Source organism: Tinamus guttatus, unplaced genomic scaffold, assembly GCF_059628265.1.
Source record: "Tinamus guttatus ecotype Peru unplaced genomic scaffold, ASM5962826v1 Tinamus_guttatus_pri_ptg000260l, whole genome shotgun sequence".
Taxonomy (NCBI): Eukaryota; Metazoa; Chordata; class Aves; order Tinamiformes; family Tinamidae; genus Tinamus; species Tinamus guttatus.
The window spans coordinates 5,646,700-5,783,078 of NW_028288794.1; the positions used below are offsets into that span (position 1 = coordinate 5,646,700).

General features: G+C 40.4%; 1 protein-coding gene across 1 annotated transcript; it reads left to right on the forward strand.

Annotated features, from left to right (window-relative positions):
• The first annotated feature begins 21,075 nt into the window (after nt 1-21,075).
• OLA1 (Obg like ATPase 1) lies at nt 21,076-108,282 on the forward strand. The gene is made up of 10 exons (XM_088527044.1): nt 21,076-21,204; nt 22,842-22,985; nt 30,798-30,925; nt 61,122-61,297; nt 71,121-71,201; nt 71,454-71,551; nt 100,705-100,845; nt 101,519-101,615; nt 103,692-103,814; nt 107,758-108,282. Exons 1-10 carry the CDS (start codon nt 21,104-21,106, stop codon nt 107,857-107,859), a joined length of 1,191 nt encoding a protein of 396 aa, XP_088383170.1. The 5' UTR covers nt 21,076-21,103; the 3' UTR covers nt 107,860-108,282.
• Nucleotides 108,283-136,379: the final 28,097 nt, after the last annotated feature.

Genomic DNA, 136,379 nt, shown 5'->3' on the forward strand with positions numbered 1-136,379 from the left:
CCCCCGGCGCCTGCCCGCGCGGAGGCAGATGCGCGGGCGCGCAGCGGCCGAGTTCTCGTCCGTCCCCGCTGCGCAGTGACCCCCTCCGCAGGTGCCACCCGTTAAGGAATTGGGAAGCGGCTGCCCCCTCTGCCCCTTCTCCCGTCCCGGGATGCCGGGCCGGGAATCTCTCGCTGGCTCCTCACGGGCTCTGTAATCCCTGCAGCTCGAGCTTAAGGTGAATTCCAGCTCAGATCACGACCCATTTCGCGTTCAGATGCGAGCTCGCAGTACTTTCCTAGTGGCAATTAGGAGCCTATTACAAGCCATTAGATTGATCAATGTACCTTAAACAATGCGAATGATTTATATGGCAAAGAAAAAACCTTCCTCGCGCCCTGGCACCGCTCCGGCAGACGGGCTGGCCCTGCGTGTCCACCCACAGCGCAACAAAAGCGATTTGTTTGGAAAACTTAGAGGCGAGAGACGGGCGTGAGTCCTGGAGCTCCGACCGCCTTCCCTGTGGGGGGAATCCGGGCGCGGGGCGGGATGCGCCGCTTCCCAAACCGATTGATCCACCTGGCACCTGAAGCGGGGACCAAGAGCTTCCCAAGGAGCCGCTCGCTGCTCCGGGCGCACGGAGCGAGGGGCCGGTGACCCGGCGCTCGCCAGGACTCTGGGAGAGGCATATGGAGACAGGTGAGGAGGAGCAGGGCCTGGGCCAGCGTGGCGACGGGTGGCTGCCACTTCTCCCATTTCTCACGCTTTTTAATTTCATTTATTTATTTATTTTTGTTAATCTTCTTCATCTTGCTGCTTAGCACTGGAAAATTACTCTAAGTCTTCTCAATAGCCGCACCGAAGTAGCACAGTGCATCTCTGGCCTGGTGCTAAACATTTCTGACATGTTCTGAATGTGAAGCAAGTGCACGTGTGAAAACCGAAGCCATTCTTTAAAATAGCTCTTTGATGGGACTGGGTAACTGGTGACAGGATTTGTTAGGAATAAAACACTTGTAAGTCTTTCTTCCGCAGGAAATTTGAGATATTACACGATGAGGAATGTTATTAATTCGAGATCCCAATTATTGCCTGTATTTCAGTAACAGTCTGGTCTACTATTTTCTACATTCAGTCTCCAGAAATCACTTCAATGCTTGTCAAAAGTCACCATTTTATCACGTCATTTTCTGCAAGGAGGTAAGCACGCAGTGCATCAATATCTGTACAAAGAAGAGAGGCAAGGGATGGGTGTCAATCCCATGAAGAGACACGACCCTTTTGTTACAAAGCCTGGATACAACCACTTTAGAATCTGATTTTCCAAGTTGTTCCTATGGCATGGAGCACACGTCTGTTACTAATCTAGTTATCAGCTGCTGCTTTTTCTTGATTAAAAAGGGATTAGTAAAATGCAACATCTACTATGTAAACTGAATGATGGATGCAATAGGAAGACGTGAACCATCCTCCCCTCTTCCTTATAGGAGATCCTATAATGAGAGGGAGTGTTTCTGTTGAGTCTCCCACTTACTAAACCCAAGTCTTCCCTTTCTTATAAAGTCTACACCATTAAGAGCTCAACACACAAAACCAGCAGTGTGTCCTGCTTACCTTAAAGTCATTTTTTTCTCACAGAGAAAACGCGGAAGAATTAAAGACGTGGAGCCTCTTTCAAAGATTGTCTAGAGACTGCCAATGTAATCACTGTGCTCTATGGTCTTTTTCCATCCACAGAGCTTGCTGTTTCTCACTCTGCCCAGGTGAGCAGCTGTGCCAACCTTCTCAGGAGAGCTCCTGGCCCTCCCCTGCTCCCAGGGTCTGTACGAGCCCTGCCAGCTGCTTGGGCCCTGCGCAGGGCTCGGCGCGGACGCTCCCCGCACGCTGCTCCCGGCACTTGCCTTCCATCTGGGTCGCATTGCCCCTTAATTATCAGTCCTCTTATTGTGATCAAGTGAACTTTTACTAATCTTCACATTTACCACATTTATTGCTAAGGTAAATAGATGCTGCTTTTAATCAATATGAAGGGCCACACCAATGCAGTTCAAAGTAGCTTAAGTCAACTGTAAAGAGTTCAATATGTGTATAATTACAGAGGACGTCAACTGTTCACTCTGGTCTGATTCAATGTCTCTTTAGAGACCGTCTCTCTTCCTCAGTCCCCCTCTCACCTCTCCTGCACTTCCCACCTCCCCAGAAAGCAGGAAGGAGCAAAACAGCAGAGGCCAAGCAGCAAAAAGCCCTGCTGAACGTCAGGCCGCGTAACAGGCGGAAACTGCTGGGTGGATATAAGCATACGGGTACAATATAACACTTTCTTCCAACAAAGAAAGATTGATTGCATCTTGGCCCTGGTATTAAATGCACTATTATCAGAAGAAGCTGAAATAATGCATACAGTCACTTTAAAAGAAAGCAGGTTTCCTTTGCGAACATACCTATTATTTCAATAGTACTTGAGAACTATTTCAATAGTGGCCAGGTTGTTGCTTACTGAAATACATTTGAATTGAATACATATATACCTTTTTTTTTTCTTTTTAATTTCAGTTTGAGTTAGTCCTGAAGTTCTCATTAAATTTACCATTTGTAAAGGACAGATTAAATGAAAATGGCTTTTAGAAATATAGAGCTGGAAATTATTTTGGCCTTTCTGACCTGGAAGAGGTGATAATTTGCAGCAGCACTAGCTGTTGGACATATCTGACATTTTTCGGTATTCCCTGGCAGTTCCAGACCTTTGTATGGCTGAACTCAGCCTGGGACACCCCCAAAGTCAACTTCTTGTTAGCTTAATGTAAATGAGAAGACTGCAACTGTCTCAAGCAATCTAGGCAGAAAGCGCTGGTGATAAATGAAACTCGCAAGGGCAGTGATAGAAAAGGCTGTCTATTATCTGCAATAATGCTCCTAACACTTTCTAAACAGCTATTACCTGTGGCTGTCCATAATTGCCCTTGTTATGGGAACGGTGCAATCTTCAGTGCGCAACACTTAGGGAAAGCTCTCTCCGCTGACTTTTACAAAGGTAAACAACCTATACAGTATTTTCTAATGTAAAACAAATGTGCCGAGTAGGTCTCAGATTAAAGAATCTCCTTGACTGGAATGTCTGAAATGCTCAAGTGATTTTTGGGTGCATTTGAAAATACTACCATTTGCATTCAGTTTCCAAACTCTGTCCCGTATCTATGTATGAGTTTTAGTAGGATCTCTACGGCACATTATGGCTAAACGTGGATGGCTGCAGTGAACAAGCAGCTCGCTCTCTTTTCTGCAAAGTGATACAAAATGAGTTGTTGTGGGTTGTTGCTGTCTAATGTTTCTCGTGGCTTTTATTGCATGCTAACATGAATAGTTTTCAATGTTGGCACTGAAAACATTTGTCTGTTTAGAAAATAATGTGATTCCAATATTCCTGGTTGCAGCAAAACAGCTAGAAGCCAACATCTGTATCCTACCCTCCCACCCCAAATTCATAATCCTATTAGTTAAAACATGTTAGTTAATCTCATTAAAATAGGACTCAATGCAAATGTGTGCTGTTCAGCACTTCGGCGTAACAATAAGCAGTGAAACTAAATGCAATTTCACATTTCTGAGGTCTCCCCTCTGTATGAGGAAATACAAGGTTCACAATACCTATGTGGTACTTATGTAATAGAACTTTATTATGTATTTTGGAGAAAATCTAGCACAGCTGCTCCTAGGCTCGCTCAGCCTGAGCTGTCTCCTGCCGAGAGCGCGTGGTGGCTGCTCGTTTGTTTGCTCGTGAGGAGGGGGTCCCAGAGGCATACATGGAAGGTAAGAGCAGTAATGCCCAAGTCACACGGCTCATTATTCACTGTCTTCAACAGAAACTTCACCCGAGTCAGGACTGCCTGCTCCTACGCAAGGTAAGAGGATGAAGGTAGCGCCTGTGGAAACTTAGGTTCATTGAGAGTGAGTTTGCTGCAAAACTGTGAGGTACAGATCCCCTCGGAGGCTTTGGCAGAGGACCTTGTCGCGTTCATCTTTGACTGCGCAGGCTGCCTTGGAGCCCTCCTTCCCCAGGCAGCTGCAGAGGGGCCGATGCCCAGGCCGCACGGTGGGGACCCTGCACCCCTCTTGGGTCTGCAGGGACCAGCAACACCCTGCGAAGGAGCAAGAGCCAGGGGAGGCCTCCGTGTGCCAAGAGCGCAGCCCGGCGAGCCCGGCCGACGGTGTGAACGAGGTGTGAAGATCTCCAGTCTCCTTCTCTGGAGATCTTCCAAACCCGCTTGGACGCAGTCCTGTGCCACGTGCTCTAGGTGACCCTGCGTGTGCAGGAGGGTTGGACTAGATGATCTCTAGAGGTCCCTTCCAACCCAAAGCATTCTGGGATTCTATGATTCTATGAGGCGACCCCGGGTGTCCTCTTGGAGGCCAAGCGTGTAGAGGAGCCAGCGTGGAAGAAATCTGCAGTACCAGCAGTTTCACAGCTCCGGGACCGACATCCTACCAACGCTGTGCAGGTAATCCCTCAGCGAGAGCGCACCTCGGGCTAGCGCCTGCAGGAGAAAGGAGGACAAGATCCCTATAAATTAGTTAATGAAAAGAAAATAAATAGTCAAATAGCTGCTTGATAGTTTGATATTTGGTTGCCTTTTGTTATGGTATTTTTCAAACAGCTGTACCATAACAACATAACATATTTTTCTTTTAATTTTTTTAGCTGTTTGGAAAAAAAAAAAAAAAAAAAAAACTTCCTGCCAGAATTCTTCCATAATAGCTTCCATTAACTGCAGTGACTTCTATTGGTAAGGCCAGTGCTGATGTCTCCTGCTGTCACAAGTCACTCACAAATATAGCAGATGTTTTGTTTGATAAGGCCAATTTGAGCTTTATGAAACATGTTTTTTTTTTTTCTTTCCATCCACAAAGAGCAAATATCAGTGAGGATGGGATTCAGAACTGATCATTTGTCAGGAGAAAAGGCACTTGATACCTGTCAGTAGACTTTGTCCCACAGATAAAAACTAAATCAGACCAAACTCTAAAGCTTCTGCTAAAAATAGGAATAGCATACCAAATAGCAGAGTTAGATTTTGGCCTGGTAGAGACCTACATAAGTAACTACCACCCCCATTCGCTCCCTGCCATCCCTCCCCCCACCCCGCAAAAAATAAAAAAGGAGAGAGAAGGGGGAACAAAGTAAGTACTAGTATTTTATGAGGGCAGTATATTTTCATTCTTCAGTGCATATTTTCAGTGCAGTGAATTCTTTTCTTTGAGAAATATTTTAGAAGAGAGTGATTTAGCATAACAAAACAGAGGTTATTATAAAAACATTTGAAATTAAACAAAAGGAAAAAATCCCCTTTAAGCAGAAACACTGACAATTTTATTTTAGATTCCAGTAATTCATGTGATGAAGAAATAATCACTTTTCCAGACCCTCCATATGTCTAGCAGTGGAAAATGTGTTCAGAGTATTACACATGATAATTTTTCTGCTAATAGCATTTTCCTGCAGGACACATTTTTAATGTCTATCTTTTCATCGAGTCTAGCAGCTCCTCTATGGAGTAAGTACTGCTCTTTTAACTTCACAGGAGAGGTAAACAGAGATACTGGCTATTCAAATGCTGCATGATTGCATCACCTTTCCACACTACGTTTCTTGTTCTTACTCAAAGTAACTTGACCACTTACTTAACATTTTTAGAAGTTAAAATGTATATACTTACTTAGTTTCCAAATTGCATGACATGCATTTTATTGTAAATTAAATATTCAATAGATCTAGACACAAAACTATATACACACACACACATATATATATTGCAAGGCTTATTTTGTAATCAGTTTGAACCATTTTTCAGTGTAGGTTGTTTTTAAGCAGTTAGCACAGAAGTTGTTCCATGAGTTGCTTTACTATTATTATCTGAACTTTGTTAGAGGAGAAGAATATTTATATGTTACCTGTGCGTTCATTGCCTAAATAGTGAGTAACTAGCACCTAGCTGCTCAGTATTGGCATGGCACTTCTCCAGGGGCAGCATGCAAATGTCTATATCCATATGCATGTTTGCATGTGTGTGTTTTTCTTTCATTAACTAAAAATGTTTATTTTCAAGTCTTTTAAAGTCAAAATGCTGCTGAACAATATGCATTTATTTCCATACCCTGTTCCTGAAACCAGCATTTGCATGAGTGGTTTAAAGTGAACACTAAAGAGCATGAGTCAGTGTTGCACAAGCAAAGGGCATCAGTGCACAGGGATCTGGTTATAAGATTTCGGTGGGACTAGTGCTGGGGGATCATGTCCCATGGCTAGTTTGTGGAAGCAGCAAATATCTTGGTGAACTAGCAATGTTTGAAACAGCAATATGTTTTTGTTTCCAATGCCTTCTAAGAAACATCACAGACCATATAGCTGCATGTTTAAAATTCAGAATGTATAGCAATTTGCTTTCAGTTGTGTGTTTTGTTTTTTTTTTCCCCTAGTGGGTAACTGAAAGCATGTCTGTAACTCAGATAATTCCCACCACATTTTGAATGCACACATGTTGATATGTTGCCTGTTTTAAGTATGCTCATGTGCACGGGAAAGGCAGCAGGGCTAGAAACAGAGCAGCTGCTGGAGCATCTCCCTCTGCCTTAGCACTGCTGCTGTAGCCGGGAGATCTTCATCTCCAACCCCTTTAAATAAAAAGGTGACAGTGCTGCTGCAGACTCCTGCAGTTTGACTGCTAATGCTAAAAAGGTTCCTCCGCACGCTGGCCACGGGGTTTTATTTGCTGCAGCTGGGTGACTCAGCCAGAGACTGTTTCGTACAGACAACAAATCTGCTGTTTTGAAACCCGTGACAAGCGCTGCATGCGCCTGTGTCACTCTATATGGTTTGCATGCGCATGTAAAAATGTTAACGAGATGCTTTCGGTTTATTAACAACTCAAATGGCTTTCAATCCACGAGAGCACCGCTCTGCTGCAGGTAGGATCGAAGGGAGAAGCTTTAAACAAAAAGAGCTTCCATAGCGCAGTCCGGAGAGGCAAGGTCACTGCAGCCAGGCTAGGGCTCATAAAACTACCAAAGGAACTTCTGAAAAGGGCACTAGCTGAACTTCTGAGCATGGTATCTAATCTTTCTTAATAATTACATCGAGTGTGACAGTTTAATTCACTCTAGGTATCTGCAAATATTTCTGAAATTCATAATACACAATCTTTATAGCTTATGCATGTTAAAAGCTATGAGACAAGTCTCATCATGGAACTTAACTATTTTAATACGAATTTTTAAATAGTCCAACAATTTAAAACAATTACATAACATTTTTTCCAGCTAACTTTTAAAACAAAAAATGTTTCATTGCATTTCTGCGATTGAATGTATTTTAAGTGACCTCTACTCTTTGAAGTGTTCTCTGAAGAGAGCTTCAAGGCAGCAGAGTGTCTCAGACTGCAATTTTATAAGTTTTTGAAGCTAGAAAATTGTTTAACAAACAGCTCCTAAATATTTTGATTTTGATTAATAACACACAGTGCCATGGTATTTAAATAACATACAGTATGAAATCTAACATGTGGCAGGAGGGTATGTGTTCCACATGGCTGGGAGAAGAGGGACGGGAGTGCACTGTTATCCGAGCAGGATGGAAATAGTGACACAAAGGCAATTAAACTGTTCCTTAGGAACACGCTCAGCTGTGGTCTCTGCTTGGGCCCAAACTTTCCCTCTTACTTTGTGGCTGGAAAGGATCTTCCTTTGGCAGCATAAGGGATGGGGTTGCTGTGGCTCTGTTGTTCAGATCCGCGCTGTGTCTGGGTGTTTGCAGCCCTGTGTTCGAGTAACGTGGGAAACTCGGCACAGAGCCGTGCTGGAGCGTTGGCCCAATTTCTTCAAATACGAATCCCACTGAGCTCGGAGCTGTGGGATGGCGCTCTCGGGAGTTCTGCTCGCGTCGGGTCAGTCAGGTGCTTTAGGGCCCCAGAACTTCTGACCGCGGATAAGTCCCCATGTAGTTTAACAATCTGCTTAACTCTTGAAGCTTTGCTGAAAGAAAAGCAGCTTTGCTCTTCCAAAGAAATGTGACCTGTAGTAAATAATATACTGCTCTGTTTAGGAAAAAAGGACTTGAATTTACCTTCAGAGATACTGAACTGGACTATGCTGAAAGGTTGATTTAAAAATCTTGCCTCATTTAAGCTCTAATTGCTATTAGATTAGGATCCTACCCAATGTAATAGTACTTATATATTAGCTGTATATGTAAGTGCTAGTATAAGATCTGATGTTTGCACACAATATTTGCTTATTAAATAAAAAGGGAAAAAAAAAAAAGACCTACCCAACTCTAGCATCGTATCAATTTTTAAATTCCAAGAGAGAAAAACTTGTAATTGTGAGTTATATTTTGGAGCAAGCCAAAGGGGAAGAAAAAAAAAAAACCCAAACATTGAATTTTCTATAACATTTCTATGATATAAATAAAAATCTAGATTTATTACCTACTTGTCCTGAACATAGCAACATTGTGAATTTGCCATTTGCTCATCTAACATACCGGTATAGTGTTGTAACTATCCAAAGGTAACATGGGTCAGATGTACATTTAATTCTTACCAATTTCAACTTGTTTAACTAAGAATTTCTGCAATCCCACATTAATTTGCCTAAATACCTTTTACAAAAGATTACTGTGAGAAAAGAGCTCATTCAGCAAGCCAGAATAATTATATCTAGTCCACATTAGGAAATTGCTTAATTGTAAGCATTTCTGTACTGATATTACTAAACTTCAAGGATTATTTCACAGACGCTGCTATCAAAGTTAAAAATGGTCTCCATTTAATCTCTTTAGGAGGGTTGAAGCCAGATGATGTGAAAACAAAAGGTAAATAATGAATAAAGGGTTTAAAATAATCTATCAAATTATTATCTAGTGACAGGAATCTAACTTCAGAATCAATTACAGAACTTCCTTTTTAAAGTTCATTCATCCCCATTACAGAGATAATGAAATAAAGATTTTAACAGAACATTTTTATAAGTAGGAATTTGACAAATTTCTGTGATTTAGAGTTTTGGGAGATTTTAGATTACCATCTTTTATCTCAGCTAAAGAAAACAGAATCTCTCAAGCTGCTTATTCACAAGCACATTTTAGTATTTAGGGCTGTTAAAATCAGGGGAGGTTTTTTCGGGTGCTCTCCCTGGGTGAACTTCCAGTTGCAGAGGCACATGCCTATTGCAGCTCTCAGCCTCTCCCAGTTTTACATTTGAAAATTAAATAGACTTGTATTTCTTCAGTCAATAATTATGAATGGCACATACTGAAAAAGAGAGAAATTCAGGAATAACAGGAATATAAAAGCGCAATATTGAAGTTGCTGTCAGAATGCTTTTTTTTTTTACTGCTAGACTATTGTAAGGTATAGGAAGACTCATCAAAGACTGAGGTGGCCTCACTGATATAATTTCTTCTTTCCAAGGAGGCTGGTCTTTGAGATTCTGGAGCATGGTTTCATCTGAAGGATTGCTGGCTTAACTGACGAGGCTTCACAGCCAAAACCTTGCCCTGGTGTGTGACTGAGAGAGCGGAGTCTACGCAGGCTCGGGTTAACCCGTTCATATTCCTGTCACCTTGGACATGTCCCATTTGGTGGGCAACTGAAAAACAGGTCATGCTTTGTACACTGAATATATTGATGTTTGTGCCTCTTCCTAACATGGTATGGGGTGATTTCCTCATTCTGCAGCTTGTAGCTGTCAGGGGTATAAATGGATTTAAGGCTCAAATACTTAAGGAGGAGTTATCAGCTTTCAAAAAGCAAGTCAATACAAACCACTATGTATTCCTATTATCGGTAAGTCAAATTCCTGATTTGGGGGAATCTGGTGATTTTTGAATGCTGTCATGGTTGAGCACTGATTGCATATATAGTTATGAGCAGAGAAAATGAAAGAAGTGTAACTAGCTCTGAAGCTGTTTTATAAACAGTCTAACAACAGTACCTAGTATATAATATCATATTATATTGCATACATTCATATCAAATCAAACTCTGAAGTGAGAAAAAATTCCCCAAATATGTCATTGGTAATTTGTCTCTGTAACTATTATAATTATTACATGTGCTCATGCCATAAAGTGATACATAGGAACTCCAAGATGGTGCTTTTTTGCCTATGGTTCATAGACTTTTGGGGTCTTTTGATTACTTTTGAAGGCATCTATGAAGGATTACTTCTAAAGGAATTTATGAAGGATGAATCTAGAGCACTGGGAAAGCATGCTCATCTGCACAATGGCAGCTGTAATTGTGCAATTAAGGATTCCAGCTCATCTCCCAGTTTCCTCAGACACTAGAGACACTTCCCACATGTTCTGTTTAAAGTCATGACGGTGCCAGAGAATCCTCAATCTTTGGCAGTTTCCTAAAAGGCCTTACTTGGGTGTTTCTCAAACACCTTCATGTCTCAGCAGGGTAGAAGGCATGTAACCAAGTGCTAAACATAACAAGGCTAAATGAGAGGCCAAATCATGATTTTAGTTTTATTACTTTGAAGCAAGAGTGATTAGGATGGAAACTTGTAGATTCAGACAGCAAGTGTATTTCTAATTTAACAGGTAAGAGGAATGATCATTCAAGTTATTATTCAACGATGGACTGAGACTCAAATTTGATAAGAGATTTCAAAGAGACTTCCCCAACTAAAAAGAAGAGAAAGACCTTAGCCAGGAAAATAAAATTCTTAATATTATTCTCAAGCGTCTACTTAAAAGAAAGAAAAAATTGGTATAAATTGACATAAATTGGGCATTGAAGTAGATGCATTACTAAAATTTTCACTGGTTCTATTAAGTCTCCACTCCTTGCTGTAGAACAATCTCTACCATTGCACTAGAACACACCAAGCTCACATTGTAAGGGAATGTAGTAATAAGAAATCACTAATGCAAACATAATTCTTCGGAAGCTAAAACTGAATGGAATGTGTAAATATTCTCTACTTTAAGTATTTATCTGCATCAAGGCACCACAGCAGGAAGCATAAGATGCTCATGATGGGGCTCCAAACGATGTGTAAAGGCTCTGAAATCATTTCCCCCTTGCCCACAGGTTTGCTGTCTGCTCACCGCAGCCTGATCTGGTGCAGATGTGCGACCTGGGATCCGACTGCAGTGGAAGGAGCTGTGTGAGAAAGAGCTGCGAGGCTGTTCCCTGGGGAGCCACATTTAAAGCCAGCTCTTGGCTGAGGGATGTTGCAGGTATGTTTGTGCTTGGTCATGTCATCTGCTGATTTGACCACTGGCCTTGACCTCAGCGCTGCTTTATCACTAAGGCACTTATTTGTCAATTTGTCTAGCAATTGATTTTTGGTTGGCTCTGGGACTGCTTTTCTCCTCTTGTTCAGGTATTGTGGGGCTGAACGCTTTATGGTGAGGGTGCTGCTGGCGTGGCTGTTGTCTTAGCTCCTAGCTTGCCTTCCCTCCTGGAGCACCCTGCTCTTGCTGTTCTCTTATGGCTTTAAGCTGGGATAAGGACCCCTTGATCTCTGAGACTGACACCTGAGGCCAAATCTTAAAATAATCACACAGACCTTCAGGTGATATAAATGAACAAAGGAGAGATAATTCTTGGCTAGGTAGTTACAGAAGATTACACAGAAACTGAGGTAGCAAGGGAAGCAGAAAGAAGTTGTAATCTTTTAATATAGCTACACTATTAAGAATATCTTTTGCCTCCTAGGGAAAACTGCTCCTGTGGCTATGAGTAGTTGGAAGGGAGTTACCAGGAACTTTGCAGGGCTGTCTTTGGCTTTGGAGCAAGCTCAGGTTTCCAGCTCTGACAGACAAGGTCTGGGAATCTTACTGAGGTTGCGTAAGCGCTCGCTGCCTCCGAGTGTTTCCCTCTTTTGGATGCGGGTTCCTGCTCATCCTCCTTGCAGGGCAGAGGTTCCGCTGGTGTCTCCGTGGCCGCGTTGGTCAGAAGGACCCAGCGGCTCCAGCTGCTGGTGTCTGCCCAGGGAGCGGGATTTGGAACCCCTGCACGGAGGCGCTTTACTGCCACAGGGACCTCAACGGGATTTGCAGATACTGTGAACTTGTAGCTCAAATAGGGAAAGGTTGGTCCTTAAGACTATAATTAGAAACAAAGGAAAAGACCCATGTATTTCAGCGTGTGGCTGAGAAAAAAACTAAATGCTGATGTCCTTGACATACTTGGTTATATACTTAATTTTATTTCCTTTTATGGTCTGTAAAGGATTTTGTGGACTAGGTTACCATACTACAGTAATCAAAAATATATATTTTTAATCCTAATTTCTTATTGAAATTTATATTTTTTGCATTTTGAGTATTTTCATTGATAAATCATTAAGCTGACATTATTCATTAGTTTCTTAATGCTGTATGTTTTATACTTTTGGTTTCCATAATATACGTGACATAACTCAAACGTAACTAATTAATACTGAAGTGCGGCTTTTCATTTAATCCTTGCATTTTTTTAAGATATGCTTAAAATATATAAAATCACTTATTATGATGCACTGTCTCAAGTTAAGGCCACCTTTCTTGATTTATTTTAATATATATTCTGATACCCATTAATATATCCTTCATGTAAGAAGCCTAACAAGGATAGTATTATTTCCCTAAAATATTGGTATTGCTGCAAGTATCACTAAGTGACTATATTTTCACCATTTTAGTCAAAGATGTTCAGTGCTAATACTTATTCCTCAGCCTGAATATCATTTTGGAATGACCACCCTGAGAAGTAGGTAATGTTAGAGAGAAGGTGATTTTTTTAATGCAGAGTGGCATAGTCATCAATAGACTACAAAATACACTTTGAAAATCGAGCTTTTACAAACATGGCACAGGCTCTGCTGTAGCACTGTACGCTCTAAAAGCTGCAGATATATTTTAGAAAACACTGATGAAGCCATTACTGCTCCATACATTTGTTCATAGTATATGTCATTATTCAAGAAATTTAAGAACTGTAATGAAATTCTTAGAAAAGAAAAGGAACATGGACTTTGTCGGAAACAAGGGCTACATTTTTATTCAAGAGGCCCATAATGATGGAAAATCACAGTGAAAGGCAGACACGAAACACGGATCCCATAAAGGACTGACACAGCACAGTGGCACAAGTAGTGGAACAGTCATAGCAAGTGCATAAAAATAAAGAAAACAAAATTAATTGGAGAAGAGCTGGATTCAGAGATGAAGCCCAAAACAGAAACAGACCATAGGAAATGCTCAAGATTAATTTCAACAAATCTACTGAAATTGAGTGGGGAGGCATGTCCCATCAATATTGAAGAAGCTGAAGCGGAACTCCAATTGACCACGAGTACAGAATGAATACAAAATGCTTTCTTTTAAATAGACTGGAGATTGGATCAGAGGACCTTTACAAAAGTGAAGACCTAATTTCAGGAAATATGATAAACAATCACAAGGTAAATCTTAAACAACAGAAAGATTAATTATCACTCTTTGCGTGTACATATATATTTCTAATCAATAGATTACAGATAAGATATTGAGGAAAGTAATAGTAGTATCTTTTCTAGTAATCTAAGGATCATTAGAAAATGATCAAATGGCTCTTGCCCACCTTCAGGTATTAGCTTTTGTTTTTATTTTACTTTTTCCCCCCCTCAAAGCAGTTTAAGAGTTAGACACCTAACAATCCGTAGTAATACGTTACATCTTTATTATGTGCAAGTAAATTTGCCCATCGTGAAATGAAGTATATGCTATATATTGGTGGGCAGTTAAAACTGTGTGCAGACAGAAAATACACCTTTCTTCCAAAATTACTTAAGCTGCCCACTCATATTAGACAGATATGACTATAGACTGTGGCGCTTTCAGAGATTCCTAGGTTCTTGGCATTAAAAATTTCTGCCCCACCAACTGACAACTGTATTCACTTCTAGACAGATAGCCTATAGTTAGAAATATGGGGTCACACTTGAAGAACCCGATTTCTAAAAAAGACCAACACAAATGTGTAATTTCTCAGATGATGTTGTCAGGAGTCCTGTAAGTTGTAACTAGCGTGTCAGACACCGTAAGATCTCCTTAACTAGAAAGCACAGCGAGTACTTTTCCTGATAAAAGATCCCTCTTCCCTTTGAAAATTCCTTGTCATAGGCTAAATGTTTGTGTTATGGAGAGGCAATCAATTTATCTGTTTTGCATGTGTAACAAATGAAACTACTATTTTTTTTATTTAGATTTTATTTAGATTTTACTTTTGAGGTCAGAGAGGCTATATTTTTTTCCTTCCCATTGTAACAGGTTTCTGGTGTCATCAGTGCCTTCCCACAGCTTAACAGCAGTAGCCTTTTCCACTTCAGGGTTCTTATTGCCCTGGCTGTAAATACACTAACCTTTCTACGTTATATTAAGGATGTAATGATCTAGAGCTATTGACGGGAACCAAGATACTTCCTAAGCAAAACTTCGCTTAGAAGCTTGCACTGGCATGTTGACAGTTGTTGCTGGTTGATGGTGCTTGCGAGGTAATTGTGACTGTTACTGACCTTTAGAGCAAAGATTATTGGCATCTTTGAAATGCCTGTGGACTCTTGATTTATGCTGGCACCACCGATCTTGTACCTGTGCAAGTGGTTTCCTTCAGCCCTTCAAGATGAGCATACGTAGGTCATTTCAAAGGACATTACTCTCTCATTATGCAATCCTCCATTGAGTATGGGGAAAACCTGAATATCTTTGTGCAATTTATGAATCATAGTTTCATTTTACCCCTTTTTATTGTATTTTAGTGTATGTTTTACTTCACAATCTTTTTACTTTAAACAAGAAGAGACAGTAACTGGACATCTATCAACAGGACAATCATGAAAGCAGTTAAGTAGATCAGCAGTTCTAAATAAAATATTTTCAGTCCTCTACAAAGAGGCTGGAACGTTGTAACAAGTATGTGAAAGCTGAGGTGTTATCAGAGCTCTTCCAAAAGGTGGATACAGGGCAGGTCAGGGATGATGAAATTTGGACCAAGAAAAAGAAAAGCACTTAAAGAAAAGCACAGCATTCTGAGTTCGAAGACAGCTGGCTCTAAGGAAGAGAGACTCCATGATTTGGGAAGGAGAAGGGGGAGGAAAGGAAGCTGAAGATGAGATCCTAGAATTTGGCTGGAACTGTGTTTCCAAGGAATGCCTAACAGATGAGACAAAACAAAGACAAGGAGTTTTGTACCTGTGAAATTAAGGGTGTTTCTAAATCAATGGGGTGGATCTCTGTAAGGCAGCTAAATGATGAGAGAGAGAAGCAAAGAGCTTTAACTAGGGGCACGTAGGAGACTTCTCAAACCAGCTTCTCAAATGAGGCTGATCAACAAAAATGTTAGAAAATGCTTTTCCAAGGTTATAAGTACGCCTACTAACACCTACTGTTTACTTCAAATATTGCATGTCCCGGAAGACACAGACTCTGAACCTGACTCTGAACCCAAGGTGTTAGAGCCTCCAAAAAAGGTTTGCTTTAGCTGCTGATTGAAGATGTGTTTATCTGAAGCACTATATGAAGTTACTACTTCTCCAGCACCTTTAAGCTGTTGTCCAAGATGACTAAACTGCTGGATGGACTGGACTGTAGTAGGTCAGACCAGAGATTAATCTAGCCAGTATCCCATCTCCAACAGCTGTCAGAGGGGTGTGATTGAAGGAATGCTCTATCAGAGCAGATACTGTTCACTTAGAGCTGAACAAATTGCACATGGTTGCCAATGCAAAAACCCAAGAGTGGGCTACAATAAAGCAAATTGCATGTTTACGAATCAGAGTAAAAATGGTAACTTTCTCCCAAGGTTTATCACTCCCAGGCATCACCCTAGCCTGCTGCACAGCCCCAAAGAAGTGTAGGGAATTCCAGAGTAAGTCATGGGTTTATGTGCAGCCAGCATTCCTGTAGGATGTGGGTTTCTTTATTTGTTTGTTTTTCCATGGGTATACAATACTGTCCATGTTTCAATAAAGGAATTTCCTCAAAATGCCTGACCCATGATCTAGAAATAAGATACGCTTACTAGCTCTGAAACCTGTGCTTCTAGGCTGCTAATAACTGGGATATTGCAGAAAGTGGTGAGAGGTTCTGTATGTCCCCACAAGGGTCCTGACCAATTTAGAACCAATACAAACTGCTTTCTCAATCTCTTACCATTCTACCACTGTTAAAGCAAGGCTAGGTAGCATAACACAAATGCATAAAAATGAGTAAAATTCAGAGTTGTATACAGTTAGATCCTCTGTGGAATTGGATGAGCCAATAGTTAAAAAATAAAATAAAGTCCAAAAACTGTTAAACCCTACCAAACATAATGCTTAAAAACAGTATACTAAAGCACAGTGCAGCTGTGTGACATGTCCCCCTAAATTCCACAGAATTCAATGAACGTCCTTTAGTTTAGGCTGTGCCCTTGAGCAGAATTTCTTTTAACATCAAGTGTATTTATTCCAGAGCCACCCGGTTCCCCCCAAGTGGAAAGGACTCAGGCAAGCCAGGACTGGCAATGTGCAAAAGTAACTTTGTTCTTCCCACCCCCTGGGATGCGCTGAACATCGCCTGGTCACAGCAAGGACTGGGGTCTCTGTGTTTATTCTTTTAGTTCTGCAGAACCACTTATTTTTGCAGTTAACGGTGACTTTGCAGTAAGTATATGTTCTGGGAAGCAAAAAGCAAAGAGTATGTTGGTGGCACAAACCACAAGGTGTTTGCTGTATTACTCTGCCTTAAACATTGTTTTTAATCAAGTGGAGTTGCTGTAGGACTGTTTGACTTCTGCACGTGTTCTAGCTGTACAATAAGCTCTGTGCAGTACTGATATGTTGGAGAGTTAAGTTGACATTGAGGTGACTGCTTCTAGATATAGTTCTTTTCATTAAACTTAAAGAAAAACATTGTTTAAAATCTAATATAGATTATTCAAATTGTGTGTGTCACTTTAAAACGAGGTTTTCAACATTATGAAAGATTTGGATATAATTTTTCAACGAAGAAAGATGAACCATGACTCTAAATGCAACTTGAAAACATAAGCATGCAGGACAAAATGTGATATTGTCGAGAGATGACTTCTAGCTGATGGAATCAAATGTTGTTTCAAGTCCTGTACCAGTTCTTAGTGAAGTGATTGTGCAATATCTGCGAAGCACTTATGAACTGGTGAGAAAAACAAATGAAAGTTAAACTGAACTAGCTGCTAACTAAATACCAACTTTCTGGTCATAAACAAATATCATGCAAAGTTAGAGATTTTTATTTTAAGAAAGGAAGCAAAAAACTAATCTCCTGAGAGGCTAAGAGACATGATGCCTATACTTAAAAAAAAAAAAAGGCAAAATTGTTGCCAAAACACTAGGATGGTGAGAAAATTTAATAAAAGAACATATTCTCCCCACAAAGTTGCCTTTCAGAAGTTTATTGTGTTGCTAAAAGAACTAGGCAGTTCTTACATCCCTTATTACTAAAGTGATACGCTCTTGAAGAACAATGCTTTCAGAGCCTAAAGAGTGGGATGCCTTGAGTTTTAGAAGGGTGGAGGATGTGTTTATTCCAGTCCTGAAAAAGACATGGATATTGAAGTTTGTTATTTTGTGATGCAAAGGATGCAAAATTTGCTCTGCAGTTATTTATAAATAATGTATTAAAAAAAAAAGTTGATTAACTTCAAAATGTAATGTATGTTGTAGTACGTTTATTAGACTACAAATTAATGTATATTGTAGCACAAATGCAGTACATTTGCTTCATTCAATGGTGAAGTAACTGTAATTTTTAACCTGAATTTGTAGGTTTTTTTCTTTTTTTTTCCTCTTGAAAGTATATTGTTAGACTTTGTGATAGTAGAAATATTTATATAAGCATGTGACCAGAAAGAACTGAGTGTTAGTAATTATCATTGTACCAGTAGTAAAACTATTAACTGATATGGTATTAAATTAAATTTTAGTTATGATTTTGATGTGATTCTATATTAGCCTTAGTAAAAGTCTGTTTTTGTCCCCCGAAAGGATTTTCTTAATGTTCAAGATTTGATTCCTTTTATTGTGCTAGAGATCAAATGTGATCTGATGCTATTCTCACCTTGACTCCATTGCTCTGGTGATTTTCAAGTTCTGAGAATTTTATCTTATGATATTAAGACATGCCTTAAGAACAGTTTTTACTTCCTTCTCTCCTTCAATTTTCTTAGCAGGCAAACACTTCATGGTATCTGTCTTTAGTGGTTCAGAGAAACTGAAAGCCTGAGTTAAAGAAAATTTCTTTAATTTTTAAAGCTCTTGATCTGACCTCTATAGCCTCCACAAGTAATTTTTCATAATTCCAAATGCTTCATATTTTCTTCTTGAAGTCTCTGTTACATTTCCAGAGACATGCTCTCAGGAAGATGATTATTTATTAAATTGCCCTTGTGAATTGTAATAAATAAACCCCTATGCAATTGCAATGTGTTTCTCCTGAGCATGTGCCACCCATATGAATTTTAGCAAGAACAGCCCGGATAGGGTGCCCAGCTACCGGCGCTCCTTGGATCCCAAAGGAATTCTGGTGCTTGGTGCATTTTGCTGGGTGCTGGGAAGCTTGCCTGCCTCATGCTCCTTGCTCTGGTGCAGGATTGCTGGGTCAGGAAACAGAGGGCTAAGAAATGTGAACCCATATTCCTACTTGAAGTGAGCAGTATTACTCTTTGTGCCTTTATGTTTCTCTTTCACTTATGTTATTATTTCCAGAAGGGTCCAGGTTCTTGTTCAGTTTCCTTACAAGCCATAATCATCTCAGAAAGCTTTTGGAGATCAAATTCACTAAAAAAGCCTAGACAGGAGGACATCCTAAATAATAGCATCACATATTTTGACAGGGCCAATTTAGGTTGAGAGAATTGTTGTTTTCTTGCTGAAGGCTTATTTATTTTTTGGCACATTCTTTTAAAGGAACTCGGAAATAATAATAAAAAAAAGAATTCTTTTTCAGTGCAAGAATTTTAAAAGGCCCACTAAAACAAATTATATGTGCAATTGAGATAAGTTACGTTATTGAAAGTGTTTGACGATGATACTGGATTTATGATACGAGAAAAAAAATGATTTAGACACATAATGCAGTCAAAATGTAGTCATTATTGACTCAGTTATTTTAAATCCTTTCTTCTGTACAAAATGAGGTAATCAGAATAATACTATGAAGGGGAACCGGTGATCTTGATGCTTAAAGCTAGCTAATTATCTGTGTTCCATTTACAGCCTAAAATTATATACCTGTTTGTATGCCTATTTGTTGGGAATAGTAAATGGAAAAACGCTTTATTCTACTGTCAGTGTAGCCCTAAATTTGCCTGCAATGTTACCGAGCACCTCACTTTCACAAACAGTGACTCCTGGAGCCAGCCGCTTCTTCCCAGAACTGATCTGAGGGTCAAATCTAGTCGTGCACCTGAGGGTTGAATAAGCAGGCTTTGCATTCTTGCATTGCCGAAGCAGCAAAGATGCAGGTTTATACTATAAAAATGATTCTTTCTTACACTAAACTACTTCTATGTATGGATCATTCCTCTAGCACAACTGTTCTATTTTGCGGATGCCTTTAATTCCCCCTGCCTGACTCGGCCCTGCTGATGGTTTTGCAGGATGGAAAATCGCAGCTGGGCTCTGTGCTCCGCTCCTGGAAGAGAGAGATGCTCTCTTCTTTGGGGGCTGCACACCCTGCAGCTCGGCCCTCGCCTCCTCCACATGGATTCACTGGGAAATGACTCTTCCTCCGCTCTGTTTTCTCTACAGAAATGATGCAGATGTTCACTTTTGTAAGCACCTTGGCTTCCTTACAGATGTGACTGAAGAGCAGCTCTTAGGAACTGCCTGGAATCAGCCATGCTCAGGCTTGCAGTGTCTGCGGCTTTGTGTTTGTGTATCCCAGTCCATGCAAGCAGGAAGAGACGAGTCCCTTCTTACCAAGGGAGTTGTTCCTCGATGCAAACATTACTCAGATCACCTGGAAAATCATAAATGAGACCTGCCCAGGTGGCCACCAAATCTCCCACCTGCTGCAAATCCCTGGGATGGAGCAGCCCAGAGCCAGCTGGAGCTGCGGAGGGACTGGCCCATTGGCTGAAACTGTTTGCTTAGTCAAGAAGGTAAAATACTTATTTTTAACGAAAGAAGCACTAAACTGCTGTTCAAATGTGGACAAAATTATGGGATTTGTGTACATCTTGTGATGCTGCCATCTTTTCTGTAGGTGGGTAAGACCCACATAGGCTTTTTTTTTTTTTTTTGGATGGTGTGTGTGGCTATTGACAGTTGATTGAGAGTAAAGAGTTTGTTATATATGCTTTTTAATGCATTAAGTAAATGCAGTTACATGCCATTGTAATCTACTTGAATAATGTCAGACTTTTTTTATGATGATCTCCAATACCACTAAGATTAGGGACACTATATCACCCTATGGATGCGCTTATGTATGTGATGGCTTTCGGCATAAGGAGCACCTATAACCCACAAGTTCTTTTAAGCCCCAGAGCGTCAGAAAGGTCTTTTTTATTTAAATGAATTACTCGGTAGAAAGTTCCTGCTGGTTGCCCTGGCCTCTCGCAGGCCCCAGCGCCCGCGGCCCGGCTGCAGGGGAGGCCTCGGGCTCCGGGCGCGCCCCAGGGCCGCGGGGCCGGAGCGCCTCCCGGCCGCGGCCCCCGCCAGGGCCCGGCCCCGCCGCGCGGGAGGCGCCTCCTCCCGCCGCGACCTTTCCCCGCGGCGGCCGCGGCCAATGGGAGGCGGCGGCCCCGCCTGTTCCGCCGGCGGCCGCGGCGCTGCGTGTCCGCGTGCGAGGCGCCGCCAGCCGCGCGTGTCCCCGCGCCGGGCCCGGCCGCGCGGCGCAAGGTGAGGCCGGCGGCCCCGCGCTCCTGCCGCGGCCGCTGCCGCCCGGCGCGGCCCGCTCCGCCCCGCCGCGGGGCGCCGGGAGGGCCAGGCCGGGCTAGGAGGGCCGCGCGCGGGGCGGGCGCCTTTCGGCTGGGCCCTTCCGCGCTCCCCGGGTGGCGCTCGGCGCCCCTGGGCCGGCGGGCCCGGCCCGGCGGCGTTGGCGGCGTTAACCCTCCCTGCTCTGCCCTTTCAGATGCCCCCCAAGAAGGGAGGCGACGGCGTGAAGTCGCACCCCATCATCGGCCGCTTCGGGACGTCGCTCAAGATCGGCATCGTGGGGCTGCCCAATGTCGGGTAGGTGCGGGGCAAAACCCCCGCGGCCTGGGGGTCTCCGAGCATCCCGCAGCGCCTGGCGGGATGGAGCCCCGCTGGGGTGGCCGTGGAGCCGGGACGGTGCCGGGCCTTCCTGCCCGTCTCTGATCCCCTGCAAACTTTCCGGGAGTTTCTGGTGGAAGCGGGGAGCGTCGCGGCCGGCGAGGCGGAGGGCCCGGGGCAGGGCCTGTCCTGCCCGTCGCCTGCAGCCCCTGTGCCCCTCAGAGCGGCCGCTGGGAGGGACGGTAAAAGCTGGGCTGGGTCTGCGTGAAGCCCTTGGCAGCGCTTCGTACCTTGTGTTTACTGAAGCAAATCCTTCTACCACCCTCACTGGAGAACTGGGGGAAAAGGGGAAAATAGCTTTAAAATGCATAAAGTACATTAGCTCTTCTGTCTTTACAGAAGTTGAAGAAGCACTTTATTGAGAATTGTTACCTGGTTTTAAATTTTGGTCCCAATACCTCTTGAAAGCTTTACCTACTTAACGCTTCAGGAAATGTTCTTTTTCTTCTAAAACAGCCCATTTTCTTCTAAAAAATAACCTCTTTGGAACTCTTTGGGCGTATCTGAGGTAGGAGGACCTGCCATTTTAGTTGTTCGTAATTGTCTTTTTTTATAGCCTAGGAAAGTTTTACAGCAGAAAGAAAATAATTATCAGGCATATTTTCTAGCATGTGAAGTAAACATGGGAGAATATCATTGGCAATTATTTCTAACAGTCCTAGATACATGTTTTTCATGGTGGGGGGCAGGGAAAGCAGCTTCCTTTAGACCATTGCTGAATGTTACAGCTTTCAAGCTTGAAGTTACTGACTTCAACTGTGTTGACTGCCTGCAGGGCAACTTTCAGGCTTCTTTCCGGAGGCCGAACAGTTGTGTGAAACTGGAGAGGAAATAAACCACAATGTTGCTGGTAGAAGATTTAGGGCTTGATTAAGAACTTTCTTAAGCATCTGGAAAAAATGTCCTTTTTTTTTTTTCTTTTTTTTTTCTTTTTTTTTTTCTTTTTTTCTTTTTTTCTTTTTTCCTCTCTGTTCCCCCTGGGGCTCTTTCATTGGTGTTTAGTAGGCATGATGAAACTGTTAGGTAAGGTAGAGCTCTATGTTCAAGAGGTTACTTGTAATCAATTAACTGATGTGACTTTGTAGCTTCACTGTCTATCTTTTTCCCTTGATGACTTTTATTGCTTATTGTGTAGTGATTTTGATTCCTGAATAACACTGAAGGAACAGTATAATTGTAGAAAAGGCTGGTGAGTTTTCAAATTCAGATTTGTCTCTGTGAATTAATTCATGCTAGTCAAATGCCAGGCTTCCGTGTTGGTTTCTTACTCCTCACTGAGGGTGGGTGAGGATGGCTGGTGGACCTCTCTGCTGACTGCAACAGACAACCTGGTTGCTGAGGAAGAGGCAACACCTGCTTTTCTGTATGTTTCAAAGGGGGACTCAGCATGTGTCCTGCATGTGTCCTGTATTACAAAAAATGGTACTGCTTACAGTCCTTAGAAGAAAGGGGGAGTTCAGTCTTGCATTTGGCTTGGGGTAAGATGCATTGCAACACATCCTTTCTGAATGCTTCTAATTGGAACTTGCTTAAGAAGGTATGTGTTTTGTTTGTAGGAAATCCACATTTTTCAACGTGCTAACAAAGAGTCAAGCGGCAGCAGAAAACTTTCCTTTCTGTACTATTGATCCAAACGAGAGTCGGGTGCCAGTGCCAGATGACAGATTTGACTTCCTGTGCCAGTACCACAAACCTCCAAGGTAACTCAAGTTCTTGATGTCTGTTTTTAGCTAATCAGTTGAAGTAGAATTATGGAACCCAAAGGTTTTGTAATGTGTAATGTGACTATAATACCTGTAAGATTCTACTGAAGTTTCTTTTTGAATGGGAAGTGATGCCTGCAGCCACCTGGAATGTACCTCTCTCTTTTCATTTCATCTTTGTGGTATGAATATTGGGAATCTAGTATTTGGCCAGCACCATTCATTGCTCAGTGTCCTGTCTTTCAAGCTAGTGACTTCCAGGGGTTTTGAAGGGTCATCTGAAGAAATTTGGAAAGTGAGCAGTAAGGGTATTATATGTAACTTGTGCAGTGAGTGAGGAAAGTCATTAGTTAAACTTTGCTTTTGTTTTATATTGTTCAGAATGCTATATATACTTAAATTCTGTTCAATCTCAGTCTTTGGGCCGTAAGCTTTATGGACAGCTCTTTCCCCTTGGCTTTTTCTCTCCTCCTTGGAGGCTTTGCTGTCTATGAGAGTATCAGTTTTGTCACATCATCGGTTTCTGTTATTTTCATAGTGTGATCTCCATGTTCACTGTGGGAATTGGATGGTTGCCTGAAAAGCTAAACTTAAGATACTTTCAGAATTCAGAAAAGGAAAGAGGTACTTGTTAATTGACATGCCTGTTTGCAGTTACTTGCATAGGAATTCTGAATAAAATGAAAGTACATAAATTGTAGAGTAAATCAGCATGTGTATGTGGTCTTGTTCAACTCCCGGGCCCCCGTTTTAGAGCTGGATCATGCCCGGAGTGAAAGGGGATTGTTTACGTACTGACCAAAATCTGTTAACTTAGTTTTCAGGGCCAAAGCAAGTTGCTGGAATCTTTGTGCTTTTATAGATCCTGGGAAGTGTATTAACATGGAGCTCCTTGCTTATGTGGATTGTTATAACAAATATCCCTATTCTTTCCTTTCAAAGGGATATTGAGCATCCTTGGTTTTGTACTAGTTAATAAAATAAATCTCTGCTGAGTTTTAGGCAATAATTTTGGCCTCTTGACTGTGCAGAAGCAGTGGTGTGACTTTCAAATTTTGTTGTCTCAATAAATCTGTTCTATGTTGTAGTGTTACCATTCCTGTGGCCACACAAATATTTGTTTTTTGTTCTCATACTTAGCTGTGACTAGCTATTTCTAAATTAGTAGTTGAAGTGATAAAGAAATTATTAGCTCAATTTTTCCCCTCCTCTGTTGTTGTCTGTCCTTACAAGCAATGCAGAGAGCACTTGTGTGTGCTCTCTGGGAGGGAAAAAGTCACTTGTAAATATTACTGTTGTTGCTGAATGTAGATAATAAATCAACTTTCATTTGAACAGATTTCTGATTAGTTTTTTATGAAAGTGCCAATTACTTAAAAATCAATGTGTATGGGAATTATTGGGTAGGTGTAGCTGCTATGAATTTTACAGTTCAGTTACTCTGTTTATATCTTTTTAATGTTTAACAGTAATAAACCAATAATGATTCAATAGCATAGTAGATTGAGGTAACAGTTCTTGGACTAACAATGCTTATCTGGTTGAGAATAACTGAGGGAAAAAATGACTATGGACATGAAAGTGTAAACTGAATTGTAACTTACTTAAGTTCTCTTGAATAGTCTGGATTTTGTTCTCCAGGTAATACATTCTGTATTTATTTTTCTGCTTGTCCGTGGACTAGGTAATCTGTAGAAATGTAGAGATTCTGTGCAAGTACCGCGAGTTCTCTGTAAATTAGACTCTTGTCTGTCTTTCTAGCCTCAAGTTTTTGTCTTGTAAAGCCTCAAGCATTCAGGTTTTTATTTCCCAGATCTTACAGCTTCTGAGTCATGGCAAAACAAGTATGGTAGGAAAAAAATGAAAAAAAGCTTGTGTGGTAACTGAAATATTTACACAAGAGAGGCGTGAAAGGCGGGTCCTGCCCTGGCAGGCGGGCGTCCCGGCTCCGGGTGAGCCGTGCAGCTGCGCAGCCCGTTCCCGGCGTCCTGCTCCACGCGTCCTGGCGCTGCCTTGGGAAGGAGCCGCCGGCTGGTGCGGGGCTGGCAGGCGGTTATTGGCTCGTGGTATCAGCTCACTGCCTGGCATTCCCCACTGCAGGGGCTAAGGGGTTGTGGAGGAGGTCGGAAACTCTCCCGTGGAGATAAGTCTGAACAGGTAACCTGGGTTCTCCGCCTCGTGCAGCGGCGGCCGACGCGTACGACTGTTCACAATGCGTTAGTCAAGTGATACTGACTGTGTGCAGAAGGTGGGGTCCAAAACCCACCAGGAAAAGCTGCTCTTTCTGCCAAATGAACTGAGTGACAAAGTCTCCTGAAGCTTCAGTGTCGCCTGTTGCTTGCTTTCTGGTGTGAATACAAGTGACGGGATAGGGAGGAGGGACGCACAGTGAGCTTAATATATTTTAAAAATCTGAATTCATGTTAAAGTCTTTGTTTATATTCTGTTACTAATTTAAGTTAAATGTTCAAAGTAATAGTTTGCTTCTCTCTAAAATTTATGTGATGTTCAGTGAAAACTCATTGACGTTATGTCAACATTAGCTTTTTAGAAGGGAAAGGCTGCTTGCTTTTGCCTTGGAGCTTTGGAATGGTTTTGCATGGGGAAAAATGCTCTTCTGTTATTGTCTCTGTCCTCCTTCACCTCCATAATTTTGATTCTTTCTTTAATTACACTATGTGATAAACTAGATGAAACATTCGGGTAGAAACAATGTCAGTTAATCTAAGCCACGTTTTAATCCCAAATAGCTAAAATTGAGGGGTTGTATTGGCTAATAAGCATTAAGAGGTATGAAACAAAGTGCTTTAAAAGTCTAGATTTCTGCTTGTTTTTTCATTAAAACCAAGTCAAATTACTTGCATTTTACTCATCTCAGCCTGTGGTTTTGTCTGTCCTTTTTCAGATAAATGCTCTCAGATTAACTCCCAGTTTGTACCTTAAGCAGTACCTTAATGCATTGTCTAATACATACTTTTTCATAAAATATGATGCTTATTGCAATCACAGATATTTAACCTGGGTAGTTTTTAATATGTCTTCCCACTGTCCCTTTGCAAACTTAAAATTTAAAGCAATCCTAATTATTTCACACATATAAGAATATATTAGGTGCAATTACCCTTCTTCAGATCTACCAGCAATGTTCACTGGCCCTGTCCTTTTGTCAACAAATTGCTTTGGTTCATTCTGTTGCATTGTAAATTGTTGAAATTCAATAATTTTGAGTGTTCAGGTGGTGGTTTCTGACCTAAATTTGAGCAGTAACTTCACTGTTGCCTAGGTCAAGCTCTATGTGATATTAAGCAAAAGTTCTCTAAAATTTATTGAATGATAACATGTTAAGGTACTTGATAAAGTTTAATTAAAAATAATCAGTCACCAGAAAGGCTTGCAGTGAAGCTTTCTAAAATGGCTTAGAAATCAAATCAGCAGTGGCGTTCTGAATGACATCTTATGGGAGTATTCTGAAAGTTTTAAGTTTAAAAATGGCATTTAACAAAATTATCTTCACTTTTTTTTGCAGAAAACTTTTGGCCTGAAGTTTGACAACTGGCAGCATACTTGTTGTTTTTCAGTTTTATTGCATTTGACTAGTTGGTTCTGCTGGTGCGGGAGAAGGCAGATCTAACTATTTTAAATATATTTTGTTGCTTTTGCAGGGGGTGAGGGGAAGTTTAGGAATGTGCCTGTCTGATATATACATAGTAGAACTGAATGTGTCTTAATTCCCCTCGAATCTTTTTATAATTCATGTAAATGAGACTTATTTGTCACCACTTTCCTTTGTTGCGTGTGCTGTTGCACCCCAGCCTTCCGCTTTGGTGTCCCGGAGAGCGTAGCTCTCCCAAGTTGTTCCTGCACAAGGTGGTGCCCGCGCCGCGCGGGTGCTGCGCCGGGAGGGCCCGCGGAGGAGGGACCCAAGTCTGCCTGGAGCCAAGGCAAAAATAGTGGTGAGGAGAGGCTTAGAATCGAGTGCCTTTCTAGGAAGCACTTGTGATAAAAATAAATTACCTTCCTACCTTGCTAAAAATGGCAATTAACTTTTCCCTTTCTCGGCTGTGAATGTGACTAGTAATTTGCAACATGTGCAGCTTTTCATGCAATTTGTGAAGTCTTAACAGGCATTTCCTGCTTAAAGGATATAAAATCTAGTGAAGGGATGAAGAAAGTTCTCTGTTTTCTAACATTTGAAGTGAAGGCTTTAAGGCAGAAGAGCCTGCATTGGGTCCAGGAGATGAGTAATGCCTCTGACTTTGCCCGAGGAGAAGAGGGGAGCTGGGCACTTGATGGAACTGGGGAACTGGTGTGGTTGCTTGTGGAGCCACTTGTTTTTTGGTATGGGAGAGACAAAATGAGGCAGAGTTTGAATTTGAATTGAAAGAATTGCTATTTGAGCAAAGGGTGCAAAGCGACGGTGTTGCAAAGACTATTCCACCTGGCTTACTGGGTAACTGCTGTATTTGGAATTCAGTGGACGCTTTCAGATGGGCTTCCAGTGATTCCTGGAGAATGTAAGATTTCAGAAAACTGTAATAAAAGCTAAAGAGGAATTGCAGAACTACTGCTCATGTTTGGAGAAAGAAACAAAAGTGCAGAAACCTGAAAGATGAAAAAGCCTGGGGAGTTAAACAGATTTTTGGTTATAAATGCTTCAACCTGAAGTCAGTGTGTTAGGTGTGTGCTGCAGGCAAGGTTACTTAAATAAACAGTTGTACTGAACAGCTACTTGTGGAAATTGGGGAGGAGACTTAGGCCTTTCCGCCTACCCCCCAAACTTTGGAACAAATGTACTTATTTGTTGTGCATATGCTGTATCTGTGTGTATATTTGTAAAAGAGAGTGCTGGTGGAAGCAGGGGCCTGCGCACTGGCACGTCCGAGCTCTGGCCACCTAAATGTGGCTGAGGAGGCCGTTTTCCTTGCAGCGCTTAGAGGGACTGTTGCTCGCTCAGCTTACACTGAGGTGGTTGCTTCACTTTTATTTCAGTTGTGCTCCTGAGCAGGGAGCACTAACTCAAAAAGCTGTGAGAGAAGGTGGTGCTCTGTTGAATCTCTTTGTGCCTTGGGTTAGAGCGTAGAGCTTGCTTAGGGTGCGGGATTGCTTCCTCAGGCTGTCCTGAACAGTACTGAGCATGCAGCTCTGGTGGTAAAGGAGCTCCCCACCCTGCCTGTTTAAATAATGCTGTTTTGGATTAAAAAAAACATAGAAAGAAACACAGGGTTTTTGTGTTGGCATGCCGTCTTCCTTGTACAAGCCCCAGAGCAACAGAGAAGAACAAAGGTGCGTTAGGCCAAAAAAGTACTGTTGTGTAGCCTAATGCTTAGCATATTTATTCAGGAACAAGAACCTTAGTTTCCCATCCCAACTCCAAAGGTTTATGCATTTTACATGGAAATTTCCAAGTGGTGAGGACATACTTTTTCAAGGACAATACTCATGCTTAAAGTAGAGTTGGTGTGGATCTGGTAATCCATTGCGGATAATGAACTACCGTGCATACTTTATGGTAGGTTGGTGTTGCACTGATTTGTACAAATGATCAGTTGATGCCACCTGTTCCTGATGATCATTTGAGGTTCAGTGACATTATGCTAATGCTGACTAACGAATCTTAAGAAATGGAAATCAATCTATTTAAAGGAGGAGGGGAAAAGAACTATTCAGTCGAGTTCTCTGCATTTAAAAGACCTAAAATGCACTTCCTATATAAAGAACTTCTTTTCTTTGCAGTGTTTCCAGTTTTGTTTGGTTTTGTAATTTTTACTTTTTGTACTTCTTGACAACATACACAATTCTGAATAGTTTTGTGCCTTTTTTTCCTCTGTGTGCATCTTTCTATGAGGGGGAAAAAAAAAAGATTTAGGCTGCCAACAGTGATGGCAATGTTACTTTGCCCAGAGTGTTAGCTTTGTGATAGCAAAATGAGGATGAGAAAACATCCTGGAAAGCCGGATACTGAGTCTTCAAAGGTCTCCTGCTCTTATTAACCGATTGTGAGATAAATAGGCTGGGTGTTGCAGCCATTGTCCAGCAAATGAGGTTGATTCTGGGGACAGGGTGAACCATCTGCATATGAAGGTACCTGCCTTAGTGCAACAGGCATCTCTGTAGTGAAAGTGTGAATTGGTGGGATGGCTGGCCAGGAAGCTAATCACCCTGCAGGGATTAGAGGGGGCATAAAAAGAGACCGTTTCTGGGGCCGCCTTTGCTTTTCTTGGCACAGTTTTAAATGACAATGCCTTAAGAAGTGGCATTTTCTGTGTTGCTGGTGACTTAGAAGTGTTAGTATTTGTTAAAAAGCAAGAATTTCGAAACCGGGAAGCTACTGTTGTTTCTTATGAGCTGTACATTAGCTCTGCATCACAGTGGAAAGAATTAGTAGGGTTAGTGCATTACTGGAGTTATTAATTTGATCCTGTCTTTAGGATATGCACGATTCTTCGTCGTGCATTAAGCTTAAAAATCGTTATTTGCTGATCCATCTGAATTTGCATACTGGTAAATAGAAAGAATATTTTATTAATAGAATTTGCCAAGAACACTATAGTGGAACAGAAATGCAAAGCTTTCAAAGTTAGTTTACTTTGGAGTGTATTTACATTCCTTTTTTCTCTACTGCATTGAGGAGCATTAAGTTACAACACATGCCAGGGCAGTGTTTCCAAGGGTCCCCCTTGTTTTCACAGGCCTAGTGAAGTTTAAAGCTGAAAGGTGAGGTGTTAGGTGCCTTGATTTAAGTGGCTCATGCTGTTTTGTAAACATCTTGCATATTTCCTAAGATGCTTCTGAGGGTTGGGTTGTGCTCTTGCTTGTTTGCAAGTGCATCACAAAGGTGTTAATGACATGAAATGTCATTAAGCTCCTAATTCATTGCACCTGACAAGTTCAGTGATGCTTTGAACTTTGCCTTGGAAAGGAAAAAGGGTTGGCCCAGATCTTATATTGTGAAATTAAAATGGAGAGAGAGAGAAAAAAAAAAAACTATTTCTTGCTGCAGCAAGATTGAAAACAAAAGCAGGATAACAGCTCTTGATTTGAAGTTGTCGTCCTGCCTGAAATATAACGGGCTTGGACAGATGGGGCTGAGTTCATTCTGAGTGGGGCTATGAGCTGGCTACTATGAAATTATATAGGTTGTGTTATCTGCATTTTAATGGAACTGGGGTAGCACTAAATAGCTTTGGGAACTGTTATCTAGTTCCACCCATTGTTTTGAACAGAGATAATGATTGGTATGTATATTTCACTACATTTTTTTTTCTCTTGGCAGGGGAAAAAAGGGATTTATGTGGTGTTGGGCTAGCACAAAGTATAGGCATATGCTAAAATGCTTTGAAATTTGGATTTTGCTGCTCTGGATGAGCAATTACTTGTGACAACCACTTATGTGTCTTACCCCTTTTGCACTAGCAGAACTGCTCATTTCATACCTCAGAAGTCCAGGCTTGGCTGATGATTCATGAGGATGTCAGTATGATCCCACGTGGTAGCAGCTGGTGTGTGTGTGTGTGGGGGGGTTTGTTTGTCATTGTTAATGACATAATATAAAGAGAGGGTGATGTTTTGCTTGGGACAGTGGGAGAAATCTTTATATATATATATATATATATATATATAAAGATTTATATATATATATAAAGATTTTTATATATATATATATATATAGCAAGTTAAATGAGGAAGATGGTTATTGCCCTGTATAACAGTCTAGACAGAAATGTTGTTTTCAGGTTCTAGATTTATTTCTGTGCCAAATGTTCTGGATGATATCCATCAGTAATGAAATCTTTAACTTTTATCTTTCAGCAAAATTCCAGCCTTTCTGAATGTAGTGGATATTGCTGGCCTTGTGAAAGGAGCCCATACTGGCCAAGGCTTAGGAAACTCCTTTTTGTCTCATATTAACGCCTGTGATGGGATCTTTCATCTGATGCGTATGTAAACTTATTTGTGTTCCATATATAACTTAAGGAATATGCTGTTGTACTCTAAATAAAAACTGCAGAACAAATATGCTTCAGCAGGATTGTGATGAAGCCTTAAAAATGAATGTAGCTATTTAGAAGTATGCAGGAGGTAGAAGGATTAAGGACAGATCCTTAAAGGTGGTAGTTCTGCTGTATTCCCTGAAAGTTTTTTTGGTAAATGATTGTTTGCAGTGAATTATCTGTCTTTTCTTTCACACAGCCTGTACTGAGGGTAAGTAATAGCCTAATAATAAACGTAGCAATCAGCTGAATATACAATATTGATAAAAGAACAGGTCAGTTGTATGTGCCTCACTTAAATATACTAAGGCTGAATGTGATTATTCTTTGGTTTGTTTGTGGGAGGTGATAATTTCAGATTTTAAACCAAATCTAAGACCTAGATTTTACAGCGAGTAGCCTGTGCAGGAGGTTGAATCCTGTCGACAGGTCTTATGTAGTAGGTGATGGATACAGCAATGTATGAGGGGAAGATTTTATATTTAATTTATTAAATCCTGAGAAATTTGCCAATGCAGCCATTTGCTGATGTTGCTAATTGTGTTTTTGGGAAAATGAACTCTGGTTCTTTTTATCCTTTCTATGTTTTCAACTGAGTGAGACAAACTTTGTGGGGAAAGGTAGCACTTTTTTATTAGGCTTATACTGTTGATAAATAGAGTCTTGGAAGCATGGACTTTGTATTAAGGTCTTATCGTCTAGAAGCCAGCTATAACAGTGGAGGGGTAGAACACATCATCTCTCCCTTGAACGCTTGTCTTTATATTTTAGCGCTAGAATTACTGTTTTCTGAGTAAATGATATTCATTGTTGCTAAACAGCTAATAGTATTTAAAACAGTGGAAAAAATGAAGCTCAGTCCTCACTGGGCTAGAGTGAGGTAAGTCTTTTGGATTTTATGTCATGTTAGGAGCTAGCTTGGTATGTAAAGGCTGTGCCTTCATACTTTTAAAAAAATGTTCCTATTATGACTTCTTGAGAACTGCTTGTATAGTATTGCCTCAAAGAAAGATGGGGGATCAGTGCCCGCAAATGTATTGTTGTCCTGGAGTTGTAACTACTGTTTTGTCTAGTGATGAACTGTTTATACTTACCCTGTTTGGATGTTTGTGTCATAGTTGTTTGGTTAAGGTACAGTCAGATAAATGATTCACTGGAGAAGGACTTTTAATGTATATCTTGAATGATCCACAGCATTTGCCTTGGGCAGACTTCATAAGGGTTAACACCATTTTTGTGTTTTTCTTTGGGGATTGTAGAAAACAATGAGACCATTGTGTTTTTTAATTTATATTTTAAACCATGCAGATATTTTCTTATTTTGTTTTTGTATTCATATCTATTTTTATCTAGTTTTACAGTTCTTCTGTAACAAACTTCAGCTTCTTTCAGAAATTCTGAAATGTAATGGTTGTGAAAGGATTGTTGCTATGCTTTTCTGAAATCTTCTGCAGATTTCAGAAAGGTAACGGAGTTACATTTTTAAATAGGACTCCTTTTTAAGTAGCTCTCTCTAATCAGAACCGTGCTTCTTATGCTTCCTTTCCTAGAAGGACAGGTTTTAGGTAGTGTGTAATCTAGTGACGACCCGTTGTAGAATTTTGTGTTTATTGCGTAAGTGTGTTTTGAAATATTACATAGGGTTAATAATAAGGCTAATAATAAAAATGATAATGCAAATTAGCCTGAGATGTAAAATCACTTTTTTTTTTTGAATGCAGACTCCATATTACTTCCATTTTCCTTTTCCCACAGTGCTATAAAATTGAAGATTTGGCATTAAAAGCTAGTAATAGCCTCTCTATTCAATTTAAAAAAGAATGAATCTCAGTTACACAACACAAACTCTAGTTAAAACCTTAAACTCATTGAAGTTCTCAACATATCGTATCACCTTCTATTAGAAAAATATATAAACTCTTTTTATATGCTCTCATGTTCTTATACCTACCTTTCAAGTTCGCTGGCAACCTAAAAGCTCCTCCTTGAGTTTATGGCATATCTTGGGCTTGTACCGTTTCAGGCACAGGAACTACCTTTGCTGTTTCTGCAAATCTGTAGGTTTTTCAGATCTTGGGGGGTTGAAACTTTTGTTGCCTGTTCCCAGGGCTTGGTTCAAGTTCGTAATGCACAGTCTGGCTGTGGCACCTTGGTTTGCTCTGTGGAGGTTTGGACACCAAAGAGCCTGGAATCAGGATTACTGGAAAAATCATGTTGTTTCCCGTGGAGATGTTTTACCCTTTGCAGATATTTTAGCATTGCTCACAAGGCCAACTGGTGTTTCAAGGGTGGCAGGTTTTATTATTAAATAAGACCTCACGTGCTTACCACTTATTTCTTTCACTAAGTAGCACTTCTCACATTAGGACTTTGAAAGATGCAATCATTTATGTGCTTGAATTCATAGCGAATGTAGCTTTCATTATGTGGGGAAAATCTTTTCATCCTGAAAAGAAAAAAATTGGATGTCCCACACTACTTATGGACAGTTTCTCATGCAAATCTTGGTAGCAGTCATTTGGTGTTTGTGTTGATGAATCCCATTCAGAAGGCGTGTTGCCTGCGTGGTGTTTTTCTTTTTTTATTATTTTATTTTAGTCCTGTAGGTAACGGGAAATACTGTCTGTGAGAAAACGTTTATTGTGGCCTGTCACGTGGGTTCTCTGTGGGCTCCTAGAGCCGGTACTGGAACTGCAACATGAGGCACTAGGGCATTAATCTGCTGCATCTCAGTGATCTGCATTACCGTGGGAACCTTGGGGAAACCTGGTGAAAGCTCCATGTTACTGTCCTGGAGACTGGCTTGCAGAACAGGTGAGTCAGAGCAAGCGTTACCACCTCCTGGTAGTGGTGCTACCTCCTAAATGCATCCAGGGTTTGCTTGGGAAGGCTCCATTGAGGCTGGTAATGGCAGCCACTCACCGAAGGTGCTTGGTCACGCTCGTGTGTGTGTGTGCAGCTGTCTGCTTCCGTATCCAGCTGGTGGAGTATCTCCTTATAGAGCTGACGGTCCGTAGTTCAAGACAGCAATGAAAATACTCCAAGAACTATGTCTTTACCTGACAGAAGTTGTAGGTAGCTCTACAGGATCATGCTAAGATTTTAGAGGGACTGTTGTCTTACTGTTTTATGGGCTTTAACGTTGTTCTGCTGACTGGTGTTTTTGCAGAAGGCACTTGGAAAATGAGCTCCCTCAAGCTGCATTGAGATCATGACGGGTAAAGAGGTGGCTAGGTAGGAAGGGGGAGCTTTCAAGTGTGACAGTCCAGACTTTTCTGACAAAAGGTATTTCTGGTCTTAGGCCAAAGGTTTTAATTGCTTTTCTTTATATTCAGCATATGTTGAATTGTGTTTTCTCTAGAAGTGATTCGTTGTAAATTATTTTGGCTACTGTAACAGTATTCATAGTTTTTTTTTTTTTTTTTTTTTTTAAATCCTCATGTTATTAAAGGGTTTTTGAACAGGGTTGTTGCATATCTTATTTATCCACCACAGGGCATGTAGGAGAGCTGCGACTACTATAGTACTCTCAGCATAATGGTAGTTCTGTAGGAGCTGGTGAAGTTGGTTGTGGTGTTTATGTAGACTGTTTCTTTCATAACATAAAACTGAGAAGAAACAAGGGCTGTGTGTTTATATATTTATATATATATATGTATGTATGTGTGTATACATACGTATATATATATGTATGTATACATATGTGTGTATATTTTTCCCTCCTGGGAAGAAAAACCTGTCTGGCTGAGTCTTTACTTCCTAAGAATGCACCCACTTGGGAATGGTTAAGGATTTCAGTGTTCAAACTTCCATGTGCTAGATAAGCTGTTATTTTCATAGAGGAACACTGTTCATTAAGTCAGTGGAAACTTTGGCATTGTGCATAAAACGTAACAATACAAAAGTATACAATGCAGCAGCAAATGAGAACTGCCTATGGTAGCATAATAGGAAAACACAAGATAACATTGTGATTGAGAGTAACGCTATATTTTTTTCTTATATAATTAATATGAAATAATTTCTTAACTGAAAGAGCATGAATAAAATGTTTTTCTACACAGACTAGAGCAGTATGTCACTATGTTTTTGTATCTTTTGATATATCGTTGCTTTCTGAGAGGTGTTACATACAGGTCTTTTTCTGTTTAAAATACATACATTAAAAATGGATTACTGGTGTCTGAAGTGACGATTTGATCTCAATATGCTGCTTTTTATTTCAGTAGTTATCCTGATTTATTTAGGATGGGGGCTATATTTTTGGCTGAATCATTGTGAAAACCTTCATCCAAACTTGCTATTGGCTGAATGAAGGGGGAATTTAATTAAAAAGCTGTTTTCTCTCCTGGATAACAGTATTTATGCTAGGAGCAAAGTAACTTGACATATTCTTTAAAGCTGTGGAAGGTTTGAATTTCTTTGTATTTCTTTTTTACCTCTTTATTTAGTTTGAAATGTTCTCAGAGTCCTATTTTTCATGTTTCAGGTACAGTGATTTTTAACTGAGTAGAAATATCCTCGGCGTGGCAAAAGGCAGGCAGCTGGAAGGCTGTAATAGTTTCTTCCTGAGTTGCACAGCTTTAACTGCCTTTCAACTTTTATGGCATATCAGTCACAAGTACTTGCAGAAAATTACTTTCTTTGTATGGTGGATTAAAAATGGCAACCTTGTTACAAGTGTAAATTTAAAAATTACTCTTAAATACTGCTTCAGGGAGGAAAATGGTAGATGTCGTATTTAGTCCCTGTTACAACTATCTGTCAAGATTTGATTGTACTGGATGTTAAGCAGCCAGAATTCTTAATATTTTAGATTTTTCTCTTCCTGCTGATATCCAGAGGTCCTCTGAAATCCAGAGTTTCTAGAAAATACATTCCACATCTTTCTCTTATTTTTAGTTTCTCTAATTAAATCCAATCTTTCTCTTCAAATGTAGAGAAATCGGAGGGAAATTTGCCTCTAAAAATGCTTCGCTCTCAAATGCTCTCTTTTTAATAAATAAAACCATGCTGTTTGATGCCTGGAGTCTCAGCTGGAATGGGCAACATAAGCTTATCAAAATTAAGGAGCTCTGTGGAAAGAGAATGTTAGTGAGTTTGGTAATTCATGATATGTTATTCTTGGTGACAAATTGAAATAACCATGAAGCTAAGTAAACATCTTCCTGGGGACTTCTAGAAATAACTGGTTTCAATAGTCTTCATGTCTGGTGCCTAAAATTTAATGGCTTTTATTCCAGTTTCAAGTCTTTCGGTCGTTGTTAATGTTTTGTACATCCTAGGTTCTGTGTTGTTCATGGTTTGAGATAACTCTTAAACGCGTTTAACATTTAAAATGTGTGTAGATACCAAATCACATGAGTTGAATGTAGTTAGTTCTTACTTGATGTAAATGCTTATCAAAACCGAGTTCAAGAATATTCATACTGATTTCCCCCTCGCCCTCAAGATTTAAAATCCATCTGCTTTGGCTTTCTTTTTATCATTGTGACACTCAATGGGGAGCTCAAAGTATTATTTTCAATGTTTTAGGTTGCCTGTAAAAGTTAGTGAGGCTAAGATTGAGAAATATGTTTGCTTTTACAATCCTATGCTCTGGCTCTTCCTTTCAAAACTTTTTCTAAAAATGTTTCCTCTTTTTGCTGTACAGAAAAAATGCTAATCTTTCTGTGCCTTTACTCAGGCACGATGCTTGGTTTGTTTGACTGTTTTAAATGTTCTCATCAAGGCAGGAAGCCCACGGGGGCTGCGAGGGTGCCGCTCAGCCGCGCTCGGCTGCAGCAGCGCTTCAGCGAGCGAGAGCAGGAGTTGCAGCTCATCTCTTCAGCACGTAATGCTGTGCAGGGGCGGTCATAGGGGCTTTATTTCTCCAGTTAAATCTCAGTGGTTTCACTTCTGTTATCTAAAACTGTTTTGTCATATTTATAATGTGCCAGAATCCACCTAGAAATGATGTAAGCACAGGTGCTATGCAAAATTTTATGTTCTTTAGCATATTTTCCTTCAAATTTTCTTTTAAGAGGCGTTTTTTTTGCTCCCCATATCCATATATTTTGGAAGACTTGTTTTTACTAAAAGTAGCTGCCTCTTGTTAAAAAAGAAAAATAACTTTGCAATGAAATGTTTCTATATGTGGGAAATTTATCAAAGTTGAGAAGTCGTTTGTTGCACATGTTATACGTTTCACACAGCCAGCATGTTTCTGTGAGCTATTGAGTTTATACTGAAACATTCTTCCCTTTCTCGCCTGTTGTTGGAATAGCTAAATACTTAAATATTTGGAGTAGCTCAGAGTTCAGCTAAACATAATGAATAAGCTTTCAGTAAATCTTGGCATATTAAGAAAAAAGTACAATCATTCAAATTAAAGTTGTAATTGCAGTAATATGTAGTGTTTTATTGTAAACTAACGCTTGTTTTCTTGGTTTTTGTAAAATGCTGTGAATATTTCCGTGGGCGAGGCATTGTATAGGAGACCCTTTCAGTCATAAGGTTGTAAAAGTGACATTCCTCCATGCACTTTTTAATGAAATCGTTGCCAAAAGTGAAGTAGCATTTAGAAGAACTTATCAGCAAAGGTTTGCAGTGTGTGTTGTGATTTTGGAGGGAGCTTCATGCTTTGTAGTGGTTTGCTTTCTTTTTCCTTGTGACTCAGAAGAGGTGACTGAATTCGTTCCTATCAGTAAAAAATATTCTGGTACCATGAAAGAAATATAACTCCAGTGAAGTGTTTTGTGTGTGTTTGTGTGTCTTGATCTAATTGTGGTGATACAGATAAGCTTTTCTAGATTAAGGGCTATTTCAGAGTATTCCCTAAGTAACGCTTAAGGTATGGGCAGGTGAGCAGAGAGTTAATTGCAGTGTAAATCTAGCTCAATACTGCTATCCTACCTCAACTGCCCTTCCAATTTCTCTTTCGGGTGCTGCGTTAGTTACAAGTAGGGTAAAGAGGTCTTTTTCCTGCCGGAAAGAGTTGGAAGTCGGGAAGCTGGAAGGCAGCTGATGTGAGCTGTGGTGCGCCTCCACGGCACAGCTGCCCGGCGCCTGCTGTGGGCTTGGGAAGCTCCTGGTCACTGGGAATTTCACGCTTGCGTTACGGAAACTTCTTGGTCCTCTTGTGCTTCCCCATTTGACAGTTAGTGTCTTCTGAGCAGATGGTGCCCTGTGGTCTTCTGCAATTTTAGCGTTGCCTTAAAGTGTCTCCCTACATCCTATTCAATGGAGAGTTGAAAGACCTGTCTTTATTTCTACTTGAGCACCAAATCAGTCCATCGGGGATCTAGGAAGCAACACTGTAAAACTGCCCTCATCTGCCATTTCATCTCTGGTGCTGCTTTCCTCTCTACATGCACAGGGACAAAACATAGGGGTTTGTGCCTCGGGAATGGTTTGGAATGTCCCATTCTGCTTTATTTCCTCCAGAGCTCCCCCTGAAAGGCATGAGTGTGTTCTTCCGGGCACATGGGTGAGAACTGTGAAGCAGTGTTGCTTCTGCCCTGAGTTAGCTTTTGCCTTTGCTGCACAGTAAGTCACATCACCAGGTTAGTGAAAATGATCGCTGAACTTTAAACCATATCCTGGTATGGACAGGTAGCTATGATTTAAAACATAAATAAGCTCAAGGGTTTATGTAGGTCTTTCCCTTATACTTTTTGCACAAAAGTAATTATCCATATTTATTCTTTGAGATCTGAGTAGGTCTCTCAAATTATATGGGTATGGAGAGCAAAAATTTATGCTTTACTTAGTACCATCCTGTTTATTCTTAGTATTTAAATAACTGTATCTCAAGGATGTACTACCTTGTAATTCTTCAAGAAGAGCAAGATGAGAGCTATGAATTTGTAAATGTTTTTGTTACTAATCAAAAAATTCAAGGCTTATTTTACAGTGAGGCTGCATCTAGATGTCGCAAGCTGAATTTTGATTGCACCATGCCTAGTAGGTTTCTTTTCAGTCTCAGCTATTGTGAAGTCTGCGATTTTAATTATTTATGCTTGTGCAGAAAGATTACTCTTGTTCTTATGTTCTTCTCTAGCCTTCATTACAGTTGGATAGTGCTGAGATTCCAAGCGTCATGCTAAGCCAAGTCACAATGGTTTCTGGAGCCTGCGCTGTCGTTCTTTAGCCTAATATATTGTGCTCCTCTATGTCAAATTTCTTTTTCTTATCAGAAAAGATGAAAACATAAAAAATCCTTATCTAAAGGCCGCCACCCTTGATCGAGTAGCAGCCTCTAGTGCCATTCTATTTATAGATGAAACTTGTTAAGTTTCCTCAGCAGGTACTTAAAGCTATGACCTTGTAGGCCAGAAACAGGAGAGCTGCCTACTGAGCTACAAGGGCAATCACTCACAATTCTAAAGAATACATAGAGAAATTTCTAATATACTGTACTGTGAGTCATAAAGTACTTGACCAATAAATTCCCCCTCCTGCCCGCCCAGGCAGGTTTCTTTATTGAGTCATTGCTATTGCTTGACCTGCAACTGCCTTTGGTGTAGTTTGTGTGTCATGTGGCAGTGTGTAATTGCTGCAGAGGCAAAGCAGGTGAGATTTGCATCCCTCTCCATAATATTCTAAAGAAGTTTTCAGTATGAGATAGTGTTGGAGGGTGTTCAGGTGACTTTGAAACATGTTTACAAGCTTGAATGGATGTCTTTCATACATGATGCAAAGCTGATTCTGTATTAGTCTTCTTGGCTGCTACTGTGGATATTCAGGCCTTAAGACAGTGATAGTTCAGCATTTTAAGCTAATTCTTCTTTGCTTTGCCTCAAGCTTTTTGAAAACTTGAGGAGAAAATTGCATTTTTTTTTCTTTTGTTTGTGTATACTATCAAATGTGGAAACCAGTTTCCTTTGGTTGGAGGAATGTCATGTCAGAAAAGGCAAAACCAATTCCTTGCACGAATTTGGGGACAGAAAAAGGTAGGTGGGCAGATGTTGGTCAGCATCACTGCATGAGCTGCAGCAACTGTATCAGCAATGCGAATAGTTTGCAGACTGAGAGGGCATTCTGGCTTCAAAGTCAGAAGGTTGCCTTCCCAAAAGAGGCAAGGGATTATTATTATTTTTTACCCAAGCTGATTTTTCATGAGAACATTCAATGTGAAGTTATTGGAAGAACCTTCATCTTTGCTGACTTGCACATAAGGACTTCTCGTAAGGAAGGTAGCCGCTCTGCCTGCAGCAGCTGAGCTCAGAGACCCGCTCAGCATGGGAACAGCAGGAGCAGTTAGGTGTTGGCACTCGTGGGCTGGCACCGGTCATGTCAGCGCTCCGCACCACCCCGCATCGCTGCGGTCACTGCAGTGGGCTGTGCGAGTGTGTCAGTATGAAAGAGCTCGTTTAATTATTGTGGCTTCATGTTAAAATAGACAAAGAGCACTTGCAAAAGTGTCATCCGTGGGACTGGTGACCTCCAGATGAAGGGAAACTAGTCAGCTCTTGCTAGACCTACAAGAGGTATGGCTTTGTGTCTTGAGGCAGGACAGAGGTTTACTCTGAAGTTTTTTTTTTAATCTTCCTGTCCCTAAATTGGGAGCTGTTTAAAAGCACTAAAATCTTGCAAATATTAAGTAAAAAAAAAAAATCTGGAATAAGTTTGTTGAAGATGCATAAAATATACTTGAAGTGCTTGTGCAGAAGAGTAGTGATGGTCCATGTGCTACCTGGTCTTTCATGCTGTATCTTCACTTTCTTATTTGAAAAGAACCGGGTCATGTCAAGTGCTTGTGTTTGGTGCATATTCTGAAAACAAATACACTGGTGAAAATGCTTTATTATATATACATTCCTAATAAGCTTTATTCTCCCTTTAGACTAGTAGGACTCCTGGTGCTCAGAATGGGTGAATTAAGTTCTTCCTAATTGCCTGGCTTTCCCATCCGCGCACACCCAACATGAGGTAAATTGCCATCTGTAACGCTCCTGTGTAGGCCCTGTGCCTGGCAGCTCCGCTTGTGTGGAGCTGCATTCAAACTTCTGCTACTTGGCTTACCTTGATTTCTCATTGATATCAGTCTTTTATGTAGATCAAGTCAAGAATGGTTCTTCATCTGCAGAAAACCTTTTATTTGAGCCATCTGTGACTAAAACCTAAAACATTACTGCCTGTATTGAGGCCTGTTGGGGGAAGAAAGAAATTTTGATCAAACTGTTTTTCAGTGAAATTTGCTTGTTGGACAACTAGCAAGGTTTCATTGAGATAGTTGAGTATTGATGAAATTCCCTGAAACCAGGCTTCTTGCTGGCTTGGCCTCTCCGGCTTCTTGGCATCCTCTCTGGTCATTCCTGGGCAGCCTGTTTATTTGGGGGCTGCTGCACTTTCTCTAGGCAGATTGCCCCAAATCTGGAACCCTAAACATTTTTGGGGCAGAGGTTTCCTTTTGGAATGAAACTAGGTTTTGAAACACCAAAATCCTATGTGAAATAGACTTACCCCGTTGAGATTTATTGATGAACTTCTCTTTTAGATGTGCTAAGGCAGGTCAGTCTTAATGTTCCAGGCATTGCCATATTACATAGCTATTATTATCAAAACATTCTGTCACATATTTGCCTGATACAAAAACATGTTACTAGTGCTAGTGCCTACCTAACGATTTTAAAACACCTTGTGTTCCACAATACATTTACTTTTGGAGGTCCTTGAGTGTTTAAAAACTACTGGCAGAAGTGGTTCCGCTCTAGGAAGACAAAGTATCTGCCCTGCTCTCTTTTGCCCTGATCCCGGCTCTGCCCCCAAGGGCTCAGTCCACCCGGTCAGACAAGTTTTTCTACCCATAAGGACAGCACAAGAACTTTGGTAGCTTAAGTTCAATTTATTAGCTGAACTTTTAAAGTATATTTGAATACAGATTTGTATGTCAGTACTTACTGAGATAGCTGTTACTAAGATAACAATTCCTCGAGTCTTTCTGGTTCTTTTTATGCAGGCAGCTTTGGTAATTTGAGTTGAAAATTGGTGTTTCAAAACTAAATATCAGCAGGAATGAGAAGTGAAGTGTGTGAAAGAGTTGGAGAAAGGGGGCAGTGTATAAGCTGTGAGAGGGCAGGCTACTGGGGAGGGAGGGAATGTTCGCTTTCGGAGAAATGTGGAAACACTCGAGGAGCAGAGGAAATCTGAAAGGTGCCTGGCGCAAGATCCTGCGTTTAGTAGCTGTGAAGTGCTCTAAAGTGTCATTAAGCAGAAAGATTAATTCAGTGAATGTCACCGTAGAACTTGAATATATGTGTAGTAAGATGGAAATACTGAGATGTCCTTTTTGAATTGTTGGGGATGGTATGGTGAAAGTGCCATGGAGAGGAAAAAGTCTAATATCTTGGCATGTGTGTTTAATCTATTAAAACCAGCAAACACTAGAACTTGATAATCATAAACAGATGGGTGCTTCATAGTTTAATTACAAGGCAGAATATAAGGATTGTTTTGGTATCTGTACTGCATTTTTCTCCCTCTTAGCTTATCTATTTTATTTTTTTCATTTATCCTAAATATTTAATACAAGTCATCTTATTTTAAATTTTAGCCTGAATTAGCTGTATCTTTAAAGAGTAATTTTTATTTTGCCTGGAAATCTTTTGCACCTAAATGAAAATATGAAGTGTTGTTCTGAACTTTCCATATCATGGACTATTTATTTGTTTTTAAACTCACTATTGCATAAATACAAAAAACTTTAATTGGACTGTGCAGTTATTTTTTTTATTTAAAAACAAAGCAAAAAAACCTCAATCCTGTTATGCTGCTCCTGACCGAAAACTGCATCAAGCAGTGGCTGAGAAGTATCACCCTTGCAGTTCGTTTGGAGACTTGAAAGGAAAAACTTCCTTTCAAGTTTGTTACAATATTAAGCTATCGTTTCATATTCAAAGCACAAAGTCTGTTGTCTAACGTTGATTGCATGCGTGTGTGTATGTATACACACACAAATTCTGTTAAATGTGGGGTATTTTTTTGCATTCTGAGTGTCCCCAGGGCAGTGGGATCCAAACCTTTCCTCTGTGCCTGGTTTTACTGAGATTATATTTTTTCCCTGCAACATGCTTCCTTTGTAGTTAGCATGTTGAGCTTTTATTTGTAGAGGTTAGAGTTAGTTATTCTGACAAAACATATTATAAAGATTTTGATAATGAAGAGTTAAAAAGCTCTTTCAGTGGTTTCTTTTTATAAGCCACCTGTTGCCTTAGCTGCCTAAGTGTATAAATTCGAACAAAGTGCTCATCACTTGTCAGCCATCAGTGGCAGCATAAAAATTACTTGTGGTGCTTGCTTTGCAAGAAGTTCTTTTGTGTTTGTGACATCAGCTTTGTTTTATACAATTAAAGTATTACACGCTAGAATAATCTAAATTGCAACCACTAAATGGTGATGTAGTTCTTTTTTTTTCATAGAGCTGAATTTGTTTACTGATTGCATGCAGCTATTGACTACTATTTAATATGACATGTCCCTTTTGCCTTGAACAGTCTTTGAAAAAGGTGCTTTTTGTGTCCCATTCTTGTCTCCACCTCCTCCAATCCTTCTCTGTTCCCCTTTATGGAAGGCTTTTCTCATACTTTTTTTTTTTTTTTTAATATATATATAAATACATGTTAGGCCTTAGATTTATTTTATTTATTTATTTACTTATTTTGCAAATAACAAATTAACGGCACCTAATGGTATTGCAACAGACACAATATCTTATGATCTGGACTGCAGGACACAGCTTGTTCCATAGGAACACATTTGGACATAATAGAATAGTTCAAGCTTACACTGTTTAAAATAAAAGCCAAAAGCAAACCCCAGCTTTGATAAAACACACAAGTTTTTCTGGTTCTGGCCCTCCTGCACTAATGACTATAAAGATGTCTACTGAATGCCTGTTGGAAGCACCTGATCTGTGAAATCTGACTCTTTATTGCTGTTTTTTATTTACATGTCTTCTGAAAGGGAAGATTTTTTTGTGTGTGTAGGCCATGATTTCTTAAGATTAACTTGTCTTTTCCTCTGTTAAGAGACATGCAGTCCTATAGAAATTTTTGAAAAAGAACACCGTATCCTCAAAATCTGTACTGTTGAGCACAGTTTTATTTATGTATTTATTTATTTTTAATTTGTAGAGTTCAATGAAGCAAATGAAATCAGTGTGTGTTCTGCATATGTTGGTTGTGTTAGGATTGCAACAGGTCTGCTGTCTCATTCCACGTAATGTTACTAATAGAATAACATCTCTTAAATACATTTTAGCTATATGGAAAATATGGTCTCAGTTCCGATTTGAAGAACATAGATAATAATAAAGGTGTAACAATTCCTCAATCCACAAATAAAGTGAAAAATATCTTTTAGTAAAATAATGATTACAGAACTGTCTCAGCTAATTCCATATTAAGGGGCTTTAAAGGCCATGTTGAACAACATTGGAAAATAGACCTGTACTCAAATAGTCTTTACCCATGCACTAACTTTGATAGGATTATTTCAGTATTTGTGCTTCATGGATGCTGTTACATTGATACACATTTAGCAAGCTCTTTAACAAGTTGAGATATTTTTTTATTATTCCATTTCTATCCTTCTAAGCTGCCAACTCATGTATTAAGGATTCATGCACTCATCCTTGCCATATGTTTTATTGTTGTTTTACTTGGCATTTTCATTTAAGTAAGTAGGAAGAGGCAAAAAATGACTTTTAGAAATACTACTGTATTATAGGGCATGATTCTGTTATTTTGTCACTGTATTTTTGATGTGCATTCAATGGATTGCAGTTGAAGTCTGCTCAGTGTGAATAAAGATGGCATGGTCTAGATCTAAACTTTTAAGTATATATGGAAAAATAAATAAAGCTGGATCGATTATGTTTGCAGAGCAACATTACATATTTACATGTTAGGTAAAATAAATAATTCAGCTTATCACTTAATTGATCACTTAAAAGTGTGCATTCTGTTGAGTGGAAGGAGAGAAAATGTTTCCTGATAATTTATTTGTCTCATACTGAAACAAAGTAACAGCGTTAATACATTGCTGCGCTTTTGGAATTTTTTCCCCGGTTTCTGCTGTGAGTGGTTTTGAGCATTAATGGAATGAGATTGCACTCTGAGTTTTGGAGTTTTGTTATGTGTGTGTGTTTTCTTTTGTACAGAAGCTATTAAAATACCACGGCTAGACTTGCTTTTAGCCATTATTGCAGCCTGCAGCACGACGAGAGCAAAGGGAAGGTACCCCTCAATCTGAGTCGGTGAGTCACCTGCCAAAGCATCTTGCTCACTAAACCACAACAGGGTTTCCGTGATTAACGCAAGAAAAGAATATACAGAAATAGTCTATTTTTTGATGAAATCCTAAGCCTTTTAAAAGTTTTTAATATTAATTTTTTCTTCTCCCTCGCTTCAGTGTAGTGTTGTCAAGCTACGATACTGTGCTCGCCGTATTTGAGCCTGGTTGTTGAAGAGCTAGATGCGTGGAAGGGTTGGTGCTTGCTGTTTCCTGTTTTCCTGGTCAGGCAGCTTTCCCGCCGGCGCGGCCGGGCAGTTCTCCATGGGGATCCGCGGGGTGGTCGGTGACAGTGGGGAGCCAGGAGCTGCACGAGGGCAGGGTCAGTGACGGGTCTGACCCGCCTGTGCCGCGGGCGTCCGCGCGTCCCGAGCCCATCCTCAGCCCTCCTGGCCAGGAGCTCTGACCTTGTGGCAAGTGTCACTGCTACCCTATAGGGCAAACAGGAGAAGCACTGACTGGGTTGCAGGCTCAGGAGGACAGGTGAAAATGCCTTGGCAAGAAGGTGACTTTGTGACCACTACGGCTATAGAAAAATTGTTTTGGATTACAGTATTGAGTTGGGTTAAGTTTGGTGCAAACTGGGGGGCTACATTTCAGGTCACCGTAGGAAAACACTTGTAATCTGAAAACTAACATTGGATTATGTTTGGTTTTGGTATGTTTAAACTTTGTATAGAACAGATAATTATTTCTGTGTTTCAAAACAAGCAATTATGTGGATGTGTATTATTTTTGTATTACACAAGTATTGAACAGAAATATTTTGCTATAGCTAGCACACAATATTCAGTATCTTTAAAAGAAAGAAACCTTTGGAAGTTTTTGGTTAGGGAAAAGATTGTATGGTGCAGTTTGAATGCTCAAATGAGTCTCACATGCGCTGAATGCCACCAACTTTCATGTCTTGATGAGTAAACAGAGATGTAAGCTGGGCATGTGAGTACTGCAGCGGGCAGGAATAGAGAGGGGAGCCGCATCTTAGCGTGAGGCCGGGTATTTTGTAGGAATGTGAAAAGGCACTAAAGGCCTCTCTTCGGAGGGGATATTGTAATATTATCAGCAAAGTTGTGTTGAAAACTGAAAGCCGGTAACTAAAAGCACATTTAAAAACAAAACAGATGATTTTAATGACTTTAAGAACATTGCTAAGGTTAGTAATCAGCAAACCACAAAGAAAATTATTGTGATCAGACTTCTGACTTTTCACTGAGATCTAGAGCATAGTCAAAGGGTAATCCAGGTTTTGTTCATGTTACATTTTTTTTTCCTAGTTACACTGCCTATCAGTTTCTCTTTAAACAACAAAAAAGTGCTCTTAACTAAATGATAAAATAGAAACAAACTGCCTTATATGCCTTTGGAAATGCCTCTCTTCTGGAGCTGTATCTTGAAACTTCAGAAAAATATTTCATAGAAACAAATTGTTTGAAAAATCAGCATTAAGTAAACACTAGCATGGTTGATAATTGAATGTGGCCTGTTCTCATACCGTTGCAGTAGCTGTACTTCCTTCAAATGTCTTTATAACAGAAAAGTCTCCGGTTGATTTGTGGTGTATTTCTTATCTTTTTGAAGTTTCTGTATGGAATTTTGCTGAAACTCTGAACAACAGGGTAGCCAAAAGAAAGGAAAGAAGCTGAGATAGTCAGGTTTTCTTTCTGTATTATGTGATATTATGCGTGTGTGTGTTTTTTTTTTTTTTTTTTTTTTTTTTTCCATGATCTAATTTGAGTTACAACATTTCATTATGTACAAAGGTAGGCATAGTTTTCTTAAGTGGTGTAACAACAAGGAAGAAAAATAACAGTAAACTATGTCTTCATAACAAAGTTGAATTTGTCTGGAAGGCGTGCACTTACTAAGAAGCAGGGTATAACTTTTAACAGATCTTCTTTTCCATCAGGTTCTCCTCTTTCAATTTGCAGGCGATGGGGCCTCTGCCAGGGCAGCTCCTCTTGCCTGCGGCTGCTCCTTTCTGCCCTCTTTCCTGCAGGTCGCAGGAGAGCAGGCGACAAGGGAAGAAAATGCCCCAGTGGTGGTGGTGCTTGGCTCCTGCCTGGGGCTGGTCCTGCACCAACAGTGCTTGAGGCAGCTGTGTGTATTCTTAAATGTTGCCTGCTTTTTTCATATCCTTTAAAACTTTTTTTTTTCCCTCAGTCCCATCTTCCATGTCATATGGAAGAGTTTAAGCACTGTTATCCAGTATTCTCCAGTTACGGAATTTGAGTTTTAGAAACTGACATAATTATGTATATTTTAATAGAAATGGTAGCATCTTCAGGATAGCGTAAGTTCTGAGACGTGTCTAAGGATAGCTCTTTGGAGGAAAGGCTTCAAGAAACCTTGCTGCAATAATTGGAGGAAGGTTTTTGTATAGATATAAGTGCTGATAGGAAGGGAACTCCAGAATTTGTCAGAAGTGCTGGCCAGTGTGGTCCTTATCTTCTGGAGGGTTTCTTCGGAAACGAGAATATTTTGAAATAGAGAGGACTTGTATCTGTTTAAAAATGACTTATAGACCTGCTTTGTCAGGGAACTGTAAACCAAACCTGCAACAAAGAATGCCATGTACTGGAATTGGTGACTAAGATAATATTTCTCAAAGCACTTTTTGACTAACTTAGGTTGAAAAAAGTCGTGATAGAACTGATGTTTCAAAAGGCAGTACTCGGATGAAGGGCAAGATCACATCAGTACCGATTATATTTCAAAATGCTTAGATTTCACACCTGTGTTTCTTATCAGAGAGGCAGTATTTTAAGATGCGTGTTTCAGGGTGCAAGGAAGACTTTCTTCTGATGGCCTGCTTGACTTCTGGGGACTTCGTGTGAGTGTTTGTGTGCCACGTGCTCTAGGTGACCCTGCGTGTGCAGGAAGATTGGACCAGATGACCTCTAGAGGTCCCTTCCAACCTTAAGCATTCTATGATTCGTATTGACAGTATAGAGCTGCGCATGTTCAGCTTCTGCTATTATAGAATGGTGCATTTAGAGGCCATGCTGCCTGGCCTGCTGTTTTCCCCTGAGCTCTAAGTGCTGCTGGCACTGCCAGAGTTGTCTTTTGCTTTCTGCCCCAGATTGGGACAGAAGTCACTTGCTACGATGATAACATTGTACGTAGCTTACTGAGATTTTTAATTCATAGATTATAGCAGCCTCAAATTCCTAAACTGAAGTTTAGATTGCCTTAAACAAGGCTTGCAACAAATTGTTCCTAATACTACTGTACTTTATAACATCTTTGTCTTTTTCTATCACTAAGAAAAGTGTTTCTGTAATGTTAATTAGCTAGTAACTGCTGTTTTCGGTATGCTTTAATTACCATATGTTGCTTGATTATATGTTATGAAATAAACTTAAGGTTATTTGAGATTGTTAAACATTGAGCTAATACGTGTGACTACTGTATTTAAGATCAGGTTTTGCAGATATGATGCTGGGGACATTGGGAAGAAGAATCCAGTCTCATTGATATATAAGGACTATTTTAAAAATTGTCTTCTAGATTTTAAAATTAATATTTACAAGAAAAATCTGATAAAATACCACAAAAGTACTTTGGATCATAACTGTATATAATAGATTGTAGAGATATAACTCTTGGATGACTTATGTATATGCCACTAATAGGCATCTTTTGCCTGACGGTCTAATTCTACATTGTGCAATGCAAAATCTTCGCTTATTACATATGATCTCTTAAGAATTCTTTTTTTTAAAACCCCTGTTCAAATTAATTTAGTAATAGCTGCATTGCTAATAGATAAATTATATGTATGTAATTCTGTCTTTTTGCATCTAATTAAGCACTGTTGTGGTTATGGCAATCTAATTGGAAAAATTTGTAATAACTTGTTCTCCATGGACAGCTCAATAAAAAAACTTATGCTAAAACAGTGGTAAATAAAAGGTTGTCTTTAATGTTTATGTAATATTATGTTTGGTCAGTAGTCAAAAAAAGTAAGCTACATCACAGAGATGAAGTAAAACTTTTTATAACAAATCTGAGTAACTTACATATCAGAATGAAAAAGTTGACAGTTTTTTTGTGAGGAGACTTTCTTTTAGTATTGTAAAAAGGTATCCTATAATTTCTTTGTCTTCTTTAGAAAGATATTTAAAGTAATTTTTGCATTAGCCATTGACGTAACTGATCTAATGCTGGAAACCACTAAGAATTTTAATATCGTTCTTGTATAATTGTCTTCATCTCTGGTCGTTGCAGGAGAGGGTGCTTTAAATACCTAGGAGTGTTTCCATGTTGTTTCTTTCTTGGATTGCTAGAATAAAATCAGTATTTATTTCAATCAGTTGTAGATAGAAATAAACAGTTTACATTTTTAGTCGATGCATGATTTTTCCATTTGCTTTACTGGATCTTAAATTCTAGCTTCATCCCTTGTTAAGTTTTGTGGTTATGTTCACATATTTCTTCTCTTCAGATCTTCAAGAAGCTCAATATAAGAAGCTATATAGACCATGAACCAACTTTGAAAATGGTGGAAATATATGGAGATGGATCCTGTGTTATGCTGTGCTCCTTTCTTCCCTTGTCCTCCTGTTTCGATTGTTTTCTCTATTTTTCTGCAGTGTTTTCAAAATGACTTCCCCCAAAATATTAACTCTAGCAAACTAGCAGTTGGTAAATCATTGTACTTAAGATCTTTTAGGTTTTTTTTGCAAGGTTCTCTCTCTCTCTCTCTTTTTTTTTTTTTTTTAAAAAAAAGGAGCTTTGCTTTGAAGTGGAGCAGCAATGTGGCTCAACAATGTGGATGCCTAGAAAGATAAGGTCAGCTGAGGGTCCCCCAGTAGCCTAATAAAATGTGGCATTTTAAGTGCTGTAGAGATGGTCTCAATTGCAGCTGCTGTCGCAGCTAACTAAGTGCCTAGGAACTGTGAAGATGAGGTTTTTGATTCAATGGAAAATAGCATTTATGTTGCATTTTACAACAACAACAAAAAAGTTCTTGTGTCTACAGATGTTATTTCCTTTATTTTATGATTTATACTGGATGGGGGGCTTTGATTTGGGTGGGACCTTTTGTTGATTCTTTAAGTGAGGACATTCTGCTCTAGTTGCTGGTGTTTTAAGTATCGCAAGTCACTAAGTGGTAATTAGCATTTTTTTTAATTAACTGAACTTACTGTTCGTCCTATACTTTGAAAACATACTAACAAAGCTAAAGTATTTCTGAAGTTGCACTTAAAAGTCTTGTAGAGTTGTTTATGTGGGGGTTGGGAAAGAGAATTTTTGGAGGGAAAAAGGAAGCTTTACGTCCCCTGCTATTAACACAGAAGGCAGAATATAACTGAAACTTAAAAATACTTGAATTTAAGGATGCTGATAAAATTCACCTATTAGATTCAAAGATTTTCAAATGTAAAGCTCTTGTGCCCGTGACAGTACTTGTGGTTATTTTGAAACTCGTGGTTGATTGAAACATTTAAGACAAGAAAAAATGTTTGTTTAACTCTAAACAGAGGGAATCGGGTTGGGAATTGGGAACAGAAGGGGAGGAAAAAAAAAAAAGAACTTTAAACCCCCTCTGATTATGATTATCGTGAAACAGCTTTGTTTCAAGATCTTAACCAGTGCTATGCTTTCATAATTTAATTGGTATTTCTCAGACTTGACCGATTTTAATTTTTCAGAGGATGCGTATAACTAACTGGATCCATCAGTAACTTATTTATGGCATTGTTAGACTCACTTATGGGAAGTTTAATTGCAGTTGCTTCCATCATTTTTCTTGACAGCTGTTGAAAATAGTGTAGTGAAATTGGTTTTATGCTGAGTTTTAGGAAGCAGATATTTGTTCAGAAGCAGACGGGGAGTGCAAAGATCCATGCCAATATTCAGAATTCATATTTCCCTTGAATGGAAGGTTGTGATAAAATGGTACATGGTGTGTTTTCATTGCCTGTTGAAAGACTTTCATGCAGTTAAAATAAGCATTTTGATGGTGGTTGAATTAAGAGTTTTTGTCAGTCTCTTCTCATCATGGATGATTAGACTAAAACGTCTGCTTGTCTTGACTTGAGATCACCACAGCTTCAGATAACATGCTTTGTGATTGAAGGTCGAAATATTTTGAATTCTAATAGGCTGCCAGATGAATTGCTTGAAATAGACTGTAAAATTTCAAGGCTTCCTTTTCCATCTGCTGTGAAAAGAACCATTGGGAATGGTTGAGCTTGATGATCATAGAATTACTGGATGGTGATTCTAAAACCCTCAAAGGGAAGTTGCTATGGAGATCTAGTTCCAAACTGTGAAATGATTCACCTTTGAAAGGCTTCAGGGTCTGAGAAGCTGAACACATCATTGTTCAGGTGGTCATTGGTTAGGAAATTGCTGGTGCCTGTGTAATCAGCACTCCTGTGGTAGTTAACGATCTAAAAAGGTTTGTTCTGAATGATGTGGGACAACAGCAATGTGCATAAGATGGCTTCTCTCAATCATAGTCTGCTCAGTCTGGTGCTTGTAAAAATACAGTGAGCTAAATGGCAGACAAATGAACTGCTTCATTGAGGAAGTCTTTTAAAAAACATTTTTTTTCCTGTGATGGATTTGACATCCAAAGTAAGAGGAGAGGAATCTTTTCAGCTTGAAAAGCTGTGGTTAGATGTTGCAAAAGTATCATGTTTATATGTTTATTTTACGAGGAGCAGGATGGTGGAGCTGCGCGTTCATGTTTATTTGCAGATTAAAGGAGTGGTCATGTTGGAAATGGGAGATTTCTACTGAGTCACAGCTTGGGAGCAGAATTAGGTAGCCTCAGTATATTCATTTTGACACCCCTGCCCCAAGGAATGTTTGGGGCTACCAGGCACTGTGCTCAGATAGATGAGGGAAAGAGAAGAGAGAGGAGGGAGAGGAGAAAAAAAAAAAAAAAGGGGGGGAAAAAAAAATTCACCCTGTATGTCCAAGATCAAAAGAGTAATGAAAAGGAATACACTCAAACTGTTTGCATACATGTATATAGCAATGCATTTTATAAACTATTATTAAAGTTTGCCGGCAGATTCTTAACTAACTCTTAAAATTACCTGGGCACACACATTCGAGGTGCGTTTTTGGGAATGCATTTGCTCATGGTAAAATTAGTTAGTTACTACAACTATAAATATCTACTTCAACATGAAGCTGTTGTTTGATTAACTTCACATGAAGTAGTTTTTCTTACTGAACATCTTGGTGTGTCTGTTGAGTAGCGTTTCGTGTCATGGTTTCTGTGATGGGCTTTAGTAAAGAGGAGGTTGGTGGCTACTAGGTGGTGCCAGATAGTTACGGAACTCAGTGAACTATTCCAGAGCGCAGTTGTCTCTGAAGCAAAATGTTACTGGGTAGAAAAGCAAGGGAGTTAGGGATGACTTCATTGAAAAAGTGCACAGAACAACAAGGTCTTTACTTCTTGTGGACTTAGTAGTCAGCTAGCGTTTTAGCAAGCAGCTTTCTGCTGCTCTGGTGACTTTTATTTGTGTTTTTGCTTTTTAGTTTTTAAGAGGGAAAGGGCTAATACACACGAGTATTAAGTTTTATTTTTTATTTGCTACATGTTACAACAAGATTTGAACATTGAACAGGAAGCATTGCAAACTCTCTGAACTAGCATGAAATAAGATGCAAATTGTATATTACTTTTTATTTTCAGTATTTCAGGTGCTGTTTAAAATTCCTTGCGATTCTAGGGCTGCTCCGTTACAGGAGACTCTTGGCGCTCTGACGTCTCCGCTCGTGTTGCAGGGCGCTTCCCGCACGTACCAAATGGGTGCGGAACAAGCTGCCTCTCGATCACCTAAATGTTTTGGCTGTTTGTAATTATCTACAGCACTTCTAGTAATAAAATTTAGGATTCAATTAAAGTTTCAGAATATTTGGGAACTGTTAGGTAACCTATTGTAGCTGGAAACTTTTTGTTACTGAGTTTTGTGTAGGTATTTATTTAGTTTAAGATTCCCCTTTAAATATTTTTGAAGATGCTTTATTGACATTATTCTTTTAATCCTCTTCCTTGTGGGTTCCCAGAGCATTGTCATTTTATGCTCTGTGCCGCACTGAAGTGTTCCTTCGCTGTTTGTATTTTTACAAAGACTCATTTTGCAAAGACTTCATGTTGAAGAACGCAGAATGGAGTGAGTTAAGCTGGCTGTGCACAGGAGCCCAGATGGGCTTCATTTAACAGCTTAGGCTTTGTTGCAGAGTTGAGCATTTGTATGGGTCTAGTAGGAGTACAGGCATGGTAACCACTATGCTGTGCTGTATCAAAATCAATGAAAACTTCAGAGTTTGTGTGTGGTGTGGTTTTTTCATATCTCTGCATCTCTGGCATAATCAGTCTGTGACCCAGGTATGTAGCAAATATTTTAATTGTTCATAGGCAGTTTATCTGGTCGTTTGACACCAGATAAAATTACCATGTGAGCTTCTACTGTTGGCTGCCAGTGGCTATTCTTGACCCGTGTAATTATATTTCCTTAAAAAGGCAGCACTTTCCTTATGGTGACCCCCGAGTGTTATAGTGAAGACTGTCATGATAGAGCCTGGCAATGTGCAGTCATGAAGCAGAAGACTCTGCCCAGAAAAACCTTTGGTCAAAAGAAAAGGAGGTAAAATGCAGCACGTAGATGGTGATGGTGAAGGTAATGTGACTCAGTGTTATTCATTATTTCATTTCTCTAATGATAAGAACCATCACTGAAAGCCAGTAGTGTGTTTGAATGTAGTTGTCACTGCATGTGAATGTTGTAGATGTTTGCCTTTGGTGACTTGGCATGTTCTGCCAGCCTTTAATGCATGAAGTTTTTCCTTTGGTGGTTGTATAACCTGAAACTTCTGCTGCTTGTCTCCACCACCGCCTTATTGAATAAAGATAGGATATCTTATGTGGCTCTTCCTGAAAGATCACTTGAAAGGTTCAGGTTTGCCAAGGAATACGAAGACAGCTGTTTAGTGGGGTTGAGGAAGGGATTCCTCTGAATTCCTGTTTGCTTCTGGAATGAAGGTCAAAGGCTGTGCCTTATTTTTCCCCCTGCTCTAACTGCTCTGCAGGCTGCTGCTGCGTGGGGCCTGTTTTGCAGAGCGTGGATGCAGCCCCGTGGCCGCTGCGTGAGCGCCGTTCGGGAGCAGCGGGATGCGCGGAGCCTCGCGCGGGGCCCGCCGGCGGCTGCCGCTGTGGAGAGAGGCGCCTGGTCGTGGGCAGTTCTCCTTGCAAGGCTTTTGTGCGGAAGGGAAGGGCGCTCAGAATGGCAAATAAAGCAAAATGTTGCTGAGCTCAGGTTGACGGGAGACCTCATCTCCGAAACAAATGTTAGCGTTTTTCAGCCTTTGTTTTTTTGGAAATTTTGCAATGATCCAGGCTAGGTTCCAAACTCCTCTTGTTGTTCCAATTGACACAATTGTGTTTTGGAAAAAATCTGAACAAAGACTAGTTTTTTTTTTGGGGGGGGAATTCTTTGTTTTAAACAGTTTGTGATGTGTTGTCATCGCAAAGTTTTACACTGGTGTCTTGCAATAGTGAATCCATGCAAATTGCTGCATGATGCAACCCTGGCAGCGTGTGTTGCAAGTTTGTGTGAATATCCTATGGAAGAATAACTGAGGGCTCTTTCCCAAACCCAGTGCAGTGGACAGTGCAGTGGCAGTATTTCAAATATGCAATCAAGGGCAGTGAGAGTGAGCCCTCTGCGAATGGAGGCATGAAGGGCTCTAAGATTTATTCGTTCAGATTTCAAATAATGTTTTTTGCCCAGTGTGACCGACTTGATAGCAAATCTCAGCAGGTAGAAGGCTTTGCCTGTGGAGTGTTGACTATATCCCAGTGGTGCCAGGATGAAAGAGCAATGGCAGGTAAACACATTTTGCATCAGAAATAAATCACTAATATTTGTCATACAGGTTCAAGTGTAAGAACTCTGGAACAGGGTTTTGTAGATAAAATCACTAGAACTACTTGCTCAGTAACATCTTTCTTTCAGTGAAAACTGCTGCTGGGAAAGAGTTGTGGTTTCTTCTGCAAACTTGCCTGGCCTTCAGGGAATTGCTTCCCTTAGTTTTTTGGCGGACCTTGTTAGACTCCTCATATCCGGCACTGACCTCATGGAGTGCTTGGTTGACAAGTACTTTTATGCAAGTGTAAATTCTTTGTGTGCTCAAGACGCTGAAACCAGAGGCATCTTTTATGATGCTGTATTGCTGCTGCCCGCGCTCACCAAGTGCGTGCTGGGGCACAGAGGCCTGTTCCTGTTTGCCACACGCTCCCCATGGGTTGATACCGAACGGGCCTCTGCTCAGCTGCCCTTGCAGGCTTTGGGGGAAAGGTGCTTGATTTGCACCCTCCTGACTAGTGCCGTGTTGGTGCTCAGCAGGGTGCACGTGGCTGCCTCTGTCTTGCAAGGGCAAGGACTGATTTTGAGCCACAGCAGAGCCCTGGCCAGGAGAGCCCAGGGCAGCTGCAGGCGCTGTCCTGGGAGCACGCGGCCATAGGCTTTGCGTGAGCTGTAACGTTGTGTTCAAAGTAATTAATGCTGCAACTAGTATTCTGAACTGTTTTCCTGTTACTGAAAATCAGCTGAACTTAAGAATAAAAACAAGTGTTTTTAATGGGAATTAAAACCTTTTCTTGCATTACTACAGTGCAAGTAAAACAAAATAATTATTGCCACAGTGACTGCTTGCATTTTAAATAAATTTATACATATTATTAAAAAAAAAAACTAGTTAACTTTAAAATATGTAAGTTTTCTTGTCATTTAGGGTTCTGTGAAGCTGATCATCAAGAGGGTTGCAAATCATTGGCGGTTTCTATTTTCAGAGTTCCACATCGCAGAGTAATTTGCTTTAATTTCACCCAATTTAACCTATACTTCACACCATCACCATTCAGCTTTAATAGCTATGTTCTATGCATAAGAAAAGCAGATAAATGTCCACAATTAGACTGCAAATGATTACAACCAGTTAGGGCTTTATGAAGACAAAACTTAAAGGGCTGTGGCACAAAACAAAGCCACAAAGACGTCTGAAAAAATTCTTTCTTCAGAAGTCAAGGTTTACTATGGCGTTTTATTTCTTTTTTTTATTTTTGTTCTTTTTTGTACTTAATTTTGCCTGTGTTGAAGACAGACAGGTGCACCTTCTTGAGCTGAAAAATATTCTGTTTGAAGAATATTAGGTTTGTGTTACAGTACTTGAAATTATCTTGCAAGGGAAAACATACTAAGCCTACTTTATTTGTGGATTCTTTGTTAGCACATGCCACACTTAACATACTGTCAGAGACAAGAAGCTGTGTAGTATTCTTTGTTCTTAAAATCTGGATCATGCAGAGCAAAACATACAATTGTCAAAGGTTATTACATTTTATATACCTGAGTCAAAAATGCTCGTATGCTTTTCCTTGCAAATCTTTATAAGGGTGACGATAGCATGTCACACCACTCTAAAGATAGGCACTTGATATTATATATATTTTAAACATTTTTTTAGTCCTGTTTCACCTGATAGCTCAGAGGGGTGTCATGTGTCTCCTGCCCTTCCTTCCCCAGCCGCCAGGTTGCCCCGTTGTGTTTCCCTTTGTCCCACCGGGTGTCCGGGTACTTCTCCCGGCGTGAGTTCCTGCCGGGACGTTCCTGGAGCTGGGAGCGCTGGCCGGGGAGGAAGGGCCCTTGCCGAGGGCCCGGCTTTGGTTTGCTCATTCAGCGTTGGCCTGCAGCTTGTTCAACAGGAAAGGTTGGTGCGTTCAGTAAATGCCAGTGGGAATTTCAGCTCGTGTTCTGATTAAATACAACTATTAATTACTCACTGCGTCACACACTCCAGCACATTTACTTACCTTCTTCAGATGAACACAGTATGAAAACCCTGATATGGGGTGCTTTGTGTTAGCCAAATATTTTGTTCAATTTTGCCTTAAGGATAAGGGTAATTAGAGAAACGAAGCAACTGATATACCAAATATAAATTAATCTTGAAGATATGTATTAATTTCCATAATTGCAATTAGGATCAGAATAAGATAGTCTTAGTAGAGTTATTTTGACTTTTAGTATCTCAGTGGCAGCTTGGAGCAGATAAAAACAATAAAGTTTGGGCTATAAGCAGCTTCGTTTTCATGTCAAACTAGTTTTATATGCTATATCATAAAACTTGCAGTCCAATCAGCAACTACATTTAAATACTGCAAATTGTGGCAGCAAAACAATAATTCTGCTGATTAGCCCCTTTCCATTTCTTGTAAGTGAACTGTTTATGCTGTTGAGTACCTTTTGAAAAAAGAAAAAGCCAAAACAGCCTTGATTAGTCAAGGAGTAATTGGATGACTTGATTTTAGCAAGAGAATGAATTGGTTGATGATAGCCTGTAACTAAGTGTAGTGGTTCTGTTCAGATGAATACATAACATACAGTCATCAGATCTTGACAGGTATAACATAAGCAATGCAAAAATCTCTGGAGGCTGAGAGGTAAATTTTGTCAAAGAATTTTGAAGCTGATTCTTGAAAGAAGTGGGAAGAAATGTGCATGCCATTAGATGATACGGTTTAAAAGGTGACACTTGTTACTGCCGTGATGTATACATATTTATATGTTTATATACATACTTAGCTGTTGTTCCTTGTGCATGTGCAGAAAAGCTATTGTACTCTATGGCCTTGCCACCATCAGGACCTGGCAAATAGGTAGCTCTGCCCTTCCGCAGGGGAAATACCAGTGAGCCCAGTTTCATCTTCAACTGGTCACACTGTTTTCCTGAGCTTTGTAGTCCAGCATGACTTGAAAGCAAAGGGACAGAGCCAGCTATTACTGCGTTACTTTAAGTGCAGCTTTTAAAAGGTTCTTTGTTTCCTCCCTGTTACTATATGTTACCTTCTCCAAGGAAGCGTCCTGGCCAGGTGGACTCGCCGCAGGGGCCCGCGGGGCCCTGCCCGCACTAGCAGAGTGGCTCCCTGTGCACGGTCCTTGCTGCGCAGCTGCAGGCCAAGGTGCCGGCTGCCTCGCTGTGCCCTCGGCCCCAAAAGCCCAAGTAATGTCCACAGCCGAGGAAAAATCCTTCCCTGAGACCTGGGGCTACTGGCAAGAAGAGTGAACTGGATGAATTTACTCTTCATGACTTCAAGGCTCTTCCTTTATGGTGACTTGAGGTTAAGTCACTAGCTGTGGGGCTGTCAGGGTCACAGACTGAATGATGCTGTTGTGTTATGTTTACTCCTTTCCTATCTAAAAGGTTTACCTTGTTTTAATAAAAATATCTGCAGAATTGAATCCTTAAATGTGACTGGTGATAGTCTGCATATAAAAAACTAAACATGAGGCTGGCGTAGCTCCACAGGAGCCTGCGTGGATGCTGAGATGAAGCTGTAACAGAGGCTCTCCCGTCGCTGTAGTCTCTGCCGTACATGTGCTCTCCCATGTGTGCTCTCCCTTTTGCTCCCTTGCTCTTCTGCTCTCTCTCTGCTCTCATGTTTCCTTTCTTCCTATCTCACTCTTTCTCCCTCTTTGAATATCCCTTTGTCACACACCTGGATATCTTTGAACCACTGGCTTAAGAGGCTCATCTGTTTTAAGTTGATAACTGAAATCAATATTGTGAAATCCTGAATAAGAGATTTGCAAGTAAAGCTTAATAGCTGTTGCTTATCATGAAGACTCCCTCAATTTGCACCAAAACCTGGACATTTAGTCCAGTTTATGGGCCTTTTGTGCATGCAAAAGATCCTCTAAATGTAGCCTTGAAAATTTAAGGTAAATATCTAGCGTTTTAATGGAATATGCAACTGGTCTCCACTTCTTCTATAAGAAGAATCAAGAAACAGATGAGGAGGACGCAAAGCTAAATTGTTGCGTAGAAACATGGGCTATCAACAGCTTCTTGGAGAGACTCCTTTCTTAACTAAGCTGCAGTCGCAGGCAAGGGGGGCCCCTTGCTGATGCTGCCTGTGCCAGTGCAGCTGCAGCATGGATGCTGGGGTGGTGGTAAGCACGTGGAGAAGAGCTGAAGAACAACATTAGTAGAATGGTTGGAATATCCATGTGTTAGAAGGCTGAGAGAAAATGCATTGCTTTATTTTTATAGCGATGGACTTTTTCTTAATGCAAAGGAGAGAGATTAACTTCACAGTTTAGCTGAATACCTACTACTCAAGAAGATGGGAGAGGACTTCTGCATCTTTACAGGAACAGCTTCCCACTTGTTCTAGGTTTTGTTCAGCTCTTCCCTTGTAGATCAGATCTGCAACATGCTGTTTTCTTCTGCTAGTTCACCCAGGCAGCCTATTTCCCATCCCTGGGTTTGGCATGTGGGAAAGGATGGGAGGAAGGCGAAGGGTGCTCCAGGAGAGCTCCTGGATGGTCCTCGGAGAGAGGGAGCTGGCAGGGGGAGGAAACTCTCTATAGCCTTTTCATAAATTTACGTGAAGATGGTTTTGATATTTGACTGTATTTGAGCAATATTTTTAACTTGTGTACCAAGTGTTTTAATGTAGAGTTGTGTTTCTAAAATGACTATTTTCAATAAGTTATGAGAAGGGACTATATTTAAATGTACATGACAAGAGAGACTTTTGGGTTGTCAGTAGAATTAAGGAATTGTTCATATTTAGCCCTTCTGTGTTACATTTACTACAAAAAATGTGATGCTTTTTCTTCCTGTAAAATCAGTCTGCTTTTATTTTGGTAACGTGAACATAAGAGTCTTTGGTTATTTCTCAGGCATGTCTATTATGTGACAGGATTTGTAAGGCATACAAATAGCCTGAAAATTGATCCTAGGAATAAGTTATAAACTGTTCCAAATTGTTAATAGATATTTTTATGTTAAATATATTTGTTGATTTTTGAATTTCTTCTTTTTTGTGATGGTGCTTGTGTGATAATTTAAATTCTAGCTGAATTTTGTTGCCAGATTGTCTTCAGAAGGGCATGAAGTCAGCACACATGCTTCAGTAATATCTGGTTGTTTTACCCTTATGTTTCCAGTTGGCAATTTGAAATTATGGCTTCAACTGCACTTTAAATATGTGATAATAGCATGTGTTTCTAATAAGGGCCAGCACCATTTTGTTCAGATCGTGTGAATGGTTGTCACTCATATATGACAAATGCACCTTCATCTGCTTCTTTGATGGCCCCCTAAAAACCATACCCTCAAATCAGGCCGATGAAATTAGCTGCTGTGTAAATTGTGTGTCTGAGTGGTTCATTATCTAATCACCGTCAGAACCACAGTGATAAAGTAGATTGAAACAGGGAAGAGGTCTGCCAGATGATTTCAGGGCTTTTTTTTCTAAGCCCCGTTTCCCTTGGAAACACTAAGAGTCATTCAGAACTTCAGAATTCTTTGTCTAGAACTTCTTAATTTTATTTATTTATTTAATGCATAAAGTTGGTGACAGGGAGGGTTGCCAGGATGATTTGTAAGGTTTTCTTTCCATGGGTCTTTTAGTCATTATTGTAAGTATCAAAGTATTTAGCAGTTACAATTTTGAATTGGTTCCCACGTTTGCTACTTATAGGTGAGCACAGGCACCCATTTTAGGGAGGGTGCTCTAGTCTGTTCCTATTTAGGAGAAAACTCTTTAAGAGTGTTGAACTTGTTAAGTGCTCTCTAGAATGCCAGAGTACTATGCTTTGGAGATGCCTATACAATTCTTTGGATTTTGGAGTTAATATGTAAATAAACATATATATTGAAATTGTGTGGTATAAAATACTGCAGGTAATGCCTGTGTGCTGGTGGGAGGACACACTTGCTGGCTTTCCTTTTTCATCTCAAGTGCCTGTGACACTAAATAGACTGTTGTAAATATATACTTTTTTTTTTCCTGTCTTTTTGGCGTAATACGTAAGTTAAATTTCTTCTGTTTTAGGAGCATTTGAAGATGATGATATCACTCATGTTGAAGGAAGTGTGGATCCTGTTCGTGACATTGAAATAATACATGAAGAGCTAAGACTTAAAGATGAGGAGCTGATCTTGCAAGGTATAGACAAGCTAGAAAAAGTAGCTGTGAGAGGAGGAGACAAGAAACTAAAACCTGAGTATGTAAGTAAAAAAAAAAAAAAAAAAAAAAAAGCCATTAAGCAGTCCCTGTATTACTTTTTTTTATTGTGGTGTTTAATTTGTCATCTCCTGCATGTATATTGCAAAACACTATTCTGATTTTTATTTTTATTTTAAACTAAGTATTATACTGACTTGTAAAATTATTACAATAGATTATTTGCTTTGTTGACAGCATAAGCTAACACTGGTAAGGCTAATTGTGTTTTTTGCTGACATACTTTTTATGAGATTTGCCAATGTCAAACTTGCATCAAAGGTTTGGTTTGAATTCAAAGTTCAGTAGTCACTTCTGAGTTGTTGTTGTTGTTGAATTCTCATCTGATGCTGGAAATACTGTTCCTAGTAGCTGCCAGGGAAGTGCTTTTGTTTTGGATAACATGCTGTGGGTGTACTTTGTGGCTTTTAGTGCATGTTAAGCAGAGGCTGCTAGTTAAAATTAATTTTTGAATTTGTTGCAGAAAGATGTTTAAGTGAGTGTAGTATTAGTGATGTCTTTTTGTGGAGTAGAGACATATAATAGTTACCAACATTACCATATATATTTGTAACTGCTTATTTAACTACCACTTGACTGGGGTCTACTACACTTTGTCGCTTAGTCATTAATTTGTCTTTATTTCATTAATGTTCTGTTGATATCTCTGGGTGTGAACAAAGCATATTCTTTAGTTATTACAACAGCACATCAACTTGCAGGCAGATTGTTCTTAGCTATTAAGATATAAAAACTATTGTTTTCCCCTCTGGCTTTTAGATAATAAGTGATAAGGAAAGCATTGCCATATCAGTGCTGGAGTGCAGAAGAGGTTGGCTGTCCCTAGCTGGTAGTTGAAGAGTAGGAGGTGGAATTAAGCGTCTCCCTCAAAGATCTTCACACTTTTCACAGGCACAGTGTTCAAGAGCACTTTCTTGGTAACTTCTGTTGGATAAATAGTAGCCTTCACCTGGCTTTAAAAGTGATTTATTTCCTACCTGGTGCAAGGATGGCCTTGCCTTGGTGGAAGGCACAGTGGGAAGCAGATGTGCTTCCTCCCAGCTCTGAGTCGCGTCGGCCCAGCCCTGGGCCCCCGTGGGTGGCGATTTTTGCCTTTCACAAATGGTTGTAGCTGCTTAGAGGAACTGCGCAGCTTACACCTACGGTTCCAAAGAGCATCCACGCAGTCGTCGTCTTGAAGAACAAAAAGGGAAAATTGGAACAAGCAGGAGGGTGGGAGGAAGGATTTATGGTAAATAACATTTCCCAGGAATTTTAGTAAGTTGAGAGTTTTGTAAGTTCTGTGGCTTGTTCAAATCAAAATATTGAAAGCTTTTTTACCTATATTGCTTTCTAGCTTTTTACTTTCTTTACTGAAGAACGTTGAACAAAAACATCCAACACTTGAATTGCATTTTCAATCCTCTCCCGTTTTTTTTATAAAAAGCACTGAGATCTATTGAGGGAAAACACTATGTAAGGTTAGGGAATGGAGGAGGAGCTGAAAAAAGAAAAGCAAACCGAGTATTGATCTTATCAGGCACGTTTCCTCATTGGCTGATTACTGAATCTAATGATAAGCTTAATATGAAAGCTAAGGCAAAGTTACTGTTTTCAAAGAGATCGTCATCTCCGAGTGACCTGTGTAATCTTCTGGTTGGCTTTGAAGGGGACTTTGCTGTGTGACCCTGATGGAAAGTTGAAGTTCTCCTTATTTCATAAACATGAATTGTCTGTTTTAGGAAATTCTCTTTACTAGCAAGCCTCAGCAACTGTGATTTGATTATCTGAAATCTCCAAGAAGTGTTTTTTTTTTTTTAAAAAAAAAAAAAAGGGAAAATGCTTATTAGCACTTTTAAATATGACATCTATTGGCAAATTTGATGTCTCCCTTCTTGTGGCTCTATTCTAACTTCAGAATTACTATTTTTCTTCTTTGGAGCCAGGCTGCGTACAGTCAGTACGCTCACCTTTGTGCGGTGACCTGGCTTTGCAGTTGAATACCACGTTAACTGCTCGTGCTGTCTCTCAGAATTGATTTTGCAATCCCTGTCAGAAGAAATAAAACAGCCAACTGCTGTTAAAGAGCCATCAGTGAAATCTTGTTGAAATCCTACTTAAAAATCAATGGCACAATATGGGCCAAGATCAGCAACACGTAGTGTTGACATAGGCTTGGAATAGCTTCCTTTACGTGTGTAATTTGACATGTTCTTCAAGTGTTCCTCTAGCTTCTTAGAAATTACTCTGCTTTTACTAAGGGTGCTCTTCTTTCAGATTCAGTGTACTTTTAAATATTGTTTTGGCTCTAACCTTCTAAAGAGATATTACCGAATAAAAATTCCCCTGTTATTTGCATGTATTAAAGTAGTGCAAGTATCATTTCAGAAAGCAATCAAAGCAATTCTGATATTTTAAGTCTGTCTGTGCTGGTTTCTACAGAAGCATGTGAGAAAGAAGTTGAGTTAAACTTTGTTATTAGCTTATTATTCATCTGTCATCTTCATGTAGCAGGAGACTTCAAATTAAAATTAAAGTATCATGCATAAGTCATGTATAAATGTATGGGTCTTCAATTTCAAAATTTATTTTTAAAGTATATATTATATATGAGACTTCACTTTCAGGAAGTCTTCAAGTGAATACAATGTAATATAGTTAAGTGAATATTATTCCTGGGGTCTCTTTCATGACCTTTCCTGTGTGACCCTAGTCTCTAGGCACTGATCCTCCCTGGTCATCACCATCCATGCCTTTAACTGCACCGAATCTTAAATTCCAACACAGGCTAATTCCTAATGGTAGTTGTATCATGTTTGACATAGCTGACCACAAGAATAAATGTTTACAGTGGAGCTCACACAGATTATTTACTTCAGTGATAGGAACAGAAGATCTTTAGGTTGGTATCAATATCCACTGTGTTTGGACTTGCAATTTCCTGCTGAAAGGATGCAGCGTCCACCGTGTTTGAACTTCTAGCCCAGAGGGTGTTTTTACAAGTCCTGTGAGATATCTAAATTCCATCGAAAATAAACTTGAAAATACGATTTGTTTTTGAAATTGAACAGTTTTTAGAGGAAAAAAATATTTGAATTATGAAGAGAATAGTTGAAGACCCGGCTTTGAGGGCAGGAGGACTGTCTAATGCACACTTCACTTGGAAAATGCACTAAGGTTTGTTTTGTTTCTGCTGTGGGTGATGAACTAATAATTGATACAATGACCATAGCCACAGGGTGTGCACCTCTATTAGCAGATACAATATGTAGCTCTGTTGCTTTTTCCTCCCTTCCATTTAACCATCCTGATTTATTTATTTGTAATGCAGCAGTGGAGTAGAGCTGAGCAGGGTTCTGCTGACCTTGTACTGCAAGTGTTCACCAGAGTTCTGCCAGGTCTAACTGATGATGCCAGTTGGGAATTTTCACCTTTCTTTCATTCCAAGTTGAAGATAAAAGCAGCTTACTTTAATAAAGCTTTTAAAAATGAGATGCTGTGGTCTCCTTTTGAGGAGAGCTAGTGAGGTTGGTTTGTTTCACCCAAGGTGGAACAGTGCATATGTATATTCCTGGCATTCTTTTTGACAGTGGCTTTTCTATTATAATTAGTAAGTTAAATCTTAGGGAATCAAGAAAATATTTGTATTCTTAATGTATATGATTATGCCTAAAATCTTTAGTGGACCATTTACAGTGCTTAATGTGGTATTTAGAGGAAATTAAAGTTCATTCCGAAGAACATTTTGAACATAACAGGAAAGTATCCATGGCAGATGTTTGTGCATTATTTGGTAGTGAAGCCTGAGGTGCAAGTACATGATGCATAAATACACATTTTGATTTCATTTGATGTTATAAGGAGACAAAGAGAGAAGTCAGTGCTTAAATAGTTTGTGTCAAGGCAGATCTTTCCTGCACAGATTTTAACAGTGAATAGAAATTACTACTCTGGCAAAGAGCATCTCTTTGGGTATGTCCACATCAAGCGATGGTGTGGTTTAAAAGTAGGATTTACGTGCTCCAAAATAACTTCTATGAACAGAGTGAATGCTTTCTGGGGATGGGGGGGAAACACCTTATTCTCAGCATAATTCACTTACAGAATGGACACATTCACATATGGATTTGTTTGTAAATAAATGTGTGTGGACTCAGTCTCTGAAAAGATGAGTGGGTCTCTACAGATGATGTGTAGTTTTTCTTTTCAGTACAATTTCTCTACCCTAAATTCCAGGAAATTTGAAATGCTAGAAATAATCACTTATAGATATGCTGGTTTCTGTATTCGTGTCTGCTTTTTCCTTTGAGAAACTGCAGGTGGATATCTCCTGTATCATGTCTTAGGACCCGTAAGGCTAGCCTGTTGGGGAGAATTTTGAGATTATTAACATATATTACATTGCCTAGGATGCCTGTAGAACACTTTGGGTGGAAGTATTTGCATGAACATTATTGGCGTCTCACTCTGAGTAAATTTTATATCATGTACAAATCTTATATCATGTATATCTTGTACTGGCTCTGTTAGAAGGGGCTGAATAGCGGAAAGGATAATACACTTGTCCTAAATCCACTACTACTGCTTTGTATTTTTACTAAAGTCAGTGAGCAGGAGAATTGTAGGAGATCAGACAGTGTTTTGTGCCATTCGAGAGCTCAGTGGCACCTGGCGGACTCAGCACCTGACTTGTCCTTTCCTGCTGTAGCGGCAGTCCCAGCTGCTACAACTTACTTAAGCACCCAACGCTTGGCAGATGTGATCTAGTATTTTTCTCAAAGTCTAGAACTTAATTATGCTTTAAACAAAACATCATTTCTAAACATTGTTTGACTTTTTGTTTTGTTTTCTAACTTTGATGTCATTCTTTTAAATAGAGTGAGACTCTGTTGAGAACCCCCCAATAGAGAGAGATGGTGGTGTTGCTAAATAGAACTAATTTTGCAATAGAAAGATTTAAGGAAAGCCATGAAGGAAAGTGCTGTGGTCACCTTCCAGTTCTGTCATGTTATGTCAGAAATGGATTTGGGCACAAGGAATTGGTTTTGGAGAAGCAGAGTTTAACTTCTTGATAACACGCCATCTCAAGTAGAATAGGTCTCTATCTGTATCTGAAGAAACTTTGTAGTTATTTGAAGGTCAGAGGGAATAATGATCTTCTGCGAATCCCACTTACACTGTAGTTTCAGTGCAACTGTAAGAAATAATCTTGGGGGACAGATTTTAATCTTTTATTTAAATATTTATAGGTAGAGATAAATTGCTGTAACTTGAGTGAGCTGTGGTAGTGGTTACTTATCCTTCATGTTGACAAGTAAGAACATGTTTTTAGTCTGTATTTGTCAAGCTTCAGCCTTCAGCTATATGATTTCTGTGTGCTAGTTTGAAAGGCATATATTATGCAAGTTTCTGTTGTTATTCGTTTATTATTCTAATAATCTATGCCACTAATATGGTCTTTAAAAAAAACATAAGCAATGTGCAAATCACTTATTTGGAGCTCCACCAGAAACACACTCACTAGATTTTTTGATTTACATTTGCATTCTGAGACCTACCTGTTAGATAGTGTTGAATCCATTTCATGTTTGCAGTGTTTTCAAATGTAAAATACCTTACATTACCCAGCCAGATTCCTTAGGGGAATGTGAACATATGAATTACACGTTACAGCTTTTACTATTGATGTGCTATGCTGTCAAACTCCTGCATGAACTGAGGAGAACAAACTAAGAGCTAGGGTAAGGCTTTAGCTGCTCCTTGTCCTGAGGTGGGTAGAATTTTTGCCACCTTGCCTCCTTTGCCACGTGGTCACTCTGCTATTGTGCTGCCTATACTTAAAAGATAATAAAGCATGGTTACTGCGTGTGAGAGGTTTGCAGGGAGCTGGACAGCTAGTAGATCTTGACCTTCTGAAGGGGTAGAAAAGAATAAAGTGGTAAGAAACAGTCCGCAGGGTTCCCAGAAATGCCTCCCTCCAGGGTGCGGGCGGCTGGGGAGCCGGGGGAACCGCCGGCGCGCGCGCTCCGGAGTGGCTGGGACGTCAGCGCTGCCTGCGGAGCCGGGGAGAAGCCACTTGCACTCTGAAGTGTGAAGTGATAATCCTCACAAATACTTACTTCTTTATTAAATTTGCGGAAGTTAATTACATGCCCTTTTAATTTATAACAACAAACTCACAATTCCCTGGTGCCAAGTAGGCAAGAGAGTTTTCCAAGCTTTAGTTTAGTCCCTGATGCTCCACAAAGTATTTGGCACTGGCACACATCATTGCTATCATCCATCCAAAGAGTGTATTAGCGTATGCACATGCATGCACATTTTTCTCACAAGCCAGCCTTGATAAATATAAACGTAATTTAAATGCATTTGTTCATAGGACTTTTTTCTGTTGAGAATTATTGCTAAGGGCCTGCTTAATATCCGTGGGTTGAGTGCTGGTTTTCAAAGTGAGAACAGGACTTAAATTAAAATCAGTGTATCAAATAGGGCCAGACAGAGTAAACATTCACTTAGGCTAAATATATTGCTAAAGATATAGCCAGAAATTAATTATGTTTAACGCAAAGTGATATTTGATATTTATGGTATTTGTTTTTCATATTCCTTTGTAATAGTATGGAATTTGGATAGTAGAATTTTGCCTTTTTTTGTAGTGTTTTAAATGGTGATTGTTATAATACTGCTAGCTGAGAAACCAAATGAAGCTACCCCATCATCAAACAAGAAGTGGATCATTCTGCCAGTGACAGAGTGACCTCAAAGTGTGGAACTGGGGACGCCAGAACTAATTAAACAAAGTGGATCATTGCTCTGTGTTCTGTTATTAGGCATTCTGGAGTTAACTAGAGTAATGATTAAATATGTTTAAATGAGTGCTGCAATGATAGCGAAGATAAAAAGGTCAGTTCATATTCTTTTATCAGGCCTAAATAGAAGCAATGAATAAAACTAAAAATGATACTAAATTAAATGGAACTTAAAATAAGCCTTTTGCTTTCATTTGTTTGACGTTAGATTATTGGTGCAGCTGGATGGAAAAGGAATATGGGGATAAAGTTGCGTTTCTTTGTATTACTAGTTTTTGACAGATTTGTTGTTAAGGAATTGTATTAAGGCTCATTTAAGTGGGACCCCACCAGGATGAGGGGCAATCCGTGTTTGCCCATCTCTTCCCTTAAGTTGCAGACTGTCTGCCTCGCATTCTGCTACGTGTGTCTGCCTGAATATTTCAAATAAAATTTTACTATGAATAATAATATCAAAATTTTTTCTTTGTGTCTCTCTACTGCACCGCGTTCAGACATGGGTGTTGCATTTACATAAGTTCCTGTTGTTTTGTGCAGAAAGTTCTCAAACGCTGAAGCGGGGCTTAAGCCTCCTGCTAGAAAGTACCTGCTTAACTGTCCCTCTAGGACGGCAGTCTCACACTGCATGGTTAGGTACCTAAATCCGAACTGTGAAAAATTAGGTCTATGTCCAATTTTGTAGCCATATGAAGAGAAGTTTTGATTGGAAATTATATGCTTGTGTATATTTCAGAAAGAGAAAATGTTATTTACTGCACTGATGCTTGAAATTTTCCAGAAGTTGTCAGTTATGCAGCTACCCTTTCAGTGGGATTAAAAATAATTTAATTGCTGCATAGGCCCTGAAAATTGTTTTTTTCAACTCTTACTATAGTGTAATTTCTGTTTTTTTTTTTTTTTTTCCCTTTTCTTCCCCCTACTCTCTAATTAATATGCAGCAATGCATTGCTGTTGGGGAAATTGCTGTGCCAAAAGCCACACAATGGGTACCTGCAGCATTTCCTTAAAATCCGAAATACTGTGAAGTCAGAATTCCTTCACTGCTTAACAGGAATCTTTGGGATTGCGTTGATTTTCATATATATTTAAACAAAAGTTGAGGCTAACGATCCTGTTGTAAGAGTCCTTACGGGTAGAATCGCTTCCCTTATTTTGTTTAGATTGTCTAATTAAAAAGTAAGAAACGCACATGGTTAAAGATAAGATGGTGCCACTGTTTTCTTCCTTATGTGTAATCTTGTTGCATGTCTCTACATAAGCTGTTCTGGCCACTCATCACAGTAACCAGCTGGGCCATTTCACCTGCTGGAGCCATTAAAGAGGACTCTCTCCCCCTAGATTAATCCCCTCCGACATTAGTTTTTTGCTCTGACAACTGGAGCAGGCATTCAGAATTTGCAGGTGGCCAGTGTGACGCACATAATTGCCTACAATTTTAGGCAATGAATAAAAATGGTCTACATTACTTGTCAAAGGTTGTATATGCAGTGCCAAGTGAGATCTATGGGAAGCCTTTTAGGGTTTAAAGAACAGTTAATAGCAAAGCTGCGCAGTGCTTTTTTAATCATAATGCATTTGTAATATAGCACTTTGATCTTCTCCTTGTAGGAAATGGTGTTATATTAGCCACTTTTAAACATTTATGAGTGAAATTCAGTTATCGGAGAGTAAAAGTGATTATTCTTAGGCAGAACGTGTTAGATTTCATTAAAAGTTTTAGCTTGCCCCTTCCTTGTTAAAATCTGCAGGGAGTCCTGTTCCTGGAGGGTTTCAAATCAGGATCTGAAGATTTAGAAGAGCTTTTTCCTTGTTTTTCCTTAAAGCGACTGCAAGACCGAGAAGGACCATAGTAAATACTGGTGTTATTTGTGCTTGTTTATACATATGCTTCAGCCGCCGATCACCAAGTGTAAAAACCGTGCGCGCCCAGCAGCCTGGGGAATGTTTCCTTGTGTTCTAAAGATCTTAATTCACCATGGCGTCAATTACAACCTTAAAGATGCATTATTTAAAGTATGATTGTGAATTATGTACAAAAAAAAAAAAAAAAAAGCGACTCCCCAATGTACTACTGCTAGGAGAGGCGAGTGTGACCTTCGAGCCCCGCGAGGCTTTTATTAACACCTGCGCGCGAGGAGGGCCTCGCCACACGCAGCTCTGCGCCGCGGCGCCACACAACTGATGAGGGAAGGCGCGGAGGGTTCAGTTTGTGTCACTTGCTGTTTGCCGTTTCCATTTCACAGATGATTAATCTTTCTGTGAAGAAAGGCCAGAGAAACAAAGCACATTGGGCTCTTCCTGCAGTTACTCCTCCTGAATGCACACTCGCTCGCTAACTAAAAGGCCTTTAGATTTCCTGCCGCGAGAGATGTGCTGAAAGTGAATGCAGCTGGTTGGAGGTCACCGGTGCAAGGCGCCCGCCATTGTGTAATGGAGGCTCTGGCAGGTCCCGCCTGGGGGGGAGGGAGAAGGTGTTGGCGAAAAATTAATGCGGGATAAAAAAGGGCTTTGGCCATTTGAATTAATTTCTTGAAGGGTGGATCGTCAATAATAGGCTCAATTTCTTCTGCTAACGGTTCTTTAAAAAAAAAAAAAAATGCATTCGCTGCGTCTCTTCCCACCCAGTCCCCGTCCTTAATGGCATGTTTATGTTGTGCGTGGTCTCTCCCGCCGCACGCACAAGTGTTGCGACTTAGAGAGTTTGAAAAGCCATCCAAAATATCCAGGTTTTTACGTATATCTTATGAGCTCTGCTAATTTTTTGGATGAAGAGAGGTGGTGTTGCATCTCCTCTATTTAACTTGCTAATTATGGGCTTTGCATTGCTTTAATTCTCAGCATTTCTTTTGAGTGACTTTTAAAAGTAGTGGTTTTTTTGTCATTATTTCTCTGAGATACTATCTATTTTTTAATTTGTGTGTACGTTTTGTATATTGATGGCTAAATGCCTTGCTTATAGAAAAGAATTCTCTGACATCCAGCTGAGTTTTTGACTTTGTTTTTTCTCGATCTTGCATAGGACATAATGTGCAAAATCAAAACCTGGGTAATTGATGAAAAGAAAGCTGTCCGATTCTATCATGATTGGAATGACAAAGAGGTAGGCTATAAATTTTATCCCCTGCACTGACTTCTACTTTTGCTACCTGTTATTGTCTGTTTTTGAAGGTTTTTTTTTTTAATTTTGAGTATCTTGAATGTTAAATTTATCAAAACATTTGGTGCTTACCAGTGCTGTCTGTGTATTTTTCTTTAATTCTGTTGCTTCCTCAGAAATGTCATGAAGAAGAGAGAGTCCTAAAATTAATTCAGGTGACTATTTAAAGTTCTGTTCTTATATTTTTCATTCTAGATCGATGTTCTGAACAAACACCTATTTTTCACATCAAAGCCAATGATCTATTTGGTTAATCTTTCTGAAAAAGACTACATTAGAAAGAAAAACAAATGGTGAGTGTGCTCAAGTTAGATATCTAAATTTATGTTCCTATTCCACGTGTTTCTGTGGTGAATAATTCCTTGCTCATTAAGATCCCAAAAAGTATTAATTAAAATAGTAGGAAAAGCTATGCTGAACTTTTCTTATTTATGCTCCCATTGATATGCTGCTTGAGTACAATGCATATGGTGAAACTCCGAAGGACTGGTGGAATAGAAGAAAGTCCTTCTCCTTATATTTTTGTATGAATTTAGTAGCTGTGAAGAACGTAGGTATGATTTAGAAAGATTGATTTATAAAATCCTGTGGTTTTGTCATGTTATGTAATACTGATCATCTGAATGACATCTTTTTCATTCCAAAGGACTAAAGCCTTCATGCCAGAGAACTAAAGCTTTGTGAACTGCACAGAAATCTTTCGAACTGGCAAAATTGCATTTTTTAACATTGCACTTCTGTTTGCAGTTGGGTGCCTGGTTTCCTTACCCGTGTTCACACTTTGCTTCCAGTTTATAGGCCTGTTTTGATGATCCTTAGTGTCACGAGCAGTGCAGATTTTAGTCGGGTATTCCTGTCATCAATATTATGACTTAAGTACGTGATGGTTACAGAATCAATCTTACAGACGTTCAGTGAACTGCGTGAAGATCCAGTCCTTGCATGGTAGGCAAATGGTGGGTATCTGCTGTTCAAAAACACCGTGGAATAGCACGTCATGCATGCATCTCTAGAAGGAATAAACATTTGATTTGTGGAGGAGGGAACAAATTGAATAATATTCTAAGAAGAAAAATCAATAACAGTATATTTTGTTTTAGGAAAACCTTTTTTAGTATTCAGATCTTTAAACACTTGTGAGATACTTTGAAGATGTATAAATGTGTGTTTGTGAACAGATATATGCATGTAACTCATCCAAATAAATCAAAAGTATCCAAAGCGGAATATCTGAATTCTCCTAAAGTGCACCCTCTGTTTCTCCCTGTACTTCATTAAGTACTTAGATGCACATGGTTTCAATTTTCCATTAAAAATTCTCATTTCCATATGATATCAAAGAGTGAGAAGGCTTTAAACTGAAAAATAAACATTCATAGACTGGAAGCCAAAACAATAATTAATGTCAGATGGTTAACTCCAATAAATCATTAGAATAAATTCTATGAAATTACTGCAACTAAAACTGTCCTTTTGATACTCCAAGATATTTTGTGTTTGTATTAAAGAATAAAATTTAACCTATTTAATGACAAAAAGCTCCAAAAAGTCCTCTCAGCCCCAAAACACAGGCTTTAGATAAAATCGATAAGAAATGTAATAAGTTTTTCCTATTTGGCCAAACTTTATAATTTTGTATGAATTTATTTGCCCTTGGAATATTTTGTGAATATGATTGAAACATTGAAATTGGTTATAACGAAGAAAGTCTCCTAAATCAGGAAAGCAGTATTTCTCTATTATTGTCAGGTGATTTTTTTTTTTTCCTTTTTTTTTAAGTGTGGATATAGAGGTTTCCTAAGGTTTGCTATAACAGTATAGACAGGAAGTTTATGTGAAAATGGATGAGTCGGTTTCCTTGTCCAAGAAAGGATCCTCACACCTGTATTTGGATGATTACAGGTAGAGCTCACTGGCTCTAATTGTACAGTAAATACCATTTCCCAGACCCTAATGGTAGACAGACTACTTAGGAGACGCCAGTCTGTGATTTAGCTGTCGCCAGTCACCCCATGTTTTTGTGAGGCTGGTTGTGATGATGACATAGTTAAATCCAATTGAAAGCCAATCTTTGTATAAATTACAATTTTTAATTTGTAAAGAAAAAAAAAAAAGCCCAATGTTTGTATTGGGGAGCCGTATAATGAAATGATTTAACTATTTCTATTGCAATTAATGATTTAGTTTTAAAAAGAAATTCCAGATCTCATGGATGTTAGTGTAATTGTAGCTGAAAGATCAAAGCCTGGGTAGCTGAGTGATGTTCCAGAAGAGAATTTACCACATAGCCATTTTCAGTACAGTTTCTGCCTCCTGCTGTTCCTATTTTCCCTCAAGCTAGCCATTGACTACCCCCTGTGCATCCCTGCTCGTAAAAAATGATTGAGGAAGTATTTGTCATGTATTTATGAGTGGGAAACATTGTGTGATAGGGAAAGGCATCTACTAGAACCAGAAAGATTGCCATTTTCCTTCATTCAGCCACTCTGCTACAGCTTTAAATCCTCTGTTTATTCAACATGGCTTTTATATATAAGTGCAGAATAAATTTTTTCTGTGAGGGATGCTAACGGTAAGCTTCTGTCATTTGTGTGGCTCAAACAGATGTAAGTGATTAGAATATATTTTGCTGTTAGATGTCACTTAATTTGTGACTTTATTATTATTTTGAGGAGTAGAGGTTCGTAATTGAAATCTAAGCCACATTTAGATTAGTCACTCAACTTGAAAAAGTTTATTCCTTAGCTTAATTCATAATATTACTGTAACAGAAGAAAGGTTAATGCAGGAAATACTCAGCAATAAAACGTTTTCATAAGTCTTTTACAACTAGAAAAGTATTTAAAGCACAGCAAACAGGGGGGGAGTTTTTTGATTGTGAGTATGAGAGAGAAAACTTAAATTTTCTTTGTTTTACTGGGTCACCCTGTCAGAATTAATGAACATTTTAATCGTTAGTTAAAACACACTTGCATTGAAGTGTTAAACGTTATTTTTCAATCCTAGAAAAGAAGAAAACACTGTGAAAGATAGGACTATTGTGTGTTTGAGTAGGTGTGTTGACCTTTTGGAAGATGTAGAAACTGGACTGGCTCCAAGCAGCTACTTGCTGGTTTTAACAGTGTTGAATTAGTCATTCAGTTGATTTATGATTAAGACGTCGCCCCTGAAGAGAGGCTGACATGGCAGCTGTGGTAGGCGCACTTGTGGTATGATCAGATGACAGCAATCACGGTGCTGTAGAGGGGGAATCCACTGAAACCGTTTTTACTGCATATTGCTGGCCTCTCGCTGAATACTCGAGCCCTTTTTAAGTAATTCCTAATAATTCTTACATGATTCTGCTGCCTTAACAGGGTCTATCTGTATGTGAGTGTTACCACTATGCAGGTATTCTGAGTAAGCAAATAGTGCTCAATTGCAACTGCTGAGTTGCACGATGTCACACAAACCAAGGACCGGAGATTTATGAGCCCCTCACCTAACTAAAGGTGTGTGTTTAGCCTTGCTGAACAGGGAGGGCCCTTTCAGGGGCTCTGCCGTGGACTCTGCCTGCGGACACGCAGAGCCAGCCAGAGCGGGGCGGCAGGGCCTGCGCGTGTCCCCCGGGCCTCGTTTGAGGCTTGATGTACATCTATGAACATTTCTAATTTAACTTGGACTTCTTGAGTGTCCAGCTGTGTGTTGATGTTACTTTCAAGACTTATCTCAGAATTCCATGGTGCTTTACTAACAAAAAGCAAAATGATGGTGCCGATAGAATAGGGTTTCTCCCTTTAAATATTTTACATCCTCTGTAATTAAAAAGAAATACTCGTCATAAATAAGACTTTCCATTTAATTTGTATATTTTTCCTGTGTTCTTAAACTATATAGCCATATTGGATCAGATGAATAGTCCTTTGAATGGTCCGTTGTCTTCTAGGATCCTGTTTCTGCAAGGCCACTCGCAGCTGTCCAGGGAAGAGTGTAGGAATGGACTAAGCAGAGGCTACGTGACGGATTAAGCGGAGGCTACGTGCCCAGCTTCCAGCAGTCTGTAGCACTGGTGGAGCCAGATGATATACTTGTGGTTAATAACTTTCGACTGATTTTTGTTCTATGGATTTATTCATTGACCTTTTGAACACAAGTATACTTTCGGCATCCCAATATCCTGGAGCAGGGGCTTCCATAGTTTAACTATGTGCTATATGGAGAAGTATTTCCTTATGTTTGTTTTGGATCTGCCACATCGTAATTTCATTTGATGCTCTTTAGATCTTGTAGTATGAGAGGGAATAATCCTTTTCTATTCATCTTTTCCATATTGCTTCAGATGTTCCAAATAAAAAAGTGGAGGGGAGGCAGGGGTGGCAGAAAGTAAAGTCCGAAACAAGGAAAGGAAGGGCAGAATAAAGTATAAAGAAGACTGCGTAGATTTGGGTATGAATTAATTTCTGATCCCCTTCCGTCAGTGTTTCACTTCTAGACTAGTTACCAAGAGATGTTATCATCTGATGGCAGCTCAGGATCTGTATCACTCTGTTTCTTTCTGCAAATACGTGTCCACTGGCAGAATAGATAAAATAGTTGTATATTCACCATCTTGGCAAAGCAGCAGGGCAACATCTTGTGCTGATAGAATGCAATCCAGGCCAGGGGTTTGGTAGAGGAGAAGAAATGCTATCCAGAAAGACCTCATGTCTTCAGCAGGCCTGTGTAAAACAAACCAAAGAGTTAACAGAGCTCTCTCCCCACAACAAGGAAATTACTCTGAGCTCCCAAACCTCCCGTCGTGTTTGTGCGCAATGTGTGGCTTTGGAGAAGTTCTGGAGTCACTTATTTCTATATGCTCTTTTTAGATTTGTTAGTGATAAGTATTTGATCTTGATATAAAAACATTTCAAGTGCAAGTTTTTCCCTAGGCTCTTACTTGCATTTTGGTTTGACACCTTTCAAAAGAGTTTTTTTGCATAGATCTGCTTCCAGCAGGTTCAAAGGATGATGCTACGAAGTATGTGGCAAAAGAGGGCATGGTTTTCATTAAGAGTAATTTTTCATGGTATTGGTTTGACATACTACAAAGCAAAACATGATTTAACAAGCAGTATAAAGATAAGAGCCCTAATAAATAAATTAATAGGAAATAAAAATAAGAGAAAGAACTGCTGGAGACTATTTCCATCTCTTTTATAATTGAAACTATGTTGACCATCAGAATGAAATGTCTTTATCTTAATCCCGCAAAAATGCCAGAAAGATTCCTTCCACTTTCCACTCTTCTTCACATTTCAGTGCTCTCTGAAATACATGAACATAGCAAATTCTGCTACAAATAAAGAATTTAAGTTTATGTAGACAAAAAAGTATCTCCTTTTCTAAAAAAAGGGTTATTTCTGCTAATATGCCTCTGCCGTGCAGACAGAAACAAATACATCGTTTTCAGTGTGGAAAATAATCTTAAGTCAGCTACAGCCTTTAGAGCAAACAGATATTTGAAAATATCAGCGTATTGTTTATGTAGCGAGCTACCTGAGTTGGTGCACAATGTGGTTAATCTCACTAATTTTAGCTTCAGGATTATGTGTATTTCTGAATTTTGTTTAGTGTATATTTAAAGCAGGCTTTAAAGTTTTTAACTTTTAGGCAGATAAATTGTTCATTTTTCTTTTTTTAAAGGGAATATATTTGCTGCAGATTTTTTGAAGTCACAATTATAAGTTGTAATATCACTGTGGTATTAAGGAGTTTCTTTGATATAGCTTATTAAAGATTTAAGGCAATTTTATATATTGACATATTTGGAAAATTTAGAAATTTTTAATATATAGCACTGTCTCTGCCATACAACAGAAGAATTTTTAAAAAGTGTTTGAAAAAATGTTAAAAGATGTCAATATTATCTATATGTAATGGTGTTTTGCATGCAAAAGTTCTAAAGACAAGTATGCAGAGAAGATCCAGAATCCAGGCCTCATACTTCTCTGATTGAGACATAACACTGTGCGATTCCGCTTTTTTCCTTTGTTATTTTATTTTAACTGAAGAATCCTATGTATTTTTCACTGAGTGTTTACCTACTGTAGTAGGGGTAGTGCATGCTGTTTGCTTAATAAACAATTATTCTTTATTATGTCTTAAATTAATTAATGAATACAAATTAATTTCTCCTCCATCAGCTAATTGCAGTCTTTTTAGCATTTATGCCCTGACATTCACAGTTAACTTCTTGCAGCTCTGACTTACCAATTCCAGGGACCTTTCACTGAGTCCTGCCTGTTCCAGAATTTTTGCCTCACTTTATAGCACCGATTTTCTCCCCATATCTGTGCCAGATGGTTTCTCCTTTTTCTTTGGTTTTGTCACATTGTGTCTCCCTCTGGAGTCCTCTGTCCATTTTGCATGTAAATGTGTATTGTTTTGGTGACAGCAGGAGCTGGGACTTGCAGGAGGAGGGAAGCGCAGGGAGGATTCGTTCCCTGATCTCAGTTCTGGTGTGTGACCTGGCCCCAGTCCCCAAAACACCTTCCAGGAGAAGTCTGACTTCTCTCTTGTACTTCAATCTCACATGGGTGCTGGGTTAGAGAAAGAGATTAATCTTTGAGATCCTTCCGTGTTGAATTCAAGAATGGTACTTGCTACTGAGCGCACGAACTCCCGATTTTCAGAGATTATAAACTGACTGTATCTGCACAGATTTTCACCCACGTAATGGTGCATCTCTGACACCAGGTTTACTCTGTGCCAACTGTAAACTCTGGTCTCCACATTAGGACAGTAGAGATTTTCCAAATAAATGTTCCTAGAATGTTTTTCAAATGAACAGTACTTGATGGTGAAGCTGTTTTCAAAAAATTCAGTCCACCTGGTTACAACATGGCAGTTATAAATAACAAGAGCATAGGTTGCAAAGTCAGGAAATAAGGCTTAAGTAATTTCCTAAAGATGTATAGAGTCCTATAACTGCTTTAAAAAAAAAAAAAAGAGGGGGGGTGTCATCCCTCACAATTCTTGGGAGATAAGTACACTATGCAGGCAGGAAGGAAAATAGTAAAGAAAAGTTTTTCAGTCTTATTTTTGCACAAACAGACATAAATCATTATAATATAATACCTATTCTGGGATTAGCAGCGTCTGAGCTGTGCTGATCTGTGAACCTTGGGACGGTGGTCTGTGGAAGCTCTTCTCATGGGGCTGGCGGCAGCAACGCGGGTGCCCGGGGCGGCAGACCCGGCGTGCGCCGCCCGGGGCCTCCCGGCAGGCAGCGCTCCCGCTCCCGGCGGCTCCGCGCTCGGAGCCTGCGGCGCTGTCGGAGTTTATCACGGCCCCGCATCGTGGGGCTGCGCTTGGGGAAAGCAGCTGTGAACACGTCCCAAGTGCAGCGCTCCGAGAGCCCTCTCTTGCCAGCTGCTTTTTAGTCCAACCCTTCTTTTGAGATGTTTGGCTTTGCTTCTCATCTTCTGTTCCTTCTCTTTTGGGTCTCCAAATGATCTTCTCGGTTATTTTTTGGCTGTCATCACTATCACCATGATTTCTGAGTTGTTTACACAGAGTTTTATGGGTGAAGATACAACGGAGAACAACTGCAGCTTTGAGTAGTCATCCTCTGCCAGTTTTATACTTGGCTTCTGATTTCTTACGAATTACCGCTTTATGATAATACCTGTGTGTCTGCTGTGGTAGTTCTGAGAATCAGGTAACTTGTTTCTCTGGTGCTTTTATTTAAACTCTTGTGCTCTAATAGGCAAAGCCTAAGGCAATAAATACTAGTTTTCCAAGGCCTTCCAAAGTGCTAGGAACGATTTAGTATATGCTATATGTAGTTGTGGTCCTTCCTTGAGCACCGATAGTACAGACTTCCCAACGAGGCTGTGTGCTGCTCGCATGTCTGAATAAAGGCGTCTAGTTCCTTGAATCAGTTCCTCTTTAAAATGCTTCAGGCTTAGTTTGTTGGCATAGTGAATGGAAGAAATCTTGCTGTAGATCTTAGATGAATTCTCACCCTGTCAAGTTTTGTGGCACGAGGCGCTGTAAACTTGTAGCCTTCGAACATATTTAAGTATCCGGTGTTTTTCTGTTCTGTTTGAGTAGTGAGAATTCTAGCACTTAAATGTGGTATCAGCATCTGTGAAACAACCTGATTGCTATTTCGGTCATGTTACAATACCTCTGCTGCTAAATTGTACACATAAGTACACAGGAGGGAATGTCATTGTAGTCTGGAGCTTAGCTCTTGACAGTAGCTTTAGAGATTTTCCTCTTGCCCTTTGTCTTGTGTTTTTAGATGGAGACTAGCTTATATTTAGGAGAATAGGCACCTCTGTCATGCTTCTCAGTGCAAGTGAAGTTGACTAACTTAAACATTGAAATGGAAAAAGTGAAAGAGGGGAGAAAAAAATCTCACTTGTTTGTAACAGAAAGAAAGAACAAGGCAGGAACACAATTTAAAAAATACCAGATTCAAAAATGTGTATTATGCTTCAGTCCAGGATTACTTGTCTTGAATATCATCAATACAACCCAGTCACCAGGTTCTCAGGGATTTTGTAATATACTAAGGACTTAACCACCGTATCAGGCCCGTTGTCTGTCTAAAATATCGTTATCTCAGATGCAGCTTTCAAATCTTACTTCCAATGCCAAATAGTGCAGTAGGACTAATTCCCTCTTCCTCATTTGTAGAGTAAATCAGTTTGGCTGTGCATTGCATCTCTGGAGGTATCTTCATGTCTGAACCCCTTTCGCATTACAAGTTCATGATGAGAAACATCATTCCGACTGAAGAAATATCATACCTTTTATTTACTTAGTCCTTTGCATCGTGTGTATTTATAAACACAGCTGCTTTTACATTTCTCTCAGTACGGTAAAAATGCAGTGTGCTACTATGGGTCAGGTTACCTGTTCTGCATATCTTAATCTGAGCACAAGAGGGATGGAAAGAGGACAAGGATTGATCTACTATATATGCCATGATTTGCTGTATGAACTAGTAGATTAATATGAAATTCGCCCATTACTGAATAGGTTTTATCCTATAAAGTAGATTTTTAAGTAACAGTGTACTTTTGCTTTGTTTTAGCTTTGCAAATCAGTTAATAATTGTGCAAGATCACTTTAAAAAGAGCGGAAATAGTTTGTTATTCTTGATAGTAATCATTATTCTTAAGTGATTGTGTATTAAGTTGTTACTGCTGATTTGCTGAGCCGTATGACTGTCAGGGTGAGTGAGCATCGTTAGCTTGGCTTTATCCTCCCCACAACGTTGCTCACAGAAACAGGCAGTCGCACGTGGTCTGTGAAGTAGCTCCCCTTTCAAGCCAAAGACAAAACGGGTGGTATGGGTGTGCTCTGCTCTTAAGGTATTCCAGCATCTTTTTTAACATCACACATTGACACCGCATTTTAATATGATGTGTGTTTTTGCGGGGGGAGCCGTGTTGAGCAGTAGGAGGATGCAGGGAGATCCTGTGAATGGCGCTGGGAGGTGAGTGGTGCTTCCCGTTCCGCAGCGCGGGAGCGCTCGGCCGCCCGGCAGGATCCGGCCCTTGCTTGCTGCTTCATAAATCCCAAGAGTGGTTTTGTAAATGATGTTTTCTGGGAAGTGAACCCATCTTTCTTTCTCGTGGTAGACACATAAGCAGTTACAATAATCAGCAGATCAGTTTTCATTTTAGAATTTTTTGAAACAAACCTATTGTTGTTTCTTGTTCTGAAATAACAAGAGATTTCCCTGTCTTGCTTGTACCACAACTTTTCTGTGGGAAATTTGGATTGGGCAGTATTGCTGTGGTAGCATCTCTTAACACCCAAATTAGTAACTTAGTAGCTATAAACTGTTATTCAGTGTTGGCATATCTCATTTGAAGAAAAAGTACATTTATCTATTGCTAAATTGCTCATTGAATAAGACCAGTCATATCTTGATGTTGTTTTTGTCATCTAGAGTGCTACGGAGCTCTGTTAATCACATTAAGTCGTTGTACCTTTACAAAACATTTTTTATCACATTACTGCTGATTGGAGATTTTTATGGGGTCTGGGAAATAAAAATTTCTTTTGTGAATGGCCTTCCACATCTCCATGCTTTGGGGAAATAGTTCATGGATTATTGTTCTCTTTTCTGGAACTGAGAGCTAAATGGAAACAGCAGTCAATCAAAAATGATTTATTATGAATAATGTCTTAGAAGAGAAAATCTTTCCTGTAATTAGAAATAAAAGTCACTGTGGCCTTGGCACCCATTTCTTCAAGTAAATTCTTTGCTTTGCTGTAGACAGACATTTTTTCATTGCCAATAATTTTTAAAATCCATGTATTTACTTCTAATAGGCTTTTTTATTTTACAGTTGTTTACAGATCAATTTTATGTATTAAGTATTTGTAAGCTTGTTTCATTTTAAATGCTTCTTTTTTTCCTCAGGTAAGGCTACAAAACTTTAATTTTTTGATGGAATATTTTATTTCCACATCTTGAGTTTCTTGTAATGACTGATACTAATGACTTGTGTTCAAATTCTGATAGTCACTGATAGGATTTATAGTGAATATAACTACAGATACTTGTTTTAAAACCAAGAATAAGTATCTCTTGATGTTTAAATTGGAGAGGAAATTTCCTTCACTTATTGCCAATGCTTTACCTTAGTTATTGTCAGTTTGAGAGCAAATTATAGTAAAGTAACGTTTGAGATTTCCTGTGTTCTGCCAATATTCTCTAAAATCTGGAGGAATGTTTGGATAATAAATACTTGAAAGAGAATGAATGCATATTGTTTTTGTTTTTTTTTTCACTTTATGCAATTGAACAGTGAAAATGAATTCATCAGGTTCACTTTTCAGTTAATTAAGTCTCACTGTTGTTCTCAAACACTGGCAGAGTGTTACACTTCGAAAGTTAAAATGTATTTAAACCCAAACAAATGGCTTTTATTTTTTTAAAAAAATCTTACACCTAATACATTGAAAACCTACAAAATGTGGATCTAAAACATGTGATGCTTCTTCTAGCTTATGTTTTATTTCAGTGGCTCATTAAATCCATATCTGTTTTTATTTAATGCAGTCTTTATGTCCCAGGATACTCAGTGATTAATGAAGTGTGTGTGCACGTGCATGTGTGTTGAGTTTCCTATTGGATTTTTAAAATTATTGTTATTTAAAAATAACTTTCTGGAAGGTAAATGTTTGTCTTTGGCTCCCTCTATCAGCCCGTCTCTATTTGTCTTTGCAAATTACTGTTTTTTCATAACTCATTAGATGGATTAAAATCAGTTGATAAAATGTCTGCAGGCATTTCATACAAGTGTTTGTAAATTCAGTAACCAAGAAGTACCGTAAAGATACGTGGAGGGATAGAAAGAAATTTAGTCTTTTAAAATAAAGGGGTTTGGGGCTACTGTCTTTGTGCTTAAACAGTGTCTTTCTAAAATATTTTTCTATTTTGGTAAAAGTCTGTTTTCTTTATTAGGTTTTCCATAAAAATATAGCTGTGTGTTCCAACTATATTAAATAGAAACATGGTTTTAGTTGCCCGCTTTGCTGCAGTGTGTGGTCATGTGATAGGCTTTTGTTTCTGATTTCTGGTTATGTCAGTGCCCTATAGACAAAGAAGGTAACGAGATTGTTCTATTAGTGATTTCTGACAAACAGGAATGACTTGATTTGCTAAAGCTATTTCTGACAGAAGATACAAAGTTTTGACAAACATGCATGGCACAGCAAGTGTCCAATTCTAAAGAGCAAAATAAATGCAAACCACCATTATGGGGAACACAAACAGCCTGAAAGCAAGTTATCAGTAAGCAAATAATTGTTGAACTGTTATGAATGGAATAGGATGTTGAAATAGGGCATGATTGGCTGATGTTACATATGTCCTTGATTACCTTCCTTGTGCTTTTATCCTAATAAGTGACATTCTTTGTATTCCCTTGGATGGCTAGACAGTCTGACACTGAAGAAGAATAAATATTGCATGTGGTACACATTAAGCTGTCATCTAGGACAGCATTTATAAAAAGTAACTAGAAAAATTCATAAGAAATTCTGCAGTGCTACAGTTTCCTGGCTCTAGTCATAATTGTCAAAGTTCTTGACACATTCAGGTCTTCTGAAATGATTTAGGTTTACAGTTACTTGGTGTATGAATAATTATTAAGATTCATCTTCTCTGATGATGTAGGCTGTTAATGTTAGTTCTCCAAATGTTGCATTTTCACTAAAGGCCTGGTACTAATAATAATTTTTTTAAAAATGCAGTGTATGGAACTAGTGTTCTTGCAGAAGACAAACCCAGCAGATGTATATATGTAAAATAAAAGTGATTATTAAGATTATAACTTATTTTTCAAATACTTTGAATTTCAGTGGAAAACCCATTGTGAATATGCCTTGTTACTATTATTCTACTTTGGAAATAGACCTAATTTTTATGTGTAAATACCAGTTCTCTGTGACTTGAAAATACTAGTTTTCATTGACTTGAAATTAAGACCCTAAAGCAACCTATAGGGTATCATCATCTCTGCAAGGGCAGTGGAGCAAAAAGTCTTTTGAGCCGTCCAAGCTGATGAGTTAGTGTTCGAATGGTGTTTTTTTTATCTTTAATTTGGAGAAGGAGATGTAGCGGTTGCATTTTTCATACTCTCAAGTCTCTGAGTTTCTTCTGACGGCTGTGTAGGCTGACCAAGCAATGTTCAGTGGCTCCATCAACTTTCCGTATGCTTATGCACTGCCTGACAATGTCGCGGTGCTGCTGGGGCTGGGCATCAGGTTTCCTTTGGACGCTTTAAGGGGCTCCTGCAGCCCCGACCCTGAGCGAGGCAGGCGAGCGCCGGCGCTGGGGATCGGCCTCCAGATGCAATGTGGTTTTGCTGCATGGAAAACCCGGCCTTGTGCCATTTGTGGTATTTGTTTCCACTTGTCATGGTATTGTCTGACTCAAATGATGATGTTTTTCTTATTTTATTGAATTAAGAGCAACTTCTAAGGAAAAAATAGCCTATTACCTCATCAAGTCTACTTTAGGGCTGATAAAATTTTATAGGTGACATTGTGCTTATTCTCAGCCCTCTTCAGATAGTCTGCAGCTTAAAAGACCTCATTGTGAAGAGCTTGGAATGGGCAAAAAAAGAGCTATTGTCTCTTTCACAAATTTGCATTTCATGTTAATTGAAAAGCCTTAGAATAGTTCTTAGAACTGAGTTGGAGGAAAAGGGTATCCTTGGGAACAGATGAAGCTAAAACACCTGTTTGGGTGGAAGAAAGTTTTCTCCAAGTATGGCAGTGCTCAAATATTACAGGTAACTTAACTCTCTAGACCACTACAGAGCACAAAATATTTGCCCAACTGGTAAATTGAACTGTAAGTCCCACTGTGGGAAATTGCTTTGCTGTGCTCCAAACAGCAGTTATCTTAGTAATTGTACCTGAATTCTTTTGTGGCTAATAGACAGTTGATGTCCTTTTTACCATGACAGAATTATTTTACTGTAACACTATTAATTGCAAAACTGGAGGTTGAGATGTATTTGAGTAGTGGAAGATACTACGCGCTTGGTTTTTAATTGGCGCTCCGAGTGAGCTGTTTTTGTTTGAGTTTAGAGCGTGCATACCCTGCATTTCACATTCTAAACTGGAGCTCACAACAAGGAGCTTATCAGAGCAAATTGTCTAGTCCATCCCCTTCCTCACTCCAAACCTAATGACCCTTTATCATCATGGTTTAGATTGCTGGACACAGATGTGAGAAAATACAAGTAATCTACAGGTAACTACAGTAGCTGCACTGATGTTCTCAGAGAACTGACTGCTGGGAAGATAAAAAGCTTCCCACAGAGTCTGTGACTTTCCAGCAGCAAAGCACATCATGAGCTCATACATGAAGTTTTATTTGCTGAAGATTCACAATAAGATGCATTAGGACATTCAGCAGGGTCTCTTCTTAGATGAGCACAGGAATTCAGTGAGGTTATTAGTTGATGCGCTAGCGCGTGGCGTCGCGCAGCCCGGAAGGTTCAGCCATGCACATGCTGCTCCCTGAGACCCTCTGCGACACGATCTTGGTGTTAACGTGTTTGTGGCATGGTTGTAAATGATGCCACGTTGTTTTGACTTTTTATTTTCTCATTATAGGAAGTGTTCAGGCAGAAAGTAAATGTTCTTAAAAAAAAAAAAAAAAAAAAAAAAAGTGGTTCTGGGCATTGAACTACAGAGATAGGAGTGCATGATAGATACAAAGGCACAGGTCAATTATTGTATGGTTAGTTACTGTGTTTTATCTTAGCATTTTTTGTTGTGATCACGAAGTAGACTGCAGAATCTCTGTCTGTGTGACTGAGTGCTTTGCCAAGGAATGAGAAATAAAACATTTTTCAGATAAATTTCATGTACATATAGGTTACAAATAGCTTTTGCTGGCTCTTTACCATTTGTTATTTAATATCACTATTAGGATCCCTTTGTTTAAAATGGTATTATTAATTGAAGAAGCTTCTGTAATACAGAAAGTTTTTATTTTGAGCTGTTCAGTAAGGGTGAAATGTATCTATTAAAGCAAATGAAAACGATCAATGTGAATCAGTCTTTTCGAACTTTCTCTTCTCTCCTAAAGTGACTCAAGTATAACCACAGTTACTTATGAGTGTGGATGCTAAAATAATTGCTTTCTCTCCCTCTTTTTTTTTTCTTTTTTTTTTTCTCCTCTAATCAGGATGTTTTGATTTTGTGAGCAAAAGAGATAACATGGTAGCAGTAAGGTAGTTTTGGGCGTCTTTCTGACATAAGACATAAAATTTCTCCAAGAATGTGGATCAGAATTGATCCACAGAATGAGCAGAATTATTGAGCACAGAATTATTGAGCACAGTTGAGCAGAATTATTTATGAAGCAGGCAATAAACAGTTAATTCTAAGCAGTTAAGTAATGGTCTTCCTTAGATAGTACTGGTCCTGTTTTTTAAAAACAAAACAAAACAAAAAGGAACAAACCCGTCAGCCCCTCCCACCCCGACACAAGCCAAACCCAAAGCCCAGGAGCAGCCTCCCCTCCTTCAGTCCTAACCAGGCAGGCACCTCTGTCCTCGGGGTGATTTAGGCCCCCCTGGGGGGGCTCCTCTGCTTGTCTGGGAGCTGCTCCCTCCAGACCCCTGTTCCTGCAGCCCACGTGCCCGGGGCTGGCGCTGCCGACCTGGGCCGGGTTGGTGCAGCTTGGCTAGCAGCCCTGCCCTTGGCTGTGTGCTCCTGCATGCCTTGTCCGCCCAAGGAAGGGCAGGACGCTGAAAACTCTACCGTGTTTGCCCTTCACCATTGCCCCTTGTCCCTGCCCTGTGCCCATCCCCAGTTTTCCGCTTTCTTCTGCCCACTTTGCGGCTTATAGTGGCCAACTGGGAACAAACAGAGCTCCATGTTTCAGACCTCAGGAGACACAGGAGACTTTCTAAAAGAATGTTTTTGGACAATAACGTATACATTTTGATTTATAGCAAACATACACAGAAATATTTTCTCTTTCTTAGCAGCAAATAGGAGCTGTGGGACAATTACCCCCAGTATATAGTCTCTTGTGCTGTTTGTTTCTTCTGCCTGGGGAAAACAAAGGAGCAAAGGGACATGCCTATAGTAACATTGGTTCTCCTCCCCCTTTGTATCTTGAGATTAAGTATAATGAAATCTATGTTTGCGGAAATTGCAGGAAACAGTAGGTAAGCCCTTTTCGTGCTGTACGAAGTTTCATGGTCTGTAGTGGCTTTAAACTAGAGTAGACATACAGAAAAAATGGAGGAAAAAAAAATTGGCTGTTACAAAGTTTTGTTTGAGCTTTTTAAACTGAGTGATTAGCAGAAATAATGACCCTGTCAGCCTTAATCACATTAAAATGTGGTTAACATCATTTAATTTTTTCCACTTAATATGCAAAAATTTCCAGTAGATTTGCAGTGAAGGCCATTGAAATTCCATTAGAACAAGAATAAAAATTTCAGGCATCATTTATTCAGAGAGGGAATAAAGGTCTCGATTGAAAACTGCTGAATCTTTCTATTAGAGAAACTATGAATCATTACATTGAACTGTACCTTCAGTTTCTATAGTATTGAATTTGAGTTGCCTTTGAATGAATGGAATGCATTTGTATTGCAGTGCTTTTCAGAAAGTACAGCACATAAATTTTGCACAAATTCAAAAAACATTTTTTTCCATAAAGGAGGGCTACATGATGCTTTATAACTGCTATAGAGCTGGGGTGGTACTTCTGTTTTAGGCATCACATCTCTGGGAAGTTTCATGCTTTGCATTATTTTCATTCAAAGATTTGGAAATGTAGTATCTATCTTTCTGATTTACTGTGTAATACGCGGTTGCTGTTTCTATGTGGTAAGTAGGAAAAACAAACAAAAAAAACACAGGATATGTTCAGATATGGCTACAGTATCATACTGAATTTCCAACTCCCCTGGCTTTTCTTTTCAGGTGTTCCATAAGTGTGTGTCAAAGTGTGCCCTATATCAACTTATTTTATCCCGAGAGCAATTTCTGTTTCTAGGAAAGATGCAATGTTTTTTAGTTTTTCCATGTTTCGGTTAACTATTTAGGTTCACGTCATCAAGAGAATGTCGTAGAGATACGTAAAAAGAAGATAGAATTTGTTAAGTGGAGGCAGCAGAAATTCAATTGTGTTCTGTGCTTTTTTTAGACCTCACTGAAGGAATTGTATTGAATATTTTTTTAATGGGAAAGTTGTCACAATATATTGCATTTGTGCAGAACAGAAATTTTAAAATTTCAGCATTATGTGTTTTGTTTTTTGAGTAAAATGTGAAAAAGTGAGATATTTAGAGTAGCTAAGGAATTGTTCTTTTCTCTGAGACAGTGTATTAGCTAAGCTTAAGAACTGAGGAGACCCACCGGGAAATTTGAAGTGTTTTTAATCCAAATATACTCCTTTATGTTGAGCAATGAAGGAAACTGAGACTAGGACATGGGTTGGCTGGGAGAAGGACCGTTTTTAAGCTGCCAACAAGATAAAAGGGAATAGAAATGTGGGAGTGCCTGGAAGGAGAGTAGGAGAGGTGTGAAATGGATGAAAACAGGGATAAAGAGAATATGAAGGAGAGTGGATGGAAAAATGACTGTATCCAAGGAAAAAGAGTCAGGAAAGACTCTACTGTCACGATCTTTATCCTTCCTACAAAGCATGGCATGAAATTCAGAGCTGCTGAGTATTTTCTCTTGTTTTTTTTAGCGAGAATCTGGGACGTAGCAGAATAGCATTTCCTTTTCCAGCTTTTACTCTGTAGGCAACTGGAGCAGTTTGTAGCTCCGTTCAGCTGGGATGGCTTTTTGTAATGAGTACATTCAGTATAGAATTAGTATGGAATTTGGTACATTTGGTTGCTTATTTGACATTGAAAGTTACATACAGCTATATTGGGTGTCTTAAAGTTGTAAGCAGTTGTAAAGAGAAACACTTTGGAGGCGGGAAAGGCCCGAGTGGAGCTTGCTCATCCACCCTGTGATCCATATGCCATCCCTGTGATGTAACAAATGGGGCCTGTATCGAAGGATTTCCTCTGCCTTTATCTGCCAGGTGTTTCTGCCTTGTTCAATACTTACGCATTGGGTCATGCAGAGACAGGTTGCTCCTGCATTAGGTCATCCAGGAGAGGAAACTTTCATCCCTAGGGTTCATTTCCTCTGGAGCAAGACCCGCCACCCGCGTGGAGCAGGAGGACTGTGGAGAATGGCCGTGTGGCAAGGACTGCTCCGTTGCCTGGAGTGAGGGGCTGGAGGGCAGGATTTTCCTGTTGTCTCCTTTTGAGTCCTGTTTGTGGTTGAAATTACTTATGATCCAACTACACTGGGATTACTATAGCCAACTTTTCTGCGACATCTATGCTCTTTTCATGAGCCATAGCAAAGGGCTCTGCCTCTACATATACATGGCCTAAGAGTGCTACAGGCTATTTCTACCTTTTATTGCATTTTCTTTTGAAATAGCAGAACCCATGAGGTCTGTTTCTCCAGGAGTCTGAATCGGATTTGCCTTGCGCCTTCCTACCCCGTGCTCCCTTCGGCATTGCGATGCTGCCCTGGGCGTCCCCGCGCAGCACCCCGTGTCCCATGCTCAGCCGGGCCTGCATGGTCATCCCTGAATTGCTCTCATCTCTCTGCTGCATTTGCTGCAGAACCAGTTATTGTTGGTGCTGACACTGTTTAATAACTTCCATAGGGTAATTGAGTTGCTTCCTAGCAGTGGTTGATAGCTCTGCACGCTGGTTTTTGGAGGCTGTTCACCAAACCTCGCTGCTGTCCTAGCTTGAGAACAGGCTCCTAATTCCCTACCAAGAGCTCGCCATAGCTGGTGGGTATCATCACTTCTCGTGCCATTTTGTTCAGTAAATTAGTCTTTTACCTAATTAGTGTTTATCTCCAGGACTTATCAGGGCATTATCATTTATTTCTCTCTTTCTGTTTCTCTGTGTGTCTGCTGCTTATTTGAGGCTCCCGTTCCTCCCATAGCCTTAAACCTGTCCTGAAGAGAGGTCATCTTTTTGTGATTTAGCTGATGGCAGCTGCACATAGTAATGCGCATGAAGGTTTTCACAAATGCCTTGTATGCAGGCATAATGCATCCTGCTATAAAAAGGGAAGCATTTTCTGTGGAATCTGTAATTACATTTGTCTTTTCCATGTTGCGTTTTCTTGGTGGCTTAGAGTTGGCCTGTAGAAGATTAACGTGTCCTGATGGTTCCTTTCTGTCGTTTCCAATTGATAAGGTGATTTTCCTTGAGGAAAACATCTCCTGGGGTTGTATCAAAAGTTAGCTTTGAATACAGCTAACATCTGTGTCCCAGTCACGAATGCAGGTATTAAACAAGCTTCGTTCAAAATCTGATCCTTGAGGAACTTCATTCATGTCCTTCGGCGCTGGCTTGCTCTGCCGTCTGCGCATCCAGCGCGTTACACTCTGTGCTCGTCCACATCCTCTCCAGCGGAATGGTTTCTCACACAGCACCAAATCAAATACATTATAGACTTGTTTCTCCTGTGTAGAAAATCATGTCACATCAATAAGGGATAATAAATTTATCTTGGCATACTTTATTTTTTCCTTTAAACCAAATTACCTGTGTTCACCACAGGCAATTTCTGTGATCAGTTCTGTGATGGTGGCATTACTCAAGGAAGCTAAGTCTAAAATAGCATTGTATCTGTGGATTAAGTGACTTTTTAGATTATCATGTCTAGAATAATTTATCGATGTAATTTTGAAGTATTTTTCCTTGGGCTAGGTCTGCATTTAGCCATACTAGAGCTTTTTCCTGTTGAATAGACCTTTCTAAATTTAATTTCTTTACAAAAATAGCACTTCTGAAATAGAAGAAAAATCCATTTGAACAATAAAATGGAGACAGCGGTTTTAATGGGTTATTGAAATCTTTTCTTGTAACTCCTGTGCTAGAATCATAACTGATTGTTTTAAGCAAATAGTGTTTTTAATGGTAGGCAAACATCTGGATGCAAGTGGAATAGTGCATGACTTCACTATCCCTTTGGGTGTGCATATTATTTTAGTCCGATTGCATGATTGGGTTCAGTGTTTTCAACAGCTGTAGTGGATGGAAGGGATGAATGCACAAAAAGTAGAAATCAGTTTGTGAAGACAATTGGAAGTCTAGAATTTCTTTGAGTTGGCAATGTATTAAAGTTTTAAAGTATTTTTTTAAATGAATATGCATGTTTATGTTTTAGGTCTCCCTTTTCAGTACAACTGCAGTTCAGCTCCCATTCCTTATAGTATATCCTGTGCCTATCTGAACTACTTGGAGAAAGCGAGATGATGTGATGTTTAGCTACAGAGAAATGTCAAAAACAATGCATTTATATGATATGAAAGATTTGCAAGTGCAAGCTAGCAATTGATAGTAATATTATAATTAGCTCTTTGTACAGCCTGTTTTTTATTCATGAACATTTTCATTTATGTTGACAACTATCATGTATGCCTCCACACATGGAGCCTTTTCTTTGTTAGTCAGAAGAGTCTGTACATGAATTGGTGTGATTTGGGGCTTATGTTCCTGATTTTTCTCCTGGAAATGGGCCTCACGGCCAAGGGCTTACATTTTAGATTTAGCCTTTAGATTCCATTAATGTCATTACTCTTATTAGTGCTAGAATTTGTAGTGGCAAAACACACCACAGAAGAGCTGTAGTGTAGAGGTAGGACTTCTTTTCAATCATTTTTTCTTTGTTGTGTGTGTGGGGGCATTGAGTGTATCTTAATTCCTTAATCAGTAAGAGAAAGAAGATAGCTAAAGTGATGTTTTTATAACAAATCAAATTTAGGTTTGTTTGCAAAATAAAAATGTTTGTACACACCCACCCACAGAGTGAGAGTGTTTATTTGCGACAGAAATTTGTCACTCCATTTTTAGTCATAAAAATTTTCATGTCTGATAGAGAGCCCTTATAGCCCTTCAGCTAAAGAGAGTGTAATTTCAGACAGCAATCCGTACATTTTCTTGAATCCTACTTCCAAAAAATCAGTCAGTGTTCCCCTTGGACAAGTATATTTTAATAGATGAATCAAATATTTTTACTTTTCTCTTCATCATGGTTTAGACAGGTAAACAGACTGTATCCTCAGAAATGAGCATTTTCCTGACAGCCTTTCAAATCAGGGAGGTGCACGTCACGCCAGGCATCCCTGCACGCCGAGATCCCCAACGCTTTTAGTGCTTGCCTTGGGCATGGTGATACTCTAATGACAGTGCGCTAAATGTTGCTTTATTTGTTACACAGTGTTCTGGGGAAGTGTATGGGCATGGCTAGGACTAGGGCATGTTTTGAGGAGGCGCTTTAAGGAGAAGGGGAGAACAGGAGCCCTAATTCAAGTGCTCTGAAATGCTGCGGGAGGAGCCTCCTGTTTTGTTAGCTATATAGAGAGATTTGTTAACTGTATAGGGTGAGATTAGGTATTTAAATCGGGTGGCTGAGATTAAGCATTGTTGTCTTTGAGTTGATGTTGCTTCAGTTTTAAGCATTTAACTGAATTCTTTCATCATTGTACTGAGAGGTTAGATACTGTTCTTCATCTGTATATATATCTGTTAATTTCTGCTTTATTGTGTAGGGTACTTCAATCTAATAACCAGTTTGATCTTTTCCTCAGGAGGAAAGCTTACTACAATATTTCGAGCTTATGTGTTTTTATTTCTCTATTTATTACTAGTGTCATTAGAGTAGTCTTTTTCTTAGGATCTGGCTTGTAGGATCATGTGGCCACAAAGTGTCGACCTGGTGCACAGGGAAGGTGGAGGGGGACAACCCCTGTTTTTGTTATTTTTAAATGTAATGCTCCTATTGTGGTAGTGTTTCACACTTGCAGCTTACATAGGTTTTAGCAACTTAAGAGAATTCTTTGGTGTGGTGGGGCTCCACAATGAAGATCGTGAAGGTGAATTTTGAAGAGGTGAGGAAGGTGTCTCCCTTTATCATGTGTAAGGAGGGGGAGAAATTTCATTCGAAGATTTGGGGGAGAATATTCTGAGCTGGTTTGCTTAGACTTCATTAGACTGATGTGCTACATTAGTGAAAACCACAAATGACACGTGTCACCGTGTGCATTTGTATTACTCATTGCAAGTTTTTAGATTAGCACTGGTGGAATATATTCCCAATTTTTCTTTAAGTCTAGTGTCTTATTTCAGGACAATATGCTCTTGTCAGAATGTGTTTATATTGTCAGGATATATTTGTTTCATTACACTGGAGTTTAATGTAGACCATATTTTTGGTTTGGCAATATGAGAGTGTGTGGGAGTATTGTATTTGTTTATTCATGCACACATGCATGCACACGCATGTGGTGCAAGGAAGAATCAAGGAATCTCAGGGATATATACTTAAGCTGCTGTTCGTTATGCAGCTCTGTGTCTGCATGCAAAAAATTCTCTGTTAAGGCAAGACTTTTTTTTGATCAAGTGTTGTGTTTATACATAGATTATTTATAATACCTTTTATGGGCTTGAGGTGGTTTGTTATAATTACCTTTGTATAAAGTATCCTGTTTTTTTTTTCCAAAGGACCCTTAAGAAGACAGTTTTCTAAGCAACATAAGACACCCTGTTCAAGACGTGAGAGTTGAAATTGTAAACCTGACTATGGAATAGGATTTCTTCCTACTCATCTTAAGTAGTATATCAATCATCATGATCATTTTGCACACATAAGATTTATGTGACTGAAATTCACTCCTTCTGTTATAATTTATAACTGAGCATTTGTTAAATTACTCTTATAATTTTTAAGATAACCTTGCAAAAGTTTTCATTTTACAAATGGCAGCAGAAAGAAGGAATTCATCCATTGTGCATGCTTTTTTGCAGGCTGTGTTGTTGAGCAGTGTCATTAACAGTTCAGTCCTGTCTATTCTAGATCCTTACTGACAGCAACAACTATTTTTTTTTAATTGAGAAAAAAATGATTTCCCGACTAGGCAGACCAAAGAGACCTAGAGACTGTAAGCCCTTCACGTGCCAGCAGGTGCAACGGCATCACTGCAGCCCTCTTTTCATTATTGTTCAAGACTTAATTGATTTTAATTATTTTAATCGGGACCACAGTCTGGAAAAAGAGATATTACTGAAGTTTGAAAATTAGATGAGAATGAGTTGTCTTTTAAATGGATTTCAGGATCTTTATTCTTCATGAATTATGTTCCTCACAAATATTGATTGACCTTGATTCACCTTGTGTTGAATAGAATTTGTTGTATATGGTATGGGAAAAAAATGGTTTTTTTTTGTTTTTGTTTTTTGTTTTAACAAGGAACTTTGTCTGTTGTCAGGAAAAGTCACGCGGGATTATTTTGTCTCTTCGCCTTCCTGACTTTCTACCTTCTTGGTACTTTTGAATTTAAACTTAGTTGCAAGTCATCAGTTTGAGTTTTCTGTCATGCAGGCTTAAACTTTCTGAGTTATAAAAGTATTTTCAATTGTTTTCATTTTCTTGGTTTATACCCTGTTCACTGGTATAAGTTCTTTCAAACTTCCAGCCAGTTGCAAAATAGCTAAATAAGTAACATCCGAATGGGTTAGGAATGGGATGAGAGGCTCACGTTCAGGTCATGATGTTTCCTTAGGACCTGGGCTACAGTGTGAGCTACAATAGCAGGTGTGAGACAGGTCCCTCCAGCTGAGAACGGCAAGTGACAGTGTAGGTCAGGATCGTCTGTTCTTGTTTTCGTGGTACAACCTGAGTTAAAGTTACAATTAAGCTAAATCCCAGATCCAGAGGGACGAAGTACTTTATGTAACAATTCTGCCGTAGGACTCCTGCGGTCACAGGGTATGTAGTGAGTGCCTAAAAATGTGGTGGTGAAGAATTTTAAGGACTTTTTCATTTTGTATTTTAAGGTTCAAGCCAATCTCTGTTAGGGTAGCAGTGACATCTCATGTGAGAGACTGGTTGCCCATGGTTGTGTCGCGTGAGGTTCTTCCTGATTCGGGACTAGTGTGAGGGACTGGATGCTGAGAAACCAACATCAGGTTCTGGGGAGGCATCAAAGATTAAAGAACTTAAAAAGATGGCCAGGGTGGAATAAGTGAAGTGCTGAGTAAGTGGGAAGTTCTTGTTCTGAAAGACAGAGAAGAGGCTGGTGGCTGGAGAGCAGCCCTGCGCTTTTGTTTTGGAGAATTACTGTGAAGTACTTGCAGGTGATGGATGGGGGGGCAGGGTGGGAAAAGGCCTTTTGAAATCTAAGAATTGCCATATTCCTCCTGGCCATCTGGGAACTGCAAGTAAAAAAGGAATAAATTCCTAAATGTCACTGATGATTTGGAATGGGATTGCGTAGGTCCGTAGCAGGTCCTCCAATACCTCTTGTAAACCTTTCTCCTTTATAAAAGCAAAGCATCATGGCAGGGGGGAAAATACCTTTTTATTCTTTAATATTCTTTAATATTCTCCTATTTAGTCCTCCTTTCTCTGCCTCTAGGCAGGGAAAGAATGGGATCTGATAAAGGCAGATACAGCCAGAGTTACAGCATGCTGCTTTATCGCTGTGGAGTAGCAGATTGTGGCCCAGGCTCTCAGCTTCCCGGGCTTGGCTTCTGCCGCTGACCTATTTTGTGTGTGCGGGGGTTTCCTGACTTTCCATTCTCTGCTGATAATTCCAACTGGGAATGAAGGTTACTGGGGCTGTGAGTGTTTCCCATTCCCTCTGCGTGCGGGACCTGCTCCTGGAGCCAGCAGGCAGGACCGAGGGCATCTCCCAGGCCTGGGGCTCAGAGAAACGGGGTCTCCCCCTTCCACCCTGCCGGATCGAGTCAACCTCCTGGCGTGTTTTGGGACCCGGCAGAAAGGAGTCTTGGTCTCCTTTATCCTTGTGTTAGGTAGCATGTGTGTGATTGTGGAGGCTGCCGAAGGCAGAAGCAGGATACATAGAGGAAGGAAAAAACAGGAATTTTTACGGAAAATTAAATGATCTTGAATTTCCAGGGGAAAAAAAAAAAAAGCAATGTGACTGTTTCAAATCCCCTAGAAGCAACCCAAAGGACAGTAAGCAACAGAAAGCACAAAGAATAACTAGAAGCTGGGAAACTAAAAACAGAAGCAATATCACGGCCAATAAGGAAAGTTCAAATTAAATGCAAATAAAGAAAAAAAAAAAAAACCCTAAGTCTTAAAGTATGTAAAGTGCTGTTGCAAAGGATAGGGAGTGTGTATTCCTTGTCTCTAGTGTATTTACTCAGTGGAAGTAAATTGCAGTGTAGCTGACTTGGGCTACACATATGGAAAACTTGTCAACAGCAGTGAGTGAAGCACTAAACACATCCCTTGCCTTTGAGGATTGTGGAATTCCATCAGTGGAAGTTTTTAAAAGTTCGATCTTTGCTCGCAGGAGTGGTGTAAGTACAGTTCATCCTGTTAAAAAGAAAAAATCCTTAGTTGCTTAAAACTGTCAATGGGAAGAACATCTTGGAGTCTGTAAGACCTTATGTTCTCACTTTTATCTGTAGATCATTTTTTCAGTCCTTTGTATGTTTTGTTCATTTAACTTGATCCTTAGTATCTCATTATCTACATTTATTTCTTTTCTTCTTGTGGTACTATCTGGTTTTCTTCCCTTTTATGCTATTTCGTTTCTGCCCATTTCACCTCTTAGTTCAAATGCAGAACAGAAAAACAAATGCTTCTCCTCCGTGAGTTAGATGGGTCTTGTTTATGCAAAGCAAATCTCATAAATTCCCTTCTGGTTAAGGGTCAGTTCCTGAGATCCTCTTGTCTTGCAGATGTCTACAGAGCTTGAATTCCTCTGCAGCTTCTCTCTTCCATCACTGCTTCTGGTTTCCCTCTGATCTCTGCGTTTCTCTCTGGAACTGTTAGGCGAAGCTGTGCGTGTCAGATACTGACTTCTCACTAATGTGTGTTTGGCAACTTCTGCCCCTGGTTATTTCAGTTGTCTCCAGGTTTCGGTTCCTTTTGTCATCACGGTTTTTAAGTGGAATCTAGTAGTCAGTGGCAAGAAAACATGCAAGTCTTCATGGTGTTTCAGGGTGCACTGACCATTCCCTATCTACCCCCAGCAGTAAGTGTTCTGTTGGGAAGCGAGCACCCTAATTCCTCTTAGTGTTTTTCCTGGTCAGTTTGGAGCACCATCTTCGTGTGAATGTCATTCATGTCTGGTGTTCTTGCCAGAGCAGTCTGTAATCTTCTACAGAGTGTTCCTTTTTAAAATTTGAAGTTTGTGGGTTTGTTTATTGTTTTATCTTTGTCACTTCTTACAGTTTTTATTCACAAGTTCTAGCTTGGGCTATTGCAGACAGTAATAGAGCCTCTTTATGATTTAATTTTATCCAGTTCACAGGATATTCAAGTATCACAGTAATCTAAACAGTAATTTTATTCACTTATCCGTCTGTTTTTGCAGGTTCATGTAAGTGTTATAATTCCACACAATCACAAAATGAATGGTATCATATTTCTGTTGGGCCTTTAATTCCTTTTTTCCACAAAATAAATTATTGTCCAGTTTTGGTGAATAAGTTTCAGTGAAGGAATCCTCTGCAGTTGGTATGGGGACTCTGCTGTCTGCACGGTCACGTGGAGGGCACAGCCAAACTGAGGAAAATTAAAGGAAAATTGCTGATGGCCACAAGGGGGTCAGAGGGATTCCTCTCTGTTAGCACTGAGTACTGCCAGAAGTCAGTCTGCATTTCATAATCAGAATTTGCTTTTGATCCTACTTATAATTGCGTTTTTAGAAACCTACTTAGGAAAGAGAATTGCCTTCAGTACGTAAACTGTCTTCCCATGGTTTTTAGTTTACTTTTGTCAAGCAGTGAGTGATTGTGTCTTGAACACTTTATTTATTTACTTTTAGTTAAAAGTACTTATAGAGGATTCAGAGGTTGTCATGAGTCCTCCTGCATGTTTCACTGGATTTATAACGTATCATTTGTTAATTATAGTGTCTTTTTAAAAACCGAGATTTTCTTAAGTGTTAATAATGTTTCTTTCAGCTAAAAAAAAAAGAAAAAAAAGAATGCTCTTCATAATTCTTTGTCAAATACAGCATGAAAAAATAGAGAAAAACTCAAGTATTTGCTTACCTAAACACAGGCCAAAATAAGTGTGCTAACACCCTACCTTTTACAGACTGCAAAATATGGAAAGGCTGTGTGCTCCAAAAAGGCAGATTTGACATCAATTGTTACCATTTGTTAACAGGATTTTGTCCCTTTCAGCACACTTGGGTATCTTTACCAGAAAAGCACATTTGCAACGTTACTTCATTGATCATCCCAAGTTACCCACACTTGCTTTGGGTGGAATTTTGTGGATCTCAGCATTTATACTGGCGTGTTTACTTTTTGTATTACTTTTCTTCATTTTGGTTGCCATTAGGGGAATTCCTTGGTGCTTTTTTAGTAATTCCTATGACATTGAAAGTCACAAAAGTGAAACAGTCAGGCAGAGAACCAGACCGTCTCTACAGAGGACGATGCAGCACCTTATTCTTTTAGTGAGGCTGTAGCAGGTCTGATGTCAGTCACTTCAGAGACCTTTAGACCTCCGTGCTCATTTACTGCTAAAATGTACCAGCTCTGCTCCTGCATTATGAAGATCATCTGTCAACACTTTGAGATATTCTCCTTTGTTATTAAGCTTGTGATGCTCTACACTGTCAGGTTTTTTGCCAATTATAGTTAAGGTACAATGGTGTATTCACTGGATCAAAGTCTCACACTGGCGGTAGAGGAATGATTTGTAAGTCTTTATTCATCTGAATTGTACAATAGAATACCTGAGGAATGCAAATAATCCCTCTAAGGACTCAATAGAAAAGCTGTTAAAATGACAGGCTAGCACTATTATTATTCCGAATTGGTGTTTTAGCCAAAGTAATTATTTCTTATCTTGTTGTTCCACAATAGTTCTTAGTTTATTAGTTATGATGACCATATTTACCAAACAAGATTTGAATCCAATTTTAGACATTACTTTTATACTCGTTTTACTTCTTCAAGTTTATGTTTCATTCTGGCTTTCACTTGGTACACTATATAATTAGTCTAGAAACCACAATATTATTAGATATAAAAAAAAAGTGCACAGGTGTTGAAGTACACTTAGGCATGGAAGATATGTTTATAGATAGATTTTGTATAGAAGGTCAGGATTTATAAGCTGTGAACTCTGATGGCCAAAATTAATCAGTTAACCATAAATGTGAGTTTTATAAGAACTGTTAATATCGCACATGATTTCACAATTGCACCTTAATTGTGATTTTTAGTTCAGCTGTTTGGGAAGGCACTGGTGTTTCAGTATCACCCTTGGGTACCAGACTGAATTTTCATTGGATAACTGGAGGGAGGGAGGGGAAAAAAAAAAAAAAAAAAAGATTTGTATAATGAGGATTGAAAACCGCTGATGGGGTATTTACATAAGTAAATGATAGAAGACCAGCCTTGTATAACAAACGTGTGAAAACTGTTGAGTGAACTTTTATATTCTTTGTCCCATCTAAAACCCTACTCAGTGGGCCATGCACTTAATCTCATAATGGCTCTGATCCCCTGCTATTTTCTTTGACAAATGTGTGTTGATGAACTTGTGGTTCAGTTCATTTTTTTCTGAAGTGACATTTGCATTGATTATTTAAAGGTTTGCAGGCCACAGTTTCAAAGCACTTTACTATAATAGCAGTTAAAACCTTAGTCTAAATCTTGGAGATTAGGAAGACGAAGAAAAAGAGCTCAGCAAGCCTAAAACCTTATGCTGTGTGGTGGGTGCTTCAGGTCTGAATCATCCACAGCACCCAAGTGCTGCAGGCTGTGCTTTGGATCGTAGTGTGGTTTGTTCTGTGCCTGTTGGTGTTTTTACTTGCTGGAGGTACAGAATTGTCATCCTTGCCATTCACACATGCTCAGCAATAGTGTCCTGTAAGTAACACTGGAGAATCATCAGTCCTTCCAGGTATCTTAAGAATGTCACCCTTCAGTTTAAAGTAAATATGAAAGTCTGGAATGTGTTGAAACAATACGAAAGCCATGAATGTGGTACTTGTTTTTAAAGACTATTTAAAGATCATCTGCAGCAGCATTTTTTTAAGGATATCAAACACTCAAAAACTACTACCGTAAATCTGTAGTTCTAGTTTTGTGGTTTCATTCAATGAAAAAGTTGTATTAGATGTGCAGCAAACTGTTACTGTTGCTGTCGGTTATTGAAGATGAGGAGAACTAGAAAATCAGTTTATTTAAATTAATAATAGTATAATATCTAGAGGTATTGTCCTAGGGAGGTACAGGTGAGCAAAACAAGTAGAAATGTGTTCATTTATTCATTATTTCTGGCATACTCCAAGAACAGTAGCCACAAAAAGCTGGCTGTCCATGAGTTCCTATTTGCTAATACCAGCTGCTCCAGCCACTGAGAGAAACACACACACACACACATATATATGTGTATATATACACACACACACACACATATATATGTATGTACATATATATACACATACATATATATATGTATGTATAAATTAAAAAACTTACCAAAGACCCGCCCCCCATTTTACCAAACTTTTGAGAAATGGCAGCTTTTTAAGTCTCATGAAAACGTATGTCTGCAGATCCTCCAACTTTTATTCAGTTAGCATTTTTGCTTGCTGTATTTAACGTTTACCAAAAAAATGGGCATTTTCTCAAACTATGTCAATTTCTTATAGCTTAGATGCCAAACAGAAACCAAGACAGAGTGAAATGTTAATGGAGTACACCTGAAGCAATTGCTGCCTGTTAATGCCTTGACCTTGGAAAGCAATACACAAAAAGATGGCATCATAAAACCGTGCAATTCTTATGAATATGTATGTGCTACTTGATAATAATGAATGTGGTACAGCCATGCATGCACTACAAGATAATGTTGTGCCCTTTGTTGTCTACAGGTTGATAAAAATTAAAGAGTGGGTGGACAAGCACGACCCGGGTGCTTTGGTCATTCCTTTTAGTGGGGCCTTGGAACTCAAGTTGCAAGATATGAGTGCTGAGGAGAAACAGAAGTATCTGGAAGAGAACATGACACAAAGGTTAATTAGCATTCATTTTCCCTACACTTTATTATCAACTATTTCCTTGCAGTAATTTAATTGCTTGCGCTGATAGAATAATAAATGACAGAGTAATTACCATTATAAAGAGAGAATCTTCTCCTTTCTTTACCATGAGACAGAGTGAAAAGATTTATTTTAAATTAAGTTTTTAACTGTCATCTGTCATCTCTGTACAGTGTTTTAATTATAACATAGGTATTAGTTATGTATATTTTTGAGAAGGAATGATCACCAAAACTGTTTTCGTCATCCATGGGGAGTAGGGATCGGGGAGAAAATTTTGCCATCATTTTTTTAAAAAACTGCAATAAATTGTTTTAATACTGAATTTCAGTCAGGCAGTTCGATGACCTCAAGTCTTGAAAATTGTACAAGACTAAAAGTGCTGCCTGATAGGGCCATTTTAATTTTTCTCCCTATTTCTGTATCCTGCTGAACAAACAAATGAAAGTACCGTCTTTATGATGATGCAGTAAAAAAGTGATTCTGAAGAGAGTTCAAAGAAAAGGTGACTCTGTTTATCGCTGTGTGTAAAAGTAGATCCAATGTCTTCAAAATATGTGTTGCTTTTCCATGTAAATTGATGACTTGAGGCGTTTAGCTGGGTTTTGTGTATGTGTTGAATGAATTGGATTCATTTTTTTTTCAGTGCTTTACCAAAGATCATTAAGGCTGGCTATGCGGCACTCCAGCTAGAATACTTTTTCACTGCAGGCCCAGATGAAGTGCGTGCATGGACCATCAGGGTAAGATTCATACTTATTCATCAGCTATATCCAGTTCCACACTATTGAATTCAGATTGATATCACTGACTTTGAAGTTTGTCATGGTGGCGGTTAGCTAGTCATTACAGATGAGGTTTTTGTCCAGGATAACTTTAATTATTTGTGAGCTGCTGAACAGTGAAAGTGGAGCTGCATTGATTGAGGCAGGTAACAATTGATTCTGCCTATTACATAGTCTGAATTTCTTCATCCTGTAGAATCTGTCTACCCTCCTCCTGTGGTCAGAGATAAGACGTACCAGTATTGTGCTTGCTTAATCTGTGTGACTGGGTTTGTCTGCAGTGAAATTGATGTTGCTTTTCATTTTGTATTCACTAAGTTTGTTTGGGTTGCGGGTGGTTCATTCCTCCTTTGCTTTGCTCGGATTACATTTTCAGCAATAAAAGCAATATAACATCATTATACTCCTCATGGATACACAGTTGGGCTCCAAAACCTAAAATCAGTGTGTAATAATTCAGGGCTTTTTACTGGCTTTAATTTTTAGACCTATCTTATTTTGGTAGCTTTATATGCTTATCCGGTAACTTGCATGATGCCTAAAATTATGTTATGTATTTTAAATATTGATGTGGAGTGATTACAGCTGTGGAGATTGACTAATTTATTCCCATAGGACAGTAAGAGCTGAGCTGTAGTGGTTTGCTTTTGAGTGTAAATACATTATAATATAAAGATTAGTATTGAAAAATATTTAGAAATGTATATAGTTCCATCTTATAAATTATAAAAATGTCAACTTCCGGAGGTGCAGATCTGTCACGGAGCTTGTATTTGCTGCAGCGGTGTATTTAGGGCTGTGCAGTGTATTTCAGTGCTATTTTAATTTAATTTCAAAGGAATTAATTTGTTTTCATTAATCACTATAATTTCCAGTAAATCTGTATTTTTAGTTAATATGGCTACAGATGTTCATGTATATATTTCAGTGCGTTAAACCTATTTTCCTAAATGTGCGTTTTCGGGGCTTCTTTTTTTGCCTTTTCATCTCCATCTCCTTTAAAGGGATATCTCCTAGCTCGAGTCCTTGAAATAGCTACCAAAATAACATGAAAGCAGCAGTTTTGGGTCTTATTTTTGCTGCAGTTTTTGAGAGCATATCCTGAAACTCCAGTGTTTTCAGTAGGAGAAATGCTTGCTCTTTATTAGAAAATGTGAAAGCTGGTTTATCTTAAGACTGATTGTAAGTATCTTTGATTTAATGTGCAAAGATATTTAGTCAGGTAAGCATCAGTGAGTAGCCATATTAACCCAATACATCTTTTATTGTAAAAACTGTGCTTTACAGTGTCAGACTCCTTAGCACTTTAACATGCTTTATTAAGCAGCCTTTAGGTCACCATTATTTCTCAAATCTCCTTCCATGGTTGTGTGTGCACAGAATGTATGCCCTTGTAATTTAAGGCATGCAGTGATAATACATTCTCTTCTGCTGCATAAATGTAAATTGTCTTATAATAGTTGCATGTGATTTTTTTTTTTTAATTTTAAGTATTGAATTGTTGACATTTTGGCAAGAATACTCATTTTGTTTTTACTGAATTTATTCTGAAATAAAGATTAGCTAATATATATAGGGCTTAAGAGTCATAAATTATTTTTTGTTACAAATGTGGATTGCCAGTGAATGTTATCCTGTAACTGAAAGGAAGAGAGAATTTATTTGGACATAACTAAAAGTCTTGAATAATTCTGCTTTTATAAAGTTATTTGAAAATCTTTATTTTCCTCACTTTCTGTGTGAAGAGCTAAGGATCGAAGCGAATCCAACAACAAAACACAATTGTCGCTTCTAAAATCAATACTGCTGTTGATACCTATTAGGAAAAAACAAAGCTGCTGCTCCTTAATACCGGCTGGTTTATCCGTGGCCGAGGCAGCCGTGCCCGTGTCCCAGTGCAGAACTACCCAGCCGCGTGCCGGGCGTTTCAGCTGATACGAAACAAACTTTCAGCACGTCGGAAAGGAGAAACTTCTCTCCCGCAATCAATCTTCTTACATGCAATTAATTTTCTCCTGGTCTTTCCTTTGACAGAAAGGGACGAAGGCGCCTCAGGCAGCAGGGAAGATTCACACGGATTTTGAAAAGGGTTTCATTATGGCTGAAGTAATGAAATACGAAGATTTTAAAGAAGGAGGTTCAGAAGCTGCTGTCAAGGTGAGCTCCCCATCATTTTCTTCTCCCTTTATCCATATATACTATTTTTCCATTTCTAATCTGTTTTTCATGGGAAAAGAGATCCTGAGGGTAAGTGAATGTAACAGTCCCCTCTAGCAATAGACCAAAGATCTATTGTCATGTTATATTTGGGAGAAAATTAAAATGCCGCAACTTAATTAACAAGGATGCCACTATTTTAGTATCAAAGTAGACAGTTCATGGGCAAAATGATCTAAGACCAAATGCTGTACTTTGAATTTTCTGTGTTTACATATTAGTGTTCGGATCTTAATAACGGATTTAAAATAAACCTGCTTCTCAAAAATCTTTTTTTTTAAGATGAGATAGTAGATTTTAAAATTGCCTTTTAAGAAATGGCAAGAAACACTGAAATTTATTTTTCTTCTAATGACGTGTCATGTTGTGGAAGTGAATATTTTACAGATGTCTGATGCTAATGCATAAGAAAACATTTTATTATAAAATATACCATTTTTATTAGGACTATTGGACTCCATTATTCCATTCAGACTATAATAGGTATAATTAGAATCTTAAAAGTTACCATTTTCAGTTTAGTTCAATTGCACTGTGATGTCTTATGCAAAAATACGGTGCCTTCAGGGTGTTCGGGGTGCTCCTAGTGATTGTATTTAGTCCCAAAAAGCCTATTACAGTAGGTGATGTTTTCTAGCTACTGTCTGCTGAATAGGTAGTGAAGAAAAGCTTGTATTTTTAAATAGTAATGAAAAACTTTTTTCTTGAGCTCACACTTTCTTGTAGTCACGCTGCTATTAAGATGAGTTTTATTTGCTTTCTCAACACTAGAGGGCAGAGACTGATTGGATGCCCAAAGTTGTGCCCCTCTTAAGCTGATAAATTGGATCTGATATGGAGGTATTAAATGTGAAATAGATTTATACATGGCAAATAAATGTCGTAAGAAAATCTGTTCTACATGGTGTTGCTATTGCATTATTTCCATCTTTAAATATGGAAATCTGCCTTTATTTCATATGCATTTGGTGGAAATTGTTCTTCTGATTTGGTATTTTTGGTGTTTTTTTAATATTCATATGTATTTTATAAAAAAAAATTGCAATTACAAAGATCATTAATTTGATTTAATTCACCTCCATGTGTTTGGTGGTCCCTGCTATCTGGTGTTAAAGAATTTTAAAGGTTCAGCTTTATTTGCTATCTGATAGCAGGGAAGGTATGCAAAACTATGATTGGAGCCTGAGCTTATTCTCAGTGGTATCACTAAGAAAGATCATACTGAGCAGCGGGGCTTTAATAGGTTTGTTTGAACCCCAGGAAGTGGGGGGAAAAATCCCAGTGTAATTGGTTCGTTGCGGCATGTGAACTGGCTCCTGGAAAGGGAAGTAGGGCTGTAGTTGTAAAGTAGAATCACGCCTATAAATAAATGTAACATTCTGTAGTCAGAAACCCCCTCGTCTAACCAAGATTCCAATTTGTCAGCAATGGTTTTTTAAATTCAAATCTGAGTGTTCCCCATGAGAAGCTGCGGCACTGATTAATATCTATTAAATTGATCTGTAAGTATTTTGCTTGAGTATTTTGATACGATTTTCACAGTTTAAGATTCCAGGCAACAAGCTTTCCTTTTCAAATTATATTTAATGGATTTAATGGCTCAGTTTTCCTTATTTTGAGGTATCTAGAAGAAATATATTTGCAATTGTTGTACAATTTTTACATCAAGGTTTAAAAAGAATCCTTCCTCTCAGAGAAAAAAAAAAAAAAAAAAGGGCATTATATTACTCCAGTCCTTTCTAATTTGCACTTAACACAATGTCTCCTGGTATACACAATCCTAACTACTTTTATATTGCCAGTAAATTCCAAAATTAAATTTGGGAGCGTTTAGGAGTCAACCGCAGTACGGTGGCAATGGGAGTTGCTTGCTTTGTAGGTTATCAAGTTGATCGATTTTTAAGTTTGATTTTGTGTGTGTCTAACACCAGTGCAGCATAACTAATTTAATGCCAGTGCTGTGAACTCTACACTGAATAGCTCTGTGTGGGCTTTGTAGTCTACAGGGATATCACATTATTAGCAATCATATCTGCTTAGGCAAAGCTGGCTTCTACAGATGGCTGCTTTCAAGTGCAAATGAACTGGTTAGACGTGTCTTGTTTAATACATACTCAAGATTCACAAATGGGTATTGATTTTTTCAACCAGTGTTTCTGATAGCAATGGAAATGGATTAAATGGTCTCTGGAGAATTTAAAGGAACACTGTCACTTTTAATTAACTATAAAATGGTAGCAAAAATACATAAACTTGCATTAGTGTATCAAAATGTATTTAATTAGAGAGGTTCATGATACTTTAACAGTGGGCAATAGTGTGCTAAAAAGTTCCACATTTTTACGTTGCAGGGGTCAGTCTTTTCTGCAAATTTTTGTGACTAATATGTGTATTTGCCTGAACAATGTTGTGTACCTGTGCCTGCAGCTTACACTTGGTGATGATTTTTACGGCACTGTTTTACTAGTGCTTATGCCATCAATTAGTCTAATTACTCTTGACTTTGAGCGTTATTAGGATCTTCAAAGGAAAGAACTACTAAGACTACTTGAGAGCAAACCTTTTAGAGTCTAAACAGATTTCCGGGGGAAAAAAGACATTTGTAAGCTCTTATTTATTATTTATTAATAGTGTCGTCTGGGAGGAGGTCAATTACTGTTGCACTAAATGGTTGTGGATGGGCTGTTCTGTCCGAAGCTCGCTCTAAGTTGGCATCACCGATGACACCTTTTAGATTAGGAATGACAGCAACAAGGTTATTGAGCCTCTCAGCTCCTGGACAGCGGCGTGGGGAAGATGTCGCTTTACAGAGCAGGTTTTGTGAGGGCGCCGAGGCCGGCTGGGCGCCGTCAGCCTGCCCTGCCTGCTGGGACCAGGCCCCGGTCGAGCGCGGGATCCTGCGCTGGGCGCGCGCGGGGCTGGCGGGCGAGCGCCGCCGCCTGCGAGGGAGCCGAGGAGCAGCCGGGGTCGCCGAGGCGGCCGTGCCGCGGGGCGCTCCGCAAGGTGCGTGCTCCCGGGGACCGCGTCTCGCAGCCTCCCCGCGTCCCGTGGCGCCGAGCTGCAGCGCTCGAGGACGGGAAGCGCCGCACGCGACGCGTCCCTGCCTGCTGTCTGCCCTCCTCAGCCGCGGCGTCTCCAGGGCAAATTGCCTTGTTACGCCATCGGTTGCAGGGCTTCTCCTGCGGCCTGGCCTCGCTGCCGCGACGTCTCTTCTTTCGGTGCCTTATCAGAGGCAAATTTATTCTAAAGGAAGTTTCTGGGCGGTGGATTGAGACTGTTCTGTGCTGCCCCGTCCTTCGCTGCCTGTGAATAGGTAGGTGGGAGCAGCACGAGACGTGTCCAGTGTGACATAATGTTGCATAACATTCCCAGCTTTGCTTTCCCACAGTACTTGCGGTGCAGCTGGGAGATGCCCATGCACAAGCTGGGCACCGTGCAGCCGCGCTGCACACTGTCACGGATCGCCCTTTCCACAACGCTCTGAGATTCCTGTCACCAGTGCTCATCATCTGAAGGTTTTATTTCTTTTAGAGTAAGAAATAGCCTAAAAGCTGTAATAAAAATATTTGAGCTGGTTGTCTCCTTTTTCTTACAACTTGCCAGGGTTTACAGAATGGTACTGGGTTTACCACTATATGGGTTTGATTGTATTTAGGCTCCACCAGTTCAATGAAGATTAAATTATTTTTATATATGTCTGATAAGTATGTAAAACCAATTTTTGTCAAATTGAGAAGTATTATGAATGTCTAACTCTGAAGCTGAAGTAGTACTGTTTTTTTTTTTTTTTTTTACCAAAATATATTTAAAGAATTGCAAGTTGGAAATGCTCTAAAATGTTTAATGAAATAACCTACTCACCCTCTGTCCATTCTGTTTGCAGGCTGCTGGAAAATACAGACAACAAGGCAGAAATTACATAGTGGAGGATGGAGATATCATCTTCTTTAAATTTAATACACCTCAACAACCCAAGAAGAAATGAGTACCAGATGTTGTTCATTGCTCAAAAATGAACTGTGTGGCTTCAAAAAGCATATGAATTTTTATTTGGGATGGAATATCTGGATACAAAAAAACATACACTTTGTACCTAGGGAACCCTCCCCACCCCAGTGAAATTATTCCTGTTTGTTTTGAATTAAAATATGGCACCTCCAGCGAACATACAAGTTCACTAAATGTGAACAGCTTTGCATTTCAAACGATTAAGACCCTACTCCAAATTGTAGAAGCTTTTCAGGAACCATATTACTCTCATGATACTTCATTAATCTCCATCATGTATGCCAAGCCTGACACGTTTGACAGTGAGGACAATGTGGCTTGCTCCTTTTTGAATCTACAGATAATGCATGTTTTACAGTACTCCAGATGTCTACACTCAATAAAACATTTGACAAAACCAGCCTTGGTGTGTTTGGGGATGTCTGTATTGAGTGACTGTGGTGTGCTGAATGCGATACGGCACCTGGTGGATGCTGATTACAGAATTTTAAGACGTGTATGATACAGTAACTGGCAGTGTGGGGCAGCTGCAATTGTGTCTTGAAAGTGAGTCTTTCATGGGAATCGGAAGATTAGGATGCCAATGATTTGTCCCCCAAAAGTTAATGAATTTGTAGATGGACATTCACTGAGAGATGATAGTAAGGATAATAAAAAGGATGCAGCATAAATGATTTTTACTGGAGAGAGCAAATATATGTAGAAAAATCCCATTATCTGTTGAGACTGAGGCACTTTTTTGTGCAAATCATTTTTCAAAAGTATTTTGTGTCTTGAAATGACGGAATTGTGGAGGCAGGAGCGGAAGCGCCTGGCGTTGCGCGTGGTCCTCCCGGCTCGGGTGCTCAGTTCGGGGAGGTGGCACAGGGTGTTTGGGCAGCCTGTTTATTTTCTGCACTGGCCACGCGGGTGCAGATTCACAGGGCTGGGGCTGGGAGAGACCCTGGTGCTGCCCATGACTGCTGCTCTGCCAGGCCTCCGGCATCGTTCACTCCTGTGACGAGTTTGCTCGTCATCAGCTTCGGTAGCACAGCTCCTCCGTGTCCAGCCTCCCCTTTGCATTGGAGATGCTCGGTCCTGCCTGGAGACTTCCCTTGGGAAACGCTGCCTTTGAGCTGTTTTCTGGGAGAGTGGGATGTGGCAGCTTCAGTTCATCACCGTGGGTTTCGTTGGTAGGATCTGTGCCTTTTCCAGAGTGGCAGGTGAGGGGGAATATTGGGAAGCAGGGAAATCTAGACTTCATCTGCTTTGAAAACCCTGAATTTCTCCTTTGTGTCATTTCCCTGGTACAACCCGTATTTGCTCTTGGCATTATCTCGGACCACCGAATCTTTGTCTGGAAGTTGAGAGGGAAGCCAAGTGCGTTCCTCTGGGAAGGCAGCAAGGCGCTGGCGGCGCCCGCGGGGCTCGCGGAGGCTGTGAGGCGCGACGCGCCGCGCGCCTGCTGCTCACGGGGCGCCGCAGCGCCCACCGCTCACTGCGGCGCTCGGCCTCCGCCCAGCCCGGCTTCCAAAACACCCCCGTGCTCCCTGGTTAGTACATATAGATGGGGAGCTTGTTAGAAAGGGGGACAGTACAGGTAATGGGTTGCTTTGTATTGTCACATCTTTTAATTAGGCTTAATAAGCCATATTTGTTTAAATTTGAATGTGTGTGCTTCAGCATACCTGCCTGTTCTAAAAATAAAAATAATTAAAAATTGAGCAAAGCTGCTTTTGATAGACAGGGTTTTTGAATATTCAGAAAAGAGAAAATGAACTTTAAATTTTTTCCATGTCTTTAAAAAAATATTTATTTTATAACACGATAAATATGTTTCAGTTTATTACCTTGCTCTTCAGCTGTTTTAACTAATTCTCTTTTTAACTGCTGAAGCTAATTGGTTTTTCAATAATAAAAACAGAAGTTTTATTAAAAGAGAATAATTTAATGAGCTCTGTCAGTCCTATCACTGGTGACTTGTGGCAACTGCCATGTTAAATATGTCTGTGTTTCTCTTCAGAGGTTTGATGCATTTAAGATGTGCAAATTCTAAACATTTGTAGCTAAAAGCAGCAAGTTTCAAGCACACCGTTTTAGGTAGAACTGCGACTTACCTTAGGCCGAGCACGTGCTCTATATGATTCAGTTCGGGCAAGGATCAAGGTGCAGCCTGTGTGTCCTCCTCACATCTGCTGTGGACAGTGTGAGGTCTGTGGTGCTTCCCAGGTCCGTCTCACCCTAGGGACAGAGGAGGAGGAAGGCAAATGAGGAGGGCATGTTTGGTCCTTGCTGTGGAGAAGGACGGGGAAGTTTGGTTCGTACCACGTGTGGAAAGGAGGGCCCTGTGCGCAGGAGGAAAAGGAGGAGGAGGAGGAGGAGGAGGAGGAGTCCTTCATTCTTTGTTCCTTCTTTTCTTCCTCCTCTTCACTGCTATTCCTCACTGCCGATTAGCCATGACATGTACGGCATATTTATGGGAATAACCTAAACCAATGTTCGTGGAACAGGGAGCCCACAGCCGGCCTCCAGGCTGACCCGAAGTGAGAGACGCGGGCGGCGGCAGCAGTCGGTGCCGCACAGCGGAGCCTGGGCTGCCCGTGCGGCGCTCGTGGGGTTTGTGCAGCCTGGCCTGGCTGCGGGCCGGTCTTGCACCTGCTGTCATGTCCGTGTCACCCAGGGAAGCGTTTGCAAAGCCAAGCAAAGCTCCTGTGTGCGTGTGTGTCTGGGGCAGCGAGCGGGACAGACAGTGCATGTGCCTTCCTGACCAAGCAAAACCCCTGCTGGGGACGCGCGGATGGGCTTACAGCTCTCCTTTGCTGGCAGTGCATGGGTGGCATTTTATGTGTGAGCACTCCAAAACAGGATGTCTTGGACCATTAAGAAGCACAAAGCAGCACCGCCATGTACTTCTGGGACTGCTTCTGCTCAAGGATTCCTCCGAGGTAAGATGTAATTTTCTGTCCTGATCAACGTGTACCAGGACAGTGCGATGGGAGTAGGCTAGGGTTTAATATCTAGCTTAATATATTTAATAAAATGGAAAGTACATTGTTTCCACAGTACCATACCTGAAGTGAAGCACAGTGGTGGTGCTTGCTGCTCAGTGACAAGCTCCTAGGACTGCCTGAAATACTGGAAATTTGAAACAAACGTTTGGGTAACACAAGAGCCAATGGGATGTATCTGGTCATCTCTCAGCTGCCTATTTGAGCTCCATTATAGACTCAGGATATCCCCCAGAAGAATGAAGGGTTTCATTCATAAATTCAGTGTTTAAACAGGTGCGACTGGCAAGCCGAAACACGAAAAAAGATGTTGTCTGTTTGCATGGTGTCCACTGTGCGCTTCGTGCTGCAAGGTGTAGGGATGCTGAAGGTTGGCAAGGGTTCAGAGATGCTTGGACAGTCATGGATAAAAGAGTCCGTGGAAAAAAAATGATTAAAAACAAATTATCACCCCTGCGCTTGAACAGTCCTTGAGTCACAAATCAGGGAACAGTTGGAGAAAATGACGCAGGTGGTTTGTGTTTCATGTGGTGCTCTGAGGTGTCGGCCACTGTCCCAATACAGGGTAGGGACTAACGGGCCCATGTCTGTCCTGATACAGCCGCTCTCACGTTCTCTCCGCAGAAACCTTTCTTTAAAGGCCAGCATCAAACACCAGTAAAGAGCATGACCTATTTAATATACTTCCTACTAATGCATTTTTAATAAAGTTTTACAGAAGAATGATGATACAGGCTCAATTCCCCATTTTTTCTCTTTCATTGCCTGTATGTAGCCCCTGGAGGCTGTAGCATAACTGTTTTAACTTCTTTATCTTTCCCGCAGGCCCCTTCCTTGTCTGCTTCAGGCTCCCAGCTAAGGCCCCTCCTCAGCCAGTGCCCAGTGCCAAAATGCAGGTGTTGGGAGCCCTGGTCCCGCCCCGGCCCTCACTGAGCGCCGTGAGGAGCCGGTGACCGGGAGCAGGACCCAAGGAGGCCCCTCAGCAGCCTCTTGCGCTCAGCCTTTCGTGCCACTTGTGGGGCCGCCAGAGCTCGCAGAGCTGCCTTGGGCTTTGCTGCAGCCGGAGGGCTCAGCGCTGAGCGAGACTGCTCGGGGCTGCGAGGTAAACAGTGCCAGTGTCCTCAAAATGGTGACAGCCCGGCTGATCTTTCCATTAAAAAATGAAGTTTTAACTTTTCTCCCCTCCACACAAACTCAGCTCACCGAGAAATCATTAAAATATATTAATTGCTTAAAACTAATCAGTGGTTTAAATTTTTACTCTCCCAATGCTAATTCCTTGTGTTTGATTATGCTAATCCTATCATTTCACTGCAATTAAACCAGGAAAACCATTGGAGGCTCTGAAAAACAAAAATCAAAGTCGTGGTGCTCATTGTAGCGGTGCAGCGGATGGAAACGGCTCTGTGCTCGTTGGGCTTTAGCATTTTAAAGGTAAATCTGGTGTTTCAAGGTTGTCTGAGCAGTTGTTGGTGGCTGCTGCCACAGGCGGTGCCAGGCGCTGACCGCTGGGCAGAGGCGTGCGGCGCCCGTCGTGTGGTAACGTGCGCGCGCCCGTCACCTCAGCACTGTGCCCCACCGGAATTCATTTCAAAGGGCAATGTGGTCTCATTAGAAAGGCTGTTGTCCCTAGGAAATGGGTCCAGAAAAGGTCTCGGAGCACCAGGAAGAGTCTGGCTGGAGTTTGTTACCAAATTTGTCAGCAGAGCAAGTGGTGGTTGTTTCCCTGAAAATTTTGCATATGAAGCCTCCGAGCTGCCAAAGAGTTAAACTTTTCTGCAATGGGAAGTGTGTGCAAAGTATCAGACTCTGGTTATAAATTCTGTTTAAGTCTCAAAGCACAGCATTATTAGAGGTAGCAATAGTAACATCAAACAGCCTTGATAAGATCAACAAATTACTAACTATAATTGTTTGTGCTGGGGTGTGTGCAAGGAGATAAATGGCTCAGAAATTAAACACTGCTGCCTGAGGGTGAGTCACTCATGGGTTCAGAGCTGTCCTGACACTCCCGAGCAAAAAATAATTTTCTCTCAGTTCAGTAATGATGTGAGTACAGGTCCCAGACCAGCTCTTGTGGCCCCTAAAGGCCTGAAGTGTCTGGTGTGTTTGCTAACCAAAGCCTCCTTGTCTCTATATGGTGATACATGGACCAAGGGACCCTTCTGCGGAAAGGGTTTGAATTAAATTTCAAGAGCAGTAAGCATAAATGCTTGCATAAAAAGGGAGTAAAAAGGATCTGACTAAAGGTTGTTTTTTGCTTTTCTGAACCGGCTGTGCTAGTTCATGCTGCAGAATTGCTATCCCCATCTGCATTACGATCGCAGCCCGCGGTGGGCCACATTAAGGGATCCCTGTTAAGGGTCTGCGTTAGCACCCACTCCTGAGAGGCCCCTGCGCCGCGAGTGCGGGCGGGAAGCCCTGCAGCTCACGCGCTGCCACTCAGAGCCATTAAAGCCCCACGTTTGACTTATTCATAAGACCCTGGTGAAGATCTTGTTCTAATCAGGGATTTCCTAGGGACAAGGAATTGTAATGTAATCTGTTATTGTAATAACATCATCTTGATCTGCTTTTATTTACTCATGTTTTGCCAACCATTAAATATTATCCTGACAAACTCTGATAGAGATCCTGCTGAGAAATTACATTTTTGGGAAATGCCATGTAAATCTCTCAGCTGTCGAGCAATGGTTGCTACCATCTCCTCTGCTGACATAAACACCCAGGCTTCAAAAGAGGCCATGGTGTAGCCTAGAGCCCTCCCAGCCACCTGGATCTTAAATAATCCTCACCCTGTATGTGCGCTCCTGGCCCTACCACTTCCCTTTTCAAGCTATCCCTTTGCCCTATTCAGTGATGCTTGAAGTTTATTTGTATTATTGTCTTTGTATTGGTTTCTAAACTGAGGCACAGGGCAGGTATGCAAGCGAGACACCACCCTGCCTGCCTGTATTTCCATGCAAGTGTATCGAGGTTTTGGATGTTCCTGTACAGACTTGCCTCTGTGTATTGACTTTGGTCTTCACCTTGACAAACATAGCAGTTGTGATAAGGAAGAATAATTACAATTAAAAATAACTTTAAGAAATCCCTTTCACACTCCATATTAGGTTGAGAAAGTTAATACACCATTTTTTTTAACCTCACAAGCTCATGGCAGCCTCACTTGTCTGGTTGCTCATTCCCCTTGGCTGCCGATGCCCAAGCCCATAACAGACAGTGCGTTTTCTGCAGCTCATGGGTGGATGGCAAGAGCTCTGTGAACTGGCCAAGAGTCGTAGGAATAGGAAAGGTTGTGCAAAGCTTTCTTCTCAAGCAGAAAGTGGCACTGGGGATGGTTTTTGCTTGATTTCAAATGTTAACAAAAACTCACTCTGCAGCCTGGGCTCTCTTGAAGGCCAGACAAGAAACTCACAGCGTTGCCTGCCAATTTTTGCCCCGTTATGGGCGTCGGGATGTTCTTAGCAAGCTGCTCTCCAAAGTCCTCACCCGCTCTTCTCCGTGAGAGCTCAACACAAAGTAAATGCCAGAAATGGATAAATGGTTACCATTTGATTCAAAGGGATGCTTGAGCAGGGGAACCAGAACCAGTGTAAAATTATGGCGTGAAGTTTCTCTGCTCTGTTAGGTGTAAAACCCTACCTGGGGCTTCCTGCAGCTCCTGCTGATTCTCGTACCAACCCCTGTTGTGGGGTCACTGGTGTTCGTGAACTTGTCACCAGGTGAGGACACACTGCCTGCTAGAGGCTGCCTTTTATGCGTTGTGCTTTGGGTAAATCCACTGTCACATGCCTAAAACCAGCTCTTTGGTTTGAGGAGCGCTTGTGAGAAGTGTTTGAGATCAGCCGTGGCTTTGCGGGCAGATGCCATTCTGGAAACAGAAGAGAAATGTTTAATTTATATTTACTATTTAGGAAAAAAGAGCTATAAGTGTGCTCTTTTATTCCAATATAAAAATGCTTTAATGACTGGAGTGTTTAGCACACTGGGGATGTCATTGTTTCCAATTAGGTGCCATTCTGGCGGGAGAGCACAGACTCTGGGGCTGAATGGAGATTTGTGCTGCAGCTATTTGTGCCTTTTAAAACATTTTATTTACTACTTTAAGAGAAAACTGTAAAATGGCAATAATGACATATTATTACAAGTAAATTACACTGTAAAATAGCATTAATATTGCAGTTGAAACCTAGAATTTTAAATAAGATGGAAATATTCATTTGCACACAGCTTTTGTTCTTATCTAAAATGATTTGGATTAGGAATGAGTTTACTTAGGGCCAGCGCTCAGAGCAGCTAACGCAGGCTCACCTGCTCCCGCAGGCGCGTCCTGCACCAGGCAAAGGAACCAGAACCAGAACCAGGAAGCACCGCAGCGCCCAGGCTCAGGCCTTCACCAGAAGACTTGGAGAGAGCAGGGTGGAAAGTGCAGAAAGGCCGATAGGAATTATAAATTAACGAAATAATAAACCCCAATGAATTTTTATTAATGAATTAATAAAACCCCAAATGGGTTCAGGAAAGTCTCCCTTCTGAAGAGTGATAAGCAGTCCAATGCTCCACCTCATAAAAACTGTCCTTGAATTCGGCCAGCCTGTTCTTTAGTTCTGTAAAGTCCAGGGCTCGCCTGCCTTTTTTTTTTTTTTTTCTCTCTCTCTCCCTTCCATCCTTTGCTTATGTAGAAGAACATCAAATCCTTGGAGGGCCACCTGTGCTGGGAGAGTTTTTGCGCTGATGAAGTCTGCAAAAGATATCCTCAGAGCCGTAGTAGTTTCTCAAGGTGAGTTTAAGACACGTTCCTTTGCCGACCGTGCTGATATTAAAGAATAAAGAGGAACGTTGTTGTCTTCGATTTGACAGTTGCTCTGAGAGCAAACCTGCATTTCCCATGGCCTTGCTTTGCCTCTCTTGCCTGTTCTGCAGCAATATCTGCACACATCCAGTTCCTACCTTTCAGGTATGATGTACTTGTGTCCATTTAATCAGCTCTACAAACAAGAACCCATTAGCTCCCCATGGCCATGTGGGGTTGGGAGGTTAGATATCCTTAGTTTGACACTATAAAAAAAAATAAAAATAAAACAAACTCAACTATTCAAGTAGCTTCTAAAAATTCACTAATAAGACGAAGATGTTTAAGAGCACTTTGACAACATTGCCTAGTTACAGCACTGAGCAAAAATAAGCACAAACTATTCTGAGATAAGATGGAGAAAAAAACATGTCGGTCCTCCATACGAATGGAAGAGTTATTTATACTTCATATCTGAAGGAAACAAAAAGGAAGGCAATAGCTGGAGCCTGGTTCTGTTGTGATATTCAGGTAAATGCAACTTTTAATCATAATCCCACTGTATTCAGTCAAGTGGTTAAAGTATATAATCTGGGTTAGAGTACATATACCTAAGTTTCCACCTAGAGGAGAGTATGTTTTTATAAGAGAATGAAAGATATTCATGTTCTAAGCCTTGGTTATCCTGGCTATCAGTGAGAATCAGAGTAAGCTCAGTTTTAAGACCTGATCTCAGAATAGATTTTATCTAAATATTTTTAACAAACTTTGATATTTATTAGTGTTCAAGTAATCAGCAGGCAGGTGAGAGAAGTGAAGTACTAATGTAATGTTTGTAACGTATTTCTCAATTTTTAGAGACTTTTGGATCTTGCTTATTGGTCAGGTTTATGAGCTTGGGATACCTACTGTGCATTTGTGCTTTCACTTCTTCATAAATCCAATGAAAACTTTTCAGAAAAGTTTTAACTGTAACATGTCAATGAACTATAAAGGAAAGGTTTATTTTGTATATACCCTCTCTACCTGAGGTCCATGGTTAGATTCTGAATTAGAGCTTCTCGCTCTCAAGTGCTCGGCTTGTGCTTTTGATCATGCCACTCTTTGCAGAAAGCTGAGAGAGTTTCTGTTTCATAAAGAGGAAAATACAGACTCGTTTTGATGTCTATATAAATGCATGTTTTCTCTTATTTTTGAGGCAGTGGAACTTAGGCTTTAACATCTCTACAGCTCTCTGTAGGTCTCTCTGCAATCAAAGTTTCCACAGAGGACTTAATGGGGAATAGAAATCATTTGGTTGTGGTGGTGGTGTACTTGATAGATTTTTCTTTAAAGGCTGTACGTTGATAAAAATAGTAAGTAACCTAGTCTACTCGTAACAGCTTCGTCTTTAAGTTCATGCAAGTTTAGGGAGCGGTAAGTGACTAAAAAGATGAGTGGCTTAAGATTCACTGAGTGATACTGCAAATACTATGACTGAAATACCAAAGGAGTAAAGGATATATAGACCTTTGCCCATTACATCAAGAAAATGAAAAAGTTAGGAAGGGAGGGGGGGGTGGAATCCTGTGTTGTATTTTTTCAAGTCCTACTCCAAACGGGGTAGCCAGCCCATTAGTATAGGTGCCAGGAAGCTTGCTTTTGTGACACCTCACCAAACACACCTACTTTCACTGGACCATAGAAAGATCAATCCTGCCTGAAAACCACCCATTACCTAAGACACCTAATTTATATTAGAAGCTCACTGAAAGGCACTGTCTGGCCCCCAACCTTCACTTCCAATGATAAAGAAGATGTTTTACACCGTGTGTGACACTTAATCAAAACCGATATTCTTTAACAAACCCTTAACCTCTGGCACACAGGAGTCACATGAGGCCAAGGGACAAGACACAGATCCAGCTCAGGGTGGCATATCCTTTGATTAAGATGATACAGATTTCCCATTTTTATCAGGGTTACAGATTCTGGATATATCCCTTTTTGATTTGTCAGCATTAAATTTCAGTAGAGGTTCAAGCCAAAGAGAGACCAAGACTAGTTCTGTCTTCAGCTGTGCATTAGGAGATAATTTCTCAGAATCCTCTACAGTAATGATCCTCAGATCTTCTGATCTTTCTGTAAGCAAGTTTTTCTGGGAACCTGGATTTAAACTATGGCACAAGCCTTGCTTGCGTCTGGGTCCTTTCTTAAGGAGGAGTATCTAAATACACTTATTCTATGAGCCCTGAGATGGACCTTTTTTCTTTCCTCAGGTCTTTTTTTCAAAGAGACAAACCTTCAAGTGAGTTCTTTCACCCTCCCTTGGATTTCTGGGGCAGGAGGTTTTACTTAGGGAGTACACAGTACTTTAGACAGGCATTGCAAACTTCAGGGGGTGAGGCAATTTTCACTCCCTGCAGTACATTGGAATGTCACTGAAGTCTACTTTACTCCTATGTGATTTCTTTCCCCCTTACTTTTTTTAAGTGACCCATTAATCTAGCATTTGTATGTGCCCAATATGCTCAAAGATAAGACTCTTAGATTCCTTGATTTAAAAAAAAAAAAAAAAAAAGTGAGTAAGAGAACTTTTGACTTTTTTTCCCTACTTGTATTCGAAAGTTTAAAATCAGAGGTTTATATTTTGGTGAGAATGCAAATCTGTAGAAACAAATGCTACTTGCTGTTATTACTCAAAAATAATGTCATGTCACTTGATTATTAATGTGTAAAGGAAACATGGAAAGGGCCTTGGATTTCAGTTGTCTGTTTTTAAACAGAAATGTGGCACGTCTACGCCCCAGTGCTCTGTGGATGGTGCAGACCTGGCTGAGACAGGTTTGCTTCCTTCGAGTGCATGATATCCCAGTTCAGAACATGGGAGCACTTTTTATTTAGACTGTATTCATTGATATGATCGTTACTAACACATTTAGAAGAAAAGCTCGTTTTGTCCCTTTCTCCCATCTTTTCCATAGCAGTGAAGAAGCCCTGCTTGCCTTGCAAAGAAGCCCAGAGCATCTAAATATGTCTCTAGCAAAACTAGAGAGGACAAGATTAAATGGGTCTTTGGGACACCAGGAAAAAGACATAAGCAGAAAGCAATTCTTTTCAGACCCTTCAGACCTTTTCACATCATGAAGAGCAAAAAGGGGGCAATGTATGGAGGTTACTTTTAAGAGAGAACTTCAGGCCTAGGGAGACCTGTAATCATGTTAAATTATCTTTAAAGGCAACTGCTGTTTATAAAATGCAAGGCTGAAAAGCAAAAATGTGGAGGACTGGTTCCAGTTTATGACATATCACATACATCAAAGGTCAGTCTTATTCTCCTGTCTCCTGCTTTTAAAACTTCATTAATAAACTGTATTCAAGGAGAAAGACTCTCAGCTGCTCATTCCCAGTTCCTTGCCTGTTGTGACTTCTTAATCAGAGAATTAATTGGGCTCTGAAATCTTATGTTCTGCAAAATCTTTTCGGATTTAATCAGGGCATTCTGCTGGAAGCAATCTTTCACTTAAGCTTTCACAGAAATGTGGCTAGAGAAACCATGTCATTTCCTGCATCAAATAACATCAAAGGTTTTTTTTGTTGTTTTGTTTTGTTTTTTGTTTTAACTAAATATGTCCCATGCTTCAGTTTTGGTCTCTTTGCTCCAAAGAAAGCCAATGCTTTATTTCTTTTTCTCTTCTGGGGGTTTAATCTTCTACACTCCCATGCAATTTAAAGTTAATAAATTGCTAGTGAATAAAGCACGTGATTCAGGTGCTGTGCAGTGAGCTTGGGTGGACATCAAGAGCAACAGCCATGCGTTGGCTTCCCAGGGACTCCTGAAGAGACTTTCCTTAAACCTCTCCATGTTGCATGATATGAGAGACAGCCTCTTTATATCATAGACTAATTAAAAGCCAGGCTTGCCATTAACAAGACCCTTAACAAGAGTGCTACCACTAGCAGTTAACAGCACTTTCCAAATGCCAAGGCTTTAGGGCAAAAGGAAAGGATAGTTGTAGGGGGTACAGGGTGGACTCATTTCACCTAAAATGGAGAAGAGTGCAGCCAGGCAACTCCATAACAGAGCAAACATATGTGAAGCAGCTTTCTCTGCAAGAAAGTAGCGTGTGGGGTTTTTATTGTGGTTACTCAGCATCCGCCAGGAGAGCTTTGTGTCCCTCTTGTTTTGGCTTTTTAAGTTGATCTGCACCCTGGTCTGTATCTATATGGTGTAATAAATGTCATTTCAGTATGTTAATTTTTTCTCTCTCTCTTTTTGGTTACTGTGTCAGTGAAGCTCCCATTTCAACCCTGTGGCTCCAGCAGCAGATGCTCCTGGGCAGGGTGATCCCCGTGGTGCCTCCCCAGGCCACGCGCCAGGCTGAGGGGCCGGGCCCGAGCTCGCTCCGTCTGCGCCGAGCTGCTGTTCAGGACACAGGCGGCAGCGCAGAACCCGCCTTGCGCGGCAGCCCCGCGACTGGGGCACTCCGTTTACTGTTCATTAGGCCCTAGTGAACACTTTCCTTCTGTAACTACATGGGAGGGTAGTTAATGTTTCCAGATTTAAATCCTGCTTTTGCAGAAAGTTGGCTCCACAGTTCACAGGAGGAACATGCCTCTAGGGGCTGCAGGGCTGGATTAAGGAATTTAACAGCTCTCTCAGGTTGACTTTACATATGGGGTCACTTAAAAGCTGTGTACTGCCGTGGCAAGGTGCCAGGGTTGTGTTTCACTTTAAACTGGAGGCTTTTAAAGAGGTGAATGAGTGCTGGGTGAAGGTTTTGTTGTTGGTTGGTTGTTTTTTTTCCTAACACCAAATTTGGCCGGTCTTGCAGGGATTTGCTGTGATAAAGCTATCCGCAGCTGCCTGGGAGGTGAGCACGGGAGGAAGGTAACGTACCTGCAGCAAGGGCCGGGGGAATCTCGCGGGGTGACTGCCGCAACTGAGGGGACTCCTTTCGGCCTGCAAAATTTCATCTCTCTGGAGCCACAATGAGGCCTCGCTGCTACTTTTGACCCCATGCTTTGTAAAACACTGCATAAAAATACATAATGGGGAATAATCTCCCTTTAGATTGAAGACTGAGTGTGCAATGTACTATTGTTTCTCTCAGATTTCAGTGGGCTGCGAAATGGAACTGTCTCTTTGCTGTTGAAGTGCACCGGCTGCCCCCATGCAGCAACAGGAGCTGCAGCTTAGAGCAAATACATCTAGATTGAGGGCCCTTCTGGCTGGATTGCAGTCCCTTTGGGCTGTGGGGGCTTCTCAGCCTTTTCCTTGGGTTTCTCTGGCACATTCAGTGTAGCAATCCCTGGTTGTGTTTGCATTGGGATGAGACTGCTGTAGATGGGCCTGGTGTGTATGTGTATATGTGTGTTCTTGGTTCTGGAGTCTCAGCTACAGCTCCCTAAAATCTGGTGTGGGACATGAGCAAAATGTTTTACCTGGGTCAGAAACTGTGCATTTACCTCCTAGAGTCACAAACTCCTTATGTGCATCTCCAGCCTCCTCCTCCTCTGCTAAGCATGTTGAACTCTGGGAAGGCCTCTCTTGCCATAAGTGGCTTTTGCACCTGTAAAGGAGCAGACCCATTTTAGCTGATCTCCTCAATGAGTATCAGGTGAGGCAGTTGCTGGTGCTATCTGAACACTGATACCAGAAGGTACTTGCTAAGGACTGCAGAGTGTGTGTTTCACTATGTAAAGAAGAAATTCCTGCAAAGGAAGAACACTAACTCAAACTCATCACCTTTGCTGTCCACAGGTAATTTATAGAGCAATTCTTACTTGTTTCTAATTGCTTTCTTTTGCATGCTGATTAAATAGGCAGTAGAAAGTTATTTAAAAGACAAAACGGCATTTTTTTTCTTCTGTTTAAACCCCCAAACGTGCCTAATACTAAGGGCTGGGGGTCTTATGTGCAAAACATACTGTGTGGGCTGGAGGATGTGTGTTTAGTACAGAGGCTGTCCAAGGAGAACTTTGCAGAGACCTCATTTCTCCAAAATGACAGTTTATGACTGAGCTCTGTAGATGTTAACCAGAAAGAAGAAATGCTAAGCAGTCAGATTAAAAACAAAAAATAGTTTTTTTTTTAAAAGGTGTTATTCTCTTTTCCCTTTCCCTCCCCTGACGGGCAATATTATTGTTTTGTCAGCTGCCTGGTTATCCAGCCTCCTTCCAGGAGAGATAAGATGATGTTGTATTTCTTACTATGTTTTTAGGTACCTAAACATTTTTTTCTCCTTTTCCAGTTTTTTCAATGACTTTGCTTAAATGACACTTTATCAGTGTCTCTACTCAACAAGAGCACTGATCTCATTAAATTCTCCTACAATTGTTTCTTAACCTTACAACTGAGAGATGTTTTCATATCCCAACTACAATTGGGATTTTCTCCTTTTAACTCGTGGTCACCTATTAAATACTAGAGAACAAAGAAGGGTTTTCTGTCATGCAACAAAAAGCACATATAAGTTTAGGGGCTCCAGACACTCCAGGGCAATATCACTGCATTTACCTCCAGGTATCCTATGCAAGGGCACTGATCAAGATTATTTAGGAGAGATAGTGGACGTTCACTTCAAGAAATGAATACTCACAACTTCAGGAAGAGCTGGAGGGGCTCAGGTTGACCCATCCTGCCTAGGGTCCACCTGAGGAATTTGGATTAGCTACAGATGGAGAGGGGATTTCACTAATGACAGGAGGAGAGGAAAACTCGCGGAGCTAGTGCTGCCTGGGTGAAAATGCGTAATACCTGTGTATCTATTTCTCACTTTAAACTATGAAAACCACAAATATGCTATCATCTTGCAAGAGGCAAAACACATGCAAATGGAATGATATCCTCTTACTTCTCCGGTAAAAGAGGATTTTCATAACTCATTCAAACGCCTTGAATAAGTGCTAAGATTCACCGCTGGCCGTTAATTATCCTCCACAAAGCCCTGGCTATTGCGCTCAGCCGGAGTAGAGGCGCGGTTGTTACTGTCCTACACACGGCGAATGGGACCTGGGCGAGAGGGCGGAAACTGCTCGTGCAGAATCTTAACAAGGAGAGCTCTGCTGTACACAGGGGTTCACAGGGCGGGATTTTGATATATTGTGCTTCGGAAAAAAAATGCCTTTTTTTTTTTTCTTTGCCTTTTTTTTTTTTTTTTTTGGTCAAAAGGCGGGGGGGGGGGCAAAATCCTTGCTATATGTTTTTCATTTTCCAACTATTTAATATCACTGTCTGAAAGACACCAGGCATGTAAAAATTACCTGCTGTTATTCAAAGGAATTTCTAGGATTATTTTGAGCAAGGGGTTTGAGGAGGGGAAACTGTTTTGTTTTGCCTTGAAGGCAGTGACCCCGTAATCATGTCACGGCAGTAGGAGGCAAAGGAGGAGGCAAAGCCCTGTGCATTTTGCTGCTGCTTTCATTGCTCTTGGTGTAAAGTGGCCTGGTGGCCCCAGCGTGGCCTGGGAGGGCCAGCCCTGCCCAGAGGCGGCACGGCGGCTAGATGGGAGGAGGTCACGCTCCCCATTTCTTCTCATTTTTGTGTGTTGTCACACAGTGTGAGCGCAGAGATTGCCTGGCTCCCTGCTTGCGCCAAATGTGTGTGTTGAAGGAAATGTTGTTTTCTGGTAGAAACACTGAGAACAAGAAAACAGAATATACAAAGCTAAACAAAGGAGAAGTAAAACTCCTATAAACACCAAGCAGAGATAGAGAGGAAGGAAACAGAAAGAAGAAGGCAGAGATGAGGAAATCAAAGCACGACTTTTGAGGAGGGATATGAGAAGCCAGGCAGCGCTGTGGCCAGCCATGCCAGTCTGCCCTCCTGTGAGGCTGACCACAGCACGACCCTGCTGGGCGGCCGTTCCTGTAAACACGACCCTCGCCTCCCTGCCACCGTGCGCTCCCTTGGGCTTCAGCAGCAGGGACGCCTTCTGCTGCAGGGACAGCAGGTACAAAAATGCCTGAAGAATTGTTCATTTAGGGAGACACTTGTGTGCTGGACTTGCACTGGAAGGGAACATCCTCCTACAACTGCCCCTGAATCCCAGACTTGTTCTGATAGTAGCAGTGAAATGGATCAAACTGTTAGCTCTGACTTTAGCATGACCTCCTTTTGAGAGATGCTGGGTTTATTTGCGCTACTGTAGTCAATGAAAAAAACAGTATTGCTTCATGCTCAGGTGCTTCTAGCTTAAAGCAGCTGAACATAGTAACTAGCTAGAAACAGCACATTAGTAAGAGTCTAGATAGTGCTGTATGATGTTTCAATTGCTTCTTGTAAGTTCTTCAAGAAAAAGCTCGGGTGTCCGGCCCTGATGCAGGCAGGAGCTTCCCTCCCATGGCTGACCCGCTTGGCTGAAGTGACGTTAACTGCTCCGTTGCTGTATGTGGGCAAGCAGGGTCCTAGCACATTGCCACCATTAACAGCTTGGGAGATGCTGTGAGACCGTTTTCTCTGTAATTCCCGTTGTTACCAGAATCACTTCTGTGCTTTGACATGCTCCTGGGCAAAATGGAACACTGAGCATTTTTTTTGGCTTTAATAGTGTTACCAGAAACTGAGTGCTTTGCTAAAAGCTGCTTGTGAGCGGCTGCTTGTTTATTTGGGAGTGACTTGTATCACATCTGTGCAACTTCTAATGTTTAATGTTAAAACATTTTAAGAGGATTTTAAAGGTTTTTTTTTTTTTTTTGTTATTTCTCTTTTGTGATGAGTCAGGAAATAGTTTTGCTGCCCCTTCTGCCTCTGATGTGCTGGGCCCACGGCTGCTATCCTCCAGCTGTAACAAACTCATGCTGCATCTCCTGGGTCCTGCTCAGGGCACGGCGGGAAGAGTCCCGTGCAAAACTCCGAGACACCAGCGCCGTGTTTGCTGTGTGAGGATGGGGGATCAAAGATGTAAACAAAGGAATCTCAGGTTGTTTGCAGATCCTGATGGGCAGTAAAACTCACCTTAGCCCCCTCCACCCTTGTGTTTACTTCGTTCAGCCAAGGACAGAGCCCCTGCTCACGGGAGAATCTATGTGCTGTCTTGCCAAAAATGCCCAAAACCAGCTATGCCCCGCCACCAGCTTTCCTGTTGGACAGTTTCAGGGACTAAAACTGCTATTCATTGAAGGACTGAAGTGTTTTTTTTTTCCTCCTTTTTTCTCCCCCCCTTTTTTTTTTCTGTGAAATAAGCTAAAATGGTTTTTAGATGATGAACTAAAGCGGCAGCCTACATGCTGGGACTGGAAAAGGAAACTCATGTAGGGATGACTGGGTTAAAGTGTTGCAGGAAGGAGGACTTTGTCCTTTCCCTATGCCCGCCTAGCGTTTTCCTGGGAGGTTCCTGTCCGGGTGCAAACACGGGGCACGTGAGCCTTGCGAACAGCTTTTCTCCTTTTGGGATTTCCCTTCAGGCGTGCGAAGCTGCGTGCCGAGGAGCACTAGCACGTGCCAGGGGTCCCGCTGGAGCTCAGGGCCAGCAAGGACGAGTGAAGCGAGGTTCATGTGGCCACCAGATCTGCCCCGAGGGTTTAATCATGCTGCATGCACAGCAGCGGATATTGTGGTTTTTTAGCTTTGCTTTTTCCAGCAGTTTTGGCCAGCCCACGTAGGGAAGACAGTATCGTTTAAAAAACGCCTTCCAGATTTGGTAGCCGTTTGAGGCACAAAGAAACAAGTCCATGAAAGTGGTGCAGGACTGGGATCCAAAATATGGAGTTTAGTCTGGTGCCAAGACTCCATGTGCGACTGCTAGTCAGGCCCATAAACCTGAAACGGGGCTGGGGCTCCCTGCTCGCCAGGGGCATCACGAGGAGAGCGTTTCGGCCAGCTCCGGTCCTGAGGTAAAATGGTGGCAGAGCCACTGCAATGGACGCCGTGCACCTGATAAGCACCGGGCACAGGTTTTGAGCGACTCCCGAGACGGTCGGCGGTGGTGTCCGACAGCTAGCAAACGTTTTGTATCAGGAGATAATGGTGTTTTGCTTTCCAGAGTGTAAACATGAAAATATTTGTTCTTGTAGATTAGTGGCAGCAAAAGCACTTCCCGTGGTCCCGGAGGGAAGTGTTCGGCCTCCAGGGGCAGTAGCTGAGCTGTGCTGGGCCGAGCAGATTAGAGCTGGGAGTAGGGTTAAATAGCAGATACCGGGCGAACTCAGGCCTTTTCCCTCGGGATGCGGTAGGGCCCGGTCTCCATGGGGCGTCTGCCGAATGGCCTCCCTGTTACAAAGGGAGCCGTTTGTGACCGGTGTATTGATGGGGGAGGACAAGCAGCAGGTGAAGTGATGATTAAACGGGCAAAATGAGTATGTGTGAGTTCAGTAGCCTCTTGGCTGCCGCCTGGTTTTGACACTCTAAACGGGATGCTACGGGCTCCTGGGTTTGCTTGCCCATGGGAAGCAGATCAAATAACATTTTAATTCTTAATTATTTCTGTCTGACAAAAGTAATACCTAACTCACAGTTTTTAAGGAAGCCAAACTGGGTTTCTTTATCCTGACTTTGACAAATATATCACTTTTCCTTCTGGGGAGGCCAGAGGCAGTTTATAGGGATCATTTGGAAACCCCCCCCTGCCCTTTTTTTTTTTCCTGCTTTCTTTGGCAGCCTGTTTCTCTTCATGGCTTGTAAAGGATATGAGTAAGGAAGCGTGTTCTGGCCATTTACAGAGGTGTGCAAACCTCGAGCCCATTGTGGGAGCTAACCACACGTTTAGCTTTTGGTCCACGGAGTCGCACTGAGTTAATTCCTTGGAGAACAGTAAATAAGAATGAAGCAGCCTTTTCCTCCTTGCATAGAATTAACTTGGAGATTTAATTGACCTATTTTATTGTGCATGTTTATGCTGAATTGTCCTACTCTAGGAATTATTGTTCATCCAGGAATATAATGGCTCCAGTGACTAACTTTAGTGTCACATAAAGAGTACTGCCAAATTTCTAAGGTTTTATTGGTTCTGTTCACTTGCACTTTTAAATTGAAAGTTCATTTGCTCAATATTTACTTATCAACAAAAACACTGTCTAATGTCCTCTCTATGCTTTTAGATAATGATAGAGAAGAAAAATAAGGCTACTTGCACAATTTATTTTAAATCTATGTTAGAAAAACAGGACTATAATGCTATAATGTACTGAAGAAAATGGATATTTGTTTTCCCATAAAATTGCTAAACTAGCTGGTTTAGAAGACTGTAACTTAATTTTATTGCTCCAGGCATTGGAATTTCTTAATACTGTGCCAGATCATTATTATTCTCTTAGCAACAAAGGATTAAAAAAAAAATCATTAAAGATGTTTCAGACTAGCCTCATACACGTGTAACGGCAAGAACGGTAATAGCGTCGCACAGATCCCTTTGTCACCCCGCGACAAAAATGGGTACTTGTGTTTTTCTCAGAGTTAACCTTTTTGGGAAGAAGCGGGAAGGAGCAGGATTTGGCTGCTGAATTCTTTCATTATCTCTCCTTCCTTTGTGCGGGGTGTGAAGGAGTGTGAATCAGAGCGGCGCTGGATACGGTGCAGGCATCCAAGGGAGTCTGTGTGCATTGATTTCCTGAGCACCTATGAGCAAGATTGCTGATCCTGAGAGCCGGCTTTTCTTGCCACACAACATTAAGAAGAATAAAAGCACATGGATATTTTTAGAGAGGTGAGCGTGCCTAGTGAAGGAGGGTCTGAAGCGCACGGTGCAGAAAAGAGCTACAGAGGAAAGATGAGTCACTGTGACTGGAACATGAAAAGGTCGGCAGCCCTCTGGAAGGGATGGCCAGTGCTGGCACAGAGAGTTGGTTTTGGACCGGGGACCAACGGGTGTTAAACGGAGCTCGCAGGTGAATATGCCCAAGTCCTCAACGGGGAGGAGTGTGAGCGCACTGTGAGCACTGGTTTTCCTTTGGTGTCCAAGTGCTGTGACCCACCTGGAAATCAACAGACCTAAGCTGTTTTAGGGAATGGACTTTAGGGAATTGTTAGATACTTGGGCACAATGGTGAGGCAGATAAAAAGTGGGATTAGAGTTTTCCAACAGCACTGGCTCTTGCTAACCTTAGACCAAAGGTCTGGCTTCTATGATGTGAAGCTTCTCAGCTGTGAAGCTTCTCAGCTCTATACAATGCAAGAGGCTGAAGATGTGCTCTCCTCTTGGCTTGCTGTGCAGCATGCAGAGCACTGGGAATTCACTGGGAACATCCCACGGGATCACTGAAAAGAATGCTTGTCCTCTCTTTTGTCTCGTGTTTCTGTTGACCAGGTTTGGGACATCATGAGTGATTTTAAAGCCAGATCTCTACGCTTCACCAGTTGTTATCGCACTGTATGAAGAAATACAAACAAAAACAAACCAGAAAACCCCTCTTTTCTTCCTCAGAATTAGAGAACAGGCAAAATGATGTACATCATCTTCAGAGCTGGACAGTGATGAGCAGAAATCCAGCACAGGCCAGTAGTCCCAGGAGCTGGAGATCTGCTGGGGTTTGGTTTCCCTTGGGCTGCCTCCTGTGCTTGGACTCTCCTAGGTTTCCAAACTCTGGTTGCAGCTTTGGCTGTGGGTAGGTATTCACACCACCTTTCATCTTTGCAGCTTTCCTGGTGCTTAATGAGGGTTTAATGCAAGCTGCAGTGGGCTGCTTTTCTTTTACTTAGCAGCCCGTTTTCATGAAATGTATAGGAATGTAAGATTTTTGAGTCTTTTATTGCTCCGTCAGATGTGGTTAAAATTGGTTCCTGTTTGTTGCTATTCCCTCTTTTTGTTTACACAATGTGCAAGTATGTGCATGCATGTATGTGTACACACACACACACATTTATTACAAGTATGCAGAGATAAACATCACAAAAATTAATTTCTGTAATTAATTTCTGTAGGAATCCAGGCAAAAAAAAATAGTGTAATGCTCCTTTCACCCCCCCCCCCCCAACATGCAGCAGATAACATGTGTTGCTGCAGATGAGGCCACTCCTACTGCAGAGGACGTAGTGAAATCCATCGTTGGCCTGGAATTGCCCACTTGTGCTTAGGCTCTGCACGCACACGTAGCCCTCAGTACCTGAGTGGTCCTGCCGCGAGCGCAGGAATGCTTGGGGAACACAGGCCTGCAGCGAGATCCTCGCTCTGTTACATCTTCTGGAGTTTCGCCATGGAAAGAAGGACATTTTACCCTTCACTTGTAAGTAATTAAGATGATAGTGGAGTCTGAGCTTTGCAACTTTGTGAAAACAAACTAATAGCAGTGATCCACTTCAATAATTCAGATACTAATTGGCACATGAGAGAGAAACAATATATTAGGAAATAATTAACTTCTGTTAATTAATTTTTAGAAATAGGAAGGACACCTGCAGCAAAGTACAAACGTTTGCAAGTGTCACTAGATGGGGAGGGCTGTGCAGCAGCTCTCAAGAAAGCGGGTTGAAGGCTCAATAGTGAAGTGCAGCATGGCCTGAGAAGCAACGTGAACTGTGTGACTGTGGCGACCTGCAGAAGAGGGGTTTTTTGAAGGTGTCTCTAGGAAGCCAGAGGAGATTTAGCAGTTGAAGATTGTCTGTATCTGTTTTTATGTTAACAGCATCAGTGCACTGACTTTTTCCATTTTCCAGTCTCAACTCTATCTCCTTCAGATCTAAACTGGACTGATGATTCTTTTACCGACGTGTTTCACAGATAAGTCTTAATTAATAACTATATAGATATTTTTCCCTAACTAGCCTATTCTATGATCAGAACTGGAATTGCAAACCTCACTTCATTTTTCCTGGGTAATTGTGGCTCAGTTCTGCTTGTCTGTGGTACTGCAGAAAAACAAGGTGAATTTATATGTCACCACTGTCCCATCCAAATTGAAATTTTTGACTCCACTGCACTACAATGTAAAAAAAAAACAAAAAACCTAAAATGAGTCCTAGAAGTTTTTGGACTCACTTTGGACTCTCCTCTTTAAAAGTTACAAAGAAGCTAAAAGGCATAAAGCTAATATGTTCTGTTATTCTTGTAGATTAAATCTGCTTTTCAGGAAATTATGCTTGTGACCAAAACAAAGGCAGCTTTATATGGCCCTGTGGAAGTGCCACAAGGTTGTGTGGAACCGTCAGGGCTCCTTGCACGGAGGCAGAGGAGAGCAGGCGCCGCGGGGGACTGGAGCCTGCAGGCAGCAGGGCTGGATGCAGCCCAGCCCAGGGCCAACGCTGGGATGCTCCGGGCATCCCCAACCCTTATCTGCAAGCAGCTGCCGCTTCTCCTTCACTATCCCCCCAGCATTTTTTTTTTTTTTAGGAAGGAAAAAACAAGATAAAACTCTGACCAAACGGCAGGTGTCTCGATGTGTTATCCGGGTTCATAACTTTACATACAAAATTGCAAATCCACTTGTCCCTTCTTCTCCAAGCACTGTAATCCTCTAGCGTTAGGCTGCTGGAAGTGGTGCCGTTCATCAGGAGCCTCTGAAGCTGCTGCTGTCCAGGCAGAGTTGCTCAGGCAAGGACCTCCCTGTTCCTGGGGGAGCCGGTGTGTTTTGCCTGCTCCTGCCCAGCGAAGGTGAATTTGGGCTGGAATTCCTGGAAACGTGTTACTTCATCCCTCTGACGCTCGCTTTCTTTTCAGAGTATGTAGCCCTTGCTATTAATTTTTGAGAACACATGTGTGTGCGTGTATAATCTGCCAAAAAATATCATTTCCACAATAGCTTTAATTTTCTGTGTTGATCAGTATTTATTAAAATGCTAAATTGGGAGAAAGAAAGTCTTATGCCAGACAGAAAGTATATGATGAGACTGATGTTTTCTTTCAGGTCATTCTCCACTGCTAGTTTTATCTACATATCTAACTGTTTATTTCCATTCAGACATTGTCATGGGCAATGGAGAGGGATCCTACAAGTTGTGATTATGGACTTTTTTTCTTTGAACACTTTAGGTAAAGATTATGGTTTTGAGTCCCTCCCCCCCATTATTTCTTTAATTCAAGTATTTCAGTTGTGAGGACCTTGGCAGGTAGAAATTTAGCATAAATAACCAGGGAAGTATGGGCCTCAACTTTTAGGAAGCTTAAAGCTTAAGCTTTTTGGAAGCTTATATATAGATATATATTTCTTGGTGAAGTGAAATTGGAGAGCTGTGCTTCCTGTCTACAGTGATCTCACCTGTTAAAGGATAGATTTTCAGCTATATATAAGGTACCTGCTATTTCCTGTTCCTTGCTCTACTGAGAAGGAAAAACATCAGATAAATTTGTGATTTTTCTTTGTAAGACGCAAAATTATGTTAGTGAAAAAGGTTCTTACTCATTCCACCAAAGTTTCCAAGTGAATAAAAATAAGCACCCAAATTTTACAGAGGAGATAAAACCAAGTTAATCTTTATTTACAAATATACAGAACCAAAAACTAGACAATACAATTAATGAAAAAACGCATGCACAGCACATTCAAATTCTTCCTCTTAATCACACAGTTTAACACTGAAAAAAAAATAGAATTAGTTTTTTTTCCTAAGATCTTACTAAGGACAGAGTTTGTTTACCAATCAAATTAGAAAATACCCTTATGGAATTTAAGAATTCACAGAATGTCCAAAAAAAAAAAAAAAAGAAAAAAAAAGAATCACCCCGGGAGAGTTACAGCTGTAACAAACAAGAAAGAATTTCTGACTAAAAGGGAATATGACTTATTTTGTCCTAATTGCTTAAAAAAAATTAAATAGAATGACTAAGGAAGAAACAATGTTCTAGGTGACTGTCCTTGCCTACTGGCATGTGCAGAGCTCAGGCAGACTTTCTATTGGCCCCATTCTTTGAAGATCTGTCATCTGTGTTGGTGAGGAGTCATGGCCTTAGATCCGTGCGTGGAGTGGGCAGTTTGGTCATTTACTTATTTGCAGGTTCTTCCTCCTGCTGTGGCTAGGCTGTGTCTCACAGGCCTCTAATCAAATGCAGAAAGTGTCTGGAAATGGTCAATTCCTGCTTTTGTCCACTAGTTTGCTAGGCCTTTCTTATCCCATAAAGAGCTTCCACTGGATGGTCAGTGGAGTCATTTAAGTGTCACCCTGTTAACGGCTCTACATAAGTAGTAGAATTTTTTTTTTTGCTCTTTTTTAAATTGAGTTGTTGAATGAAGACATCTAAGCAGAATCTATTATGTCTTCATTTAAAACAAACAAACAAAAAAACAAAAAATGCTCTTCTAAAACCCAATTTCACTTTTAATAGGTATAACTTGCCTTTTGTATGCTCAGGCATTATCGCACTTGTGCAGAGGACTGTATCCACATAAAGCTCTGGGGCTTCTCACCCAGTCTCCAGCAGTGTTTGTGCTCCTAGGCTAGAAATCTTGGGCTAAAAGCAGGCACTTTAGACACACAGTATCCACAAAAAGCAAGTTCCTGTGCTGTCTGGCGAGCTTGCCCCTCCGAGGTGATCTGCTTGCTCCTGCTGAAGGGAATCCTACCTCTCCTCATCAGCTGCCGCCTCTGGAGTCCTGTTCTGTCCCCCACTGCGTCTAGTTTGACTCAACTTGCTGCATGAGGAGCAGTAATTTTTGCAGGGGTGGTTGTCTGGCAATCCAGCAATTTGATGAGGTTTGGGTGAGGTTAGCTGCTGCATTAGCTCAGCTGCTCCCGGTCCAACCACATCTACTGCTCAGGCCAGCTCCTGCCTTGCAAAATCTGTGCTGTCCGAGCCCTTCGTCTCAGGGCAGGGACGTGCTCCCTACGGACGATGATATGGGCCCTGACACCATCTTTCTCTGACCACAGCTGTTTCCCCACTGATTTTTCACCAAGCAAGGAATAATTTCTCTGTTGGTTTCTAATGGGACAAACTGAGTCATGCAACTACCGCCAACTATTATGTGCTGACTCAAGACACAAGTCAACTTCCTGTGGGCCCTTCCTGCAATTTGCTGTCAAGAGCACCCAATATTCTTAAGCAAATGGCCCTGTATGAGAGGCAGAACAAGCACAATGTCTAGGAACTACTAGGAATAATAGTTAAATCCTTATGCTTTTTGGCTAAGACTTAATTGCCAGAGGAAGGCTAAAATTCAGGATGAAGTTGGATTCTAGTAAATTCAATGAATGATTTACAACCTTATCCCTATCTTGTTTTTTGTGGTACCAAGTAAATGCTTGGTACTTAAAACACAAAACCCATGTGCCTCAATTTTACTGGAATTTTCAGCAGATAAAGTTAATAAGGTATCAAAATGAGATTTCCTCTGTTGTCCATTTTTCTATTCCAGTTAATTTTTGGGCATGAGACTTAAGAGATACTTTGCTTGTTCTCCCTTTGTTAAAGGCTGCGATTTACACTAACCTGTTGAATTGAACCCTACTGATTCCTCAACCTCATTTCAAATCCCAACCTTTCGAACCGAAAGAACCTGGATCTCAGTTTTCCCACTGGTACAGAATACATCACATCTGAGGGCCTTCCCGCCCTCTTGTCTAGTTGCATTCTAGGTTACAGCATGGCACAAACACCTCTTTACAGAGAACAGACCAACAGAGACATGAAAACTGACCTGGACCGCATTCCAGCAATCCTTAAATTACCCTTAAATTCAATCCTTAAATTCAAATAAATGCCAGGTCATAGAAAGAAAGGACAACTGAAGATAAAGATAATATATTGTGAACACAGAAGGTTCAGAGCAATCTATGGACAGAAAACACATTTCCAGGTATTGAGGGAAGCTATATGGTACAATTCGTGAATTTGTACAGACTTGATACCACCAGAGAGGCTGAGCTCAAACATTCAAAAATTCAAACTGCAAGTCAAATATAGCACTAAGCTTACAATTGAATGACAGGAGACATGTTAGATTTCTTTCCAATTTGCATATTTCTTATCTTTCAAAATTTTCCGTGAAGTTTCATCACAACCTGGCAGGCATTACTTCCTTTCCTACACTCTACTGCTGCCTGTTGCAGAGGCTCCATTTCAGTTCTGGAACAGTTGTATTTTGGTGTCCAGTGGAGTATTCCTGTATGTATAAGTCAGTGTTGATATCTCTACAACTGCACAGCTGCAATTACAACCCTGTTTTCAGGAAATGGATCCAGAATTCACCCCAGGGTCTGCTGTTTACCACAAGAAGCCCGGAAACAGCGGGCAAGGGCTTACAGAGGTAAAGCTTATTAATAAACTGGTCACGGTTAGTTTATTCAGATCACCCAGAGATAGAGCACATCTGGCAGGCAATCTCGAGGAGGAGGAGGAAATGACGGCTCCTCTAACTGGGCACGGAGCTCAGTGCCCTGAGAAGCAGCAGGGCCACCACCTCCCACAGCTTCCACCCAGGGCTGCTGCCACGTTCCCCTCTGCATCTCCAAGTACACTTGGAGTCTAGTATCTTGGTAAGATAATGGTACAAATAATGTCTTTTCTCATCTTTTTTCCTTGTAATTTTTTTTTGCTCTTGATGTGTGCTTGATCTCCACTGTAAAGTGGTAAATAAAAACACCTTTTTTTATGAATCGATTTTTATTTAACATTCCTATAGGAGTATTTTATTTAAGTTCCTTTTTCTTAGTAGTATACCTGTTTTTTTTAAACTTGCTCGTAATTTATCTATTTTTAATACTCATATTTATTCTGCAATGTTCTCTTTTTAGCTGCATTTAATACTATCAACACAGTGTCCCCTTAGTTTTAAATCCTGACTAGAAAAAAACGGCCCTCAGCTGCTATTGAGAAGCCTATTAGTATCTGAGTTTTATGGCCCTGCAAAACTCTTAATGTATAAAATCAATCCTAATATCTTTCAAATCCTCCTGTCTGAAAGCACTGCAGCGAGGTCACCAGTCTGCAGTCAGATCCATATGGGTGGACTTCTCTATCAATAAGATCTCACTGAAGTCATGCAGCCCTCAACACAGGTCCAAATGTAGGAGAAAGATCAACATTTGTGTTTAGTTTAAGACTTAAACAATGTAATCTTCCTAAGGCAAAGCACCACTCACAATATTTGGAAATACCTTGCTAATTAATAAATGCAAAAAAAAATTATATAATTCCTACCCCCACTTTATGAACAGGAATTATTTTTCTTACAGATCAATTGTTAATTCAATCACTTGCCAAGTTACCAAAAATGCAGAGTGACCTATAATAGTTCTGGTTCTAGGATGATGGGATATCATCCATTTCACTAACAACTTCTGATATTGCAAAAGAAATTCATGATTTTGTATCAGCTGCACAAGACTTTTTTTTAGCTACTACAGGAGTCCTGTGCATCATGTAATCTTGCACTTCCAGTTTCCTCCTGAAATCTGCTAATACACAGATACTCACTTATTTTTAAGGGTTGTATATTCTGGCTTGTACTGGTTAAAAGCTACATCTGACATTATTATGACAAAATAAGTGTGCCTTCTGTTCCTGGTTACACCTTCCACATCTGAGTGTGTGCTGTTGTTAAAATAAAACCTATGAACTGCAAAAAAACCTTCCTGTCTTCCATGGGCCTGCTATTTAACCTAACCAGAACTTATTCTAAATCAGACTATGATAAAAGACTATGCAAAAAAACCCCATATTTTTAAAAAGTGGTGTTTTTAATAGCCTGGAAAAAATGAATTGTAATAAACAGGCTTGGGATTATTTTATAACTTAAACTAAGCGTGACTTTCAGAGTTGTACAGACAACTTTTAATAGTATTAACAGAAGTAAATGTGCTTAAAATAAGACTGCGCCTATTATGCAGCAGCAGCAATCTTCTGCTGACACAGAGGACATCACCTTTCTCCTCCATCACGGTTTTCTAATATATTCACATTCTTCTGAGTATGTTTTTCCCTGTTTCTAAGCTAAGGTTCCAAACATAATCCCTGGGCAGTTTCTTCTACATGTTTGTGGCGAAGGCTCGATTAGAAATAAGTGTTTATTCTCCCTTTACAAAAGATACTGAAAATCCCAACCATAATTTCATCACCTCACTTCCCAGGGGTAACCTTTCTAGGTAACCCATGACTTCGGGTACCATAGCAAAATTATGGTATGTGTAAGAATACGCTCAATGTATCTTCCAGGCCATGCTCAGGGATAACTCCCCTAAGGACCGTGAAAGGCAGGTAGCTCTTGACCCCCTTCGCAGGCTCCCTGGACCTCCAGGATCCACGTGAAAAGTCACGAGTAAAGGCGGGTTCCTCGGGGGAGCGCCCCAGGCAGGGCTGCCCTGTACCCTTGCACGGGCACCCGGCAGCCAGGCAAGGCCGCAGGGCTCCTCACGTGCCAGGCCGTGTCACGAGGAAACAGACCCCGTCATTAGCAGCTTCTGCACCCCATATACTTAAGGAATGCTTTAAACATATTTCCTGCCTCCATTTAGCAATCCGAGCTAGCAGCTTCCTTCGCGTTGCGTAACACAAGGGACAGGGCAGCGAACAGGATGGCAAGCGTCCTAATTCCCCGGAATCACACTAATTCCCCTTAAGGTGGCTTAAAAAAAAACAAAAACCAAAAACCAAAAAAAAACCAAAGGCTCAGTTCGCATGGGCACCCGCGTGTTTTTATTCCGCCGCGCTGCAGCCTGCGCCTCGCTCGGGCCCGGCCCTGCCCTGCCCCGCCGCGCGGGGGCGCCGCGGGCCGGGGGCGCCGCGCCGACATGGCGGCGCCCGCCGGGAGGCTGCGGGCGGGCGGGGGGCTGGGGGGCGGCCCTTGGCCGCCTCCGCCGCGCGCGGCGGCCCCCGCGGCGGCCCCGTCCCGTCCCGCGCCGCGCGGCGGCTCCCGCTCATTGTCTCCCGG

Coding starts and splice junctions, on each gene's coding strand:
- OLA1 (XM_088527044.1), top strand. CDS start 21,104: ATGCCCCCCAAGAAGGGAGGCGACGGCGTGAAGTCGCACCCCATCATC. Junction 30,926..61,121: donor TGGGATCTTTCATCTGATGC/GTATGTAAACTT, acceptor CTTCTGTTTTAG/GAGCATTTGAAGATGATGAT. Junction 101,616..103,691: donor TGCGTGCATGGACCATCAGG/GTAAGATTCATA, acceptor TTCCTTTGACAG/AAAGGGACGAAGGCGCCTCA.